Here is a 144,179-nt window from a genome sequence, read left to right as displayed (position 1 = left end):
GCATATGAATTCTAGGTTTCTTGGGCCCCATATACAAGCTCTAAAACCTTCCCTGGAGGTTGGCAAGCACTTGATGCGCACTGTTCCACGACATGTCAAAGATTGAGAAAAGCGACCGCAGCGTAAAAAGCTAGATTGCCCAACTACATTGTTCATTGGGTCAGTGCCTTTAAAATACCTACCTCTGCTATTTTAACTGATTTAGCAGATCACATTCCAAGCTGGTTTTACGGCATTCAAGCAAAGAACGTCATAGGTTAAAGCAATGCTAGCATCAACATCCTGGGATTTTACAAGACAGCGGTGGGTTAAGTAATTTCACTAGTCCGAGTCTTGCTAAGTGATCGTGGGTTAGAATTTTGAAGTATGTTACTTAGAGTACTATTTTCTGTATACTGAACAGTAATGGTCCAAAACAATGTAACTTGCAACAGAATGAATACTGTATTTTTGGTGACTCGTGTAGAATTCCATAATGTTTTTAAGGAACCACATGAGGTTTGCACTCTAATGGGATCTACTCAGCCTAAATACCACACAGTGCTTCAGAAGTGTGCCCTTGGGACCTGGTCCAAAGGCAGTAATATCAGTGGGAAGACTCCCATTGACTTCAAGGGGTTTTGCATTAGGTCTTTAAGCATCAAGCTATTATACTGTCTTCCTGCAGAGAATCAGTTTCAAAATAATGAGCCAGAGCAGGGGAAATCTAGGTCTCTCTTTGACCTGAAGCGTCTAGTCAGTGAATTGTTAAAAATAGGAATTGCTTTCAACAGCTCACTTTCAGTTTCATCAGTGGCTTTACTAACGTGTGGATAGTCTTAGTAAGAAACAGGACTGGTGTCCTCAAGCCCCACAGAATTCTGGTACTGGGGAGACATATAGATGCAGCAGAGTTCCAAGCAAAACAATATTTGTTTAACATAGCATTAAACAGAACCAGGAGTGAAATCTGAGTTCACCCATTCAAATACCACTAAATGCTTTCTGCTGAATAGTTACAGAATTCAGGGCCCTGCTGCGCAGGTCAGTTTCTCATTGCAGGTGAAATAAGCAATGCAGAATGTGGGTATCTTTGTACAAATAAACTAGTTGCACTATATACATCAGTCCTTGGACAGAGATGGTCAGAAATGACACACAGCCAATCCCCTCTTCCAGAAAACTCAGCCCAAACACCTACACCTGGTTCCCAAGAAGCAACTCTGCCTTTATGTTTCTAATTTGTCAATTCTTATGTTTCTTATTTGTCATCCTTGGCGCAGTGAGTCAACACTTATTGTTTGAAACAGCTCCCTCAAGAAGAACTGCATCTTCAAATGAATAATACAGCATACCTTCAATGACCATACACTGTTGCAAGCAAAAAAGACAACACACAAGAAAAACCTTGTAAGGCTGTCACAATGGCATCAGAAAAGGAGCAATAAAACTCAGACAGATTTTGCCGCTCTTACTCACACTGAATAGAACCTTATTCTGTGAGTGTTCTTATTGGAGCAAGGTACTAATCAGCATGAACACAGGTTGCGGTATCTGGCTCTGAATTAACAATCAAAACGGCTCTGAAAGAAAGCAACATGCATCTAACCACAGCTGATGTTCCTTACTGTCAGCAGCGATTCTATTTTGCTTCTGGTGGAAATAATTTTCAGCAATAAAAGGCAGGGGGACACCATATTTGTACGGAACACAGGGAACTTCAGCACTAAAGGGAGTGACTTCACAAGGCTACAGCTACACTACAGAGCTTACAGCTGCACAGCGACACTGTTGCAGTTCCACCGCCGTAGCGGTGCTAGTGCAGACACTCTGAGCCGACGGGAGAGAGCTCTCCTGTTGACTTAATTACTCCAGCCCCCGTGAGCAGCGGTAGCTATGACAGCGGGAGAAGCTCTCCTGCCGACATAGCGCTGTCCACACGTGAGCTTTGGCCGGTGTAACTTAGTCGCTCAGGGGGGGGTGGCTTATTTACACCCCTAAGCAACATAAGTTATACCAACCTAAACTGTAGTGTGTTACAAAGCCCTCCAGAGCATTGTTTTCCTGTGCTTGTACAGAACACTTCAAAGTGCCTCCCAGTGGGAGTTTTGCATGGGGACTGCTATGGAATGGCACCAGTTAGCATGCAATACCATTTATATTTATTTTCATGTTGTACCTTCTCCACCTTCTCCACGTCTTCAATGGCACTGATGGAAGCTGGAGTATAGACAGGGCCCAGGTACTTTTACTATTGTCCTCTCACCTGTCAGTGATAAAAAACACTCCGCAGCCATAACGACACTGCTGCAGCTTCCAGAAGTGGAGAATTACGGGTCCAAATTTCCCCCAGGTGCATACACCCATTAAGAGGCCATCAGAATAAGTCACAAGAAAATAAAAGGAAGTTGCATTGTGTTCTTCAATGTGCAAGGTCTGTTAACATAAGAACACTCCCCTCTCACTACCATGTGAAGCCTAATTATTAGGATTTAGGATTTTTTTTTTCCAGTTGAAAACAATGGATTTCCTCCTCTTCTTTTTTTTTTTAAACTAAAATACTGAAAAAATTTAACACTTTAAAAGCTAAACTGTTTTCCTCAGCTGTGGTCTGAACCTAGCAATGCTTTCTCATGCAAGTCGTGCTACTAAAGTCAATGAAACTATTCGAAAGAGGCGGGTTGCATAATAATTTGTACCATACTCTCTGCATGATCTTGAGCAACCTGTCCCCTGCAGCATAGGAAATATACAGCTAGGGAGCTAATGAGAATGTGCAGCTGCCCCTCATTTGAACCTTCCACATAGCTGGATCATTTCGATTCAAATAAAGGCACCAAAGACTGATTCTGCTACATTAACAGACAATGTTCACAATACAGACCTTTCCACTTGGGCCTGAAATCTGCCATTCTCATGGCGTCTAATTTCATCGTTCAATAAACAGCAAGGGTGAAAATATAAATGGGGGTTTGATTTTCAGGTTGGTGTGCCTGGCATGAGGACAACGTGTAGATCTCTTTGAAAGAGACAGACTGGTTGTCTCTGAATTGGGGATGAGCTAGAGGAGAGTTTCAGGTAATCCCAGGTTTTGATATGGCAAGCAAAGCTCAAGTCAGTCTGTTGCCTGAGGGATGAGGCAAAGAGAGAGAGAATCTGTACTCCCTAGCATCTTCTGAGCCATGTAAGCTGCTTTGTGGCTCCACTCCCCTGACCCCCACTGTGGAAACTCACTGCTTTAGTTTCTCTAGGATACAACAATTGCTTGAGTCTCCCCCTAAAGTTTCCATTGCTTTGCTACTTTCCTCATTCTGTGCAAGCACATCTATAGCTCTGAGGATGCTTTTGAACCATAATGCACATGCTACTAGGTTTGAATTTAAATAATAAACCAAATGCAGCCTCATAGACGGAAGTATAAGGAATAGAATTCACATCACATCAAGCCTCTGGTAATCAGTAATGTAGATTACTGATTCAAGTAAATGCCAGCCCTTTAGGACAACCAACGACACGGTGGGAATGAGAACTACACAAAAAGTACAGGCGTTCAATGGTCTGAACTCTAGGGAGGCAATTACTGGGCAGTGAAGGATGCCAGTCTAAAGCTGCAGCAATTTAATAAATTAAAAGCTGTGCTGAGCCCTTCCATAGACGCATCCTCAGGAGCTGAGAGAATGAAATACAGCTGGATGTGCTAGTTATATTGGACGTACTAGAGGGGGATCTGGCAGTGACAATGCCTAACACTTGCCACTAGAAAGGATTCTTGTGATCTTTTCTTAACACGCCCGCTCTTTGCGGCAGGCCTTTGCTATTCAGCAAAGGGACACACCTCAGGCTACAGAAGTGTCTTTTTTCCTCCTCCCATGCAATTCCATTCAGATATAGCTGAGGGCAGGTCTACACAGTTCAATACGCAAAGGAAGCTATGTGAGCAGATGCCCTTTTTGCCAGTGTAACTGCATCTCCACGAGGACTTTTGCTGGCATAGCTTTATCTTACCGGGGTGTGGGTTCCGCTCCCTGCCTCCTCCCCCTGCCAACACACGACGTTGGCAAAAACCCTAATCATGATTCAGTTATACCATGCCCTGAACCTGGTAAATGGCCTCTGTGTCTTACTACCCCCAAGGCAGAAGCACTTTCAACAACAGAGAGCACGCCAAGCCAAGCTCCCTCAAGCACCAGCAAACCATCCTTCTTACCCCTTTTTTCCTGTTGCCTGGGTGCTAATAGGAAGGAGCACTGGGAGTAGGGTGACCAGATAGCAACTGTGAAAAAACGGGACAGCCCCTGAAGCCCTGGGTTAGAGCATGCTTAGTGCAGACAGGATCATCACAGGAAATTAGCTGCAAAGCTCTAAATCTCCACACAGCATGTGCGAACAGATTCTTTCCTAAGGGTGACAACCTAGCCAGATTTGGGTGGGTTATTACTAGGACGGCAAAGGTACTGTCCCTGATATAAAGGCCACTCTTGGCCAAATGTCAAGTCCCTGCTGCAGAGCATGGAGGTCCTGAAGCTTCTCAAAGAAGAGGTCACCATATTTTTTTTTTAAACATGGGCAAAACGTATTTCTCCCTAATCATGTTCTCATAAGGCTTAACCATTTTATCTGAAATTTTCCACACACAAAAATTCAGCCAGAGGCAGACACCTAGCATGGGAAGTGTCACCCTGAACAGTTAGTTTGGCAAAATTGTAAGGAACTGAGTCTTATAATGTAAAGTGTCAGGCAACCTTAAGCAGAAGTGGAAGTGGAAGTGGTAGCACCAGGGGGAGGGATAGCTCAGTGGTTTGAGCATTGGCCTGCTAAACCCAGGGTTGTAAACTCAATCTTTGAGGGGACCACTTAGGGATCTGAGGCAAAAATCAGCACTTGGTCCTACTAGTGAAGGCAGGGGGCGGGACTCAATGACCTTTCAGGGTTCCTTCCAGTTCTATGAGATAGGTGTGTGTGTGTATATATATATATATATATCACCAATATAGACAGGACCAGGTCAACAGCTCAGATGGTAAATAGTCATTGGGACCAAGGTAACTCAGTCAATCACCTTTATTCTTCTCCAGTTAATTTGCATGGTACAACTCTATTAATTGAAATGAGTGAGTTAGTTGGGGGGGAGGGGGGGACTGCACACATGTCAAAAACAGGGCTGGTTGAAAAATGTCCACCAAAACTATTTGATGGAGATTTGAGTTTTTGATGGACTAAAATATTTTAGTCACAGTGCTTCATGGGAAATGTAGTTTATTTGCCTTATGGCCCCATTTTCTGTGGTCTGTGCTCCTATCTCCCATTAGGCAACTGTTCCCTTGTCCAAGAGGGGAGACCATGGTGCATCATGAGAGACTGTACTCTGACCAGGGAGTCCAGCCTATAGGTGGGAATAGAAGCTTGAGGCATCAGATGTATAATTCCCATGAGGCACCACAGTAGCATTTCTGAATTGAAATATTTTGTGTTTTGGATTTTTGGCACAAATCAAAATTTTCTTTGGAAAATTTAGGCTAATTAGTTTTGTTTACATCAAAAATTTCTTGGAGAGGAGAAGGAACCTATTTTAACCACCTGTAGTCAAGAATTCTCACAGACTTCACTATGCAGAAAAGGCAAAAGTAATCCATAAATGGATCTGTTCTGTATTTGGAAAGAAACAGGATGATTGATCTTTTACTGATAAAGAAACACTTTCCATTCCATCAGTAACGAGGAGATCGTTAAACAGCAGTTATTAAAGTTTTTTTTTTTTAAATCAGCAAGGCTGGATAACTTGCACTCAAGAGTACTAAAAGAAGTAGCCAGAAAGCAATCTGAACCATTAATGTTAATTTTTAACAAATCTTGGAACACTGGGGAAATTCCAGACATTGGGGGATAAACTAAAGTCATGACCATATTTTAAAAGGGCAAACAGGATAACCTGGGTAGCTAAAGGCGATTAGCATGACATCGATCCTGGACAAAAATCACAGAAAGATGGATATGGAATGCAATTGGTAAAGAATTCATAGATGTAGTATAATTAATTCCAATCAATGTTGTTTTCTGGAAAATACATCTTGTCAGACAAATTTGATATGGCATTTTGACGAGATTACAAGTTTAGTAGATGACTTGATATAGTATTTTTAGACCTCTGTATGATATTTGGCTTGGTACCTCATGTTTGCAGTGTTGTTGAAACTGTGCTCGTCCCAGGATATTAGAGAGACAAGTGGGTGAGGTCATATCTTTTACTGAACCAACTTCTCTTGGTGAAAGAGACGAGCTGTCAAGTTCCACAGAGCTATTCTTCTTCAGCTTGTCTCTTTCACCAAGAGAAGCTGGGCCAGTAAAATATTACCTCACCCGCCTTGTCTCTCTCAGTTCCTCATGATATTCTGATAAGGAGTTTGCACTATACAAAATGAATAGAGCCTATATTAAGTGGATTAAAAACTGATTCTCTAAATCACATGGGGAATTGGCATCCAATTGGGGTGTTTCTTGTGGGGTCCCACAGGGATCTGTTCTTGACCAAATGCTATTCAATATCTTTATTAATGGTGGGGAAGAAAATATAACATCAGTGCTGGTATAATTTGCAGCTAACAGCAATTGGTGGAGTAGGGACAGGTCAGCTTTGCCGGTAGATCTGTCCCACTTGATAAGGTGGGACATGCATAGTCATACGACTAGGAGCAAAGAATACTGGTCGCACATACAAGATGGGGAGAGAGTGTCGTGCAACGTACTGGCACTGAAAGGGACTAGGGAGTAACAGAAGGTAACTGACTGAACGCGAGCTTCCAGTGGGATGTTATATCTAAAAGGACAAATACAATCCTCAGATGCATAAGCAGGGAAATTATCAAGTAGACACAGGGAGGTGACATTAGCTTTGTATTAACTGTCTAAAAATGTCATTAACATAGAATTAAGATTGCCCAGGCATGCCTCAAACCTTTCCAGAAAATTGAGTTCAGCTACACTCAAACCTCTCAAAACCAGGAAACGAGAAGTGAAGGTAACACAAGGTTCTGAAAAAAATCACAAAATACAAAGCTACAGTACACACCGCCCCCACCATGCCAATCACACATGTTAACACTTTGCCCATCCAGATGCTACAGAACACTCTGGGAACAGAACACACGAGCAGAGATCTTCCAGGGGGCACATCAACTCATCTAGATATTAGCCTAGTTTTACAACAAGCTACCTAAAAAACACTTGCAAAGTCAGTACAAACTAAAATGTCATAAATGTCTTGTATTGGGGGGTAGCCGTGTTAGTCTGTATCCACAAAAACAACAAGGAGTCCCGTGGCACCTTAAAGACTAACAGATTTATTTGGGCATAAGCTTTCATGGGTAAAAAACCTCACTTTTCGATGCATCTGAAGAAGTGAGGTTTTTTACCCACAAAAGCTTATGCCCAAATAAATCTGTTAGTCTTTAAGGTGCCACTGGACCCCTTGTTGTTTTTATACAATGTCTTGTTTATACTGCTCTATATACTATACATTGACATGTAAGTACAATATTTATATTTCAACTGATTTATAATTATATGGTAAAAATGAGAAAATCAGCAATTTTTCAGTGATAGTGTGCTGGGACACTTTTGTATGTTTATATCTGATTTTATAAGCAAGTAGTTTTGAAGTGAGGCGAAACTTGGGGGTACACAAGACTAATCAGACTCCTGAAAGGGGTACAGTAGTCTGGAAAAGTTGAGAGCCACTGGTCTGACACACCTTCTCTTTGCAAAGGCAAAACTCACAATTAGGTCAGGCATAGTGAACAGCAGCTACCTACTCTTGGCCTACATTCAGACAAACACAGCCCACCCCATACTTGCAAAACGTTACCATCCCTTCCTCCTGGCCCTGACAATTTCATCTGAGACATGGCCTTCACTTACCCCTCACTAAGTCCCAGAGACCAATCATATACCACCAAAGTGCTGACGATCCCGAGACAAGACAACCCCATGCACTGCTACTGACACAACCTACAGAATTCAGGGCTGAAAGGAGGGATGCTTGATTTCTCAAGGTACATGTGCGCCTGTCTTCACATCACAGTGACAACTGCTCCAACCTGCTCCAATCACTCCCCCCTCTGCATTCAGTACAGCCCCACCTAACACAGTGAATGCAACCGGTAAATGCTGCAGTTCAACCATAGGGAATGCAACACAAACAATGGCAGATTCTTAGTCTTTCATGTCTACTTATGATGGCACCACCTTTACTGACCCACACCCAGTGACTAGTGCCAGCTCCATGGGGCAGACATAAGTTTGCATTGAAGGAGGGCATGTACTTTAACTCTTCGCTTCCTGGTTTTCAGTGGTTTGAGTGTCACTGAACCTGATGCTCTGGAAAGGCACAAGGCACCACTGGGCAACCCTGTTAAGATTTTAAGCATTAATTTCCCTATTTTTTCTTATCTTATCTTTACTGTGTTTTATTTTTAAATGCATTTTTTATACATGATTCTACATTTGTAAATTCAGTTTCCATGATAATGAGATTGCACTACAGTATTTGTATTTGGTGAATTGAAAAATACTATTGCTTTTGTTTTTTACAGTGCAAATACTTGTAACCAAAAATAAATATAAAGTGAGCACTGTACACTTTGTATTCTGTGTTGTAATTGAAATCAATATATCTGAAAATGTGGAAAACATCCAAAAATATTTAAATAAATGGTATTCTATTATTGATTAACAGTGCAATTAATCAGAATTAATCTTTTTAATCATAGAAAAATGAGGTCATCTAGTCCAACCCCCTGCTCAAAGCAGGACCAATCCCCAGACAGATTTTTGCCACAGATCTCTAAATGGCCCCCACAAAGATTGAACCCACAACCCTGGGCTTAGCAGGCCAATGCTCAAACCTCCCCCCCCAAATAATATATGAGGATATACCTATCTCATAGAGCTGGAAGAGACCCTGAAGAGTTATTGAGTCCAGCCCCCTGCCTTCACTAGCAGGGCCAAGTACTGATTTTGCTCTAGATCCCTAAGTGGCCCCCTCGAGGATTGAACTCACCACCCTGGATTTAGCAGGCCAATGCTCAAACCACTGAGCTATCCCTCCCTCCTTGCCAACCCTCATCTAAAGTAAAATAAGTCTGCATGTGGATTTCAGAGGCCTTTAAAATATCAAACTAGAAACTTTGGTCCCAAGGCAAAGTGTCCAAAAGGAGCCCCCGCAGAATGCAAACAGAGCAATTAATGTGCACAACACACATGCTCTGAAAGCTGCCAAGAATAGGACTTGAGCTCCCCATATGCGAATATAGCCCAGGTTCAGCGGCCACAGCATGTCCCCTTGAACCGCCGTTACTGTAACAAGAGCCTGGCTACAAACCCTATATGGCATTAGCAGAGCCATAGACTTGCTGCACATGGGCATTTCACCCTCTGGCAAGTCAGTTTGGCTCAAACCAACCTGGCGTTCTAAATTTAACTGTCAATAACTTTTGCTTCCCCACAGGGGCTGGAGCCGCCATCCTAGTTGAGCTCAGTCCTGAGTGGGTGAAACCCGTTTGAGGCGGATCAGAGCCTTAGAGCCCCAGCTAGGCACACCCACAAAAGAAAGCTAAGAAACAGGTGATTTTGTAAAGACATGATTGGGGGTCTGTATTTTGGGAACCCTTTGCTCAAATGATCCTAAATTTGGGCCACCAGCTCTACCCTGCATCCCCATGAGGCACAGCAATTTTCAGGGCAATCCGAGTCAGCATATGAATTTCAGAGCATTTCTAATTGGTCTTCCTTTAACCAGTAAGCGAGGCTCAACCTTGAGTGGCAGCTCTGCTATCACATGGCATTAGTGAGCAGGGCCGGCGCAACCCATTAGGCGACCTAGGCGGTCACCTAGGGCGCTACAATTTGGGGGGCGGCGACCATGGCGGTATTTCGGCGGCTGGACCTTCCGCCGCCTCTGTGGGGGGCGGCATTTCGGGGCAGGACCTTCCGCCGGCTAGGGCGGAAGAAAAGCTGGTGGCACTCCTGTTAGTGAGCCCGTTACTGGAACACCGTGTTCAGCTCTGGTAGTCACACTTCAACAAGGGTGTAAAATGGGAAGGGGTGTTTAGGAAGGGGTGACAAGAATGATTCATGAGCTGGAAAACTTGCCTCACAGTGAGAGACTAAAGAATCTCAGTGTAAGAGACAGTTGAGGTATTTTGATCAGTCTACAAGTTCCCTCAGGGGATAGAGATTTCTGATATTAGAGGGCTCTTGAATCGAACAGAAAAAAGTAGACTGAGATCCAGTGGTTGGAAGCTAAAGCTAAGCTATTCAGACTAGAAATAAGATGCAAATGTTCAATAATGAGGAACAACTATGGATCTAACAATAAATCCACCATTTACTATAGACTGCAACTTTAACTCTTCAGTGATGGAATGCTGATGGAGTCTAAGCTACAGCTAAGAGATGTCCTCCCCTGGTAAACACTCTCTGCACTGACTTTGGAGTAAATCATCACCATCCTTACTGAAGAATAAAGGTGGAAGAAACATACCAGACAATATAGTTTTGAGTCGAGGTCAAAGAAAAACCTTGCACATTTCTAAATGACCTTCTCACTTCAGTAATATAGTTGGTTGCTGTCTAGACAGCTACAGAATCCGTCAATCTCACACTCAAGGTCTGACTCGTCCAGCTGTACTTAATGACTTCCTGAACACCGAAGACCAAATTCAGATTGGAGTTTAAGCCCTTGTAGTTTATGCCTTCCAGCCTCTTGGCATTTAAATTACATCAAATTAGGCTGCCTTACATACATTTAAAACCACTTAACAACATGTGACTTACTACATTTCTGCCAGATGTGAACAAGAGCTCTCAAAAATGCATAGCAAAAAGGCCCACAGTTGCACCGGGTTTTCTCCAGGGGCAGTGCAGACCTGCACCATCCCTGTGGGAGCTCAAGGAGGCAAAATGCCTGAGCTTGCTGGCGAAGAAGGTGAGCACATCAGCTGCTGCCTCCCTTCAGAGGTCACGGCCTACTTCCTTTGCTACCTCATTCCCCTTCAGGACACTGGTGTTGGGTGGAAAGGGCATTGCTATTGTCCCATTCCCTCTGGGTGCTATATGTACCCCCAGGAGTGAAGGAAGGGAGAAGTCCCTGTTTTCCCCTGATACAGGCCCTCCGACAGCAATTCTGGGCCCCAGGGCAGAACAGTCAACGGGCCCCCACACACACACAAGCCGCGCCCACGGTCCACCTAACATTTGGGCAGTGCTGCGCCTGTGCTGGCTAGTACCCAGCGAGCTGCCGACTGCGCTGATGGGCACCCTCTTCCGGCACGGCCACGGCTCCCACGTGCCCGCCCCGTAGGGTTGCCAACTAATTGCGCAAACCCAAGGACCCTTGCCCCACCCCTTTCCTGAGACCACGCCCCTGACCCACCCTTTCTCCAAGGCCCCACCTCCTGTTCACGCCCTCCCCCCTCCCTCTGTCGCTCTCCCCTACCCTCACTCACTTTCACCAGGCTGGGGCAGGAGGTTGGGATGCGGGAGGGGGTGCAGGGTGTAGGCTCTGGGAGGGAGTTTGGGTGTGAGAGGGGGTGAGGGGTCGGACTATGGGAGGGTGTTTGGGTGCGGAGGGGTGCAGGCTCTGGGGGGGAGTTTGGGTGCAGGCTCTAGGCTGGGGCGGGGGGTTGGGGTGCAGGAGGAGGTCAGGGAGTTGGCACTTACCTCAGGTGGCTCCCGAAAGTGACCGGCACACGCCTCTGGCAGCGGCTCCTAGGTGGGGGATTCAGGGGGTCTCCGCACACCGCTGCCCACAGGCACCACCCCCACAGCTCCCATTGTCTGCAGTTTCTGGCCAATGAGAGCTGCGGAGTCAGCGCTGGGAGCGGGGGCAGTGCGCGGAGACTCCCTGTCCCGCCTGGGGCCATAGGGCCGTTCCGGCCGCTTCCGAGAATGGCGTGGAGTGAGGGCAGGCAGGAAATCTGGCTTAGCCCCACTGCACTGACAGCGGTGGCAGCTCCTGGGCCCTTTTAAATCATCTGGGCCCCTGGGAAATTGCCCCCTTTGCCCTGTCAGCAGGCCTGCCCTGATCACAGGGACATCTCTTATGTGGGCTACCCAAAGTGTGGGGTGAGATAAGAGAGCTGCTTGTGGACACGTCCACACTGCAATACAATCTTAAAGGCCAGGCTCAATCTCAGTGATGTGCTTACTGCCAATCCCTGCTCTATGCAGCCAGGAGACATGGCACCTCATTCCCAGGCCTGTAATTAACTAAGGAGAGATTGGGAGGCTGTAAGAAATTGTGGGGAGACTCAAAAAAAAAAAAAAAAAAAAAAAAGTCAGTTGGCTCCAGGGTTCCTCCTCTAGAAAAATCTGAAAATAGCAAGAGAAATTTCCTGCACTTATAAGACTTAAAATATTTTCAGGATAAAAGGGCTCAAATTCTGTACTCAGAAAACTTCACAGTGGGGCAAGCAACCCAATCAGAGCAACACACACTCATGGAAATCAGCGGGGCCCCAAGCGCTTTCATGTCTCGTTAGATGCATAGAGGAGAAAGAGCGCGCCTGGGGCAAGAGCTGACACCTGAACCCGGGGCTGTGAACCAAAGTTGAGCTGTGTATTAAAGCAGATGTTTACAAGTTCACTACATGACCTTGGCAAAGGTACTGCTAGCACGGCTGAAACACAGGCACGCCGAAGAAGCGACGGATACTGGGTATGCGTGAGAACATACTCCAAAAGATTAGCCCAGGGACATGCTGGCCTAGTGCCAGATAAGAGGGTCTACTAGAAGTAATGAATAGGGATGTTGTGCCAGAGATACCTGGACCATGATACAAGGGGAGGTCACAAGCAGTTGTCTTGAAACATGTAAGATGGCATGAGAGTTGTTTATCTCAGTCTATAAATATTAGGATGCCTCGCCTTTACCATTTGTGTGGCCTTGGGAACAGCAGAAATTCCCACTGTTGATGAGATGTTCCTTGGCACTGGAGACTCTTGTGTTAGTGTACCCGTAACCATGGAGCCAGTATCTTGTGGGCAATAAATCTGGCTGAGCGCCTTTGTCACTGAACCATGCCAGTGGTCATTCTTTCCGAGTAGTACTGTCAAGGTCTGCTGAATCTTGGCAGGGTTTGGACAGCACACAGAGAGAGCACACACGCACCTACCTGACAACAGTGCACATAGAAAGGGGCCTGGAGTTTCAAAGATGCATATGCACAGCCTATTTTTGTGCACAAATAAATGGCTCTTGCAAGCCACTAAACCCCAGTACAACAGAGCTAACCATGTAAATTAATTGCCTAGATTTCAAGGCCAGGAGGGACCATTTTGATGGTGTAGGCTGACCTCCTGCATCACAGGACCTAGAATTTCACTCAGTGATTCCTGCACCAAGCCCAATAGCTCATGGCTGAACTGCAGCATCTTTTTTAGAAAAACATCCAATCTCGATTTAAAGACTAAGCGATGGAGAATCTACCACATGCCAGTCTGCTACAATGGTTAATTACGTTCATATGTTTCTCTTCACTGTTTTAAACTTTGAGCGTTTGGATTTTATGCCATTGCTGGACTGAAGTGCGCTGTGGTATCAGACTAGATCAATTTATGCAGCAAGGTTATTAGCAACCAGTAGAGAGACCTTATGAGCACGTATACAACACTTTTCCTCTGTAGATCTCAACGTGCTCTGCAAAGAAAGGTAAGCATTGTCACCTCCACTTTCCAAACAGGGAACTTGAAATAGACACCTCACCCAAGACAACGGAAGCAAGCTACACTGAAAAACACATACCCAAGTGGGTCTTTTAGCACTGAAAGCCAAGCTGCTATCCTGTGCCACAACACACAACCTGCTCATATGAGGCATGGAACATATAGGTAGGGTCCTTCGTTTTCAGTTTTTATTTTATTTAATTTTCCCCAGGAATTTATAGGTGTTTATTATTACAATAATGAAAATCGGAGCAAAAAAACTATTAGTTTTTCTGGGTAAATCTTGGGTTTTATATTGGTGGACGAAAGGACGGGGGGGGAGTATTCCGTGGATTAATAATTTGATGAATGGAATTCAATGTGCTTTGCTGCAGAACTAAAATAGAACTCAAAACACAAGGCCAACTCTGAGTTTAAGAAAACAATACATCTCTAATCCCCAAATCAAACTTTTCATTTGAATCAACAGTTTACTGTTGTAGACTTCAAACTATTAGCCTATAAAGATGTACATTTAATAATTGGGCCATACTATTTGCAGTGCGAACACTCAACTTCATCCTCTTCTCCTGTTTTTGTTTTTTTCAAACTTTCGAATACTTCCTTGTGTTCTGAAACGTATTCTGACACAGATTTCGTTTTCTTCCCATTTTAGTGTGTCAGATCTTTAAACAGTTATCTGCTAACAGCTTGAAACGTGTACGTGGTGGGCATGAGATTCATCAGTACGTTCAGATGCGCGCACTCTTCAGAGCTTGCATGCTGCCTGTTTGATTATTGGGTGTATCTTCTAGACTAACACAGAGCCTGACTTCAACAGGCGGCTTTGCACATACACACAGACTAATGTATCATAACACATATTTCTCATGCAATTAATTGTATTTTCCCAATAAAACAAGTTATTTTTTATATATTTGAATGATACAAAAGTAGGGTGAAAAATCGGAAAAAAACGAATAATACTTTTTGTAAAATCCAGGATTTTTTCGGTAAAAATTGGTTTAAACTGAAAACGAAAGGACTTACATATAGGCCAAGAATCTCTCGATAGGAAGTGCCCTGCAGGAACGATTTCCTGTTCTTTAGCCACTAGCCAATTAGAAGTAAGACACGGGCCTATCTTAATACATTTTATTTAAGGAGGGCACTGGTCTGGGCTCTCAGAATAGCCAAATGAGCCAGACTGCTGCCGACAGCCTGCAGAGCCCAATTCCCCAAGCTCGAGGCGGCATAGTTTTAGAATATTAGAAGCAGTGCGATTTTGTGAATCCTGGAACACAGAACGTGAGGAGAATAATCGTGGGAGTGAATGGCTCCAATTACCTAGGAGCAGTTCCTGAAGCACTGGCTGCGATGACATCGCTCTGCGATAATAATGAAGAGGAGTCTTTTTGTACATCAAGTTATTTGAAATATTTGCTAGCTTGTTCTAGCACTTCCATGACAAGTTAACATCAGCTAGTCTCATTTCTTACAGCTGGGTTCCTGTTAGCTTGGTGCTGTAACACTGGTAACCAAGTGATATTTAAAGCAACTTTCCCCTTGTTATTTTTCAAGGAATCAAAACTTTGATCTCTGCTTTCACTTAACCCACTCAAGATAAGAATCCAGATGCCAGAAAGGCTCAGACAGCAACAAGGGCAGACTCCTTGATGATAGTGGGACTACTTTTCCATAAAAAGCAACCTGGTAAATTGAGAAACTAGGTTGGAAGTTTCAATCTTGCCAAATTGTCGTCTTCTTGTTTGTTTTTTAATTTGCAAAAAGATAAATTGGGGTTTCATTCACTGAAATGACTGATCCCTTTGGCAACTCTGCAAACATTTCTATCTGACAGGTTTCAGAGTAGCAGCCGTGTTAGTCTGTATCCGCAAAAAGAACAGGAGTACTTGGGGCACCTTAGAGACTAACAAATTTATTAGAGCATAAGCTTTCGTGGGCTACAGCCCTGAGTGAGACAAAGTAATGAAAATACCTGCACCTTAATTACACTCACACCACTACCTAATCCCACACTCTCATAATGCTGTATTTCTTAAAGGGCAATGAGCACTATTTTCAGGTTTGCAAGCTAAGAAAAATGAATGCTCATTCATTGCACCCATGTAAGTACCAGCCATCTTGAGCACAAATACTAACGGCGGATTTATTAGCGTTTTGTCATCATGTTTACCTCATTTTAGTTTACACAATTGTGTAAACAGACAATATTGTACACAGTGTGGGAGAATAACAGTGTCTTCGCTCTTAGGTTGGTTGCAAGATGTCAGAGGCAGTTTATTCTCAAGCAATATTGCAAGGGGGAGAGTGCACAATGGCAGGTCTCCCAAAAGATAAACAACGAAGGCAAGCATTGATACCTTTTGTTACACACAGTAATGATCAACAACTGCATTTTGTTTATACCTATTCCTTCCTGATAGCTTACTTTTTTCAGCAGTTCTTGCTATAGTCTGCGTTCCATTCTTATCTAACACAAGGTCAAAACAACCTCTCTTACAGTTCTTTTCCACGCGCCCAGGCCCTGCCTGGACATCTCGGGTTATTAGCTGTTAGAGTTAGCCTGACTCTTGCTCTTCCTAGAAGACTAAGATATCTGTGCTTTTTTTTTCCACTTCCACAACAGAAACAACCTATCTAACTCCATACGAAACAAGCTGAACTTAAAATATGAATCAATACAGGTGACCTTAAATCTTATTAAAATATGTAGAATCTGTTTGGCCCACACAAGGTTGTGGTTAGGTTTATATGGCCCTCCTGTGTAATAAGGCTGGGCACCACTGGGTTAGGTGACCATAACGGTCCTTCTGGCTTTGGAATCCATCGATGTAAGTGGAGAAGTGAGATTTCAGTGGGGCGGCGGATAGCCAGGGAGACACTGCGTAGACAAAAGGAGACCTTCTGGGTGAGGGAAGAGGTGCGGAAAGGGACTGGGAGGTGGAAAGGATGACAAGGGGAGGTCTATCCCGAGAGAATTGAAGGTGAAAACTGAAGGGGGAAAGACCCTAAAGAAAGTAGTAAGTGGGTTATCAAAGGGGGAGAGAGCCCAGGAGAGGGAAGGGACCCAACAGGGAAAGAGGAACTTGGGCTGAGCTCCTGTATGAAGACATCCCAGGGGAGACATCCCAGCTGGAAGATGGAATAAGTGGATTTAGCAGGAAGACAGAGAAATAGGGACAATGAGGGATGGGGAAGAAGAAAATAAAAAGAGGAAAAGGGAAGTGTTGGAAGGGCAGAAAAACGAATGCTGAAAAGGACTGAGAAAAAGATGAGATTGGAGTGAAAGTTAACAACCATCAGTGGAAACACAATAAATCGCTGTGACCCAAAGACCTCTTGGTGTCAACAGGCAGAGGACACAGGGGTACATAGCATTCCAAGGATCCCCTGGGTCTGGTATCTATCTACCACTTCACACAAGAGAGCCATGCACGGCCTGTATTGAAAGCCCATGTCACGCTGGTCATCACAATCACTGCAAAATGTATTTGTGGAAAACAAGTGAAGGGTTATATATAGGGCCCTAGCAAATTCACGGCCATGAAAAACGTGTCATGGACCGTGAAATCTGGTCTTTTGTGTGCTTTTACCCTATACTGTACCAATTTCACAGGGAACACCAGAGTTTCTCAAACTTGGGGGTCCTGACCAAAAAGGAAGTTGCAGCGGGATCACAAGGGTTATTTTAGGGGAGGATTGTGGTATTACCTCCCTTACTTCTGCGCTGCCTTCCGAGTTGGGTGGCCGGAGAGCGGCGGTGATTGGCTGGGCGTCCAACTGTGAAGGCAGCGCCCCGCCAGCTGCAGCACAGAAGTAAGGGTGACAATATTATACTATTCCACTCTTACTTCTGTGCTGCGGCCTTCAGAGCTGGGCGGCTGGAGAAGGGCGACTGCTGACTGAGGGCCCAGTTCTGCAGGCAGTAGTGCAGAAGTAAGGGTGGCAATACCATATCATGCCATCCTTACTTCTCTGCTGCTGGCAGCGGCTCTGCCTTCAGAGCTGGGGTCCCAGGCAGCAGCCGCCAATCCCTGGCCACCCAGCTCTGAAGGCAGAGCCTCCACCTGCAGCAGCGCAAAAGTAAGGATGGCAATACCACAACCCCTTCCCCCCACCTTGCAATCTCTCCACAACTCCTTTTTGGGTCAGGACCCCTACAATGACAACACTGTGACATTTCAGCTTTAAATAGCTGAAATCGTGAAATTTACAATTTTAAAAATCCTATAACCGTGAAATGGACCAAAATGGACCGTGATTTTGGTAGGGCCCTAGTTATGTATACATACTACAAATTATGTTCTCCAGGGCTGTGAGCAAAGGCAAGTCCCCAAGGGGTGATCCACGTTCTCCTGTCAGACATGGGGAGAAGAGACACTTACCTCGCTCTGGCTGGTCATATGCAAATTGAATATTGCCTGGCTCATGGTAGATGCCCATTTACAGTCCGAGCAACATGCTAATCAATAGATTGCAGGAGGTGTAGGAAAAAACAAAACCAGCAGTGGTTATCCTGTTTAGGGGTAGAACAATGAGTTTTTGAAACTGTAGGTTTTTAAGATCCAGCTTGAGAAAGCCCTGGCTGGGATGATTTAGTTGGGGATTGGTCCTGCTTTGAGCAGGGGGTTGGACTAGGTGACCTCCTGAGGTCCCTTCCAACCCTGATATTCTATGATTCTGTGTTGGTGCAGCTGAACCATCGAACTGTGAGGACAGACTATCAGCAGGCATGATCTTAGGAGGTTTCTGACCGTCAGAGGGGTGAAATATTGGAACGGCCTTCCGAGGGAAACGGTGGGGGCGACGGACCTGTCTGGTTTTAAGATTAAGTTAGATAAATTTATGGAGGGAATGGTTTAATGGTAAAACATAGTAGTCAAGGAAAACCAAGCAATGGTAGGTAAATTGTATAATGGCTGACAGGGGTCAGGCTGGAGACTCTTGCCTATATGCTCGGGGTCTTACTGATCGCCATATTTGGGGTCGGGAAGGAATTTTCCTCCAGGGCAGATTGGCTGAGCCTCTGGAGGTTTTTCGCCTTCCTCCGCAGCATGGGGCAGGGATCTCTAGCAGGAGGGTTTCTGCCGATTGAAGTCACTTAAAACAGGATTGGGGACTTCAACAGCAGAGTCCAGGGAAGGGGTAGGGACGGTTTTATGGCCTGCAGCATGCAGGGGGTCAGACCAGATGATCATAATGGTCCCTTCTGACCTTAAAGTCTAAGTCTATGAGGAGAAAGGATCTCAGCCAAGCTCACTGAAAGCTCTGGCAGAAGGACTTGGGGTACACCATCTTGCAGGAGACAAGTAAAGTTAAGTTTAGGCTCTAGAAAGCCTGCTATGATTTTGTTTTATATGTAACCGCTTGTTTCCAATATTCTCACTCTTCAATTAGTTGAGCCTCTGTTCTTTGATAATAAACGCGTTCTTGTTTCCACTCTGTTATAGAAGTGCGGTGTGTTAAACAGAGTGGTGATCCTGTTCCTTTGGGAGGAGTGAACCCAAGAGTTCTGGGAGTGCTCAATGGATCAAGGACCGGGCACTACAGGGAACGTGTGGAGGACTCTGGGGTTGGTGTAGGCCAATCGCTAACCTCTACAGAGAGCGTGAGGCCTGGAAGGCAGAGCCTGTGTGGCCAGAGGCTGGTGGATTCAGGGAGCTGATCCACCGCAGGCACAGACAAGACAATCAGAAAACAAGAAAAGTCAGATTTCCACACAGTGGTTTTTTGCTGCAGACCAGGGCCAGCGCAACCCATTAGGTGACCTAGGCGGTCGCCTAGGGTGCTACAATTTCGGGGGCAGCGACCGCGGTGGTATTTCGGCGGCGGGACCTTCCACCGCCTCTGTGGGGGGGGGCGGCATTTCGGGGCGGGTCCTTCCGCCGCCTAGGGCAGCAGAAAAGCTGGCGGCGTTCCTGCTGCAGACAGATGAGCATTGTGATATCAGGGGTCGCTCAGCCAGTCATAATTTGCTGTCTCCCGTTCATTTGCATACTTTCATCCCATTGGTTGAAGTGAGTCAGCAAATGAAAATGCAGGTGACTTTCACAGAGTCGGTGGGTGCGGGTGGTTCAGGACGAGTAACCGGGGCTGCTTCAGGTCAGGGGCTGAATTGGCCAAGTAGGCGCGAGGCTGGAGATTTGTGTCGTGGCTCCACACTGTACTGGCTCAAACAAAACCGGCCTCCCTCTGCTGCAGGGAGAGAGATTCCCCTGCCTTCAGCACCAGGTGGGCACTGGCGAGCGGAGAGACGACCAAGGCAGGCAGCGGGGTCAGGGTTCCAGGATGGAGGAAAGGAGGGAGGAATGGCTGAGTTGGACAATGCTCATGGTCCCCTGCCTGCAGCACCAAATGGGCCCTGTCAAGGGGAAGTTTTTGTTGAAATGAAACTACTAAAACAATGGCAAGAAGGAGGAGGAGCAGCGTAGAGAAATTACCAATCACAGGTAGGGTTAGTGGCAGTGCCCTGTAAAACGGCTACAAGTTCAGGGACAGCGACTGCGCGCCTGCCTTTCACGCCAGCTGCCCGCTCGGCGTGTGTCAGCAACTGAACATGCGGCCCTCTACTATGGCCTTGGCATCAATACAAGGGTCTGCCCTGAAGAGCTAACAACTGAAACAGGTGGGCCACCATAGAAACCAACGCCTCTGCCGGGGAAGCCGAGCCCAGAGCTGCTTGGTAGATAGTTTTTAAAAATAGCTTCTGCGAATGCTACGTAACAACACATCCAGACTTAGATTTTATCTAGCAGAGACACTGTTGACATGGCCATGGGAGGCAGAACCGGGCGCTCCGTCATGGTGAGCATGGGAAGGGGTAACACGGTTTGGTTTTCTTTTCAGCAGCGATGCTGGCTCTCCAAATCTTTTTTTGTACGTCTGTGTGTTTGATGAGCAGTCAGGGCCCTATGGATCTGGTGCATCTTTATTGGCCTCTGCCAAATTTTGCTCGGTGAGAATGCAAATTATTAAATACAGACTCGCACCAGGAGGTTTCTTATTCTCTTACAAGGCTTTTTTTTTTTTTTTTTAAATTAATGTCTTAATCTTTTTGGAAAGTGTTCTGAGAAAGGTGCCTGGGCTGCTCCATTTCCAGCCTCCCCTAAAGGTCCATTTTCAGGTCCCTAGATCAGCCTGTGTTTTCAGTGCCAGTGGCAGTCATGGGAGAGGGATAGCTCAGTGGTTTGTGCATTGGCCTGCTAAACCTAGGGTTGTGAGTTCAATCCTTGAGGGGGTCATTTAGGGATTTGGGGATTTAGTTGGGGATTGGTCCTGCTTTGAGCAGGGGGTTAGACTAGATACCTCCTGAGATCCCTTCCAACCCTGAAATTCTATGGTTGAAACAGCCCAGGAGAGGGCTGTGGCTGGGGCAAGAAGCCTTGACTGATTGGGGAAAGTAGGATCAGCTGTGGCCATGCCCCAATCAGGCCCAGCTGGTCCCTATAAGAGGCTGTGAACCAGAAGCCCACTCAGTCTCCCTCTGCTTGTAGAGGGAGAAGGGCCTGGCTGCAGGGACCTAAGCAAGACACCTCGATGGTGGGTGGAGCTGGGAGCTCGGGCCTGGGAAAGGCGCAGGCCTGACTATAGGCCGAATAGGTGCAGGGTTGCAACGAGGCAGCAGGTCCTGAACCCCTTTGCCTGTGATGAGTGGCTTATACTGCAGGCTGCCCCAGTGAACGGGGGCTAGATGGTGACTGGCAGTAGCGCAGACTGAGGTGAAGTGGGGTTAGTGGGTGGGGAAACCCAGAACCTGAGAGTGTGGGGGTTACTGCCAGGGGGGTAGCAACCCAGAGAAAGGGGGCACTGGGGTCCGGGAGGGACACAGGGGCCCAGCAGTAGCGGATCACCAGCCAACAGATGGTGCGCCGGAGGGTGGGTGAGCTAATTCCCACGGACGACCAGCAGGAGGCACCACCTGCTTACAGACCCTCACATGTTGCATTTCAGGAATCAAGAGACCATGGGTACTTGTTTTAAAGAAAGATTACAAGATTCAGAATAAGTATCAAGAGACCTGGCCACTTGCTTCTCTCTCTGCCCTGATGGGGATTCCTGGGCTAAGATGAAATAACTGCATCACTGTCTCCCCCTTCCCTTCACAATGTCTGTCCAAATAAACAGGGTTTATGGGGGCTGCAGAACTTGTAGGAACATGGCTCTGCAGGACCTGTGTTTCCACAGCAGCTGGGAGGTAGAATGGGTCACACAGCCACCATCGGGATGGTTGGACCTCTGCTGGATCTGCTGAGATGATCACATTTGGGGAGGTGTAGGGGGTAGCCAGAGGTTTCCAGGTCAATCTAGTTCTCCAGGGGAGATCGCTAACCCCCGAAGCAGCTGAAAGAATCAGGGGGCAATTCAGCTTCCACTCTTGAATGTGAGCATTTTACACACGCAGGAGACAATATGACCCTCTCCCTTCAACAGCATTAGAATGCAATTCAATCTGCTACTGTCAGAATAGCGGCTAAGCCTGCCTGTTTTTCCATAAATGTTAGTGCGGTTTAAGTGCCATCTGTGCCTATGCAATCTGCCATCCGTTTATAAACCATGTGCAGGGAACTGGGGAGTTCTCTAATTGATATGCTTTTCTCCAAAGTCCTCTCAACATGTTGAGCATGTCAAATATTTTTAATGATTGAAACCAGTTCATTTCAATAAAACGCCGGCTAAGTACTTTAAAAAAAAATTTTTTTAAACCCTCACACTGTTAAATCAAAATGATGTCAAGAAAGTTAAAACATGAAGGGAAATGCTGGCAAAACTCTGACAAGAAACTAAAAGAGCAAGTGACCAAAGTCAAATTGCTCTCAAGTAGATGCCATTTGATGCTAAGAGAATATTACAAAGGCTCTGCTTAGATCAGAAAGCGAATTCAATGCTAGCAAAATAAGCACCTCTTTAAATCAGCCTCCACATATTCCTATTTCCACTAAGAGTTGTCTGAAGTCCCCTTAACGTAATCATCCCTTGAGGGAAATTTCCTTTTGCATCTTTGTACAAATTGCTCTTACTGACTAGGTGATCATTTCGCTCTGGGAGATGTGAGAATGCCTCTTCCTATCTGGCTCAATTCAAACGTCTTTTTCCAAAAACATAACCCCTCATTTTCTGCACATCTTGTGTTTCCAGTCTTGTGTCTGAAATTAGGACACACTTGGAAACACTAATTACTTCATGATCTAACAGCCGATTTAATCTAGCTGTATCTCTTATTCAGAGTAACAAACCCCTTCCTTTGGATCCAACCCCCAACTTTCCCCAGATGCTAATGTACACGTGTTGCGTTTATCGCATTTCACAGCAATGGAAACCTTCCTAGCCATAAAACTAGCAATACCTCTGCAACACAGTCTGACAAGTCTGTTAGGGAATTATCCTCCGTATTGCCAGATAGGAGAAGCTGTTTCCGGAAAGGAAGAGAAGGGGTGGATGATAATCAGCATGTGCTAATGACAGAGATGAGGCTGCATCAGCTGGGTTTGACAGCCAGGATTTTGCAGATTGGCAAGAGGCATCTACCCTAGCGAATCCTATCATTAGTAACTGACCAAGGATTGCACTGGCAATGTCCCAGCTCTGGGCAAGGCCACAGGCTAACCAGTAAATACATTCTTGTACGACTAATACCTATACCACAGGTGTTAGCTAAGAACCGACAAGCTCAGAGCTGGAACCCAGCCCAGATCACCTGGATGTTAGTTTTGTTCAAAATAGGTATTAGTCGTACAAGAATGTATTTCCTGGTTAGACCAGGGGTGGGCAAACTTTTTGGCCAGAGGGCTGCATTGGGTTTTGTAAATTGTATGGAGGACCGGTTAGGGGAGAGGGTCGTGGCCCAGCCCCCACCTCCTATCTGCCCCCCGCAGGACTCCTGCCCCATCCAACTCCACCTGTTCCCTGATGGCCCTTCCTGGACCCCTGCCCCATACACACACCCCTGCTCTCTGTCCCCTGATTGCCCCCATACCCCCGCCGCCCCATCCAACCCCTCCTCTCCTTCCTGACTCCAGGACCCCGACCCCCATTCAACCCTCTGTTCCCCCCAACCACTCCAACCTCTATCCACACACCCCGCCCCTTGACCACCACCTCGAACTCCTCTGCCCTCTATCCAACCCCCCCTGCTCCCTTACCACGCTGCCTGGAGCACCGGTGGCTGACGGCACTACAGCTGTGCCACCCGGCTGGAGCTGGGCCATGCCGCCGCCTCTGCAACCGCACAGCACAGCACAGCGACCGGGTCAGGCCGGGCGCTGCAGCTGCGCTGCCCCAGGAGCTCACAGCCCGGCCACCCAGAGCATTGTGCCGGCGGCGGAGCGAGCGAGATGAGGCTGCGGGGGAGGGGAGACAGCGGGGGAGGGGCCGGGGTAGCCTCCCAGGCCAGGAGCTCAGGGGCTGGGCAGGACGGTCCCGTGGGCCGTAGTTTGCCCACCTCTAGTTTAAGCAATGACTGAATGACTTCTACTTAGAGCAGCAACTTCTGCCCGCTGGAGTGAAGGGATTAAAATAGCCAGAGTACCAAGATATACATTTTCACAGATGGCTCAAAAACCGTGCCGTGATCATGCAAAGCCCTGTAATTTGACTGGGTAATAGTGACGGTGAGCAAATCAGAGGACATGGATTTGCATAATCACTGATTATGCAAATTAGGCTCTCAAAACCAGAGTGCAGGGAATTGAATAACTTGTGGGGGGCTGGGGCAGAGAACTGGGGGAGTACTGTGACTGACTAGCACCCTTCATTGGCTGTCACTTCCAGTTCCGTGTGATATTAGACATTAAGAAATAAATACATGGATGTAAGAAACTACATGTTGGGAGGGTGACAGATGCCCTGAGTGCAGGGTTCATTCTCAGCTTGAACGCTTCTGCTTAGCTTCGGGGTTACACCAACTATGGCATATGGTACTTCCCAACGGTATGGTTTTGGCTGGGACTGAGAATGTACTGTCCCGGGGGTATGCCACAGGCAGGGGGCCACTCACTGAGCTGAGAACTCCTCCAGAGGCAGGTGAGAGGGAGGGGAAGAGGCCAAGAGGCTGGAGCCTACAACCAGCCAAGGAAGCCTCCTGCTCTGCCCTGGGACTGCGCGGTTAAGCACGACCAGGAGGCTGAACAGAAGAGGGGACTAGGAGTTATGCATGTTACGAGGTTCTCCCCACAACTCCCAGATTGGGTCCAGAGACTTTTGTTTGCTGACTAAGTCTGGGAGCCTTGAGGAAAGAGCCTTCTGAATTCCATTAAGAATGATCCTTCCCTGAGACCTTCTTAAATGGAACACGCTTGTTTTGGTTTTCCTTTGCTCGGATCCTCTATGGTACAACGCAACAGCAGGACCAGGAGCAGCACAAGGAAGTCTGAGAGGAGTTTGGGGATTGAAGCTGGGTGGAGGGCTTTATATCAGTGATTTAAACCACTCCTCGTGGATTTAAATCCAGTTGCAGCTTTGTAAAACAAACTTGAGCTACTGCAACTTCGGATGAAGATTTATAATGAAGTAAATTAAAAATGCAGTGTTTTAAATGATAGTACTAGTAGAGTGTCACTGGAATCTTTCAAACTCCCGTAGACAATACATAAATCATTTAATTGACAATTAAAGCCCTGATCCGGCAAACACTTGTGCAGCTATGTAACTTTGCTCATTTGAATAATCCCATTTGACTACATGGGGACTACTCACGTGCTGAGAGATAAGCAAAAATAGTGTTTTCAGCACTGGGCTAAAAGTGGATATTTATTAATACTTTTCTTAGTACTGAATCATAAAACCTTTGCCGCTTCAAAACAAAAGCAAACTTGCCTTTTACTAGATCTTTAAAGGTATGAGGTGTTGCTGCGCTCAGCTTATTGAGATGGGTTTTAGGCTCTGAAGTGCCTAAACCACTTTTGAAAATGAGATTAGGCTTCTAAATCAGTTAAGCAGTGCAATGCTGAACACATCAATGCCTAAATGCCTTTAAAAATCTGGGCTTTAATACATGAACAGAATTAGTGTGCACACAGGCAAAACATTTCAGTGATAGGGACCTAAAGTGGGACTCCTAAACCCATATGCAGGCCAGTGAAGGGTGAGCTTTTCCAAAGCACGTCAGTGATTCAGAGTATGTCAAATGGGGGGTGTAATTCCCACCTCAAGCAGATGTACCGCGCAAGCTTTGATTGAGCGAGCGTGCTAAGAATAGAATTATAGCCGTGGCAGCGTGAGCAGTGGGAAGTGATATATACCTAGCCTAAACTTCAGGCACATACTCAGAGGAGCTACCCCCTTGCTACACAGCAGCTAACCTTCTATTTTTAGCTGCTAGCTCAATCAGAGCTGGGGCTTTAAGGAAAAACAACAAATACTGTGACATTTGCTCTACAAATCCCAAGAGTTGGCACGACGCCATTGCAAGATACAGTGGAGTAGTTACCAAATCCAATTCTGCACCCACTGCATTCAGTGCAAGTTTTGCCGCTCACTTCAGTGGGAGCTGGATTAGGCCCGTACTGCGGTTTAGTGAAAATGGAATCATTAAAAATATTTATCCATTGGGGGAAATTAATCCCTGGTGTAACTAGACTGAAATCAATTCTGCTAAGAATGAATTAGACCCATTATAGGTGTTGTAAATGTTCTATGATTACTTTAACCTAACAAGTTTGTTTGGACTTTTTAATGGACTTATATTTGGTCCCCTTTGGGTGTAAAGAATCTATGGTGTGAAGCTGAGAGAAATGGAGAATTGTCATTGGAGGATCGCGACCGACAGGCCATGAGAGCTACGAAGGACTAAACTCTGATCCCTTTACTCACACAGAGCTGCCCTACTGATTACACGTGGTGCAAAGTACTTCCCAACATTAGTAAGGAGATCTCAGTTTTGCCCCAAAAGAAGCAAAGCATCTATGGGAACTGGAGCAACTGGACAAGCATTAGTGTTGTGCCTATTGGGGGTAATTCACATTGGAAAACATAATCCAAACTATACATATGAAATGATGGGGGTCTCAATTAGCTATTACCACTCGAGAGAGAGATCTTGGAGAGTTCTCTGAAAACATCCACTCCATGTGCAGCAGCATTTAAAAAAGCGAACAGAATGTTGGGAGTCATTAAGACAGGCATAGATGATAAGACAGAAAATATCATATTGCCTCTATATAAATCCATGGTACGCCCACATCTTGAATACTGCGTGCAGATGCGGTTGCCCCATCTCAAAAAAGATATTTTGAAATTGGAAAAGGTTCAGAAAAGGGCAACAAAAATAATTAGGGGTATGGAACGGCTACCATATGAGGAGAGATTAATAAGATTGGGACTTTTCAGCTTGGAAAAGAGATGACTAAGGGGGATATGATAGAGGTCTGTAAAATCATGACTGCCGTGGAAAAAGTAAATGAGGAAGTGTTATTTACTCCTCCTCGTAATACAAGAACTGGGGTGGGGGGGGGTCACCAAATGAAATTAATAGGCAGCAGATTTAAAACAAACAAAAGGAAGTATTTCTTCACACAACATACCGTCAATCTGTGGAACTCTTTGCCAGAGGATGTTGTGAAGGCCAAGACTATAACAGGGTTCAAAAAAGAACTAGATAAGTTCATGGAGGATAGCTCAATCAATGGCTATTAGCCAGGATGGGCAGGGATGGTGTCCCTAGCCTCTGTTTGCCAGAAGCTGGGAATGGGCAACAGGGGATGGATCACTTGATGATTACCTGTTCTGTTCATTCCCTCTGAAGCACCTGGCATTGGCCACTGTTGGCAGACAGGATACTGGGCTGGATGGGCCTTTGGTCTGATCCAGTGTGGCCATTTTTATGTCCTGATGACTAAGAGCTAGTCCTTTCCTCAAACTAGCGTGAGGTGCACTAGATGTGCGTCATGAGGAAGGGGGATCCCATACTTTGCTTCATTACTGTATAGCCTCAAATATAAATAGTGTGTGTGACAGAATGCTGAGAGCCGGTCGCTGACCCAGCACTCTGATCATTTAAGCATTAATTAGCTGCACCGGGAAAGGCTTGATGGGGGAGGAGAGTACTAAACTGCCTAAGCAGACTGGGGATTGATGAGCCAAGGAGCTAATTATCCCACCAGCGGGGGAGGCTCGTTAAAAGCATAGGAAGGAAGTGCAAAATGGAGGGAGAGTCTAGCAGAGCCCATGGGAAAGTAGGTCTCTGGCTGCTGAAAGTGCTTCCTCTTCCTGGAGACAAGGCTGAAGGACACTAAACTAGAAGCACTGCATGAGATTGTGATGGGGGACTTGATGGTGGTAACGTTAAGGAAACTCACAGAGGTGCTGTCAAGCAAGAGGTATCCAAGACTGAGGGAGAGGAGCCTGCCCTGTCACAGGAGCGCAGAATAAAGTATAAAGTACAAAGGGTGTTGATTATACCCAGGATCTAGCCCTACCCTAGAATAAGGGATGTACAGAATTTTCATCTGGAACTCTAACTACAAACGAACAGGAGTACTTGTGGCACCTTAGAGACTAACAAAAAGGTGGGAGTTGTCTTATCAACTCAAGAGGCCAATTAAGTAAGAGGAAAAAATACTTTTGAAGTGATAATCAAGATAGCCCAGTACAGACAGTTTGATAAGAAGTGTGAGAATTCAATAGGAATGAATAAGGACTGGGAATGGCTGAGCCATTACAAACATTGAATCTATCTCCACTTGTAAGTATTCTCACACTTCTTATCAAACTGTCTGTACTGGGCTACCTTGATTATCACTTCAAAAGTTTTTTTCCTCTTACTTAATTGGCCTCTCAGAGTTGGTAAGACAACTCCCACCTGTTCATGCTCCCTGTATGTGTGTGTGTGTATATATATATATCCTCAATATATGTTCCACTCTATATGCATCCGAAGAAGTGGGCTGTAGCCCACGAAAGCTTATGCTCTAATAAATTTGTTAGTCTCTAAGGTGCCACAAGTACTCCTGTTCTTTTTGCGGATACAGACTAACACGGCTGCTACTCTGAAACCTTCAGAAGCATGTACCTCAAAAGACTCACCATATGGCTCAGAAGTTTAGTTTATCATCCCCGTAGAAACTTCAGCCTTCCTCCTGCTCTTATCACTGCTTTTGCTGCTGTTATCTCTGCTCATTCTTGATAAAATACTAAATACTTGTTTTATGAGAGGGGTCATGGGAGATGTATTTGTATCACAATGTTGGCCACAAGCGTAAAAAAATCATTAAAAGCCATGATAGATCATAGTGACTTGTCTTTCAGTCTGTTTAAATGATGCTCACCCTTGACAATAATCGTGTAACACTATTTGCATCGTGTTGAAATTTAAAAAACCCACATCATCTGTATCCACCACAGCAGCTACGTTACACTTGACAGCAACGGAATTAGACTTTAAAGCTTCTCATTTTGTTTACGGTACACAACATACTTGATCATATTAATGATGCAGGAGAATTTCCAGCCCTCCCTCTGGGCAAATCTCTAAGTGTTTGATTTTAAAGCATTATTAATGACTTACGGTGATAACTATTCACACTAGGCCAGATTCTCATCTCAGTTACACCAGTGTCAATCCAGAGTAATCCCGTCAAAGTCAATGGAGTCACTGAATTTACCAGGCAGCAGATTTCATCAAGTACTTGTATCATTACATAGTGTTACTAGTGCTCATGATTCTAAATGTTTAATACTAGGGATGGGCAAACCTTGGGGCATTCATAGTGGGAGTGTAAGAAAATAGAAACTAAATCTATTTTATTCTATTTGCAATTGACTATTGCAGTTTAACCACTTTTCTCTTTAGGATCTGCTTCCAATGCAACCTTATTCTATTTTTTCCTAATTTCCTACACAGCAAAAATACAGCTGGATGACAGAAGCGACTCAGAGCCCCGATCCTCATGTGTGCCTGAACCTCATCACTTTTGCATTCCTTCCATCCTCAGAGAAACTGAGGGCTAGTTCAACTTCCAGCATAATTCAGAGCAGCCTCAAGGCTATTCTAATTTACGGCTGCCTACGGTGGCCATTATGCTGATGAGCTGCACTCTGGCCAACATCCCTTCAGACCTGGCTCCCATAGCAGTAATGTGTATACCTCTCTGCCAGGCAAGGCTGAATTGTGGGATGCAATGTGTGACAACCAAAATGAGGGATATGAAATTATTTATGCAAGAAAGTTAAAAAGCTGTAGGATTTTGCCCCTTAGTGGACATGACTTCCAATAAGCTCCGTTTCTTTTAGAGGTAAATAATTTATCAAATGGGAGGGGAGCATTCTTTTAGACTATAGGGAACTTTGAAAGTCAAGCATGATGTCTTTTGAAAGGAGGAGTATTTGAGATGTATAAGCAGGGGGGATAGAAGGGGATGATATAGAGCTGATTACGCGTCTCCCAGTGATTTCCCCCATGTTGGGGGGGTTCTCAGCTGCACTGGTAGGGCATGGGCATAGCCACACTTCCATCATCAGAGCAGCATAAAGGAGTCTTATCACACACCATGGTCTGGCCCCTCTGTGTTTTTAGACATACAGCGGATTGGAAAGCGTTGAGCAAGAGGGGACAGCCAAATTCCAAAGGAAAATTCCTAATCCTACTTTTCCCAGTCAGACAAAAGCGGTGGAGAAAGCGGTGAAACTCCTTGCAGACCAACAAACCAAAAGCTGAACGATGAGTGACTGTATTGTCTAAGTACAGTCACAGTTGTACTTAAAAGCAGCCGGTGCCTCTGAGCAGCTCTGCACAACCCCATTGGGAAGCGAAGGGCAGGGCTTGAGCAGTCCTGTCTGAAAAGACGGCCGTGCTTTCAGCTTGCCCTGGCCGGAGAATGTTTTTGGTGTTGAATCTACACGTCCCCTTTACTTCATCCCATTGCAAATAGCTCTGGGCCTTGAACCACTCACCAGCCTTAGTTTTACATTCTTTAAATTCTTGCAGATTTTACTCCTATTCCCCCTTACTCCTCATTTAGTCCCACACTGCAAGTCTCTCTTAGCTCAGCCTCCCCTCCCCTCCCTTACCATTGCTGTGGCTCTTCGCTCCCTTTCACTTGTTGAGGTTTCTCTTGCCTGGAGGTACCCAAGTGCTTTATCTTTTCCTCCCATTTCCTTTCATGTACATGGAGAGGGATAGCTCAGTGGTTTGAGCGTTGGCCTGCTAAACCCAGGGTTGTGAGTTCAATCCTTGAGGGGGCCATTTGGAGATTTAGTTGGGGATTGATCCTGCTTTGAGCAGGGGGTTGGACTAGATGATCTCCTGAGGTCCCTTCCAACCCTAATAATCTATGATCTATGAGATGACAGTAAGGCTGTTGTCACATTTCCGTGTTGCGTGCTATGTGACATAGGCACGACAACCAAAATGATCCCGACAGCTACGGTGGAATCACACCTGGAATACTGCATTCAATTCCAGATGCCTCCAGGCTAGACAAATGACCGAGAAGGCAGCAGAAATGGCCAGGGGAAGGCAGATAGCCTTGCTGTGCAAAATGTGAATAGCTGGGCTAAGTGATGAACAAAGGGGGATCTGATCTGATAAACATCACAGAGGGAGAAAAAATGGAGTTGTTCAAGGGGCCTGACTGGGAGTCTTGGGATTAAATTTTAAAGGGAGGTGGGGGGAAGATTCAACAATAAAATCTTCCTGCTGAGCAAGCTGCTAAATTGTTTAGTGGACTTGTGAGGAAAGTTGGCAGAAACCCCAGGGCTTGAAACATTTAAAATGATATCGGAAGTTTGCCAGGGCTTCTGTCCTACAAGGAACAATCCTGCCTGGGCAGGGAAATAAACAAAAAGCTGATTTTGCTTGCAACTCCATTGGCTATTCATAGGATGGGAGCCGAGTTACCAGCCATCCAAACAGTGATAGACTTTCCTATAAAAAGGTTACAGGAGTTCGTGCATGTGGTGCAAACTCAGAGAAAAATGCCAGTAAAAGCAAGCCAGCTCTTTGCACAATGACTTTCCCCCAGCTAGAATTGATAGGAATTTGCCCTTTCAGGCCAGGAGGTGGCAGAATAAGCTAAGAAATGTATTCCATTTTTAAAAAAATTATTATACCCGTTTGTATTCATGTGCTTTGTTATCCAAGGAATTGTCAAACTCCAATGTTTCTCTGACTGCACCTGTCTTCCATTTGTGTCGCTAGCTGTAGATTTGTGGTCGTGGGGGATCAGGGTTTCCATGCAGTAGAAATTGGAAGGGGCTATCTTTGTTTCTCCAGTAGATTTTGTCTTTCAGCATGTGTGCTGCTTGACAGTCCTTGAATCCCTGTACTTGCTCCCCCTTTTCCACTGTATCAGTTTCCATCTGCTTTGCCTTGGGAGGCACGGGTGACTGCCTCTCTAGCTGTCTTTCCTGCGGTCCCCTCTGTTCTGCCACCAATGCTAGCTTTGTGTACTTCTAACAAGTGTCCTTGCGCCTTCTTTCTCTGTACGCATGTAACATTCTCCACAAACTGATCTGCAAGGCTGCTACTCTTTGAGGCCTACAAGGCCAATTAATAATTGAGAGGCCAGGCAGCTGGATAGCAGTGGCACATCTAATGAAGTATATTGTACATATAAAAAAATGAGCACAGAAGAGGATTCTATTAACCCTCTGCCTTTTTATGTGAAATTTCCTGTACTGTAAGCTTTTTGGGGCAGGGGACTGAACCATCCTGTATGGCGATTGCTCCCAGCACATTGCAACAGTGTGGCCTACTGCCTTCCTAGCAGAGGGAAGTTAGTGTTGCTCAGCAGAGGAAGATGGTCCTTCGCCCCAGGGGATTACACGCGGAAGATGACAGAGAACAATTCAGAGCGATGCAGCACCAGGAGGTGCTGGAGTCATGGCAGGGGGGTGGTGCCAGGACTGGGCATTGTGTTTTTTAAAATGAGTAAAATCTCTCCTAAGGTGGTGGATTAACACGGGCATGCTTCATAGAAGAGGACTCTTGCAGGGGTATTGAAAAAGAAGGTGGACTGATTCTCTCCAACCGCATAACTTTTTAATATTTAAAGGCCTTATTTGAAGGGTGTCATGGAGTCTCCATCACCGGCACCTTTTAAATCAAGACTGGATGGTTTTCTAAAAGATCTGCTCTCGTTCAGACAGGAATTATTGTGGGGAAGTCCTACGGCCTCTGTTATAGAGGAGGTCAGACAAACTGATCACAATGGTCCCTTCTGGCCTTGGAATCTACTAAACGATCGTAGAACGGGAAGGACTGTAAAATGCTGGTAATAAAGAGAAACACAGAGAGGGCTGTGTATGGGATGGGCACACATTCATGGTGCTTTCTCAGGGTTAGTGTGTTCCTGTTTGAATGGCCAACTGATTTGGCGTCAGAATTTAGCCCCCTTTTTCTTTCTGCTTGGATAGAGTAGAATTACTAGGGACATTCACAGCTTTCACTGTGTCTGAATTTGGCCCATTATATTGAAATTCCACTGAAGGTGATGGCCCTCCCTCCCAAGGCGTAGGCATATGGCGTGGAACTGATGTGCAGACAAGGTCTATGTCGCATACTAGAAAGATGAACAACAGAGGGCTGGGGGAATTAGGGAGGTAGGATGCCTCCCGGTGCTTCCCCCAGAGCAGTTCAGCTCTGCATCACATCCAGCCACGGCCTGGGCACTAAAGGCACAATAGAATCCAGCCGTTGCTAGGTAACAGTATTTTGCTCTGGAAGGGCCATGTTTAATCAACTAGTGTTGGTTCAGACGATGTAGTGTTGCTGATCCAGTATGTGCTAGAATTTGTAGGGGAGCTCTCTATCGCCAACACTATGTCTCTGTAGCTGAGACCACTACAGCTAGCGTGCTCACAAAACTAGCTCTGTCAATGAAGCAGGCATCTCATTAGCTTCTTGACTCCAAACAGAACAAGTAGGAAATCATGAAGCTGCTTACGATGCTACTAACCACAAGTTGATGCTTGTTCTTGCATCCATTTTGCCGATAATGACTTGTGTTTTGAAACCAAGAACGGTAAAGCTATTGTCATGGAAATTCTCCAAGAGTTAAATGGAAATCAAGATGATGGAAACGAAAGCACCAATGACGGTAGAAACTCAGGGTCAAATACTCCATTAGCAATTGCCAGCAAGGCTGTCAACATCACTTAGCATTTTAGAAGTTCATAATGAAATTGACAAGATCCAACTAATGCCGATTAGAAACGTGTTGAGAATCGGTCAGGAACTGACCTAAGAAAAGGCAGATGAAAGTATTGAACTCAAACAGCATTAATCTAACAGAAATGGAGCACTTTGCAAAACATCAAATTTTACATTAATGAGCATCAAATACAGTGAGTGTGGCTGTCTTATTTCTTTAAATCACATTTCTATGCAGAAATAACAGTGCACTGCAGCATGCTTATTGAATACTGTCTTTTATTCAACACTCCAAGAACACCATATTCCAAAACTAAAGTGGATTATTTATATAATCAGCTTTAAATATTGAATATTTGCTTCAGCTTGTTCGGTAAAGTAAATATCAACAGGCATGTTTCGTAGTCGATACCTTAAACATATTAGAGGTCACATAAAGAAAATTACTATTCTGAGTCCATCAAATCTGCTGTCACAAGGTTTTTGTCTCAAACTCTAAAATCTACCTATGGATAAATATACTTGGGATTGCTTGAGAATAAGGGCATTCTCAGGATATAGAACGGTCAACCATCCAACCTGTGAAAAACACTTCAGTTGCTCTCTCTCGGCAGAACACGTGTGTTTTCATTGCACCAGATTCTGCTGCCCACGTGCTAAGTAACACGTTACTTCACAAATAGTGCCCTTGACTTAAGTTGGACGGCTTGCGGCGTGAGAGTGGCAGAATCATTCCCCGACGAACTGTGGGCCCAAACATATATCTATAGACTAAGGCCAGAAGAGACCATTATGATATTCTACTCCGACTTACCTCTGCATAACACAGGCCAAAGAACCTCACCCAGTAACTTTGGGCATCAAGCGCAGAACCTGTTTGAGCTGTAGCATCTCTCTTAAGATGACCTTCAGTGTTGATTTAAAAACTACAAAAAGCTGGAGAATCCACCAAATCCCTAGATAAGTTGTGCAATGCTGCACAGCATGTAGTCTATGCGGGGAGGAATGACGTGAGTCAAAGACAGGAATCTGGCAGGAGAACTGAAGAGTGTGAACATAGCTGAGTTTGGCAGATTATTCTTTATGAATAATGAAAGGATTGACTGGAGACAAGTCTATTGTGGAGAGAACAACTTGTGGAACCCTGTAAACGCCTTCTGTGATGGGAGGCTAGTTGAGAGTCAATGGTCCTCATTTAAACAGATGGGTGCCAACCAGTTGGGTTCAAAACTCTGAGGGCTTGTTAAATGGATGTGAGGGGCGGAGGGTTTTATGTTAAAGAATCTGAAATGCTTACAGTTAGAATGACGGAAAGACGATGTTCTGCAAAAGATCAACTAAGACTAAAAGTTAGTATTATCTACTTAAGTGACTACCGAAAAAGGCAAGGAATGTGGGAAAAGACATGCTAAAGGATGCAGAATGGAAAGTTGGTGGGAGGCTTATCACAATGAGACTGACTGCGTCAATGGGAACAAGCTACACAAGACAGATGAAGGAAGGAAGAGGTTCAAAGGTGCTGTTACAGTTTCAAAGGTGTTTAACAGACTGACCCAGAGAGTTATGATTTGATAATGAAGGGAGTTAAGGAAATATATCAGGTAAGGAAACATTTACAAAATTACAAGTCATGGCATTAATCTTTTACAAACCACCACTCTCCAACTCCAGTGCTAGAGAAATCGTGGGGCGGGGAGGGAAGGGAGGAAATAATTGAGGATCAAAAAATGGAGATCATGTACTTGTAACTGGAGGTTCTTTGAGATGTGCTGTCCCTGTGTGTATTCCACACATGGGTATGCATGCACATCATGTGACTGAGTCCAGAATTTCTTGCAAGCAGCATCCATTGACCTGCACATGCATCGTAGCTCTCTTTGCACTCCCAACCCAGGGCATAAAGGATGGGGTGGGCCAATGCCTCTCCAGTTTCCCATTCTGACTGCAGGGTAACAAATCTGCAAGAGAGAGGACGGCAAGCAGGTATTGGGATCTAGATAGGGACCATATATCTCTAAGAACCTCCCGTGATAGGTAAGTAACTTTCATTTCTTCTTCCAGTGATGGTCCTTAGGTGTATTCAACATACGGGAGATTAACAAGCAATGGTCAAATAGGTCCTGGGTGTGAGGACACAGAGAGGTGTTAGCTGACTGTAGTACTGCCATCTCCACAGCCACAGCTGCAGTTGACGACTGACCCAGGGCTTAGTGTCTCAGGGAGGTATGCAAAGAGCTCCAAGCATCTGCCCTACATATCTCTAGTACAGGTACATCTCTCAGAGATGCAGCTGAAGGAGCTTGACCCCAGTGGAATGAGCCTTTACCCTTTCTGAGATGGTGAAGGGATACCAACTAGTTGGTAACAAAAAGTAATACAACCCAAGATCCATTTCAAAAGTCTGAGCTGATATAGGTTGACCTCTTGATCATTCTGCTATGGAATGAAACAGTTTAGGTGTCCTTCTACTTGTTCTTTGCAGGTAAAAGGCCAAAGCCCTTTAGATGTCAAGAGAATGCAGCCTTCTCTCCTCTTCTGAGGCATGTGGTTTAGGAAAAAATGCAGGTAAGTGGATGACCTTATATGAAACTTGGAAACTACCTTGGGTAGTAACCTGGGGTGGGAGTGTAGCAAGACCTTTTCTTAATAGAAGGTGGTATATGGTGGACCCACCGTAAGTGCTTCCAGTTCTCTGACTCTTCTAGCTGATGTTATTTTATAGCTATCAGAAAGGCCACTGTCACTGACCGACAGGTCACAGAGCACATGGCCAGTGGCTCAAGAGAATCTTAGTGAGACATGATAGAACAGAATAGACGTTCCACTGAAATGTGAACTTCACCATTGACGGAAAGGTTCTGAGAAACCCCCTCAGAAATCTAATTGTGACAGATGTGTGAAGCTCACACAATTATCCATTGGAGGACCCCCTCCTCATGCTCCCATAGCAGCCTCCCCTGGAATCCAGATGTCGCCCTTCCCCCAGAGCAGCCCATTTTCCTTCTCTCTGCTGCACCAATCATCCAGCTGCCCCCTGCTCCCCGCCCCAAAGCAGCTCCTGACTGCCCTCCCTCATACTATCCCTTGATTCCTCCAGGGCTGCTCCTACCCCTCATCCCCTGCCTGGACCCTCCAGGGCTCCTCTTCCCTCTCCCCCCAAACCCATGTAGTCCTCACTGTGGTGTGTCCCTATCCCCAGAAGCTCCCCCCTTCCCAGGTGCCTCGCACCTCAAGCGGTTGGGGGAGGGGAGAAGGGAAGCTGCTGATTTCAGGCCTCGCCTGGCTCCACAGACCCTTACAGCCTGGAGGTGAGTGGGCAGGAGGCCAAGCAAGGTGGGGAGCAGACTGCAGCCAGGTGCTAGGGGAAGCAGCCTCAGACCATTCTGACCCCCCCCCCTTCACAGCCAACCAAGAACTGAGGGGAGTTACTCCCGTCCCTTCCAGCTGAGAGATGACCCCCGCCCAGGGATACCAGGTACTCTGCTCCCTGCCTCACATGCTATACGGCAGGAAGCTCTCTGGCCCCACCACATTCTGCCCCCATTGGAGCATCTTTAAACTGGATCGTTGAAAGCCCATCTTCACTTATCCACTCAGGTAACTCAATCACTGGGTCACGTTTTATGGAAATATGCTTATGAGTGTAAATATGATGTGACTGGAATATGCTTCACGCAAAAGGTCTCTTGTAAGGTATCATTACAAAGCTTATGATCTACTGAGTGTGTTCATTCTATTTGTTTGCATGTATTATTTCTATGTCTGGAGTTAGGAGAATAAGATATAAACTTGTATTACTGATGTAGACATATTAAGTGGAAGCCATTAAAGGTGCTTCAGAATCAATGAACTGTGAATGGCTCCGTTTACCTGCAAGCCTTCCTGTGTATGTGTCGGCCAGCTCCTGGGTAATGAAGAATGAGGTCTAACAGGACATGTGATCATGTCACCTGAACTGGAATCCATCTTAAACCTGGTAGTTTTCCATTTAGAAAGAGGGGTGGGGACTAGAGACACACAAGGGTCCCGCCTTGTGCCAAAGCTACAAAAGGGGATGGAGCAGGACAAAGAGGGTTCCAGTCATGAGAAAGGCCCTGCTTTCCACTTAAGATGCCTGCTGGAACGAACAAGGACTGTACCAGGGGAAAGGATTGGGCCCAGACTAGGAAGGAGTCTAGTCTGTGAAAGAAGCTTATTGGAACATCTGAGGGTGAAATTTACCTGTAATCAGTTTCTTAATGTATTAGGCTTAGACTTGCATGTTTTGTTTTATTTTGCTTGATGACTTACTTTTTTCTGTGTTATTACTTAAAACCACTTAAATCCTACATTTTATACTTAATAAACTCACTTTTGTTTATTAATCCAGAGTAAGTGATTAATACCTGAGGGAGCAAACAGCTGTGCATAGCTCTCTATCAGTGTTATAGAGGGCAGACAATTTATGAGTTTACCCTGCATAAGTATAGAATAAAATGGATTTATTTGGGGTTTGGATCCCATTGTGAACTGGCTGTCTGGATGCTGGAGATAAGGTGACCTCCTGAGCAGTTTTTGGTTAAAGTCTGCAGCTTTAGGGGCATGGACCAGACCTGGGTCTGTGTTGCAGCAGGCTAGTGTGTCTGGCTCAACAAGGCAGGGTTCTGGAGTCCCAAGCTGGCAGGGAAAATGGACTCAGAGGTAATTGCAGCACATCAGGTGACAGTCCCAAGGGGGGTCTCTGTGACCAAACCCATCACACAGTCTACATAAGAGTGTAACTGCAAGTCTGAGGCTTGCTTAATTGTAACCCACGTTGCCTGCCTAATGTAATACAGAAACATTTAAAGAGGCTTTGAAAATAAGTTTTGTGAGGAAAAGTTAAGTTCTTTCCTCTTCTTTTAAAGAAAGAAATAGGCAGAAACTGTTTGTTTTGTTTTAATTGATCATTGATTGAATCATGTCACATTTCAAACAAAGTGTTTTGTTCAAAAACATTGTGCCCAACATTAATAGCCCATTCATTTTTTGTTTACAAGGTTTAATCTTAGATTATTTCCTTTATATACATACACATGTATAGATTTTCATTTCACTAGTAGCAAAATGACTTGATACATTGCATTTCCTGATAAAGATGCCGAAAACAAGGTACAAACTTCCTTTGTCCTTCCACTCAGAAAACAAAAAACCTCAAATAAAAAGTACAGTAGCAACTACATAAAATTACACAAAGTATCTCCAAGTGATTTAAATCTTCCTAATTTAGATGCTAGAAGACTAAATTGCAAATATACAGTACATTCAATTAAAGAGAGGTTTCTGGATGCCTCTCAATCCTGTTTTGCAACACTTCATCAAAAACCTTCAATCAGAAAATGCATCCTTCATAGAACAGTTGCAGTCATATTTTTGGAGTGTCTGTTTTAAAATGTGAGGCAGTATAGCCACCAGTCTGGCAATAAACTTATCTTAAACAGTTGGTAAGTGAATTATGCAAGATTCAAAGAGATTAGGACCATAGTCCATTTGTTATTCTCTTACCTTAATACACAGATTTCAATACTCTATGACCATTGCTAAATATTCTGAATGCACATCTCTGGTAGTTAAAAGATTTCTGCACTAGGAGTAGACTAAAGTAGTGGGAAAGCGACACATTCTTATTAGTGATTTTGAAGGCTGATTACCTTCAACTCCAACAGGAAAACATCAGCTGACCCACAAAGAAAAGTGCAAGACCAAAACGTTAAGGTTTTATTTTAACCTCATTGACAATATCAAAGTATTAGTTTTCCAAGAATTTCTTTATCACAAAGTGTAGAACTTATACAAGTGAATCACTTTTAAAACCAATCAATTAAACTCCTAAGACCCTGCAACTGTTTTTCACAGGCAGCAAATGAAACTATTGGGCCTACATTGCCAGTGGCTGATCCGGAGACGCTGAACATTTGAGAGTCCCAATGACTGAGAATTGCAAGTCCTCAGCACCTCCCAGGTCAGGCCCGTATTTGTGCAAAATCTTAATGCCCAGAACACAACTTTGAGAGAACAAACTCTGCTTGGAGAGGAACTCATTCTGCTCATGGTACAAAGCCAGCTCTAAGAGGAGGTAAAAAAACCCCACAATTCAATCTAGTGAGTGTGAGCACTAACGGAGCAGCTCTGAGAAGTGCAAAGGGAAAGACTACTTGCCGGTTTTGCTGATGGATGAAGAAGGGCTGAAAGTGTCCCTGTATTGCTATTTATGCTCACATCCCTCCTGGCCAGTGTGGCTTAAGAGGACAATTTCAGGTCCTGCCTACCTTCTTTGCTGGAGGAAAGAAGTGACAAAGTGGAAGGGTTTCAGGGTAGCAGCCGTGTTAGTCTGTATCCGCAAAAAGAACAGGAGTACTTGTGGCACCTTAGAGACCAACAAATTTATTAGAGCATAAGCTTTCGTGGACTACAGCCCACTTCTTCGGATGCATATGTGGAAGGGTTATTTAATCAGACTGTTCTTTGGGTAGCCTACTTAACTCCATAGCTAACACCCACTAGGGAGAAAAGACTTCTCCGTTAATGATTCTATATGGCTAGCAATGGATGAAAATACCAAAGTGCTCAATTCTAAATCACTATTCTATTCCTATTGGATATGTCCGAGTTCTCAAGCCAAAGTAGGGAAGGCCAGGCTTGGCTTGCCTGGTGTTCTTACAGTTAAAGAAAAAGTAAGCGGATTTCAGCATCACCACCACACACACCTTCGGGAAGATATTGCCCTCCTTTTAGGTCATCTTTAAAGTACACTGAACCATTCTTAACCACGCCTTCACTGTCAACTCTCCTTTGGGTCAGATCTATAGTCACAGCTCAATTGCCCTACCCTACAGAGCTGACAAATTCCTATTGTCTACAGTTTATTACCCCAGAAACAATTATTAGAACTGTCTCTCCCTTTCACATTGTATATTTCCTTCCCTCACTGCCCCACTCCCCAAAAACAGTCCCTGCAGCTAGGCCTTGGTCCTGGATTTAACTGATTGCAGGCAGGCAGTGCTGCTCTGAAAACAGTTGGAGACCAGAGCCTATACAAGTCTTAGCCTCTGATTCTGCATGTGATGATGATGGTGCAAGGCATGAATAATCCCACCACAGTCAATGGAGTAGCGGTGACTTTTTTACACTGGTGTTTTAAGTGAGTTTAGAATCGGGCTGTTGACCTCTGCTCCTCCACAATGATTTACACTACATCCTCTTAAGTTTGCTCCTGCACTACAGCAGTGTTGACTTTGTCGAGGACTAACTCCTTTGTGGCTGCAGCCATGAACTGATAACACGCAAAGATGGTTGCTTTTCATTCACAGTAGGCCTGAAAGGACTCCAGATCCAGACCACAAAGCATTACAGTTCAGTATACCAAGTGTGGTCTTTAGAGGCTGCACTGCTTGTAGACTGAAATACAGTGGATAACCAGACGGAATACCACCTTTGCAAACACAGCAGGTGCAAAGTTTAAGACATAATACAGGACTACATCAACAGGCCGGCAATCTGTATGAACTTCAATTCATCTGTGATGGATATCAAATGAACTTCTCAGGGGACAATTGTTTGTTTCTAACTCTTAAGTGCACATTGTTACCTTCAGTTTTACTTCAGACTCTAAAATGCTCTAAATATTTTTTTATGTAGTGTAGTTGTAGCCGTGTGGGTCCCAGGGTATTAGAGAGACAGGGTGGGTGAAGTAATATCCTTTATTGGACTAACCTGAAGAAGAGCTCTGCGTGGTTCAAAAGCCTGTCTCTCACTAACAGAAGTTGGTCCAAAAAAAAGGTATTACCTCACCCATCTTGTCTCGCTAAATATTTTTGATGACGAAGCACCACATGCTGAGTTCCTAACAGAGCATATAAAATCAAGTTGTGATGGGTACTTGTTCTAATTTTAAAGACTTAACATGCTTGGGAATGAGATGCTGAGGAGGAAGGGGAGAGAACAACACAACCAGTAAGGGGCAGTCCACTGAGAAGAGCTACTGTTTACATTTAAATGAGCAGTTAACAAGTGAGAAGGTAAACACGCAGCATTTCAGTATGGCTGAAGGCATGCATCTGCCAGCAGGATTAGCTGGTACATCCAGTGCATTGCATTTTGTAATGAATTGTAAGGGCTGCAGTTAAACTGAATCTCATTGCAGGTTTGCATTACCAGTAGGGTGACCAGATAGCAAGTGTGAAACATCGGGACAGAGAGTGGGGAGTAATAGGAGCCTATATAAGAAAAAGCCCCAAATATCGGGACTGTCCCTATAAAATCAGGACCTCTGGTCACCCTAGTTACCAGTGAGGTTTCAAGTACGAAGAAAGGGGTTTGCAGGGCATTGGGCTACAGACCAGGGAGGTTGGGATTACTGAGTGGTGTCACATGTCTACTTCTCCTCCAGCTGCAGAGGGAGCAAAGAGAGGCCCTGCTGCCACTTCAGTCTCATTAGGAGCAGAAGTTGATGGACCTGCTCTTGCTAGATCTTATTTATTGCTCATTTATTTTTCATTTTCCATCCTCTCACCATTAAACTCCTTGCAAGCTTTCTGGGGAAGGGCTGTTTTTCTCTTGCTTCTCGAGGGCCTAGCACGCACTTGTTGCTATGTAAATAAAAGTACTGTGGATCAGGCCTCAGCCAGGGGCAAGAGGGAGCAGGGTGACATGGTTCTCTGCAACTGATCAGCACTACTCCTGCTCCCTAGCGCTAACTGCTTGTAAACATCACTAACGGGCTCAAAGGCCTCCCTCTTCGCATCGGTGGGCCCCCAAAACTTCCTCTGGAGAGAATGGAAACTGGAACACCTAGAATTTCTGAAAAGCAAGACCCTAGGGAGGTTCTACTGTACGTCGAATCTTTAACCAGGGTTAAACAATAAAATTAAGAATAGCTTTTCCGAAGTGTTGGTCAGTTTTTCCTAATTTAATCACCATTACTCCTTAATACAACTGTTAAATACCCGACTCACTTATTCTGCTAATGCCATTCTAGGTAAAAGAGAAACAACACTGAACTCAGCAGTTCCTCTAGACGTGTACTCACTAGCCACTTACACACTCCAGCCACACTGTGTCTGGCTGTAGGAAGAGACTAACTAAAATGGCTGCATTATTTTCAATTAGAACGTGTATTTAGATGTGTATCTTTTGGACTGTGGGTGTGTCATGCGGAATTGTTTCATCAAAGATTAAATTAATCACAACATTCAACCAATAGAAAGAATGTGTCCCAGTGGTCGGGGAGGGTTCCCCCACTGGCTTTTCTTTCAGTAGAACTATTGCGTGCATGCTGGTCATCTGGCCAGTTACAGATCAAGGTTTCCTGACCTGTAACTGGCACACTGGGGGTCATTAGGGCTAAAAGTCAGTCTTGCCCCGACACTTCACCACCTGCTGCTCATTACGGCAGTTAGGCCTGAAAAGGCTCTGCTCACCTCACCCAGTATCACAGCTCGGGAAAGGAATGATGTCACAATTAGAAGCGACACAGAACCGTCACCAGGTGGCTGCCCTTCCCAATACACTACCAATCATTAGTGAATACTTAGCTTTGTCTAGCCTTTAATCATTACGTTGATGGCACTTTCTCTGAGAAGCTACTCTGCTGTTTACAGGCTCAGTTCATAACACTAACTTGCTAGAACTTCATCTGAACTTCTAAACAGAAACCAGCAGGGAACGGGCACGTGTTCCATACACTGGTCTCAAATATTTAAGTCACCCTCCACCATCTGATTGTGAGATGGGGCAGCTCAGCTTTTCCTTTCTTTGAGGTGCATCATTTAAGTTCCCTGCAGTTTCCTGAGTTGAGGTATTTCTGCTGAAACACTAAAAAACAGAGGCTGGTGTTTTCAAGTCGGGGTGCCTAAGGCTAGGCAGCTAAGTGAAAGATCAAGTGCTAATCACTCTGTTCACTTCCACAGGAACTGCAGGGCTCAGTCCTTTGAAGATTAGGCCACTTATTTTAGATGCCTAACTCTAGGTACCCAGGATTAAATACTGATGCCCAGAAGTCATGGCTGTGCTGCGTTGACATTAAAAGGTCCTGTGACAGGTTTTGTAAATTAAGCACCGTGTGCAGTGGTGGCACTTCCTGTCCCCAGCCATGGTAGAGATCTGCTGTTCCTTGTACTGGAGACTGTGGCATTTCAACAGTGATGATGATTGTGATTTCTGAAAACCCACAAACGGAAACATGAACAGTTCTTTACTGAAACCCACTGTCTACTATATACATTCTTGTATCCCATAATAAACAGTTCAGTCAAAGGCAATCAAGTGTCTCTAGCAAGATTTACTAATTACACATCCATACAGCATCTTCCATCCCCAAAGACTTCATACATCTCTATCACTTCACCCGTCAATTAAATGGAGACAACTTGGATGAAAGGCAGGCAACTCATTCCTTGCAGTACCCCACATTGGTTAAGGGGGTAACCCTAGGCTGTTTGTTATTCATATCGCCTCTCCATACTTCATTACTTCACAAAGACTTCACAGTAACTGGCAGAATTGGTCTTTTCTTAAAAATCCACTACCACACTCCCCAGTTTTCCTAGACTTCAAAGGACACCACACTGGAAACCTAGCCACATTTCAAACTGACTTGAGTTTCTGGTCCTGTACTTGTCCTTCCCTCACCTCACCAATTTTTATTATTTTAAATTGCTCCCTGTGGCTGCCCCCAAAACCCGCACACTGATGATACAAGAGAAAGCGTGAAAGTGACTGCACATGAAGTGCTGTGAAATGCACAAAGTAAACAGAAAAAAATAGTTCTCTAACCTTTTCCGTTACAGTAATCTTAGTTGCTATACTTGGTGTTTTTTTCTTTGCTACATGATTTTAAAACGGACAACCTCCCTTTAAAAAGGTCCCTGAATGTCCTGGCCCAACAAAGTTTAAAAATGCACTACTGCCTAATGGTCCAAACCACTCTTCCCCACCCCCCGCGTATACAACTTACATTGCTTTACATTACCTTGCCCCAGATAGGTTTGTAAAAGTCCTTATAATCTTAATACTTCAGCCCTCCCAAGAGGACCTTAAATTTCATGAAAATAGGCCTTGTATACAAGTTGTATGAAGGGCCCCAAACATGTAAAGTGAGTTTCTCATGTCCATTCCACTCTAGGTAACCACATGCACAGTTGTCAGAGACTTTTGCCTTAGTGGTGTTTGTAGGGCCAGCTGTGGCGCCCTCTGGAGTGCCGTGCTCATATGTCGTTATATCAGGTGCCAGCGACCCTATGCCCTCTCAGTTCCTTCTTGCCGGCAACTCTGACAGAGGAGCAGGTGGGTAGGTAATGGAATGGACATGAGCAACACACAGAAGCATAGAATATCACAGTTGGAAGGGACCTAAGGAGGTCATCTAGTCCAACCCCCTGCTCAAGGCAGGACCAATCCCCAGACAGATTTTTGCCCCAGATCCCTAAATGGCCCCCTCAAGGATTGAACTCACAATCCTGGGTTTAGCAGGCCAATGCGCAAACCACTGAGCTATCCCTCCCCCCTTCCCTGTCCAAGAACAGATGTGAAAAGGTGGGTAACCATTTTTAATTCTTCGAGTGCTTGCTCATGTCGATTCCATTCTAAGTGACTCTCAAGCAGTATCCCCGGAGGTGGTCTCAGAATTAACGGATGTGCAGCTTGTAATACTGCTCTACCGAAGCCAGCATTGTCTCGGGCTTGCTGGGTAAGTGCATAGTGAGAGGTGAATGTGTGAATGGATGACCAGGTGGTGGCCCTGCAGATGTTTAGAATTGGCACATGGGCCAGGAAGGCCGCTGCCAAGGCTTGCACTCTAGTTCAGTGGGTGGTTACAATCGCCGGTGGAGGCACTTTTGCCTGATGATAGCAAAATCGGATACCGGCAGTGATCCCTGATTAAACTCTCCAGGTGGACACTGGATGACCTTTCATTCTATTGGCCACGGTGATGACTTGCGGAATGGCTTGGTCCTCTCGATGTAGAAGGCTTGCAGGGAGTGCAACCTACGTTCCTCCTCAGACTTATGAGGCTTCAGGAAGAAGACTGACAAAAATATGTCCTGGCTCATGTGAAATTGCGAAACCACCTTGGGCAGGAAAGCTGGATGCGGCTGCAGCTGGACCTTGTCCAGGAAAACGTTGTATAGGACAGGCCCGAGGTAACTGCCCAAATCTCAGAGACCCTTCAGGCAGAAGTGATCGCCACCAGGAATGACAGCTTGCAGGAGAGCAGACGAAGGGAACAGGATGCCAAGGGCTCGAAGGGAGCTCTCTTGAGCTTGGCAAGCACCAGATTCAGGTCCCACAGAGAGACTGGGTCCCAGACCTGGGGGTAAAGTCACTCCAGACCTTTCAAGAACCAGACTGTCATGTTATGAGCGAAGACCGACCTGCCCTGGAACGGAGGATGAAAAGGTCCACTTAGCCGCCATATCAGCCTAATTGATGGAGCTTGAGATGCACAAGGTAGTCCAGGATCGACTGCAGCAAGGCCTGCTCAGGCCTAACCCCTAGGGCCGTGGCACGTGAAGAGTTTCCATTTGGCCAGGAAGGTTGTTCTAGTGGAAGGCTTTTTACTCCCCAGTAGGATCTGCTGGATGTGGGCCGACCACTCCTGCTCTTCCACAGTTAACCATGCGGCAACCAAGCGGTCAGGTGCAGTGCTGCCAGATTCAGGTGCAAAGCCTGCCGTGATTCTGGGAGAGAAGATCCAGCCGGAGGGGCAGCTGCAGCAGGGATGTCGCCAACAGGTCCATCAGTGTGCCGAGGCCAAGCCAGGGCCATCAGGTTAACCTTGGCCGTGTCCATTTATCGTCACGAGGACTCTGTGAAGCAACGACACTGGTGGGAAAGTGTACATCGGAGCCCCGACCACGGAAGTAAGAAGGCGTCCGACAAGGAGCCCGTTGATCCCCCGAAATGAGCAGAACAGGCATTTCCTTTTCTGTCAAGTTGTGAACAAGTCCACCTGGAGAGATCCCCACTTTCACAAGATCCCGCTGATCACCTCGAGGTGGAGTGACCATTCGTGGAGAGACGAGAAGGCTCTGCTGAGGCAAGCTGCTAACATGTTCCTGGTTCCAGGGAGGTGTGCTGCCACGAGATGAACAGCATGCTGCACACAGAAGTCCCAGAGCTGGAGAGCTTCCTGGCAGAGGGCTGGTGACCTGGCTCCGTCTTGCTTTTGTTGATATAAAACATCATGGCGATGTCATCCATCAGGATTTGAACCACTTTGCCTTGTAAGTGGGACTGAAAACCCCGACAGGCCAGGCAAACCGCTCTGAGCTCCCTGACATTTATGTGGAGGGAGTGGTCAAACCCCGACCAGCGGCCTTGTGTACTGAGCTCACCCAGATGGGTCCCCCAGCCCAGGTCCAAGACGTCAGAAACCAGAGTTAGCGATGGGACCGCCAAGGGAACTCCCTGCAATGCCAATGTGAGGTCCAACCACCATGCCAGTAATGACTGGGCGTGGTCCAGCACCTTGACTACCAGATCGAGGTCATGCCTGTTGGGAATATAGACCGATGCCAACCAAGCCTGCAGCGGCCAGAGGTGGAACTGGGCATAACGGACCGTGTAAGTACAGGCAGCCATGTGGCCTAGCCACCATAGGCAAGTGCGGGCAGTGGTGAGCAGGTGGCCCCTTATACAGGAAATCACAGCCGAAATGGCTTGGAAAAGGGCCTCCCAAAGGAAGGCTCTGGCCCGTGTGGAGTTGAGCACTGCCTCAATAAACTGTATTCGTTGCACTGGTATGAGGGTCGATTTCTTTTCGTTCACTAACAGGCCCAGGTCGTGACTGGTGGAATGCACCAGATCAAGAGACTGTTCTGCATTTGATCCCGCAACCTGCCCTTGATGAGCCAATCGTTGAGATAAGGATAGACCAGGGCCCCCCCGATGCCTCAAGTAAGCGACTATTGGGGCCAGGCATTTTGTAAATACTCGCGGTGCCGAGGAGAGGCCAAGAGGAAGCGCAGTGAATTGGAGCCAATGAGAGGATGGAAACCGTGAGGGCAATGAGAGGATGGAAACCGGGAGGGCTGGCGATCTGTGGTGGTGACCGGTGACCTGGGCTAATGCGGAAACCAGGGACTCAGCGACAAGGAGTTCTGCCTCAGCTCCAGAAACTGGCAGCATTCACTCGCCTTCTGGGAGGCTTTCATGGCTGGCTTGCCCTCGTAGAGAGCCTTTGCTGGGTCCATTGTCATACACGATGTCCTTTGCTTTCTCAGCGCAGGGAGCGGGGAAGGCGTTAACTCCGCCATAAGTCTGGGTCTCCTACCGCTCCCTGGAATCAGTGGCAGATCCCTTGGGGGTTAGGAGGTCCCCTCAGGGACATGTCCCCCTGGGGCTCTGGCATGGGCCAGTGGCCAAAACAGGTCCTTGACCCAATGCCCCTTGGTCCATCTTGCTCAGTGCTGGTTCCTACTTTTTAGATTTCTTCTTGGGGATCGGTGCCAGGTAGAGCCCGGTGCCAGGGGTGCACTACACACTGAGCCCAACGTGCTGGGAGTTGCATCCGGCTGGGACAGCTCTGAGGCTGGAGAGCAGCCTCCATGAGGAGGGCCTTCAAACGATGTCGCATTCTTTCTGTGTCTTGGGACAAAAGTTCTTATAGACAACACTTTTCTTTTACCTGGGATTCCCCCAGGCACTTCAGACAGCTGCCATGCAGGTCACTAACAGGCAGGGCTTAAAACCCGGTGACTGGGGCATGCCCTGCCTGGGGTAAAGTCCCCACCGGGACCCTTACCGACTAACTGCAGTACTTAACAGCTACTTACTAACTAATCTACAACAAACAAAACTATTTACAGCTGTAACTCAAAGGGAAAGAACCACTGACCACCTGCGAGGCACTTGGACCAACCAGCACAGGCGGCAAGAAGGAACTGAGAGGGCGTAGGGCCGGTGGCGCCTGATGTACCGACGCACAAGTGTGCCACTCCAGAAGGCACCACAGCCAACCCAACGGATACAGCTAAGGCAAAAAAGTCTCTGACAACTGTGCATGTGGATGCGCACACACCCAGAATGGAATCGACGTGAGCAAGCACTCGAAGAAGAACCAATGAGATTAAGGCTAATTCAGAGCTGTGCCGGCCTAAGGCCATACTTTGCATTTCAGATCAGAGTTCAATAATCCTCCTCCACGCTTTCAAAATTCACAGTGACCGAATAGATGTGCACACATTACATACAGAGGTAACAGTTCAACTGTGTTGTAGCGGAGTTTGGTGGGAGCCCGTAAAGTGTACCCGGCATACAAACAAACCAACCAACCTCTTCTCCAACCCATTCACTGTGATGTCGATTTGGCAGTGGAAAGCCTCATTTCATGCAAATTGTGGGATAATCGGAATAGAAAAATCAGAAGATGCTCATTGTAAGACAGCTGCCTTGATGTCACGGCAGCGCCTTTCGCAGTTAAGAATCCAAATTGGATGCAAAGGCAAATTGATTAAAAATACATCTTTTAAGCGACTTGGGTAGCAAAGTTCCAGTGCAAGAGATGGTCACCAAAACTTAAATATCACTCTAACAAACATTTGCAAACTAGCCCCAGGAACTGGGATTTACAGTTTGGAGTTATACAATACTGTACAATAGTCATTGGTCGTTAGTATTCAATTATCCATATACTTGTACATGTTAATTTGTTTGTTTCTTTTTTAAAGAGACGAGAAACAACAGTGGAGGGAGCTGTGTTCTCACGCTGGGTTCTCAACTAGGCTTGCACCAGCCAATGCACTCACAGTGTACATCAAGTATATGATGTCCTAACTATACACACTGGTTGGTTCTTTGCATACATAGCTATGTGCATGCAGGCTTCTAAAAATCAAGTTCTCAGACATGCAACGTAAGTATCCCACTGTCAGCATAAGCACAGGAAATGCTTTCAAGAGGATAGCTAACAATATAACATTGACTCAGTTAAAACAGACAAATCAAAGCAGAGTAAACGGTTTTGTGCTCACATTTCAAGTTTCGGAATAAATGACTGTCAACATTTTTTCTAGTATGGTATTTATAACGCCAATGGAAGGCACATTCCACTGGAAAAAAAAAATACGAGTAAAAGCTGAAATTCACAGAGTAGGAAAATAAACGCTAGTCATAGTTGTGCCTTTCAAAAGTTCATAATAAATAACAAAAAGTTAGAATGTGCAGTCCTTATATTAAAGCTAAGATTTATTTCCAGGTTCATGATATGCATTAAAAAAAAAAAAAAAAAAAAAATCAAGAACAACCCTGGCTGACTTTCCCATAACTGGAAGCTTTTTGGCTAAGCAACTGTCAATTCATTGTAAAGAACACCGGTATTGTCAGAAAATATTTTAATTATTTACAGAATGATTATCTGAATGATTACACAAAATACAGATGAAAATGTACACCTCTTATAGATTCAACAAAAAGATATGCTGAGCAAATTCACTGCTGATAATATAACTAAAGCACTTAGAATAAGGCGACGGCACCAAACATCAAAATCAAATCATATAACTATTGAAAATATAAAGTACAAATTGAGGTTGTGTGTTTCTTTTAAAGAAAAATAAAAAAAATCAGTGGATTTGGAATGGCTTACGCTTTTGATACCATTACACCAAAAATCAGTGGACATCATTAAAGTTATTTCTATTTCACCATATTTAAACCGGAATGGAAAGATCTGTTCTCGGGCTAAGATTCTGAAGCACTGAGCAGCTATTTTCTGAGTGCATCTGTGTATGTTTTGGATTCTGCATCTTACAAAATGCATCACCCACTTCTGAGTGTATGATTTCAAACTGTGTTGAAATCATGCAAAAATCTTCCCTAAATCCTAGAGATAAGAAATTCAGACCAACAATACTCCACTCCATTTTGCTGCACATACATTTTGAAAATCCCGTACAGATGAAGTTTTAGAAAAGGGATTTTGATCCCTGGTTTTCAAACTCTGACCACGCATCACTCAACTCCATGAAGATCATTTTGGCATACTGTTCATAAGGCTGTCCTGTGGCCTGTAAACAAACAAAGCAGGTATTAGATGCTTACTGCAGAAGTCTAAAGAATGTGAAGAACTGCAGCAGGGCTTGAGAAAAAACTGCATTTTACGAACAGTGAAATTCACACCGTCTCTTGTTTAGCCTCTTTCTGTTTACTTTTATCTGTTATATAGTGCTGTAAGTTTGTGTGGCTTTTTCATCCAGAACCTGTAATTCCCTTTTCCCCAAGTCCCCATATATACCAAAGTCAGAGTTTAAATGGCACTGAGGGATTATAATTTGCCTGCATCGCTTCAAATGTTTAGTCTAATTTGCTCAATGTAACTGAAGTCATACTAAAGTTTCCATCTTGTATTAAAGGAGTTATAGCGAATGATCTTCATTTTCAGCAAGTGGCTCTTTAAAAATGAAATCAAAACCAATTTAGGTAGAAACTACTGCCCGGCAGCTCTTACATTAGTACCCCACAATGCAACTGAAGAGCAAATTTCCAAGAACGCTGTTAAATTCTTTTATGCTGGAGTCCGACTTTCCCAGTTGAACATGCCCTGCTGACTATGAACACTCCTAGACTTTTTACCTTCAAAGAAATACACCAAGTCATGGAGGAAGTTCTGCTGTCGCAGCATGGACCACAATCTAAATTGGTCTGGGGAACCAGTGCGTGCACAGCAATACTGCAGATACACCACCTGCTCCATTTCAACTCATCCTGGCTCAGATGGGCATAAACACGAGGCCCCGTGTATTCTGCAACCCCAGACGTTGCTGCAGGATTATGCTCCAGAATCGGAGTTTTCTTTTTTTTTTTTTTTTTTTTTTTTTTTTTTAATATTCCTTAATTCTTGCTCTCGTTGTTAGAAAAGCATGAAAATGTGAACCAAGTGCAAGAGATGCAATGTTATCTTCCTACATCTGTACACAGCCACGAACAGGAGCCCTGAAAGGGGTGAACTGCCCTAATACTTTTACAGGAGTCAAGTAACAGAGGGGTAGCCATGTTAGTCTGAATCTGTAAAAAGCAACAGAGGGTCCTGTGGCACCCTTAAGACTAAACAGAAGTATTGGAGCATAAGCTTTCGTGGGTGAATGCCCACTTTGTCGGACGCAAGTAATGGAAATTTCCAGAGGCAGGGATAAATCAGTATGGAGATAACAAGGTTAGTTCAATCAGGGAGGGTGAGGTGCTCTGCTAGCAGTTGAGGTGTGAACACCAAGGGAGGAGAAACTGCTTCTGTAGTTGGACAGCCATTCACAGTCTTTGTTTAATCCTGATCTGATGGTGTCAAATTTGCAAATGAACTGGAGCTCAGCAGTTTCTCTTTGGAGTCTGGTCTTAAAGTTTTTTTGCTGTAAGATGGCTAACTTTACATCTGCTATTGTGTGGCCAGGGAGGTTGAAGTGTTCTCCTACAGGTTTTTGTATATTGCCATTCCTGATATCCGACTTGTGTCCATTTATCCTCTTGCGTAGAGACTGTCCAGTTTGGCCAATGTCCATAGCAGAGGGGCATTGCTGGCACATGATGGCATATATAACACTGGTGGACGTGCAGGTGAATGAGCTGGTGATGTTGTAGCTGATCTGGTTAGGTCCAGTGATGGTGTTGCTGGTGTAGAGCCTCTATTGCTTTTTACAGGAGTGTTATTGCAGACACTACAGATAATGTAGATATAATCACCATTTATATAGGGACTACTGTGCTTATTGGATTCTTCTTTTTTTGTATCTTTTTTTGTTTGTTTGTTTTTTTAAATTGGAAGCTGTCACAATTCCCACCAGGACCTTTCAGCAGATTTTATATCCAGTTTGCTGTGGCTTACATGGGACCACTGAAATCTCTGGGAGGCCTGGGAGTTGGAGGACCCTCCCCAAGACCCATTCAGGAAGTAGAGATTAAGCACAGATTACACTGATCTGCATTTTGGTTGGCAGATGTCCAGAACCTAACAGAACTCTGCTCCAGTAACTGGGCTTTTCTCAGACTGATCCGAGTGGGACCGAGACGGGCAGGAGTTCGGGTGAGGACAGGACTCAGCCCCGGCTGCTCTGACACCTCATCACTGTGTTATGGATGAGGGGTGAGACTTGAATTCCTGTACTGCATGGTCTCATTGGTGTGCTAACTTCAGAAGACAACACAACAAACGGAAGGAAGGCAAAGCATGTGGCTGGCCAAGTACCCATGTAGCTGGGTCTAGTGAATGATAATATGAGTGGTGGTAAAAGTGCTTCTCAACCTTTGCATCTGAAGGGAATCCATTCCACTTCATTCCTCCTTCACCAAACAGGTGCTGATGGGTAAGGCAGCACTAAGCACTACTGTCCAGCCCAGCTGCTGGAGACCCTCTTCTCTCTCCTTTCCCTGGAGATCCTTATCTCCACAGTTTGATGCTGCCACCTTAGAAGTGCCAGAGTTCAACACAATAACCGTACAGCAGAAAAGTGGACTGAAAAAATGCCCAGAAACTAGCCTATTGTCCCTGGCAATATCAAACCCTTCCTCACCGAGCCTTGCTGTGCTTGCCTGGGTGTCTGTTCAAAAGCAGGAAGCTTAGCAGATTTTCCTTTTAGGATTGCAGAATTAATTTGGTAATACCAGTTTGATAAATAGCCTTTAACATACCCAAGAAAACTACTCACCTTATCTGGATGAACCACAAGTACTGCCTTCCTATAGTACTTCTTTACTTGTTCAGGGGTAACTAGGTCTGCCATGCCAACTGGCTTCCACTTGTTCTCCCCTTCCCAGAGCACAGTGTGAAGAGTGGATATTAATGCTCTTATATTTCTCTCTTTTCCTTCAATCCAATCTAGAATCTGAAACAAAATTAGAAAAATTCAAATGGACTGCAGCTGCCTTAAATGGTGCTTCCAATTCGCCTGAAGATACTTTCCTCTCCCATCATTGAAAACAAGACAATTGGACCTTGGGCTTCAAAAGTTTTAAGAGCACTTTGCAAATATGATCTTAATCGTGCATCCAAATTCCACAGAGTGGACACCATGCTTAGCCTTGGAACCCAACAGTGACATATCAAGTCTGCTAGCCGAGGACCAGCATGTTTATACGTAGTTATTTATTTGTCCCTTTCTTAGATAGGAATCATTCCAAGAGAACTGAATTATTAACAAGTTAAGTGTAAAAACTGTATAATAGATGACAAGAAGTGATCTGAACAAAGTAACCATGGCAGAATATTCATTTTAGTTGCACTAATTAATCCCATGGTAACACAGGTTGTCCATTCCAGTGCTAGAAATCTTGTTTTACTTGTAAATTTCAGGTAAGGGTCTTAAGCTGTTTTGAGACTTGTACACTCATATGGCTTGCTTGAGTAAATTGAAGTTTTCTGTACTAGATTGCCCCTTGAACTACAATTGGATAACAATGCCCTTTTCTTAGTTGATTTTATAGAATGATCTTTGCATCAATCAATGTAGAATCCTTATGGCAGTAAGGGGAGTCTCTCTAAACTGTAATATCACAGTATGGAATATCTCCCCTACTAACACCGGTGATGGCAGGTAAAAGGCTCTATTTTTTATTTATAGTATTTTACATAAAAAAAAGCATTCAACCCAACCTATGGACACGAGTTGGAATATTCCATCAATAAGCTGATTTCCCCACTTCCTCCCGGAGATTATTTCTATTAATATTGTTCAGAACTACATACTTTATACTCACAATGTTTTACAAAACTAAATAGTAAATGTTACCATTTAATCTTATCTGCAAGTAATGTATCAGGATGAAATACAAAATCGGATCAGAATACACTTTTAAGTGGATTTGATAGAGGGGCAGAGAGCCACTGGGAGGAGAATGAATGACCTGCCCTAAGAAAGTGATTCTCAAGTAGTTTTTGTTCTCCACAAGCTGTAATTTTGTATTATCAGACACAGCCATCACAGCACCATAGTCCTGAACCCTTTCGCTGAAAGGGCACGAGTGAAACTGCACTTGATTGGAGAAAAGGTAATAAAACAAGGCTCTAACTGCCAAAGAGTGGACCTGACAGCAATGAAAACCTTTTGACCCAAGCTCTCCCAGTTTGGCACAGACCAGAAATGCACCCTCCCAGCTTCTCCACAGTCAAAAAGTGAGTTGTGCTTGTCTAGCCAAGTCTGTACCAAGACGTGCTCTTTAATGAAATGGGAAACCCAGGCCCTTGTACTCCCTATGGGAGAAAATCCTGCATTAGATGTAAAACTTCAGTTCACACACATCAGGATTTTACTTGTTTGTATCTTGGTTTGTTTTCAGCTGAGTTCGTAATTATGTTCTTTAGAACTGTCCAGCTCTCTCACAATAGTTGTAAGTAACAGAATTAGGTTTATATTTGAATCAAAACAATGGTTTTTATTATTAAACATCAAACCTTTAATTTTAAGGGGTCCATGTCTTTAGACATTTCTTGCTTTCTCATCTCGGCAATTGTCTTGGTTCCTTTTTTGTCAGATTTAGCTGAAAATCCTTGATTAGATAATAGATCCTCAAAATCATTTTCTGAAACTTTTGGCTTTTGTCCTGTTAAAAGAAAAAGAAAAGAAAAAATAACGGAGAAAAATGCTTACTGGTACATGATCATGACAGAGGTAACAAGTGTACCACACTATGGGTATGTCTACGCTGCACATTCACTGACAGCAGCATGTAGGGCAGACGTGGGCAAACTACGGCCCACGGGCCACATCCGGCCTGCGGGACCATCCTGCCTGGCCCCTAGAGCTCCCGGCCGGGGAACCTAGTCCCCGGCCCCTCACCCGCAGCCCCGCCGCTCCCGCTGGGCAGCGTGGGAAGCACAGCTGGCTCTGTCCGGGCGTCGCAGCTGCGAGCTCCTGCTGCTGGTAAGGGGCGGGGAATAGGGGGTTGGGTAAGGGAGCAGGGGATCCTGGGGGGCCGTCAGGGAGGAGGGGGTGGCAGGATGGGATGGATGTTCTGGTGGGGCAGTCAGGGGATGGGGAACAGGGAGGGTTGGGAGTGGGAGTCCCGGGGGGCCTGTCAGGGGGCTGGGATGTGGATAGGGGTCGAGAGGGCAATCAGGGGACAGGGAGCAGGGGGGTTGAATAAGGGGGTGGGATCCTGGAGGGCAGTTAGGAGTGGGGGGTCCCGGGAGAGGGTGGTCAGGGGATGAGGAGCAGAGGGAGGTTGGATAGGGGGCGGGGGTCCCAGGAGGGGGCGGTCAGGGGACAAGGAGCAGGGGGGGCTGGATGGGTCAGAGGTTCTGAGGGGGGCAGTCAAGGGGCGGGGGCCAGGCTGTTTGGGGAGGCACAGCCTTCCCTACCCGGCCCTCCATATAGTTGTGCAACCCCGATGTGGCCCTCGGGCCAAAAAGTTTGCCCACCCCTGATGTAGGGTGTGTGTAGCCACATGCCACAGCAAAGAGCAGGATGTGTCCACACTGAGATGTGTAACTACACAGCAGTGAAAGGCTCNGATAATGGTATAGAGAGTACACTTATAAAGTTTGTGGATGATACCAAGCTGAGAGGGGTTGCAAGTGCTTAGGAGGATAGGACTAAAATTCAAAATGATCTGAAGTAAATACTCCACTTAGGAAGGAACAATCAGTTGCACACATACAAAATGGGAAATGACTGCCTAGGAAGGAGTACCACGGAAAGGGATCTGAGGGTCATAGTGGACCAGAAGCTAAGTATGAGTTAATAGTGTAACACCGTTGCAAAAAAAATGCGAGCATAGTTCTGGGATGTATTAGCAGAAGAGTTGTAAGCAAGACACAAAAAGTAATTCTTCCACTCTAAAAAGCAACAGAGGGTCCTGTGGCACCTTTGAGACTAACAGAAGTACTGGGAGCATAAGCTTTCGTGGGTAAGAACCTCACTTCTTGCATCTGAAGAAGTGAGGTTCTTACCCACGAAAGCTTATGCTCCCAGTACTTCTGTTAGTCTCAAAGGTGCCACAGGACCCTCTGTTGCTTTTTAGAGTGGAAGAATTACTTTTTGTGTCTTGCTTACAACTCTTCTGCTAATACATCCCAGAACTATGCTCGCATTTTTTTTGCAACGGTGTTACACTATTAACTCATACTTAGCTTCTGGTCCACTATGACCCTCAGATCCCTTTCCGTGGTACTCCTTCCTAGGCAGTCATTTCCCATTTTGTATGTGTGCAACTGATTGTTCCTTCCTAAGTGGAGTATTTACTTCAGATCATTTTGAATTTTAGTCCTATCCTCCTAAGCACTTGCAACCCCTCTCAGCTTGGTATCATCCACAAACTTTATAAGTGTACTCTCTATACCATTATCTAAATCTGTGATGAGGATATTGAACAGAACCGGACCCAGAACTGATCCCTGTGGGATCCCACTCATTATGCAGTTCCAGCATAACTGTGAACCACTGATAACTACTCTCTGAGAACAGTTTTCTAACCAGTTACTAAGCCACCTTGTAGTAGCTCCATCTAGGTTATATTTCCTAGTTTATGAGAAGGTCATGCAAGACAGTATCAAAAGCCTTACTAAAGTGAAGATATACCACATTTACTGCTTGCCCCCATCCACAAGGCTTGTTCCCTGGTCAAAGAAAGCTATCAGGTTGGTTGGACACGATTTGTTCTTGACAAATCCATGATGACTGTTACTTATCACCTTATTATCGTCTAGATGTTTGCAAACTGATGGCTTAATTATTTGCTCCATTATCTTTCTAGGTACTGAAGTTAAGCTGACTGGTGTGTAATTCCCCAGGTTGTCCTCATTGCCGTTTTTATAGATTGGCACTATATTTGCCCTTTTCCAGTCCTCTGGAATTTCTCCCGTCTTCCATGACTTTTTGAAGAGAATTGCTAATGGCTCAGATATCTCCTCAGTCAGCTCCTTGAGTATTCTTGCACGTATTTCATCAAGCCCTGGCGACTTGAAGACATCTTATTTGTTTAAGTAATTTTTAACTTGTTCTTTCCCTATTTTAGCCTCTGATCCTACCTCATTTTCACTAGCATTCACTATGTTAGATGTCCAATCACCACCAACCTTCTTGGTGAAAACCGAAACAAAAATATCATTTAGACCTTCTGCCATTTCCACATTTTCTATTATTGTTTTCTCCCCCTCATTGAGAAATGGGCCTACAATGTCCTTGGTCATCTTCTTGCTTCTAATGTATTTGTAGAATATTTTCTTGTTTTATGTCTCTAGCTAGTTTGATCTCGTTTTGTGCCTTGGTCTTTCTAATTTTGTCCCTACATACTTGTGTTATTTGTTTATATTCATCCTTGGTAATTTGACTTAGGTTCCACTTTTTGTAGGACTTTATTTTTTTTCTTTTTTCTTTTTTGAGTTTCAGATGATTGAAGACCTCCTGGTTAAGCCAGGGAGGTCTCTTGCTATACTTCCTATCTTTCCTACGCGGTGAGGTAGTTTGCTATTTTACCCTTAATGATGTCTCTTTGAAAAACTGCCAGCTCTCTTAAAAACTGTTTTTCCCCTAACGCCATGTCTACACTAGCGAGCTTACCGATGCAGGTGTGCTGCTGTCGGATAGCTTGTGTAGCTGCTCTATACCCACAGGACAGAGCTCTCCTGTAGACATAATTAAACCACTTCCAATGAGCAGCAAGCAGTAATGTCGGTGGGAGAGCCTCTGTCCACACCAGCACTTCTGTTGGTGTAACTTTATGTCACTCAGAGGGGTGTTTCACATATCTCAAGGGACCATTCAAGGTTAAGTGGGTTATAGCTTCCCCCCCCCCCCTCCTTTCCCGCTCTATGACTGAAGAGGTGTTAACAGGCCACTTAACACATTTCAAGAGACCATTCAAGGTTAACTACTTATGCTAAACAATCTACCCCCTTGTACTTAGCTGTGGCACTCTGGGCTTTTTGATGCTTAGGGCTTGGCTACACTTGCAAGTTAGAACGCATTAAAGGAGCCCAGGGCACACTCGCTCACTACCCGTCCACACTGGCAAGGCCCGTAGTGCACTGTGACTCCACAAGCTAGAGTGCTGCTGGTACTCCACCTCAGCGAGAGGAATAACGTTTGCTGCACCCCCGCTGGAGCTCCCCTGCGTCACTGTGAACGAGGTGTTGCATTACTGTGCTCTGATCAGCCTCCGGAAATGTCCCATAATCCCCTTAAGTCAAGCGGCCACTCTTGTCATTGTTTTGGATATGCCCTTTCAAAGCTCCGTTTCTGACAGCTGGCTGTTTAGCTGCTCCAAGACAAAGCAACCATTAGTGTGGAATGCTGCGTGTGAGAGAGAGGCGGGGGGGAGAGGGGCTCTGCTGCTGTCTGAACTTAAAAGACAGCATGCGGACATGCTCTCAGTTCCCCCCAAACCCACTCTCTCCCCCCACATACACACAACACACTCCCTGTCACGTCACACCCCCACTTGAAAAGCACGTTGCAGCCACTTGCATGCTGCTCTTTGTGGCCGTTGCAAGAGCTGCTAATGTGGCCACACCAGTGTGCTGTCAGTGTGGACAGACTGCAGTGCTTTCCCTACTGCGCTGTCCAAGGGCTGGTTTAACTCAAAGCGCTCTACATCTGCAAGTGTAGCCATGCCCTTAATGAAGACACTACCTATGCCAATGGGAGGAGTTCTTCCATCAGTGTAGGTAATTCACCTCCGAGAGGTGGTAGCTAGGTTGATGGGAGAATTCTCCCATTGATCTAGAGCTGTCTATACCAGGGGTTAGGATGATTTAACTGCATTGCTCAGGGGCGTGGATTTTTCACACCCCTGAGTGACAGAGTTATAACTGACCTAGTTTCCTACTGTAACCAGGCCTCTGTGTACATTTCCCAGATCTGAAGAGCTCTGTGTAAACTAAAAAGCTTGTCTCTCTCAACAACAGAAGTTGGTCCAATAAAAGATATTACCTCACCCACCTGTGTCACTAATATCCTGGGACCAACACAGCTACAACAACAATGCATATTGTCATGCTAATATCGATCAGGAACTGCTGGTAGGCAATGAGAGATATCTGAGAAGTGGACCTTTATCTGAACACAACTGCTTAAATGCCACTCATGTTATTGCTATTAGACCTCATTAAATAACAAAACAAAATATGAAGCCTGTAACATGACTAAAATAAGTTCTTCAGAACCTTTCAAAGCTTCTGTTTTCATAAAGCGCCAGAACCATGCTTGTAGAGACCACAAGGACTTCATACGCAACACGCCATTATAACTATAGTTCCAGGAAACAGAACTTACCAAAGCCTGGAGCTCGGATACCTCTCTCTTCTCGACCTCCAATAACACTGAAGTTCACGGTATAGTTGGGTTTACTCTGTGTGCTGGATTTAGCTTGCTGTGGTTGAGTGTGGGACTGCCACGAAGTACCTGTATTTTGTGGTTTCTTTGTCTGCCACTGATTCCCTCCTTTCTGGGATGGAGCTGACTTCTGACCAAACCCACCAGCTGGGAATCCACCACTGGAAGGACCTGGACAATAACAGTGCCTGATTTAGTTGCAATACATTTTAAAACTTTTTGACTACATAATACCGTCTCGCCCAAGTTCTGGTCTGATGCCTACCCAAGTGATTTAATAAGAGACACCCTTCAATTTAAAGGAAATCTAATGTAGAGAACACGGGTGTCTGAAAGTGAAACTTAATGAGAACAGTTTCAGCAGAGTTCGAGACAATATCGCAGTTCTAGTCTGGAACCCACTACTGTGTGTCAGTTATTCCATCTCAAACCTCAACCACTTAACTGTCATTTTGTGACAACTGCTAACCCTGGTCTGATCAGTCACCACACAGTGCACTTCGGTGGATATATTCAACACAGAAAAATACATTAGGTTTTCACTGCCAACTATTCACATTTAAGTATTTACTAATTATTATGAGAAGGATGCTGGGAAACTCCTCTCAAACTCAAGAAAAAGTGGTGTGCTCTGAAGGCACTCCCAATAAAATCCATGCCCTCAAGCTTCCTTTTGTGTATTACTGTTTTTAAATAAAGAAGTCTTCACCAGATCGGGGAAACGGCTCTAAAGACTTTAAAAAAAAAACACGTTAGTAACGGGCTGTATACAAATACAGAGAAAATAACTGAACGAGGTCTGAGCAGAGAAATTGCTTTAAGAACAACACTGAAGTACGATATATACACAAACCCAACACACTAAAATTATCTTGAATGATAAGCTAGCATTATCTCCCTAATTAAATCACAGACTAGATTTCTCTAGTACCTCCCATCTCTGCCTGGAGAGTGGAAAATATATTAGTCCTCTGTAGCTTTGCCAGCTACAACGGAAGGCCTGATCCTCCACTGGTTACACCGGCGTAAGCCCAGTGTAATGGAATCCAGTTCTAAAGCTTTAGTTTCAGCACTCAGCATGACAAGCAGGGAATGATACTCCTAGCCAAGCTCCACCCAGACTGCCTTTATTTGACTTCTCTTTCCTTCAGACACCATTTCTAGAAAGCGAGTTTCCTTGGCAACTGGCACGTGGCCAACAGAACACTTCCTGGCACAGGCCCATTCAACTGAAAAGTAGCTTGGTAGTTGAATTTAAATGCAGTATTATCATCCAAATTCAGACTGGAAAGAGGAAGGTCATGTTCTTTGGAGGAAAATTCCTTTAAACCTGCTACACCTCCATAAAGCAGATCTAAACCACTTCACACTGGAATAGGTGTAAGCCAAGTACAGATGGCCTTAGACATCCAAACACAGGCAGGAATGCCCTTTACTTCACCATTTACCCCGTACCCCACCTCTACAAAAAGTTACAGTTGAACTGTTTTGAGAAAAAAAATCAGAACAGAAGGCCCTGCACGTATGAGTCTATTTGCAGCTTTCTATAGGACACTGTTTAAATTTGGCTAATTTTACAGACAGTACATTCAAGCATTGACAATATTCATAGTAAAGGCAATAGGAAAACACTTTGTTGTGAGAAACCTTATATGGTACACGAACACGCAGCAAGCTTCTAGTGACAACCATGCAAATTGCTTATATGGAATAATTTGACACCCTCTACTCTGGTTGTCACAAATCATTATGAGCTTTAATTTCTCCGACACAATCTCCCCACTACGCCCCACTGTGGTGGTTACAAGTGGCTGGCCGGCTCTTGCAGTCTGATCCTGAAAGCTGTGCACAGAGGGGTGCAGAGGTATTTTCTGCATTTGCAGCTTGCTTCTGCATCTCTTCAGATGATGGCCAATGAGAGGAAGGGGACAGAGGTGAAGGAGGGAGCTGATTTTGGTGGCCATACTGAATGGGAATTAGTAATGCTTGGTTTAGTTTTTATAGTAAGGGCGAAGTGATGATGTTTCTTTGGGATGATCCTGTAGTGCAACAGGGCCATAGAAGTTCCCTAAGCAGCTAGGCTGCGAATTTCCCCAGCATAGACCTAAAGCCTCAGGTGATAATGGGCTGGGCTCTCTCTATGGTGCCACGTCTTCAGGCTGCAGCGTGAGAGGTGTGGCCAAAACGCTTCTACATCCTGTTGTAACTCCCCCACTGGACTCTGCGGCACACTGGCCTAGATTATGGTTTGACATACACCAGTGTAAAACTGGGGTACCGCCACTGTAGCCGATGGAATTACATTGGTGTACAAGGTATGAGGGAGGACTGAATCAGGCTGACTAGGACATACTAAAGTGACAAAGCTATTAAGATAAAGGTGTGCATGACATTAACCATATCATAGTTGTTTGGCACAGGGTAACCTAATGGGGATGGTATAAAATGAAGAACAAAGTGTTAGTTACATCAAAACTATTGAGATTATCTAGCAAAAATAATTTGCCAGATTTGCCATTGGCATGAAGTAAAGCAAAACAGAAGGGCGTTGGCACTCCTGCAGCATCTAGCGTCTCCCCAAGAGCTTCCACGGTTGGCATATAAACAACATTTTCTCACCTCCCCAGCACACAAGGGCCTTCCATGTTTCTGCGCCTTTGTGCGTCTGGCTGCCTCGGACAATGGCAACGAACCGCCAGGCATAACAGACTGGCACAATAGCTCATTTTCCCACTGAAGCAGCATCCCAGCAGAAGCACCTTGAAGTTATCAGGTAAAAGGTGGTGGATCATCAGCTGACGCAGAGACTTCATTAGTAACTGCATGTGCTGTATTGCCACATGCAGCGCAAGGACCAGGCTCTGATATCATGACCTCTGTGCCTGGCCTCCCCCATCTCCCCAGTCTTGCACTTGCAGTGGAGCGGAGTGAACTGAAATCTGCTCTCAATTGCTAGAGACGGATTCCATCCAGCTGCACTATCACAGTGTCGTTCTAACACAGCAGCAGAAGGAAGACACGGGGTGGGGTGGGGTGGGAGGTAACAATTGGAGTGGGGGCCATGGAGAAAGATCAGAGTGAGCCAGCACTTCATGGCTCCATTAATTACTGCTTAAATTAACAAAAATCATGTTTTAAGCTTAACACATTTTTCTTGGACAAAAGCTCTCTCAACGTGAACTGCACTGAGACTGCAGACGGGATTCAAATAGGAAGGTGTAGAAGCTTCCTTACTGATTCCAGCAAGAGTAAGAACTGGACACAGCCACAAAGACACTCAAAAAATTCAGCAAGAAAGCAGAGTCCATGCGGGAGACTGACAATCCAGAAGAGGAGGAAACCGGATGCCTCATGCAGATTTTAATGCAAGGTAGAAAAGACCTGGCTTCTCTGATTAGGTTGGCACATATTTTCCTAGGGAGTAGGGACCAGGGAGTATACAGACAGATAATGTAGGGGAATGAAAGACCACACACCATATATACTTTGCTAATTGTATCAGAGGTTTCTTGCTTACCCTTGACTTCCAACCCTCTGCTCCCAGTGCCTGACCACCTCATCTCACCTCCTCTCACTCACTCTTCCAACTCCAGCTCCTTTTCCTTAGCATAAAAACTTGCACTAGGACCCTCACTTCTCAAAAGGCCAGTCCTTAACCCCTATTGCCTCGCCAACTACTGGCGTCTTTCTTTTCCACTGCACCTCCTGAACAAGCTGTTTATAGTCACTGCCTTGATTTCCTCTCCTCCAATCCATGTAGATACCCGGCTGTGCAGCCTGTGCACTTCCCCACTCCATTGGATCAGCTCTTTCTAGCTCTCCAGTTACCTCTTCTTGGCCAAGTCAAAGAACTGTCTTCACCCTCCCTGAGCTTTCTGCTGCTTCTGAGAGTGTCAATCACTTTCTCCTTCCTGGATTTTTACCGCCGTGGCCTCTCCATTTTCTGGCTGCATCCGAGGGCTCTTTCAGCATCTCCTGTAGCAACTTCTTCTCTTCCTTGCCTTCACTGTTGTGAGTCCCTCAGGGCTCTATCCTCAGTCCCCTCTTCTCCCTGAGTGACTTCATTGGCTCGCAGCTTCAGCTACCACTTCTACGCTACCACTCAAACATGCTCCCTCCACTCCTGTCAGCTTCCCTCTGTACCTTACACAATATCTAAAGGTCTTTCCAAAGCATCGTCCTGGATGCACTTCCGCCACCACCAAAACCCAGCGGAGCTACTTCCAAAACATTTGCCACTTCCTGTTATCAGTAACCTTTATCTACACTCAGGCTCACAAGCACAAGGCCATTTTAGACTTCTCCCCCTTCCTCCCCTGTACATCCAAGATAGCACTAAATATCATTACATCTTGCCCTTTATTCCATTTCATAAACAGTACAAAAAAAAAAAAAAGTCGGACAATTCCTTTCTGTCCTGTCATCACTGCCTGCCTTGGCTTTAATAACCACCTCCTCTCTGGCCTCCCTCAGCACCGACATCTTTCTTCTCAAGTCTGCTTAAAACTCAACAAAAAAACGTTAAACTTGTCCTTTCCTCCAAAGCCCTGTGCAATGTTGCCTCGAGCAAGTCTCAGATTTTCTCACCCATGTCTCCTTCTGACTCTGCCAAGTACGCCAGTCGCACCACCCAATTTGTTTTCTTCTATTCCAGAACCCTTGCTTTCCTCCTGGCTGCCCCATATGCATGGAACGATCTCTTGGTCTGTGTGCTAGTCCCCACCCCTTCCCAAAGACCTGCTGCTTTCATAAACCCCACAAACTAACTCCTTCTCAAATGCTTTCTACATCCCATATTTAATGGGCAGTAGACACCTGAATGGGTTTTTAAAATCATTTTGAGATACCACCTCCCCCAAATCGCTCAGTGTATCTTCTCTCTTACGCCTGTCTTTTGGATAAAAAGCTTCTGGGGTAGGGACTAGCTATATATTTGAGTCTTATACAGTTGCAAAGATATGGTCAGTACATAAACATTAACTCATAACCAAGTAGTTGGTTACTCTTTTTCTTGATTGAATTTGCTGCAATATGGCATGTGGCTATTGACAAAAGGAAGCGCTAATCCAGGTTTCTGAGGTTTCCTCTTTAACTCAATACTTGCTGCAAAATTATACACAAATAGTGAAGAGAAAATAGCTAATTTTAACAGTACATACCAAGTCTGTAAAGTTGGGTGTAAATTTACAGATGACATACACTGGGTGCAACTCAGGAAGTCAGACACTGAGATGGCATGTGGATAAATACTGAAAAATTCTCACTACTAAATAATGATTCATAAATTGATCATAGAATCATAGGAAAAATTTCTGAACAGAGAATATCAGGGTTGGAAGGGACCTCAGGAGGTCATCTAGTCCAACCCCCTGCTCAAACCAGGACCAATCCCCAACTAAATCATCCCAGCCAGGGCTTTGTCAAGACGGACCTTAAAAACCTCAACCCTGTAATGAAACTCAGTGTAACACTGATCATGTGTGAGTACTGAGAGACAGTTTAACAAGGAAGTTCTTTAAGTTCCTGTCCAGAGTTCAACCATAAACCAGTGGAGAGAGATTACAACTGGCCATGTATTCTGTTTCCTTTTTTAAAAGTTACCAATATAAAATAAAGAGCAGTTTAACATTTCTACTAACGGCGAAAGCAGTTTCAGAAGTTCTGCATTTCACAGTTGTCCTGGTCCACAAAAAATTAGGGTCATAAGTAAATAGGAATTGCCACACCAGCTCAGACCAATAATCCCATCGCTGACAGGACAACATGCATCACAGGAAGGTGCAAAAAACCTCCCGGTGGGCAATTCTGGAATAACGTGCTCATTCAGAAACGTTTTTCAAACCACTTCAGTTAGAAGTTGAAGCATTAAAGGGTTTATATTGCTTCCAAGCTATGTTTTCAAAACAATTTCTGTGTAGTAACTGGAAGTTATTAGTTGCTTTATTCTTTTAAGAAAACATACAAGATTACCTGGAAGACCAGATTTAAGGTTAGCAAGGTCAGCAAAGGGGTCGAAGTTCTGAGATTTTGGTTGGCTGAAAGACAAACCTGAAGGCACACTTGTCTGGCTTCCTGTAGTAAGAGCTTGGCCTGTGTCATAAAAACAAATATGAAGTTATGTCCAGGGCACACAGATGGCAGGGGATGAAAATATCCACTTAAAAAAAAAGGATGTTGACAGAAACTGTCTCCCTGATTCATAGCAAATTGCTATCAATATTTTCTAGGTAGATTCTTGTCGAAGGCCTCTCCTCCAAAATTCTTCTCAGGGCCACCCAGAGGATTCAGGGGGCCTAGGGCAAAGCAATTTGGGGGGCCCCTTTCATAAAAAAAGGTTGCAATACCATAGTAACATGTATTTGGAAATGTAAAAAATAGCCATTCAAAAATTAGTTTTAATAATTTGAAAAATACACAAAATACATTATTTAAAAATATTAAATGCTTTAATGGTATGTATACATTTGCAATTACATAATGGGCTGTTGCTGGGTGATGGTTGGTGCCAATGGGCTGTCACTGCCTGGGGGTGGTGCTGCTGTTGCCCAGGGCTGGGTGGGGAGCTGGGCTCTGGGTCTGGGGGTGCCTGGCTCACAGGGGCTGGGGCTCAGGGCTATGGGGGGAGTCTGGCTCAGAGGGGCTGGGCTCAGAGCCGGGGGTCAGGGCTGTGGGGGGAGGGGGGCGGGGGGGGGGGAGGGGGAGAGGTGTCCAGTTCAGAGGGGCTTACCATGCTGCTTACTCCTGCCTCCCCCCTCCTTCGGAGCCTCAGTGCGCCACATCCAGGAGCACCGCTGGACAGCACTGCAGTGGCGTGGCTCCATGGGACCTGGAGCCCCGCTCCCTTACAACGCGGCTCTGAGCGGGAGGAGCTCAGGCCACACCGCTGCAGTGCGGTCCAGGGCTGCTCCTGGACGCGGCGCGCTGAGGTGCTGGGGGAAGGCAAAAGGGCAGCCTCCAACATTCTCATGGGGGTCCCTGCAGGGCCCGGGGCAAATTACCCCATTTGCCCCCTCCTCTGGGCGGCCCTGATGCTTGTTGTATGTTACACTGTTAGCTTTTACCATGTCTATAACTGTCAGTACGTTAAAGCCGAGTGCTTTAATGAGACTGTATTTAATGAACCACGAGAGTTGCGTAAGGTTGTTCTGTTGTTTTGGGTGGCTGAGATGACTGATATTCGGAGTGCACACATTTTCTTTAGCAATAGAAATACACAGTATATTTTTGTTGCATAATACCTTCAAGTGCAGGCTTCTTCGGCTGTTGTGATGCTAGGTTGGCTGTAGCTGGGGAATCTGCCCAAGAATCCCATCCACTTAAAAGATCTGGGTGGCTTGCGGAGGAAGTCATTTTAGGTAGGTCCGGAGCCAAATTTCCTAGAAAAAAATTGCGAAAATTGTCAGTAACAAACCCACAGTGGTAACTGCACTTTTGGGCAAGAGAACTCAAGACTGCTATCTAGATTCCCAGCTGGGTCACTATTTGGCCTGTTTACATTTCCTATATTAGTACCAATTATTAAAATTATATAGTGTTGCTGCGTTCTGCCACTGGGGTACTTGAGATGTAGCTTTGATTTCTATTTTCAAACTTTGCTGAGCAGGCCAAAATAAAAGTACCTTCATTCACAGCCGCTGCTGTTAAATTAACACTTTAGCTCTTCCAGACTAAGGGATCATGCACGGGTCACTGCTTCAGGGTCCTCATCTGTTTTTTTTTTTTTTTTTTTAAACAATAGAGCAGGTGGCTCCAAACCCGCAGCACTTTAGGAATGGTGCTCCATACCACTCAACAGCCCAGGAACTACCAAGCTGGACTGAGGGAAACTTGCTCTCCTAAAATGGATTTACATGGGCTACGGGTAGTGCCAGTGGAGCTCCATGTGGGGCAAAGGTTTGTTCATGGGCTCAATACCATAATGACCACATAGACAGCTGAAGAGCAGGGCACAGCAAGGTATCTTCTGCTCCATCTTGGGAAAATAATTTTAGGGACACGTGAATCTTTTGCTCCAGGAAGAAAAGGTGGAGAGTGAACCTTCAGGCCCTTCCCTCCGTACATGCAGCAAAAGAAGAGAGTCTGTCCTGATTCAAAATGCAGAATGAAATGAGAACAAAGTTAGACTGAAAAGGGTTTGAGGGGACCGTCCCATTGACTGCCATTACTCGTGTCCCAGCTAGAGTATTAACTTAGAACTGCTTCCTTCTTCTCCACTTCAGCGATTTGTGCATTTCACTGATGGAATAAGCAACTCATATACATGATGCAAAATATCTGGTGTCCTTTCAGAGTCAGAAGTGCTAGATACGTTGGCATTTATTAGTAAATAACATTTAGTGCCTCATGTTAGCTTTGAGCGTTCCCTCCAACAGTTTGCTGAGAAACTAACATACAGGAATACACCTCTACCCCGATATAACTCTGTCCTTGGGAGTCAAAAAAAATCTTACTGCGTTATAGGTGAAACCGCGTTATATTGAACTTGCTTTGATCCATCGGAGTGCGCAGCCCGCCCCCCACCCCACCCCGGAGCACTGCTTTACTGCATTATATCCGAATTCATGTTATATCGGGGTAGAGGTGTAATACACAATTTTGCAACGCATTTGTGCTCTCTCTTTTCTTGACTGCTAGGGCAATGGGTGACCAGAAATACAAACTGCAATTGAAAAGTTCTTTGGTGAAGCTGGCATATAGTTTAGCATCAACCCAGGACAGCTACCAGAACAAGGCACTGTAACCCAATCACCACGACTCAGGAAAACATTGAGAGAATTGGAAAAAATCAGTCTTCCAACTCCAAAGAGCCTCACTTTTTGGAGGCTGAGAAAAGACAGCACCATCACCCAGTGTGTGTGGAATACTCTGAAAATCTGGTTTAACAGAATATAATCTGAAGCTCCGTATTTGCTAAGTCTCCTTTTTCTAGTCCCTTATGTTCAAATTGTTTAATTTAAAAAATTAAGTCCGTGGCACTTATGGTTGCAAAGAAATCCTTTAAAATAGGAATTATGTGTAACTGACTTGTTCATCTAAATAGAATGTTTACTCTGGATCCTAATGAGGACACCTTAAAATGTCAGCACTGAAGTATCATACCATCCATTCAATCTCAGCTACCTCACCACTGATCATTTTAGCAGATTCCTCAAGCCAAAGTACTTCTCTGTTGCTGCATGTAACAGAAGACATCGGGATAGAGGACAGCTAGTTTCTGATAAAGATTACAAGAGGCAAGTGAGCTAGGGTATAATATAGCTCCTAAGTGAATAGCCATCCTCTCTCTGAAGAGATTGAAACTACTTGTTCAAACTAGTCCCTCCAACAGGTTATTCCAAGTTGCAAATAACAGCAGGAGACACTCAAGCCTACACTTGTTTAACTTCTAATTATGATCAACTATTATAGCTCTTCCCTACAATCTAATGAGGTCTGGTGATTATTTACTGCTCATGAAACTTACTCATTCCTTTATTATTGAATTATACGCACCCATCATTGCTCCGACACTGAGTTCACTCCATCTCATTACAGTGGATTATTTTAATGAACACGGACAATACTACTAATTCACTTTTTAATGAGTTTAAAATTGCTTCTCGATTCAAATGACCCTAGCTGTGCTTGTGTTTTGCTCTACATGTCCGTGGTAGCGCTCTGGACATGGTCTCTCTCAATCTCTCGCTAAAGAAGTTGCTCTCCTTTGCACTTGCATTTCAGGTCACCGTTCACCAGTCTGTGCGTCTTTTCACTCAGTGGGTTTTGCCTCTTACTGTACAACACTCCCTTAAGTTAACAGCACTACAATTATCTTCACATTCTCTAAATTTCTTATTAAAATAAATGCATAAACCTGACCACAAGGGGGCGGGGGGGCAGAGAGCCACTTCAGACACCGTACTGAGGAGTTTTCATTCTGGAGGTCAATCTGAGAGATCCCTAACAGCAACCTACCTCCCCCATTTCTGCTGGGTTTTATGGAGCCTGCGAGACACCAGTTTGCTGCCAAAGGAAATCTGATTACAAATGCTGAACAACAATCTCATTAGGGAATCACTGAAGAGGAGAAAAATGGGCTTTTCTGACTCTGAAAGGACACAAATATTTGGTGCCCTTTCAGAGTCAGAAGTGCTAGATACATTGGCATTTATTAGTAAATAATATTTAGCACCTCATGTTAGCTTTGAGCGTTCCCTCCAACCGTTTGCTGAGAAACTAAACCAGGAATACTACACAATTTTGCAATGCATTTGTGCTCTCTGTTTTCTTGACTGCTAGGGCAATGGGTGACCAGAGATACAGACTGACAGGAGGGATCAGAATGGTTCTATCTGCATGTGACACACAAGCTTGCAATTGTAGAGATCCATTTCCTGGTTCGGGGGAAAGGGAGTACCTGAAACCTGAGGATATTTCTGTTTCAGTGAATGAGGATTTTCTTCACCATGGCGACACGCACCATCCTTGCTGCCAGCCAGCCTTTAAGAAGCTCTCCAGTGACATGAGGTTTAACAGACCACTATTCAGTCCTTGCGAGGAGGGGGCATAGCACAGCCTTTTTCATCAAGAGTATAATTGACCTGGGCTGGACTGTAACCATTACAAAAGTATCTGCTATCCATAACAGCCACAAAAGAAGAATACAAAAATCCAATAGCAATTCACTCATCCATAGAGTAAAAGATGGCTCAGTACAAGTAATATTGGCTCAGCTTATCTATGGAACACCACACCTCAATGCTAAGCAACGTCAGCTGATTTTCTAAAGCCATTAGTTATGGCAAAGAAGAAATTTCCTACCAAATGTTTCAGACATTGGGCCATCATTAAACATGTGCAACAGAGCCAATGCTACTGGGGGAATTGCCACAAAAAGTTCAATTAATGCTCCCCCCACTAGCCGGGGCACAGCTTTGATGGGGCGGGAACATTGGAGACTCTTTCTGGGGCAGGAAAAGATCTGAATTGGAACAGCTGAGGCAGTATGCCACATGCCCATTCCTCTTCTCCCCCTCTCCTCCCTGCCTTCACTGGGTGGGGATGGTTATTTCTCTCTTCCCACCCCATGGTGCAAGGCTTAGGGGACAAAAGCAGGGGACCACATGCTGCATCTGGCCCTGTTGTGTCCACTGCTGTTGCTAATGGACAGTTGGGGTGGTGCTGTGACCAGGTGATTGGCTTCTGTCTGTTCCTTGCTTGGGCAGGGGGGAGGGGAATTTATACACTTTGTGGACTCCTTTCAGCCACATCCTTCCCACCCTTAATCTAGTTGCTGGATCTCGGGGGTGCCAGGAGCTTGGTTTATCGCCAGTTTGGGGTTCTGAAAGGGATTTTGCCCATATGACAAAATTGGCACATTGCTGTGTGGGCTTTTTCACCTTCCACCTGGCATCCAGAAGGGCTGGTTGGGGAATTTAGGTTACAACTGCTGCAAGGCAGGTTCCTGTGAGGTTGGTGGGTAGAGGGTCCAATTGATGTCATCATAGCCTGAGGCCTGCATCAATACACACAATTCCCTCTTCACTCCAGTCTCAGCTCTGCAGAAAACTGTATCCATCACTCGTGCTTTTCCTGCATGCTCTGATCTCCACTGACTGCCCCGCCCCCATCCACACCCCTGCCCCCTGAGCACCACCCCAAACTTCCCTGCCCTCTATCCAACACCCTTCCCCGCCCCCTGCTCCCTGCCCCCTTACCGCGCTGCCTGGTGGCACTACAACTGCTCCACCCAGAGCTCCAGGACAGGCAGCCACGCCGCCTGGCTGGAGCCAGCCCCGCTACCGTGCAACACATAGCACCGGGTCAAGCCGTGGCTCTGCAGCCCCGCCGCCCACAGCATTGCGCCGGCGGCGCAGTGAGCTGAGGCTGCAGGGGTGAGGGAACAACAGGGGAGGGGGCCAGGGGCTAGCCTCCCGGGCCAGGAGCTCAGGGGCCAGGCAAGAGGGTCCCGCGGACTGGATGTGGCCCACGGGCCATAGTTTGCCCACCTCTGTCCTAAATGAACATAGTTAACTGCATGAAAAGACAACCTCCTAATGGGAAAGACTGCCTTTGACTGCCTTCACTGGCATCCTAGTGCTTCCTCTCTCATTTCCCCCGCAGACTGACACCACTGGTGAGCTCAGTTTTTATGTGGGTGAACTGTACTATTTTTCTGTAAACACTGGTTTGTATGATCTTTGGGGCAGGGAATGGTCTAACTAGGTAACTAGTTTTGTAAAGTTTCAGAGTAGCAGTCGTGTTAGTTTGTATCCACAAAAAGAACAGGAGTACTTGGGGCACCTTAGAGACTAACAAATTTGTTTGAGCATAAGCTTTCGCGGGCTACAGCCCACTTCATCGGATGCATGCAGTGCAAAATACAGTAGGAAGATACACACACACACACACAGAACATGAAACAATGCATGTTACCATACACACTATAAGGAGAGTGATCAGTTAAGGTGAGTTTTATCAGCAGGAGAGAGAGAGAGAGAGAAAAAAAAAACAACAACTTTGTAGTGGTAATGAAAATGGCCCATTTCCAGCAATTTGCAAGGAGGTATCTTGTTAGTTTATACTGCAGATTCAGTGATTTTTAATACTTTTGCCCGTTTGCTTTGCTCCATCCTGCCTACATGACAAAGTGGAACAGTGTGGCCCAGTTCCCCTACCTGAAGTGCATAAGGGCCTTTAGGCATTGTCTAAACTACACAAATAGACATATTTTATCATGGTTGCGGCCTAAACGGTTTCTTTTTGCCTGTGCAGACAGAACATCTTGCAGCCATGTTAAAATAGCCTCGTGATGGGGTATACAAACCCACACTGGGACAGAAGGAGTAAAAGGGCAATACTGGGCCCAGCTAGCCCCGCCCCTCCAACCCTACAGAGCCTACTCCAACCGGAAGCAGAGTTGAAAAGGGAGAAACCCAGCACAGAAGTGGGGAGAAGTGCAGAGCTACCCCTGCGGGCTCCTGGAAAAGGGATTACAGACGCCTCCCGGAAGCACCAGGATGCTATGCTGAGCCCAATGAGGCTAACGGTTTGGTTTCCTTTTTATTTTCTTTTTCCTTATCTGGGACCAGAAGCGGAGGGAGCAGTGGTAGCAAGCGACCCAAGGAGGGTAAAACAGAGGGTTCACTCCCGCCACACTCCAGGGGTCAATGTTGCTGACACTTTGAGAGCCTTGGGTCAGAGCGTGGTGGAGTGGGTGGACCCGCTCTCTCCTACTACTACCCTTCCCCCCGCAAGATGAGTGGACGCTAACCACTAGGCCACCTGGCCCAGCAAGGATGCTACTACAATCCTGTCATGTCTAGGCAGATGTATCCATCAGGATTCAAGTGTCAGTAAGCCTGCAAGCACTTCTTAAAGACAGCTTCATATCTGCTATTGTTATAACACCTAACATCACTGTAAATGAAAAGTCCCATGTTCAACTTGTTTCCTCTGACCCTACACAAAGTGCTGCCAACTGCACAAGTTTGCTATTCCCTTGAATAACCAGGTAGTTGGTTTCTCAACTGTCCCAAAAACCCATATAAAATATTAGCAGGGAGCAGAATGCCTTATTCGAGGAATTCCTTCATTTTTATTCTGGGTATTATTTAAAGGGCATCCTATTAGAATCTGGAGGGGTTTTTTGTTTCGTTTCTTTAAACTAGTCAACTCAGAATTCAGGTTGACAGTCCCTTCAAAACAATTCCCTAAAATGGTGTAACACGTCTTTTTCAAAACCAGGATTCATAATTGTATTTTAACATGGTCAGCTCTGTAGTGTAGACAGAACTTGTGTGGCTCCAGATAAGCCGGTTTCCAGCAAACTAAACTGAAAAAAGTTGGTTTACTTTTTTGTTACAAAACAGGCTGGGACAGTAGGTAGTGCAGTACATGTACTGTAATTGTTCAGACACATTACACGATAGGTGAACTAGTCTAGACTTTGGTATGGGCTTGCTCCCTGTGACTGTGGCTGATGAATTCAGGCAACCATCACAACTCCACCAAGCCCTTCATTCATCAAACCAACGCATGACAGAGAACTACCCAGGAAGCTGTGAGAGACAGCCTCTGAGAGTCAGATACAGGGTAGGATTCTAAATCCATGCAAAGGCCTTTTCCCCTTGGTCTGCTCTAATTTCCTACCAAAAAATTCCTCTTCCGAGCGACACTTGTTATCTAAGTAGATACTGAAACTTTCTATGCCATTATTTTCAATTGCACAAGTGATGATTTATCATCAGACAGCCTTCATATTGATCAGTAATACAGCACCTCAGCTGAGAATATGCAAATGGGCCTTACCATTGTGTAAAGAAACAAGTATTGGGATACACCTTTAAGAGAAGAAAAAACTCTTCACTGTTTGGTATTAGTCAACAATCCCTGCACTTCTATATTACCCCTAGTTTCAGATGTGATTCATGAGAATAGGTAACGTGTATATTCAGTTTTCCTGCATCATTAAACAATTGCATCTTGCCCTAAAGCAAGGAAGATTCCCCTACACACATACCTGGCATCTGCTTCAATTTTGCAAAGGGAAAATCATTTTCAAGTAATATCTTGCTTTGAAATGATTCCAGTGTGGGTGGTTTTATAAACTTGTGAGAGCATAACATGATAATTACACTGATTTACAATATAGACAAGGTATGTCCAGCCATATCCCTTTGATTGGCTTCTCATTTTAAGGACAAACTAGTGTGGGATCCAATATTGCCTTGCCCAGTTTTGGATACCACTTATATGTGACTAATAGTCAGATTGCAATATGGCACACTGCAAAGTAATCTAGTACTACTCCATCAAGTACAAGAGGTTGTCCCAAAAAACCCTTTCCATAAAGCAAGCTTCTGAGAAGGAGAAAATGCCCCTGATGTCAACTAGAGGAAAAAACAGAGGTGAGGAAAAGGTATTACTATCCCCTTACTATCACCCACACTTTGTAAGCTCACTCTTAACTGTATATAGCTCACACAACCATTTTTCTGGTTCCACATATTTATCCTACCTAGCCTTGTACTTGACTGCATGGCAAAGCTGAAAAAGTTGCATGGCTGACCTTGTGCCAAACCACAACACTTCCTCTGACATTAAAGGAAACGAAATCCCCACAGTGGCAGTGAGCAGTAGTCATAGGACCCACAGAGGATATTGTCCAATATGCCTTATGATATCTGGCCTCTGTCTTGGTGTGCAGAAACTACCTCTCTTCCACAGGGAACTTCAACGTTTTAGCAAAATTGTGTGCACCTCGCCTGAGGGAAGGGCTAATGCTATTTGTCATGTTAACCATCTAGCAGGATCTCTTCCTGAGACAGCAAGAACTACCCAACTTAAGAAAATGGAGAACTGTGCCCCTGAAATGCCATGGCACCTATAACCTGACTCTAAATGGGTCCTTTCCCACTGAGCTCCTGTTTTGACATTGTTAAATTATATGGGTGGGTATTTCACTTTTACAAGCTTTTGAATACAGTCTAGTATTCACATTACAGTAATCTCATAATCACCACCAGGGCCCTGCTCTGTTTAGTGCTGTACGAAAGTAAAGTGAGACCTGCACCCTGCCTCAAACTGCTTACAACCTGGGGACAAGAGGCAATAAGTGAATAACAAAAGGGGACAGCGAGTGAAAACAAACGAACAGTTATATCACGTGGTTAAAGACTAACCATTTACACAACTTGATGGGTCCAAATTAGACTTCAAGAAATATTTTAAGGAGCCACAACAAGTGGTAGCCATCTGTGCTCCCTTAACATCCGCTCCCATCCCCAGGAGAGAGTGACCTAAGCCCACGACCTATAGTCTTCTTCATTCATTTGCTTCGCCTTCTAGATAGGCCACTCCCCAATCTCCCATTTACCTGACATCATTAGCCCTTTATTTAAAAAAGATGCAGACTGTTCCCACAACTCTAAGAGGACGAGCCCCTTTAGGGAATTAGCATCTCTGAAATTTCCAGTAAGTGGAGTTTTAGAAGAGTATCCTTATGCCAGGGTCTCTCATTATTCCTTGGGCGATTCATCATGGACATGGGGCATAGCATTGGTTTGTTCTAGGTAGGAAGTACAGCTTGAGTTCACTTTGCTTGTGCCCATTATGATTAAAAGTATGTGCACAGATATTTCTCGCATTTAGAAAACTCTGAGATCTGTGGCTAAGGGTGGCTAAGCTTCATTATCCTCGTTTTACAGCTACGGAAACCCAAAGAGAGGGGTTGTGAAATTTTTACAGAAGATCAACACCACACCCAGAATAGAACTAAGTTTTTCTGAATGGCAGGCCAGTGCCCTATCCAGGGACTACCTTCACAGAAAGATGTTCATATACCGATATGGACGGTGCTGTATTTTTTATTTGCTCCGTAATTCAGACACGTTTCTAACACAGATTTCAGATTTTACAATTAAATTAAAATCTGAAGGTGCAACTATTATGGCAAATTTACTGCATGACAGTTATACTTCTGAATGACATCTCATTGAATATTAAAAAAATTAAATTGAAAATCCACAAAGATTAATTTTAGCTTTATTCCAGAAACTGAGAATTTCAAGGGTGACACAGAATTCTTGTACCTACAGTTTTTAATTAACAGGGATATATATTTTTAAATGTTTACAGTCCAAATCAAGTAACTTAACTTGTTTCTGTTTAGTAAAGCAACCATGTAGTCTACAACTTCATTGGATAGTATCTGAGTTAACTGACAAATCTAAATGGATGATTTAATCTTTAAATGCTGTTGAGTTACTTTACATCATTTTAATTATTATAACTAACTTGGATATAGTGTTAAAAGGAAGCACATGGAGAAAAGGATTTTGCCTATGGTAGCCGGAAGAAACCATTGAAACAAATTAGATTAGCTCCAAGTATTATATAATGTAGCCTATAAATATATTTTAACAAAATTACTTCAGTACAAGTAGTTCCAACTAGCCTCAGTTCTGAAATGTTTAAGGAAACAACATTCTTTTATCAGATCCTATTCCAGAATCACTTGTATTCCTCTACTCTCCCTTTCCAAGACCTTAAGAACCTAATTCAAACCTAAGCATGTAAATCACATTTACATTTAGTAATCTAGGTAATTTAATGAGATTGAAAACACAACACTCGGTGTAACCTCAGTTCTACACTGTCATCTTCCAGAACAAAATTAAACACAGGATTAGCAAAAGATTAGCAATCTTAGCAAAATAATTGTACCAAGACTTACTACAGTAACACTATACAGGAAATACTACCAGCTGGACATGTTCATCTGTGCACAGGGAACATGGAGCTTATTAAAATAGCAGCCACAACAAGAGGATCTGTTAGACGCTAATCAACCTTGACTAAACTGAGAGAGTAAAGAACTAAACCCAGGGAAAGCCACAGAAACCCTTACCAAAAAATCATGCCAAAAGCACACTTACCTAAACGTAAGAAGTCTGAGCTGGAAGAAGGAGGTGGTGCGCTGTGTGTGGAAGGAAATATACTAGATGTAGATGTTGCATTTGGATTAAGAAAGGCTCCAAAGAGATCAGAACCAGACAAAGTCGGCTTCTCAGATCCTGATGACATTGTGAATGGGTCAAATGGATCAGCTAAAGAAAGAGGCAGAAAACAAAATTATCTTGAGGGCAGGTGTTACTGCAAATAAAAATCACAGGAAAAACTTACTTACACCCTCTTGGGCAGGGGCAATAGGGTGAGGTCATGGGTGTCAACTGACGAAGGCTTTTGAAATTTCTCTTCTTTCCGGCAGGAGACAACGATCGGTCCCTGCCCCCAGACATTAGTACTTACATGCTATTAGACAAGCAGAGCATTTCAGCCAATCACAGTCAGGGAAAACAATTATCCCTTCCAACGTAAATCCTTACTGACACTGTATAAAAACTCAGCCACAACGCTAGTTTTCTCTACACAAGCCATTCCCTCAATCTTGAGTCATTCATTTCAGATCAGCCCACATTTATCCAAAAAGTCACATTAGTAGGGAGATCTAAAAAGAAGTCAGCAACAAGATAGGAATCCCAGAGCCCCAGATAAATTGTAACCAAAGTGGGTTGTTAAACTAGCAAAAACAAAACAGAACAGCCACAGTACAAGGAAGGCATGACTAAAGGTGATTCATGTTCATCGTGCTGACACACGAGCTGGAGAAGGCAGCAGCACAGTGTCCAGGAGGGAGCTACTTCAGTGACCACTGGCAGGGAGAGAACTAACTGGAACAGTATTTATACCCAGCAGGGGACGGCATGTGATGGCCAGCAAGAGGCTTGGCTCAAGCTCTGCCCTGTACCAGTTGCCCTCAAGGGTGAATGAACTTCAAGAACTAAGGGACTTCTACCAGTCTGACTCCAAAAAACTAGAATCCAGGAGTGATAATCCGGCCCTGATGTGCCTTTAGATAACATGATTATATTGCATATGATGCTGTAAAGCATGTTATCCTGAACACGGAATCTCATGCACATACAGCCTGCCTTTTGCTTCAGCATGCAGGTACAGAATCTCAGACACTGATCTGACTTAAGAAGGTAATATGCAAGTTGAAAAAAAAAAAACAGTAGAAGCACCAGATATACTCATTCCTGTAATTCAACAAAACTACTATACAACTGTTACTTTCTTTATATAATGTAACAATAGGTTGAGGTGCATTTCTCAGTGCTTTCCCACGGCTAAGTTATCAAACAAGGAGCGCATAGTCAAAGGATAAACTACACTGACTATCAGAGGGGTAGCCGTGTTAGTCTGAATCTGTAAAAAGCAACAGAGGGTCCTGTGGCACCTTTAAGACTAACAGAAGTATTGGGAGCATAAGCTTTTGTGGGTAAGAACCTCACTTCTTCAGATGCAAGTAATGGAAATTTCCCGAGGCAGGTATAAATCAGTATGGAGATAACGACGATAGTTAAATCAGGGAGGGTGAGGTGCTCTGCTAGCAGTTTAGGTGTGAACATCAAGGGAGGAGAAACTGCTTCTGTAGTTGGACAGCCATTCACAGTCTTTGTTTAATCCTGATCTGATGGTGTCAAATTTGCAAATGAACTGGAGCTCAGCAGTTTCTCTTTGGAGTCTGGTCCTGAAGTTTTTTTGCTGTAAGATGGCTAACTTTACATCTGCTATTGTGTGGCCAGGGAGGCTGAAGTGTTCTCCTACAGGTTTTTGTATATTGCCATTCCTGATATCTGACTTGTGTCCATTTATCCTCTTGCGTAGTGACTGTCCAGTTTGGCCAATGTACATAGCAGTGGGGCATTGCTGGCACATGATGGCATATATAACATTGGTGGACATGCAGGTGAATGAGCCAGTGATGTTGTAGCTGATCTGGTTAGGTCCTGTGATGGTGTTGCTGGTGTAGATATGTGGGCAGAGTTGGCATCGAGGTTTGTTGCATGGGTTGGTTCCTGAGTTAGAGTTGTTATACACTGACTATATCTTTTATGGACTCCTGCCAATGAGAGAAAATGCTAAACCTAAATAATTTTATTTATTCAAACAACTCAGCAATAATGAAGCAGGAAATAAATATTTCAGGGATCATATAAGTTATCTAGAATGCAGCAATGTAGCATGTAATTCTAGCCTTCTGTCCAAATCTGATGATTTTTGTGCATTTACGTCAGATCCCTTAACCAATTCCCAAAGAAAATGATGTCATTGTAACAGGGATATTTTAGAATGACATTTACAGTGATGAAACTGGCAAAAAAATTGGGTTGAAGGAACATTTAATACTACATTAAGCTTGAAGGAATTCTGCACTCTAGAATTAAGACTAGTTCTAAATCAGGAATAAAACTGATGGATCCTAGTTCTTTTAGCCCTCTTAATAAAGGAAAGCGGGACTTCTATTACATAAATCAAAATAATTTGTGTTCTGAAGATCAGGCAGTTGGCAAGGTTTTGCTTAATTGTATATTCTCCTTGCACTTTAGTCTTATGTAGGTGCGGATGCTGAATTATGTGAGGATCAAGACCTACCACTGGCCCAGACCTGTCCACACATTGTCAAAGAATCAGACCAGTAACATCCAGTAGTTCCTTAATGATGTGTTAGTAACACTTCTTGGAGCTCCTGTCTTGTGACAGGGATAAATGACTGTATAAAAGTGCAAGACTCAGTAATGATCGAGTTGTCGTCTTTCACTCAAAGCTGCTATCAACCTCTGGAAAACGGGAGGAAGAAATGGGTAATCATCCTTTCATGTCTTGGCAATGTAAGTTCTATGTACTTGGGTCCAGAGAGGAACATAAAACAAATCAACACTTTTGCAAGCAGAACAGCACAAGGTTTTGCTTTTGTATCGATTTTTTTTTTTAAAACAAAGTGAGATGAATTTGTGTAAAACTCAGATGAAACTGTACTTCAAAGTCATGAAAACAGGAAAAAATGCAACACTGCAATGTCATATTTTGAGTAAAGGTGGCTTTTTCAATGAAGGTTGTAAACTTGAACCATGTGAAAAACTGCTAAGTGTTATGAAGCAATTATTCTGTCATAACAGACCTTTCACTATGTACTTTGTCTAAGTATTATGTGCCCCTTTCGCAGATTCTGATGACAGACTGCAACAGATCTTTTAGATATAGATCAAAACATGGTACTAACATAGTGTACAAACAGAAAAATAGTAAAGCAGCTAATAATTATTGCCTCATTCAGTTATTCACACTATATCACAATTCCGAAGTAGAGAGAACTGAATTACATACCAGCAGAAGACAATGCTGTGGGTGGAGATGTACTCTGGTTACTAGCTGAAGGCTGAGGTTGACTGCTGAAAAAGAAGTCTGCCCCTTCTCCTAGAAGGTCCCCAGTAGACTCTTCTGAAACCTGCGATGTGCTACCCACAAACAAATTGTTCAGTAAGTCTGCGTTGCTAGAGGAGCTCTTCATATCTGAGGCAGTTTGATTCTGCTCTGATGGAACATCAGAGTCTAGTCCCAATAAATCTACGTGGTCTTCCAGCTGAGGTTCTTGTGGTTGGGCAGATGGAGTTTCAAAATTAGCTTCAAAAAATATATCTGCATCTTCTTCTGGAGGACTGGGTTTTTCTTTTTCTTCAACTATTTCTGTTCTTCCTTCACTAGGAAATGCAGCAAATTCTTCATCTGATGGGTCACTTTCATCCCTGTCATCAATCAGTGCGGGATGATTATCTTTGGACAAGCGGTCCTCTGCTCCAGACTCTGGATCTTTTCCTTCTATTGAATGAATAAAAACAGATTTACCTTTTTATAACACCTAAGTTAAGAGAATTCTCCTGCTCAACAAGGAGAAACCAGGTTCAAGTGCCAGGGTCTGAACTTAAAGTTCCTTGCACAAGAAGGCTCAGGGGATAGGGACAAAGAAGTGAAGTGCCACTAGCTTGCCCTGCTCAGAAAAGGAGGGGCGGGGGGAGAAGAGAAGCTTGTTTTCCTGCAGCCACTAGAGGCCACGATTGTTGCTACTGAGCACTAGCTACAAATGCTGCCCCCACCCCGCCCCCCATCCCCGGCCCCTCGTGTCCTTCCATCCTCAGAGGCAAATACCCCCCTTCCCATAGGGGAAGCCAAGGGAGCAGAATGGCTCTGACTGCCAAGAGCACATGGACCGGAAATGTGACTAAGTAGTATATTCCTCCACCACTCAACATGTGCAACTATTAACGCTGCACAATTAAAGCAAACCCTTTGTGCTGGCCAAGGCGATATGATCTGAGTTGAGGACAGGAGTGAGACACTGGGGAAGAGCCTTCAGACTGACACTCCCCTGTGGGACACTGAGTAAATTATGGTTTAAAGGGCTTTGTATTGTACTGCCGCTCTAAAATCAGTAGTAACACTATCACCAATGGCTCCCCAGCAATTTTGCTGTCAAGTGCTGGGGAAAGCCAGGAACAGCGTGGAGACACAGGGCTCTCGGAAAACACCAGAGCAGGCAGGCCATGTTTTCAGTCTAGACCTACTCAGTTCAGCCCAAGCCAGAATTTCTTGGCCACTCCACCTGCTTGCTTTGCAGCCAGCATCCACAAAGGAAGGGGGAGGATACAGCCCTGCCTCAGTTTGATTTGTGAGCAGCAGTGCATGCCTATTACCTTTACTTTATGCGGATTTGGAGATCCCAAATGAAGCTGGACAGCAACATTCGCAGACCTGAAAAGCTCACTCTTTTTTAAATGGTTTTTACTTGCACTCTGATGAGGCAACACACAAAACTGAAACAATCATGATCTGTCCCTTTGCTTCCACTATGTATGTGAAGTTTTGGAACAGCCTTCCAAGGGAAACAGTGGGGGCAAAAGACCTCTCTGGCTTTAAGATTAAGCTTGATAAGTTTATGAAGGGGATGGTTTGATGGGATAAAGTGATTTTAGTCAATAGGTCAATAACGTGCCATCGCTGGTAATTAGCAACAATGGTCAATGATGGGATATTAAAAGTTACTACAGAGAACTTTTTCCAGAGGGTCTGGCTAGAGAATCTTGCCCGCATGCTCGGGGTTCAGCTGATCGCCATATTTGGGGTCGGGAAGGAATTTTCCTCCAGGGTAGATTGGCAGAGGCCCTGGAGGTTTTTCGCCTTCTTCCGCAGCATGGGGCAGGGGTCGTTGGCTGGAGGATTCTCAGCGATTTGAAGTCTTTAAATCATGATTTAGGGACTTCAACAGCTGAGTCAAGGGAGAGAATTCTTCCAGGAGTGGGTGGGTCAGCTTTTGAGGCCCGCGTCATGCGGGAGATCAGACTAGATGATCATAATGGTCCCTTCTGACCTTAGAGTCTATGAGTCTATAATGTGCCAACGCTGGAGCAATCCTTGCAGGGGTGTGGGGGGGTCAGACACTTGAAGTATTGCACAAGAGATTAGTCCTTTTGGTAAATAATTAGTAACTTCACCTACCTTCCCAGTCCAGAGTATGGAAGAAGTTATTTGCATCAGTGCTGCTGCTCTGTGGAGAGTCCGGCTCCGTGGGTGCGCTTTCGGGAGACTGTTCGGATTTGGACTCTTCTGCTTCGTACTGTGCTGTTGAACCTGGCTGTCTAGGCAGCTCAGGTTTACCTGTCAGATGGAATTTCAAGCCAAAACCCTTAGACATACAGTTCTGACATTGGAAAAATTCAGATTGTGTCAATCCTAGCATGCAGCACGTGGTATCTTACTCAAAAACATATCAAGGTGGCAGTCAGGAAATAACTCTTGGTTGGATCTCATGAGCAAGCTGCTAGTCTCTGTGTAGGAAAAAGCCCATACAGCTGTGAATTTAGGATGGAGTTTTAGCCCTGGTTTCAGCCACACATGTAACAGCTGTGAAATTAAATTAAGGTATCCGACTTAATATTCTAGTAGAGTTTTATGTCCTATATTTAAACTGATGTGACTCTACTCAAGTCAGTTGCCATCAATTTCTGGTTCTTTACTGCATACCAGTAACACTCTGAAGATATTACAAAATAGACCAAGGTGGACAGGAGGGCTGTGAACAAATCACAGCCATTTCAAAACAGGACACAAAGATGGCTCCGTTTCCCTTCTCCCACAAAAAACCCAAAAAGAACAGGTTCAATGAAACTCATAGAAAGTACTTAAAGTGTAAGGCAACAACAGTGTACCACTGATCTAGGATACAAAGCTGTCAACCTCAACTTGGAAGCAGGTGAGTGACAGCACCCTGCTCATGCAGGAATTGGTCATTTTCCTTACTTCAATGTCAGGTGCTGAGCTGGAGGGATATTGTCAGAAGCTAGGGAAGATTGCCTTATCAATGGCTCTGTAGTCTCACACAAGAACAAGAGCTCCATGCCAAATCAAAGAGTGGACACCTAACCGGCGAGAGTTTTAGCATGGAAATTACTTCATTTTGGAAAGAATGGGGTGCATACATGGAAGTAAGTTGAATTATCAAACACAGAACAAAGTATTTAACTTGGTGAACACCCCACATCTGCTCTGTACATAGCAGTCTCTAAGGGTGCGTCTGCACAAGGTGGAGGTGTAGTTTTCAGCTCAGTCTGATTGAGCAACCATGCTAAAACCAGAAGTATAGCTGTAGCAGCGGGACAGGCTAGCCACCCCAGTACCATCCTGCCGAGGACCCTAAGCACGTACCAGAGCAGCTAGCCCGCCCCACCCTAACTACGTTCTTATTTTTAGTGCGCTAGCTCAAAACTAGTGTGCATACGCCTACCCAAAACGACAATTATGCTTCCAGCTCAAGCGTTGACATACCCTAATGCCAGCAGTGTAGTGCCTGACTTACTGGAGTGCTGCAATACCATCTTTGTTTAAAAACCAAAAGATTCACAAAAAATACAGTATGGGATATGCTAAACATTAAAAGGGTCCTGCCAACTCAGCTTTGGTCCCAAGTTTAAGTTTTGTGAAAACAAATTTATGAAGATCTAAGAAAAAACAACAACATTTTTTATCTTAAATTTCAATTAAAAAAATATATTTTCACCTCCAGTTTTTCAAACCCAAACATTTCAGGGCTAAGAATCTAAATTAAATCAACTTGCAGGATTTTCTTTTTCTCAAGAGGAGGCAAATTCAGAAAGTAAAAGGAACATAGTAACGAAGTGATTTTTAAAAAAATTCTCCCACTTGCAATACCAACACCTTAGATTAATGTAAAACAAAAAAATGTTGTTCGCAAAATGATTTAGTTGAGTGTCCTAGCTAGAATACAATATAAAAGGGAGATTTATGTTCAGGAAAGAACAACAAGGCTTAATGCAAAATGCAAGACTGGCAGAAATATACTTTTCTAAAAACATTTGAAAAGGGGAAAAGAGACTATGTTGGATCAAGAGATAAGTGAGGAAAAAAGCAAATGCACTGAGTTAAAAAAGATAAAAGAAGCAGAAAGACAAGAAGTGAGGTCTTACTTATTCTCTAAATACAGCCATGTTAGAGAACATTAAAGAAAGGATGAAGGAGTGGAACATGAAAACTAATGAGACCAAGAAAAAAGCAAACATTAAGTACAGCAATCCTGGCAAGAATTACTAAAAATATATCCAGAATGAGTAAGTTGGCTAAACAGACAAGATGCAATGTTAACAAAGTAAGATCCCTTCAAGAACAACAGACACTCACTAATGCAGGGAAAATCTTAAGAGAAACAAGCCATAACTCTACTGGACTATGCACAAGAAACATCTCAATAACAATATATTTTGAATTATGAGTATGAAAGGCCACTTATGGAAAATGCTAGAATACTTTCAACTGCATTGATGAAAGCGTAAGCTCAGCTAATCAACGAAAGTGGAGAGAATTCTCCCCAGGTTTTGGAGGCGAAGGGCTCAACTGCCAAGTATTTTTGTTTGATGTGTCACTCCAAATAGGGCCTCCAGAGCTCTGGGAAAAGGTGAAAACAGTGCCAATATAGATAAAAAGACTGGGCTAATTACAATCTAGTATTAAGGAAAACTCCTATTCCTTAACAGGCAAGGGTACTGCACAGCTATTCACAAGAATTAAGTTTTCCCTTTTAAAGGTCTGTTTAAAAATGTATGTCTAAAAACTAAACAAAAGGAGTCCTGAACTGGAATGCTTTAAAAGGATAGGAAACACGCTAAAGTTTCTAATGCCTCCAAAGTTAAGCTTTACCAAATTTCGATAAAATCTCTTGTTGTTCCTCCCGACTGGAGAAAAGGATCTTGGGATTCAGTCCCTTTATGTTCAAGTTATCCCATGGCGCTCGTTCACTACAGGGTCTGTCTCTGGGCTCCACCTCCACTTCCAGATTCACTTGAAATAAGTCAGGATATTTCTCTTGAATGTCACAAGCATCCAGATCATACCTGTAATATGGCGATGTAATAAAATCACAAATCAAAAATCTTTCAAGGCAAATATTCAATCAGCCCATCAGGTTCACTGTCTCGGACTGCAGCAAGTTAAATGACTAGTACTTCTATGGAATTGGTGCGCAAAGCATAAAACCAATTGGATTTGGTTACTTTTTCCCTGTTTAATCTCATAGGGATGATTTATTATGAAGAAATTTCAAGAAAACCCCTCATCAAGAGACACTGAGTCAAAGGAAGTGTAGTCAATCAAAAGCCAGGACTCATTTTGTTAAAAATGAAAGCTATCATTTCCCCACACTAATAAAACATACCCCTCTCCCCCCAGATCTGTTGATCTGGCAAGTAAAAAAATTTGAAAAAAAGTTTCTGCAAGTTGTGTTCAGCAAAATATTCACATACTTAGCAAATTTCACTGTGGTGGCATTCCGGGGCACAAAACCTGTGTGGAACTGAATCTGGAACATCTTCATTGAAGCCATCTATGGGGAGGAGAAAACATAGGATAATTACATAATTCTGTGTAACAGAAGATAAGGACTCTGTATCTTACTTCCCTTTTGGTGGAAAGCGTTTTTGATATTCATGAAGGCATTCTCTTTCAGTTCAGCTTCTCTAAACATACAATAGCTCCATATAGCATTTTTCTTGGGATGGCTGAATTTGGACTTGTTTGTTTATTTCAGTTTTTCAAGTAAGTTGGTAGTATCATTGAAGAAACACCGTCAGAAATAAAGACACAAGGAATCGGATTCTAATCTCACACCTGTACAAATTGGGAAAAGCTTCATCAAAAGCTAGTACAGCATGCTCAAACTCAAGACAAGCAGTGGTAGATTAGCCTGCTGGGGAGCAGGGAAAGCCCCCACGCCCCAACCCCGCTCCCCGGCAGGAGTGCCAGGCAAGCGGGGCAGGGCAAGCCCCCACACCCCAACCCCAATCCCCATCAGGAGTGCTGGGGGGATTGGGGAAGCCCCTGCGCCCCAACCCCGCTCCCCAGCAGTAGCGCCGGGAGGGACTGCAGGCAGAAGGGATGGGGAGAAGCCCTTACTTGCTCTTGCCCAGGGCCCCACAAACCCCTAATCTGCCTCTGAAGACAAGACATAATTCTGTAGGGTAGAACTCAGGATCTTTCCATAGCCTTTTCAGAATAACTAACACTTACAGAATCCATTTACAGCGTTGAGGGAGAACAGCTTAAAGAGAATTAGATGTATTAATCAAGTGAAAGTTTGTCAGCATCTTAGTACTTATGTTTACACAGTATGTCATGTGTATGCAAGGACTTCTATTCGTTTCCTGTGCAATATCCTGGCTGTCAATCTCACACTGGCCAGCATAATAGGGGTTTTTTAAAACTGATTCAAGATATCCATCTAACTTATCCAACTCTTCCTTCTGCTGACAGACAAGACGATTTTCCCTTCTGCAAACACCAACGTAAGTAGTCTGCCTTTATTTACACATATACATCAGTCCTGGAAGAAAGGTAGCCAAAAAGTACACGGGGCAATCCATCCTTTCAGGAATCTCAGCCCAAAACTAATGCCAGGTTCTCCGAGACCAAAAGAGAGAGCAAACTGCCCTGCTGCTGCCTAAAATGCTCCCTCTCCAAACACCACTGCTTCTTGCTCAGAGCCGTTTACTATGAAGGTAAAACACAGCATGTCTTCCCAAGACTCAAGAGTTGCTCATACTCTAATTAAAAGAGCATGGAAGATGTAGAAAAGCACTATCTGGAGATACCTGCTGTAATATTTGCAACACTATCAAACTCAATCTAAACTTGACTCCGAACTTCAAAAAGGAGGTTTTTTTAAAAAAAAAAAAAAAAGGATATTTTCAATAAGCGTATTGTGAACAGTACAGATCGAATAATCCTCTTTCTTGTTGATGTGTTTGCACTTGATTACGAAGAGCAGCATTTACCAAATTAATGTACATAAACTTAAGGCAAAGCAACAGGTTTCATTTTTAGTTTTAACTGCTATTGTAACATCTTCATTTCAGTCAAAATCCATACACGACAACCCAGTTCTACAGAATAACCAAGTGCAATTTGGAAGATCAGAATTGGCAAAGTCACATTAAGGTCAAAACAGGCCAACTCCATTATCGGGGCTGTCACTGCACATACCAGTGTCGTGGCTTGGAGTTCGACTAGGACAAAGAGCTAAAATAGCGAGATCATGGTAATTGAAAATTTCAATGTCCAAGAGGCTTAACGGGTAAGTGCTCAGTACTTTGGAAAGTCAAGCAACTTATCTAGGGGCCTAACTTTACACACATATTTTTTTTAAAAGTCTTGGCTTTGTTCAAGAGAGGACAAAATGTCTTACATACCCTGCTTCCAGTAAGACACTGCTATCCTGGTCTGTGGCTTTTGAAAAACGTGAAATCAGCTCTACTTATTTTGTAGCCAGTAACAGACATTTCTAGTTTCAAATAGTAACCTTCCGGGCTAGTTCTCCACTTCCAATGCACTGGCAGCAATTTTCATAGTCAACAAATATCAGTGTTCAATTACCAGGAAGTGGGAAAAGCTTCTAAAAAAGGCACCAAGAACTGCTTATGACTGGATAGTGGCCTCCCCCAACATTTAACCAAACATCATTAAAGCGGCTTCTTCGTTGAATTAGGAGAAAGATTCTTCTCATCTGGCAAGAGTCCAATTAAAATTCCACATGGAAAGCAAGTTTTCCAAATAGATGGTATGTCAGCCACAGGCTATGTGTAAGATACCACAATTGCTGGAGCAATGGTCTGATCCAGTATGTTAAATCCTACCGATTCATACAGAGATCTCAGACTTTAAGGCCAGAAGGGACCATTATGATCACCTAGTCAGACCTCTTGCACATTGCAGGCCACAGAACCTTACCCACCCACTCATGTAATAGTCCCGTAACCTATACTGAGCTACTAAATCCTCAGATCTTGATTTAAAGACTTCAAGTTACAGTGACTCCACCATTTAATCTAGTTCAAACTAGCAAGCGACCATGTCCCAACGCTGTAGAGGAAGGTAAAAAACCTCCAGGCTCTCTGCCAATCTGACCTAGGGAAAAATTCCTTCCGGACCTCAAATATGGCAATCAGTTAGACCCTGAGCATTTGGGTGAGACCCACCAGCTGCACACCTGGGAAAGAATTTCCTATAGTAACTCAGAGCCCTTCCCATCTAGTGTCTCATCTTTGATAGCTGGAGATATTTACTAATGGAGTCGCAGATGGGCCATATACCACTGTAGGCAACCTCATCATACCATCCCCTCCATAAACTTATCAAACTTAGTCTTGAAACAAGTTAGGTTTTTTTGCTTCCACTACCCTCCTTGAAAGGCTTTTGCAGAACTTCACTCCTCTGATGTTTAGAAACCTTTGTCTAATTTCAAGCCTAAAACTTATTGATGGCCAGTTTATATCCATTTCTATCTTCTCCAATTTAGCTAATAATTTCCCATATGGAACTGTATAAAAAAAAATCTTACTGGAATCCAGGTAGATAAGATTAATGCATTTGCTTTGTTTAGAAAATCAGTTATCTTTTCAAAGAAAGATCAGATTGATCTGGTAGGATCTCTCTTTTGTAAAACTATGTTGTATTTTATCCCAATTACCATTTACCTCTATTTCCTTAACTACTTTTTCTTTAAAAATTTGTTCTAAGACCTTGCATATAATTGAGGTCAAACTAACGGGCCTGTAGTTTCTTTGGTCACTTTCTTTTCATTTCTTAAACGTATTTGCAATTTGCCAGAGTACGACTCCCGAGTTTAAGGATTCATTAAAAATCGTTGCTATTGGGATCACAATTTCATGTGGCAGTTCCTTTAATATTCTTGGATGGAGATTAAATAGGTCCCCTGACTTGGTCATTAAATTCTTTGAGCTAGACTTCCAACTCACATGTGGTAATTTCTACTTCCATATCATCATTCCCATTAGTCACCCTGCCAATGTCCACATGCTCCTCATTCTTATTAAAAACTGAGGCAAATTATCTTTTTTTATCTCCACTCCATCCTCCGTGCTTTGCAGTCTCACTTCTTTCTTTATTTTCAGGGCTAAAGAATCTTTTACTGTTGGTTTTAACTTCCTATGCAAGGTCCAACTCTGCTTGGCTTTTGGCAGTTCTCACTTTTTCCCTATATTTTCTGGAAACATAGCAAACCTAGGAAATCTGAAGGAGGAATTACAGATTGAGCGAAGAATGTGTAGTAGAGAAATACAATGGTGAAAAAAAATCTGAAAAACTAACTTCTACCAGCACTGAAAATATTTGCATAGACGACTAAATGCTTTTATCCATTATATTTGCATGCTAAAATAATTGTTTTCAGAACCTCCGTGTGACAATAATTCCTTGAATTCTGTAGGTAAGTAATCCTGAAATGTATAAATATTTCACATTTGTATCTCCAGACTTCACTGTGGCTACACCAAAGCAGAGAAAGCTAGAACTTTTAGTAATTTGGGTTGAGATAGACTTCACATGCAAGCTTTGCTTTTATAGCCTGAAAAATATTAGCATTTTTAGTTGAAAGAAAAATCATGAAGCAACAATATTCTGTTGCCTCCTGCAGCGTGAAGAATAGTAAGGAGACTATGCACTGAGCCAGACCACAGATGGAAGCAGGACACTGGAATAGATGGACCTCCTAATCTGTGCGGGATGGAAATTCCTGGAATCCCACTTTGCTATTGGCCCAAATACCTATTCCAGTCGTGGTCTCTGTGTTCTGGATATTAAAAAAGAGATATATATATATATATATATATATATATATGTGTGTGAGAGAGAGAGAGAGAGAGAAAAAAAAAAAAAAAAAAAAAACACACACACACATCCCCCTCTACCCTGATAGAACACGACCTGATATAACACGAATTCGGATATAAAGCTGCACTCCGGGGGCGGGAATGCGCACTCCAACGGATCAAAGCAAGTTCGATATAACGCCGTTTCACCTATAACACGGTAAGATTTTTGGGCTCCCAAGGACAGCGTTATATCGGGGTAGAGGTGTATTATATATATAAGCACTATCACGTAAGTTAGCAAAGAGGTGTGTTATTAAAGTGCCCCACCTGATCATGGCAAAGTATATTATATGCCAGCTCTCTTGTGATGGAGAAAGAAAAGGAAGTCAACCGCTGAATGTTAAATGTGCTAGGACGCATGCTATCTAGTTTATGCAGCCGTCAGATGGCTGGACACTGCATGAATACAGTGAGGCCAGGCACCAAAACAGATGTTGGGGGTGGGGGGAAAACATCCCTATTTTTAGAGATGTTGAGCATCCATAAAACATGCTGACTTCAATGGGAGCTACTCCGTGCTCTGCACTTAGGTCCCTAAGTGGCTTAATTTTTCATAAATGTGCGCCTTGGATAGTAATTTTAGGTGCACACACTGTGAAAATCATAGTCCAAGTGGCCTCATTTCATCTTAAGAAAAGGAGTGTCAATTCTAGCTAGAGTTAATCACTTACTACGTGCTCTGAATCCTGAAGAATCAAACAGTGACATTTTATATCTAAAATTCAATCTCCCCAGAACTGGGAAGGATGGTGGTCTCTGTTTCAGTGAGAGTTCAGATAGTCCATACAAGTTCAATCTGATCCTGTATCACAGAATAAGTCAGAAAACATAATTCTGTTTTTAGCAGCATTCGAAACAAACATTTTACACAACTGTAATCAGACAGGCAAGAAGATAGCTGTTTAAGATTCTGTTTTAGTGATTTACTCTTGGCAATTGATGTGATTAGAGAGCCTGTATCAGACTGCAGTTTGACTTTTAGACAGAAAAAAGTAATCAACCTTCCTTTTGGTGGGAAATAAAAACAACAGATGAAGTCTCCTGGCTAACACACAAAGTTCTGATTTTTTGCCACTAAATAAGGAACTTTGACAGAACCGCATGGAGAAGTAAGGGGCAGGAGCTCCAGGCATCAGACACTGGGGATAACTACCAGTTGTTGAAATGCTTTCTTACCAGAAAATGCTGCAAAAGGAGCAACTAACTGTACACTTCTTGTCAGAATGCTGACCAGAGGCTGCACGTCATGACAGGATTGAAAGGGAAGGTTGAACTCCTAGCCACCTGAACACCTCAAACTCTTTTCTCAAAAGACAGATGAGCGCACAGAAGGGGAACAATCAAACAATTAACAAACAACACAGAAAGAGACCATGGGGATTGTTCTGCATTGCAAAGAATAAACCCTGTAAAGGTTCCATTAAATATGTCATTACCTTGGCTTGGAGTCTGCCTCCTAATGTCGACCTGGCATGATAGATCACAATGAGAACATCACCTTGGACTGTTATACCCAGTGGGATTACGGCTTTACCATCCTCAGTTTTGAAGTCCCTGAAGAAAAAGCACATCTCACATTAACTTTCAAGAAAAACAACTGCTTTGAAATTAATGTGTTTTTACCTGTTCTGTCTGCTTACTCCAGGTCCCTCTAGGCAATGTAGAAATTCCACAACTTTTGTTTACTATGGAACTAGGGCTTAGATATTCAGGAAGTAACATCTTTTTTAGGAATTGGCCCTCTCCCCGCAGGAGACGGAGGCCCACCTAGACCAGCCTCCTATCTTGCACAGTGGCAAGGAATCAGATTGCTGTTACCACACTATTGAGCTGACCATAAAACTAGTTACCACACTACTGTATGCATCATAGCAGTGAGACACTGTTTTCCTAATGCCCATTCCTACTGCTCTCCTTAGCTTATTGCTCAGATAGATTATCCCCCAAATTTGCTTCACACTCAATGCCCTCCTCTCAAGGAGAAGCAACCACCTTTTCCAGCTTCTATAACAGTATGTAGCTCTGCCCCGTGAAAGGATCAATTTCATAGTTGCAGAGAGCTGCGGGTGAGGTCTGAGCAGGCATGTGAAAGTTGTCAGGGGTACAATGACAGACCATCACGCTAGTAGCACAGATGCATCTGCACATGCTGGGTTCCTGAAAGACCATCGCTGAGCTGTAGTCTTCCACTACTTTTCCATTTCATTTCTCTGGGAAGCTCTCCTAATCCAGTGTGTTTAGAAGGTGCAACCCCATTTTTAACTCCTGGAAGCAGGCCTGACCTTCAAATGTCAGTGGAATCTTTCTCCGCTCCTCCCTACCACCAGAGTTTGGGATTTGAAATAGACGATTATAATAATATGCTGCTGGTACCAATTCTCTTCCTGCCTAGGTTCCAGACTCTCCCAAAAGCACAACCACTAGGCACAACCTTAACACTGGTTATATCTATCCCCTGCACAATACCACAGGTTTAAATGCGCGTCTGAATACTAACTGTCCGCTGCTCTGAGACTGTGGATGGAGTTAGGCCTTCCAGACAGAACTTGGGTAGAGTATCACCAAGTCTGCCCTTAATGACCCCCAAGCAAAGGCAGGACAGACCTGTCCTTTCAGTGCAGAGTTTGTATGAGAGGGGTATTCACTGCACTGGCACTGTCCCTTCAGGGAGCAACGTTTCAGTATTAAAACAGCTCCAGAAAGAGTTCAGACTTACGTTTAGGAACCTGCACTTACTTCATTTTGTCATATTCCTGTGAGGTAGTGGTCACTCTTTCATCCCCAACATAAACTTCACAAAAAGGCCTACAGCCATTTCGCAGTTTGCTGAACAGAGGAACTGGTGTCATGATAATTGATTTGATAACGATTGGCTTGCTGTGAGGAATAATGGGTTCTTCTGCCATCATGTCACACATGTATTCTATATACCTGTCAAAACAAGAGGTATTCGTTCAGAAAAACAATACAGCCTGGAAATGCATGATCTGAAACTTGTCATTGTAAATATTCGATTCCACAATGTTCCATGACACCATTACTCATAAGCGCAAGGGAGTATATTTAACAGCACATTAGGAAACTTAAGTCTGATTTTATATATTTCAAAGTCAACCTTGCACGGAAAGAATGAAACAGAGAAAAGGGGAAAACAATCTAGATGTGTATGTCTAACACATTTCACCCATGGCCAAAGGAGAGTTACTACAGCGGTTTCCATGCACAAATTCCCATACTGTTCTAACTTAGGCACCTATATGGCCCTCCATCAACACAGTAGTTGAGTGCCTCAATCTTTAAAGCATTTCTCTTCCCGACACCCCTGTGAGGTGGGGAAGTGCTAATATCCCCATTGTACAGATGGGGAACTGAAGCACAGAGGGAGACAATGAGCTGTTGACGGTCACACAGGAAGTCTATGGTGGAGCAAGGAATTTCGCCCAGCTCTGTCAAATCCCAGACAAGCATTCTAGCCTCCAGACCATACTTGGATTCATCCTTGTCAGAATGCACCGACTATTTCAGTAGTAGGGCTTTTAAAAAATTAGCCAATTTTAACCAAGCCGTATCTAATTAAAATATTTCTAAACTGTAGTGTACAACTTTGCTCCTCTGCAGTTTGCTAATCCACACACCCGCTTTTCAGACTCTTTATTCTCTTTATTCTGAAAGGCAAAGATTTATTGGCAGATGCTCTAGTGAAGTTACTTAGATTTCAGTATTTTTACAAAACCTAAATACAGTCCACCTGAAACACTCAAGTTATGCTAGTTGCCAAAATAGATGTTATAACGCATAAAAAGATATGCATTTACTCTTTTTAAAGGAGTATATATCCTCTTATTCACTAAATATGCAATGAACTGACTTCAAGTAAGTACTTCTTATACTTTTGAATTCTGTAAGTCTGAAGAGTGTTCAGACAGCTGGAACTTACGTCCACACTGAACAAGCTTTACTTTTTGTCTCGTCCACCTTTGAGGATATAGGTTATACTTTGCTTTGTAGAGAAGTATTTAGGACAGTTTTCACTTAAAGCATTTTACAACCTCAGCTTTCATTCTTAATGTAGTTCCAACACACATCATGTTGATTTGTTCAGTAACTAGGGTCACATGAATAACAGGTTTAAAAATCTTGCAGAATTCAAAATTTACCCAGCGCCTAGGTGACTCATTTGGTTTTGCAAATGTTCTATCATCCTACCAGGCTAATTCCTAAATCAACTACCTCGTCCTACAAATCGGTGTGCTAATTATTTTTTTTTAAGTACATGCTCACAGGTAGATTTGCTTCAACAATGCTTTGAAAAGAGATTGATACTGTACCTTTTATGAGAAGGCCAAATGCCAGGTGGACAGCGTTTCATACTGAACATATAGACCGCAGCCTCCGCAGTAGTGAAGAGACGGCAAAAACATAAAAAAGAGCAAACTACAACAGCAGATGCTGCTCTTCCATCCTACAAAAAATTGTGACCTAAAGTTATTAAACCTAGTTAAAAATGTTAAGAAAATTACTGAAGAACATGCCTGTCTACATAAGTAGCCAAGTTCATATCCTTTATTTCAAGTTATGAATTAGGCATAATTTAAGTTGATAATGGCTGGTTTTTGAACCACAGTTTAAGTAATAAAGCCTTAATGTTGTGGGAATGTAGCAAATTTCTTTAATAATTAAAATTAAATGTTTTTAAAGATGAAACACAAAAGCTAAGCAGGAAACAAACTGAATTAAGTGCTCATTTGAATGCTATTACTGAGTAGTTACTAACTTTAGCTTTATATTATCTCAGAGTTCTGAGTGTTCATTTTCTTAGCATCAGTACCCTAAAGTTTTAACCACATAGTCTGGCTGCTGAGTGGGAGATCCATTTTAGGCACTTCTGCTGACAAGCTAAGGGGCTTCTGTTATGGCGCCAGTAAGTCTTGAGGTGTACAGGAATAACCGGCGAAGCCATGCAGTCAACATCGGCTCCAATTCCTGCCTGGCAATACATCTTTGGTAATTATTCATGTATTTAGAGGAACACAGAGGGAAGTTTGAGATATTAAAGAAAAATTCTTGAGCAAAATTTTCATTTTGACAGGGCAGGACATTCAGGAAATGCAACACGATTAAGACCACATAAGAGAAAGAAATAGCTAACTGGTAAACAAGTCTCTGATGACCAAGCTTTGCACTTTATCCAGAAGCTTGATAATTTACAGAATGGAAACAGGAGAAATGTCAATACAAGAGGGACATGGAAAAGAAAAGCATGGACTTCAGTAATTTCTCCCACCACATTTCTGATGGGAGGGTGGTGACAGGATATAGTAACAAAGCTAGTGCTTGGATCAGAGCAATCATTAAGAGAGTAATCCAATGCAAAAAAATTCTGAGACTGCTGAATTCTGAAGATTCCGCCCCCCTCACCAACAGCCTCAAAGCAAGTTAACAGATTATGGCTACATTATTTCACAGTGGGAGTACAACCTTCTTAAAATACTATGTACACCAGCAAAATACGAATTTCAGCAGTGTAGGTCAAATATAGCCATTTGGTGAACTATTTAAACCGGAAGGCTTATTTAAATGAAATCACTGTAGTTTTATCATCGAGTTTTACACGTGATTATTCATTAACGATGACCTTTTGTCTGCATAAATCCCAAGTTATTAGGCTTTACTGCAGGTGAAACAGGTAAGGGAGGGGGTATAATGCTGAAGGGCAACCTCCTGGCAGCGACTTCATCCTATGGGCTAGAATGGCAGCTTCTGCACCAATTGTGAAGGAATGGTAGGGCCACTGGGTGTGTTATTAGAGATCCCACAGCCCCTCTAAGTCCAGAAGACCCTCTGTTAAATGCAGTTTCTGTGGGGCAAAAAGCTTTACTTGAGGTCTCCCCATAAAGATTACTTACTTCTAAAGTAGCTGGGCTTATATTATGAAATACAGTGTTACTGGTTCATTCAGCGAAGGCCTCGCTGAATGGGTAAAGAAAAATTATAAATCCTCTATGTTAATCCTTAATTTTGTTTTTTCCTGCTCCTTGCATGCGGTTTCACCTCTATGGGGAAATATCAACAGAACTATGATCATCATTTAGACACAAGCTAGTTCTCTGGAGTTTGTTTAGCTCCTGGATCACATCTTCTGAATGAAAGACACTTTAGGCTTATGCAGTTATTTAGAAAATTCACTTTATCTTCTAATTAAAACCACCAGTTCAGAGACTTCTTTTGTTTTTCTGGTTTCTAAACAGAGGAACTTCTAGTAAGAAGAATCTGAGATCTGCATATGGCCGGTATTGCTCATTTCTATTAAAGAAGAAGAATTTATGCCAGTACTATGTGGAGTGTCTGGCCTGTAGCCATACCTCACTCAAGCTTTCCATCATGTCACATCTCAAACAGGGGTGAACCATGTACGTGCATTGACGAGAGAGCTCCACAGACTATTGCAGGAGTTAACTCATGAGATATCGCTCCTGAGTCTGTACTGAAACAGTGCCTCTAGCATGGTATTTAGAGACACTACACTGGTGGAGGTACCATCTTAGAGGTCAACTGGATTCCTAAACACACATGGAATTTTTAATGATCCCAGCTTTTCTTGTAAGAGCTGTGCATTAACTAATGTTGTGCTGGGAAGTAAAAAGGGAATGTATTTAACTTTCCTTCTTCTTGACCTATCGACCACCAAATTGGTGAAAGTTACACCATTTTATGACACAGGCTCCTTTTCTTAAAATAAATAAATAAATAAATTTAGATCGCTACAGAATTGGCTTACGACGGTAAAAATCAATGTTACTCGTACACAAGAATTGATTGATACTGCAATCCTTGCTGTCACCTAAAGCTGGACTAGATGAAAAATTTCAGATGTACCTACTACTTACAAGGCAGTGTACAATGCAAACTTTTTTGTGATCTTGCTTTAGCCATAAATGCATGTTCTTGCAAATGCTGTAAAGGTTTTGAAGATTTGGTGCACGTCTTGCTGGCCAACCACATTCAGAAACCTGGGTTGGGGAATGGGGTAAGAGGTAAGAAAATAAAAGTGACTACTACAACACTTATATAAGCTATAACAACAACAAATTGGCAGTTCTGTAGGTAAATATTAAATCCAAGAACAAATTAAACAGGAGCAGTCTCAAATAAGCTCTCAATTTGGATAAGCTCTTCACAATATTCAGCCCAAAAGGTCCTTAATCTTGAGTGTTGTCTCTGAGTGCTACAGAAATACAAATAAATAGCTACAGTGTGTAGAACAGTCACTATTAGATAATGATGCAAAACAGCTCCCTTCTGGCTCATTCATAAACTCAGAACATTCTTAACCATTCTCCTTTTGGGCTGAATTTTCTCGTGCTTGGTCTCTGCACAATAAAAAAAATTTAATTGAGAAAAATCCTTTCAGCAATTTCCGAGTTACAACAGATTATAAACAACCTGCCACTGGTAAAAAATAGTCTAATTTTTAAAACAGGATTATAAAATGGGGCAAAATATGAAACGATGCTTTGTGATAACAAATAGATACAAATAGATGCTTTAAATTGTTCCTCTGAACCCAATAAAGAAAGTTTTAGTTTAGACCACTGAGCGTGCTCAGGGATAGATTGATATGGCTTTCACAGAATGGATTGAACTTTGCTTCATCACAGCACATTTTCTTGCCCAGACTGGCAGGTGCAAGGGCTGCTGGTGGGACAAGCTGCACAAGGCTGTTTAAGTATCAGAGGGTAAATCTATGTTACAATAAAAATACCTACTGCACCAAATCTCAGAGGCTGGGTCAGCTGGCTCAGGTGGGGGGGTGAGGGTGGCTGTAAAATTGTAGTGTACACGTTTGAGCTCGAGCTGAAGTCTGGGCTCTGAGACCACCCACATCATGGGGTCTCGGACCCCGGGCTCCAGTCTGAGCCTGAAGATCTACACTGCAGCCTGAGCCCCGTGAACCTGAGTCAACTGACCCAGCCCAACTGCAGCTTTATTGCGGGGCTTTTACTGAAGCATAGACAGACCAACTAACACTACGTAATCCTCCAAAAGAGAGGTCTTAATGTCAGGGTCAGAAAAAATTGGCAGAACGGAGAGTTCTGCTGACTTAGGCAGGTTCTGGGCACCCAGAAACTATTATATTAGAATGGACAAAGCTATTACATTAGAATGGGAGTCAGAATAAGCCAGGAGAGGATTCAAAACTAGCATTAACTTCAACTGTAACTAACGCAAAAGACAAGAAAGTTCGGAGAAAGTTTTGTATTGGTGGAGGAGCATAGGAGCGAGAATTTAAGCATGAGTTCGAGAAATAGCTGCCTGCCAGGCCTAGAGTATCCACAGATGAGGAAACATCCATTTTGCAATGGCTAGTAAGCAGAGTATTGAAGTTATAAGCATGTTGTGTTCCTCTGTGATCGTAACAACACAATGAGTCTCAAAGGGGAGCCTTTATGGACACTGAAGGAGTCTTGAATGCTGTTAGCTTCTGACATGGCTGCTTTCACTCAGCATGATACTCTACATTTAGAAACTGTCTTCTTTTTGTGTCCACAACAATGAATTAATGAGTCCAATTTGTAGCAAGATTATATTGTGGGGATACATTTTTTGCCCTGCTAATATCCAGAGAATTAAGAAGCATGTCCTTCAGGTGTATGAGGTTCAAACAAAGATGAAAAGGGAAAGCTTCTTGATTCAAGTGAAACAAAGAGCTTATTTTCCAGGATAAATTTCTGCTGTGTGAAGGAAACCTTGTTTTTGTAGCTCCTCAAATATCTCTGGCCATTGATGGGAGCCTTATCAAGATCAGTTTGGGAAACAGCTTTTGACAAGTGCAGATCCACATTTACCTTCTGACTACAATGGAACAAGTAAGGACCATGTCACTGACCAGCTAAATGAACAGTAAGGGCTGACAAACTTCAGGAGGTCACTGATGGCTTTGGATTTGCCAATTTCAACAGTGCCGTCACCCGTGCCAAGATGGCTTGGGCTGTAACTGCATGGGCAACAGACACTTCAAATATACATGCTAAGGAACTGTATATATCTTATGGGGAGACTCGAGTTTTCTGTCCAGGGAATGAGATCTCCGTAAACTGCAAATGTGATTTGAATTGGAAACTCTGGATAAAGTCAGATTTTTTTTTTTTTTTTTTTTTAAGGAAAAGTGGTGCATTTGGAGGACCTTTCTAAATTTTTTTTTGTTTTTTGTTTTTTTAAGTGTTGGAGGCATGTTGCTGATTAAGCTCTTATTTTCAGGATTTTTCTGTTCCAGATGCATTATGGGTCACAATAATCTTGGCATTAACACTGTGCACCCCAGAAACAATTCGGCCAAGACCCTAAGGATCCCTCAATCTTTCAGACTTAGTCACTTTCCAGGCAGCTTTAGGCAAACAGCTCATCCTCCCCATCTTAATTCCAATCCTCAGGCTCCCATTTGGAGACAGAGGGAATTCTCTTTTAGGTCTGAGGTGCTACCTCATATCCTTCTATGGCGAGGAGAGGACTTGTTGGAGGAAGGAGTAAATGGCAAGGACAGGCCAAAGGAAAGCAGGCCAGTGAAATGCATAGTGCCGGGCAGACAGAGACTTCGGGGGAGAAGAGGGCAGTTATATGGATGAAGAAGGGATGTTAATGGAGAGAGTCCACCTTACAGGTTAAGGTCCAAGAAGGGACCTGGAATAGATGAGACTTCCAGACTATCCAATACTAACACCTCTCTGGAGTGAAAGATCTCCCTGAGGGGCTTGGACTCCTAGCTGTATAAAGGTCAAACCAAAGCCTGAAATGTATAGTACAGGGAGATCTGGGGACAGCACTGGGGCATGGTTCTGCTAGAGGGCTGAGGTATGTCAACCTGAGACTTTGCCGTTGAGCCAGTCATAGACTGGTTGAGAGACAGGAGTCAAAAAAGGAGCAAAGAAGTGTTCACTGATACTTTACGGCCTACCTAGCTAGTATCTTCTATCTGGTTATGGAGTAAGTCATGTCCTCACCCCACGCCCCTTCTAGGTTCTGCAGAACTAGACAGGAAGGTTTCACAGAGACGGGCAGGCTGGGCTATGCTGCACCCACCATTTCAGGAAGCAGCAAGGAGCAGGCATGGCTAGATCGCTCACTTGAGTAAGGGCGTCATTCGGGGGCTGGGTCCAGATGGAAGTCAAGAATAAGGAAGAGAGAGATGAAAAAAGGAGAAATCCCAGTAGTGAAGCCATCATAAGTAGTTCCCACGGTAGGGTGGGAAGCCTCTGCAAACAGTTGGAACACAGATTTGTTCCTGAACCTCATTTACTATATCTAGTGGGAGGTTCTGGGTGCCTAGATGTTTCTTCAGCAAAGCTACCCCATTCCAGTAAGTGGACAAATCCTTCCTATTAGCAAGTCTGAACTGGTGGTAAAAGCATGGCACAGGTAGTGTTGCCATGAGACCTTTAACTTTTGTAATTGCTCATTTGTGATTTTAACTATGCATCCTAAACATTGGATTGTAGAAGATTTTAGCATGTAATACAACAAGAAGTGGTAGGTCTACTCAATTTATTGTGTTGAAAGACCTACTAAAGGAAAAAATCAATAGGCAAGAAAAACACATACACACCCTATTATGAAATCTTGAAGACCTGTATGTTCTTGGAGATAGATTGTAAACAGCATAGTGTCCAGGGTGTTTAGAGTCTAAAAATAACCGCACATCTTCTATGTTATTTTTGATGGCAGATTCTACACCTTCTGCTGGAAAGGACATCACTGAAAACAGAACATCACCAATGTTTGAGGTATCAACTTTCACAAAACCACAGTTCAAAACAATGATTAAGAAAGATGAAGCTATCATACCAGCAATTCTGGAAGTGATATACGATATATCCAAATCTCCCTTTGCATAACTGAAATTAAAAAAACACACCTCTAAGTTAATATATTAAAAAAATGAATCCATTCAAATGCAAATAGAAATGTCTGAAGCAGTAGTTTCTTCTATTAATGAGCTAGTATGGAGATCATTTTTCCATTTGGGAATACCATCAGTAAGAGCTCTGCTTAAAGCGGGAGAGCTGTGCACTACAGGATAAGGCAAATACTGCAAGACCAAATACATTTAACCGAGAAAGGCAGCTGTTGTGGATACTGATTAGATTCTCAAATGGAGATTTTTTTTAAAAACAGACAGTTCTTGCACTTACACACGAGGAGGCTAACGAATCTTAACCGGTGCAGTTATAACATATGGTAGCATGACTAAAGCAACTCACCTGCCTATCAACTTCCAGCTATTCAAACCTTTTTATCAGTATCTTCCTACATTAGGTATTTCTATGGACCTCATTACTACAGTATCCCAGCATCTCAATCTTTAATGAATTTATCCTCAACACTCTATGAGGTAAGGAAGGGCTATTATCCCCATTTTACAGATAAGGACCTGGAGCACAGAGATTAAGCGACTTGCATAACAGCACACAGGAAGTATGGGGCAGAGGAGAGAATTATGCCTAGATCTCCCAAGTCTCTGACTAGCACCCATCCTTCTTTCCTACACAGGCTCTTATTGCCTAAGCAGTAATTAACTGTTTCCCATTTTATGAATTATAGTCTCCAAAATAGAATTCAAATATCTAGTAGGTAAATTGAATATTTAAGATTCACTTTAGTTCCATGAAAAGTAGCCAGTATGAATTTACAGAAGATAGATCATTGCTAAAAATGAAAGGAAGGTGTTATGTATATAAAGCATTTGAATCGAAGAGTAGCTTTTGAAAGAGCTTCAAGACACTAGCAGGTAAGGTATCGTATTGTATTGTACATGGGTGGGCCACATAGGTAGTAAGCTGTTCAGCGATAAGTAAGCAAGCAGACAAGAAAACACTGAGAGGTACAGAAAACTAGATCAAACTACAGTTAATATTTGAACAATTAGTTACAAAGGGGTTTAAATCAGTCTAGGACATGGAAGATAGATTACTGCCGTTACAAGTCATTTATATACAGTATGGTTACTCTAAGAGGGAAAAAAAGGAGACATCACCACAGTGAAGCCTTCTTGCAGGACAAAGAATAGAATAAATACTAGCATTAATCTTCAGAGATTCGGTCTGCTCCACCACTGAGCTCCTGGGGACTTTGAAAATAGGGGGCAGTAACTTTTTGTAGCACTTCCCAAACCAAGATCTCAAAGTGTTTTATGAAACTTGACAGCTCCCTTATGAGTAAATTCCTATTATCCCTATTGTACAGATTGAGGAACAGAAAGATCAAGCACAGATGACTCACTCCAGGTAGAGATCTGACCCAGCCAGGAATAGAAACCTGATGCCCGACTTCCATACTGGTGTTTCACCCACAAGAACACCCTTCCTCTCAAAATAGCTCAGACAGACAAGGCATACAGACAGAGAAAAATGGAAATCTAATTTTCTATAGGTAAATAAGGTAATGAAGGCACATTTCTAAGGCTAGTTAAGACAGACTCCTCTAGACAACACTTGATTGATCATTTACTGACTGTCTGCTCTAGATGATCAAGCAGTGTTCATTTGACCTTCAACCTGGATCAATTCACCCAGGTGCTGAAAGGGGAAGTGTTCTAGCCAAACCAATATTTATGCCTTTTTCTGGTGGAAGTAGCCCACTAGTCAGTCCTCATGCACAGTGGGAAACCTAACACGAAATGAACAGGGTGGATAAAAATCAATGATTTAAAAAAATAAATAAAAATAAATCGGATTTTTGTATTTAAATCGGATTTTTTTGATAAAATGCTTTGAGGAAAAAAGCAATCTAAAGATAGTTTTAATTAAGAAACATTATAGCTCAAAGATATCTCATCATGGAATAGGGATTATAAATTCTAATTCTATAGTATGAGACAATATATTCATGTAAGGTTTAAGCAAAGTTTTGTAAATGAGTTCCAATAGTTCATGGATTAGGGTCCCAATTTTATGGGGCTCCAGGGGCTTCTGTATAGATTATTTAGGTTAATCTTTCTATCTACCCAATGGGACTCAGTGCTCAGTCTAGAAGATACCATCAGAGATGCTTAGTTTCGCAGTTCTCAAACTGTGGATTTGTCTCTCCAGAGATAACATGCTTGTTAACAGCCTAAATGTTTTTAAATAAATAAATAATATACAGAGGTGAGAAATAACAGACCTCAACCCTATTGTCCCTCTGCAAATTTGTGTACACAGAGTCAAGTATGTGAGCTCTGATTATTAGTAATGGGCAAAGCAAGGAGGCTGTCTGTCCAAGTGCCCTACTTGGGGGAATTCTGCTGTACATTGCAGGAAACCATTCTACAGTGACTTAAAGATACATTTAATTTAAAATGCTCTTTTCCAATTCTAACTCCTACGACATAGTTACCATAGTGATTTTTACATGAGTTCATAGTGATGAAATTTTAAATGGAACACTACATACTGGCATATTTGGTCTCATATCAGCACCAGCAGGAAGCGTTTTGGAGTTTCAACAGGACACTTCTGACTTTCCCTTTTAGAAATTATCAACACTGATGTTCTTCCTACTTACTTGGCCACAGACTGGATCACTTTAGAAGAAGTATCCTTGATGTTTGTGAAAAACCGTTCTGTTCCACCTTTGAGAATATCAAAGAACCCTCCGTAAGACTGGTCAAGTTCTGCAACTGTCAGGCCTAGAATTAAAAAGCAAATCTAAAGTTACAATTTAAAATAAAACAAGGAATGTAATGGAACTGTGCTCAAATTTCTCTTCACAAGGCAAAATCAAACTGAACTGCCAACAACTTAAGCTGTACAAAAACAGGATCAGCCTTCCCGTCATGCTCAGTCCCAGAACGAAGCTTCCAACTTCTGAAGAACAAACTACACAACAGTATTTTTCCATGTTCCCAACTACGGTGGTAAACTAGAATAGTCTACAGGTATTATTACATTTATAAAACATGTAACAAACCATTTTACATCTCTTTATGAAGGAAAGACAGACCACCAAGTGTCTGGCTGTATGCATTTCTGTCATATCACTGTTTAAATCAGGGGTCTCAAAGTTCCGGCCCACTGGCCATCTGCGGCCCAAGAACCTCCCCACTGCGGCCCGCGGAGGAGGCACCTGCAGCCACGCTGCCAGCAATGTCTGCTGCAGGTGCCGCCCTCGCAGCTCCCATTGGCTGGGGGAAGAGGGACAGCGATACCATCACTAGTTGCCGGGCAGAGTCAACCATGGAGGCAGCATCATTAGTTGCCGGGCAGAGTCAGCCATGGAGGCAGTGTTCCTTTTTCCCCCCACAATTAATATAAACAAGTCAAAATACTGAACACAGCTATCTGACGCACACCTTGCTGCATCCTGTAGGTTTCAACTGCTCAGTCACTGAGGCCAAACATCAACAAACTGACAGAACTGAAGCACTGCCAGGTGTCTGGCAAACACTAAAAACTCTCTGGCAGGCGAAGAAGTTGTATGACAGTTTTATTATTTCTGAGAAATTCGAAATAAAAAAAATACAATATAAACATTTTCTTTTCTGACCACTATCTTCAGTGACATTATTGGCCCGCGGGGAGGGTTTGAGGACTGGCCCTGGCCCTAAGGTAAATTGAGTTTGAGATCCCTGGTTTAAATTGTGGCATGCTGCCTTTCTATTTAGTGCCATCATCCTGATATGCAGCATGCCACTGAAAGCTACTTGACTGTACGTAGTACATTTTACAGCCATTTCTGGTTTTATCTCAGAAAGTTACATTTGTTACCGATTTCAGAGTAGCAGCCCTGTTAGTCTGTATCCACAAAAAGAACAGGAGTACTTGTGGCACCTTAGAGACTAACAAATTTATCAGAGCATAAGCTTTCGTGGGCTAGAGCCCACTTCTTTGTTACCGGGATCACTAACAATTCCTTTTATCATCATCTGCTGGACTACATCCTGTTAACATTATTGTGTAATACATAAAAAAGAGTCCTCTTTGACCCTGCATGAAGCAGATGGTCAGACAAGCATTTGAAAACACAATCCTGTTATGAAAGAAGATTCATCCCACAGAGAATAAAGTGTGGACAGTATTACTAAAGTATTTTATTGGTTGTATAAATTTACCTCATTTTAAAGTTCTCCCTTCAGGTAAATTAATATTTTAATATATACTTTTCTCTCATGAGCTGCACAGAAGGCATGAATAAAATAACTTAAATCAAAGAGGAGAAAAAATTGCATGCAGTAAAATGATTAACATTTCCAGTCTTTCATTTTAGGTGAAATATATCCAGTTCCTTGAAGCATTTATGCTCATGAAGTTAACAGTTTAATATTTAGCCGTGAAATCACACAGGACAGAAACTGTTATTTCAGTTAACAAGATTATACCTATTGGACACAAAAAAGGATGTTTTGACTAAGACCAATTAATAGGTTACTTTGAAGAACTGAAGTTCAACCAAAGTAGGCTATTATCTGTTTTTAGCATAATATATTTATAAAATGGAGGTTTCTATTTGAGTTTGTTTTTTGGAAAAATGACATTTCTGATCCTTAACCAAATCTATTTTTATGTTCTTATAGCATATTCCAAATTTTATATGAATCTTCTAAGTGCTGCCTTTTCCTTAGCGGTTACAATTTGTATAAACTGATATTCATTGTACAGATAAGTCATTTTCATCTAAGTGTTTTATTCCACAGGTTAACAATGTAATTTGGTATCAGCTGTTGCACTTTAGCAAACAGTCCTTTCTCTTTTCTTGTGAGAAGAATGTAGGGAGTAAATTTTTACATTTGCCATATATAAACATGAAGTCTATTCTGAAGAAGGTGGAATCAATCTACAAATGTGAAGTCCTTCACAAGAACTATATAAGCTTGCTTAACAATAATCATTTACTTAACCTAAGTGGTTTTCATAAAGCAAGATACTTAATAGCTGTATCACTCAGGAGAAATGAACATTTCTGCTAAGGAAGTTCATTTAAAATTTCAAGCCCACCCAGAAGTTTTCACATACCATAAACACAACTAGTTTGTATTCAGATGGTGTGTGCAGAGATGCCTATCACTGTACATACCTGCATTATACATATTGTTGAGCTGTCCTGCAGGCTTGGAGCCCTGTGGCACCAAACTTGTAGACATTCTAGGCACAGCATTGTTTCCATAGCCTCCATTTTGTTCCAGGAGCTGCAAAGAATCATACCCATCAGGAGAAATTTTTTTTTAAGTTTGTATATAAACACTGCATTGGCAAAGGACAGTTACAAAACTTAAGTTGCCCGGTCCTCACTGTTTAACCCTGAATGGCTGTTTAAACTACTGAAAGGACAAAAAAGAAGTTTCACTAGTTTTATTTCAGTGCTTTAGGCACCATGAGAAACAGGGCCAATATTCTTTAGTTCGGCTTTCAGCCCAGGTTTTTCTGGCTGCTCGGATACATTGTTACTGCTCAAAGTCAGTAGTAAAACTCAAGGTTGAATGGAAGGAGTATCAGGATCTTGGCAGGAAAATCTCCCAGCTGAACTGCTGAAATACGGATACTATGAACTCAACAGGTTAGCAATAAGGTGGCTGCCTTGCAAACCTATCCCTAATTTTTCTAAATCAGAGCTAAACTTACCCACAAAGACTCAACTTTCTTCTACAACACAGATGAAAAAGGCAAGGCTAAGAAAGATGGCCCAGCTTTAGAAGAGTGATATGGCACCTTTACTCCAGAGCAGTGATACTCAGACCTCAGTGATTCAGGAGCCAAATTACGATCAACATTCCCCAGAAGAGCCACAGGAGTGTGAATTCATTGTTTCACTTATTTTTATATACATCTCACAGCAAAATGACTGACCAAGTATTCGACAATTGGTTAATAACATAGAAAAGACATCTTGATTGGTTAATAACTTAGACTGGTTAATAATTAAATCATTCAGTGTTTTAATATCACGTGTTGCAAAGAGGTACGGGAGATACACTAAGGAGCCACTTGCGGCTCCCGAGTCTCAGTCCGAGTATCACTGCTCCAGAGCAAAGGACAGGCAACAAACGGGACAGCCATACTTGAGCAAAATCCTACTCCCATTTCTAGACAAGGGTGCAGAAACTTCCAGAGCTTCCTTCTCTCCCGCTTCCCCTACAGCGGGAAACACTCCTCATGAAAAAAGTGTGACCCCCAAGTAGGAGACAAAAAAAGCAGCAAGTTTTATCTAGCAAGACAAGCTTCTGTAGCCCACATTACATGTTTCATTTAGGTCGCTGCACCTCAAGGAGGAACACGGACAGTAGCGTACCCTAGACAGCCACTATACTAGTGAGTTTCAGAGCTGGCATGAGGGATTATTTGAACTCCAGGAAGTAGGGCACTTAGATTGCAATGTTTGGGGACACATGCCTAGTGTCCAAATTACGCTTGGATGAGCCATTCACCTAGGCAGAAATAGAGGGGTACCACATGAATGCAGATATGGCCAAAGACACCAAGGGAGATTGCTTAAAAACGGAAGATGGGAAAAGGACACAACATTGAAAACAACAAGCATTTCCCAGAGAAGAAGGGGAATCATCAGATGAAGCACAAACAGGTAGACTGGGCTGCACACAGTCTCCTTGGCAGAAAGGGGGAAGCATAAAATACACTGTTAACAAGGCCAGAAATCTGTACCCATATGCAGCTGCTACATTATTTTGGATCCAACCCATAAACTTACCAAGTGTAAACTTGCCAACAGGAATGTAACTGTAGCTGGTAAAAAGATGTTTCTTGGGAAAGCTAACCCCAAAGCTTGGGAGACAGAAAAGGGCTTGCCAACCAAGAGTTAAGGACCAACAGCAGCCGCTACTGCAGAATCCCATTCATACAGAACAAACAGTGGCAGGTCTACACTATAGCTTAAGTCGATCTAACTCATGTCACACAGGGATGTGAAGGACACCCCCCCCCCCCCGAGCGATGCAAGTTACAGCGAAACTAAGCACTGTCCACACTGGTGCTATGTCAGCAGGAGACGCTCTCCCATCAACATAGCTTCCACCTTTTGCAGAGGTGGAGTCATTTATGCCGACAGGAGAGCTCACCCATTGGCACAGAGTATCTTCACCACATGCACTGCAGTTGTACCAATGTAGCACTTCTATTGTAGACCTGCTCTTGGTTAAACCAGTGCAGTAAAACTAATGCAGCTGTGTGAATTCTTACTTCAGTTCTGCAAAGTTTAAGGTTTTGTTTCTTTTACAGACAGCAGCAGAAATCACAACAGTTCAAAAGGCTCGTCTGCTTGCAGAGTTGCACCAGTTCAATTGAAGGTAAGATTTAGTTAATCTATTTACTTAAATCTGTGCAAAAGGACACTCAAGTCAATTAGGAACAGGTTTAAGAAACTGAAATAAGCTACCCTTAAACCAAAGTAAAAGTCCACACCGGCATTTGCATTAACTAGGGTTACCATCCGTCCGGGTTTCCCCGGACATGTCGGCTTTTTTAGCTTTAAATGGCCGTCCGGAGGGGGGATTTCTAATAAGGTAGAAATGTCTGGGATTTCCCCCTTCCCCTCATGCAGAGTGCGGTGTGGCTGATTGGACGGCTGTGCCTGACTGAAAGCCGCTTGCAGCCACTGGGGCCTCTAGCAGCCAGAGTCCCTCCCCCTCAGAGCAGCACCTTATTTGTTTGGCTGCATGTGGAGCTCGCAGCTCTCCCTCGGCCTGGGGGAGGGGGGGGGCAGGCAAGGGACAGAGGGTTAGATTGGTCGGGGGTTCTGGGGGAGCTGTCAGGAGAAGGGGTTGTAGAGAGCAGTTGGGGGACAGGGAGCAGGGAGACTTAGATGGGGGATGGGGTCCTGGGGGCAGTTAGGGTGGGGGGGGACAGGTAGGGGGATTCTGAGGGGGCGGGGCTGGGGCAGGGCTAGGGCGGCACACCGTGTCCTCTTTTTTGATTGTTGAAATATGGTAACCCTACATTAACTGTACCAGTTTAATTAAGCTGTTGTGAATTTGTGTAGGCCTAAATTCCCTAAATTCATTGTCCCATATTAAACTCTCCCCCCCTCCCCCCCACACACACACCCTCACAACCACCAATTCTCAGGTCAATTTCAGTCACATCTGACATGTGACACTGAAGATCTACCTCCAGAAGGAATGCTGTTGAGAGGAAGATGCTTCCAAGAGTCTGACAATAAGCAGGAAGAACCATCGTTGGTTTCCTTTTAACATATTCGGACGAGAAAGAGCTTTGAGGCTGGGATTTTCAAGCCATTGTAAGTGAGTTATGCATCCAAACCCCATTGAATCTCTATTGAAATTAAGCACCTAAATCCCTTAAACTCATTTGAAAATCTCACTGCAACCATTTTGACAGCCGTTTCAAAGTTCCTATTGATTGAAGGTGGGGAAAAGAAGGATTATACTCTTTGTAGCCCTCCCGTACCTCTGTGATAGGAGATTTAGGATTCACGTTCCTGGCAGCCGCAATCTCCTGCAGCTGATTCACAAGTTCAGTGATTGACAACCTCTCCTCTGGGTTCACCTTCAAAGTGGAACCTAAAAAAAGGCAATTTAGACATTACAACATAGAATCATAGAATCTCAGGGTTGGGAGGGACCTCAGGAGGTCATCTAGTCCAACCCCCTGCTCAAAGCAGGACCAATGCCTGACCTTAAAAACCTCTAAGGAAGGAGTGTCCATCACCTCCCTAGGTAACCCATTCCAGTGCTTCTCCACCCTGCTAGTGAAAATTTTTTTCTAATATCCAACCTAAACCTCCCGCACTGCAACTTGAGACCATTACTCCTTGTTCTGTCATCTGGTACCACTGAAAACAGTCTAGATCCATCCTCTTTGGAACCCCCTTTCAGGTAGCTGAAAGCAGCTATCAAATCCCCCCTCATTCTTCTCTTCTGCAGACTAAATAATCCCAGTTCCCTCAACTGCTCCTCATAAATCATGTGTTCCAGCCCCCTAATCATTTTTGTTGCCCTCTGCTGAACTTTTTCCAATTTTTCCACAGTCCTTTTTTGATGGCATAAATCTGTTCTTTACTCAGCGGATTCAAGCGCAGCATGATTATCAATAGTAAAGCGTGCAGAAAAACCAGGAAAACAGCCAACTTGTACCCAAGTATCATTTGCCTTTAACAGGCATCTCTGTATTAAGAATAAGGATTTTGGTGATGAATCAAGACGACACTTTTAAAGAAAATACTACAAGAGAATCAAACTTGAAGAAATGTTTACAGGCAACTTAGAACCCACCCGATTTCATCAGAAATTTAACAACCAACTGTAGCAGTTCAACTGTGTCTTCTGAACTTTAGTAAAACAAAGTTTCTTAAACAAATTCAAGGAATCCGAACCAAAATGCAAAATATTTCCAGCCAATTTATCAAAATCCTAAGATTAAGTATTGAAAAAAAATCAGTGAAAAACCCAAAGGTTTACACTAAAAAAATCTAGTTCTTAACTGCATGTAGAAAAGTTTGAAAGTTCTTCATATTGATGTCACATAGCTAAAAATAAACTAATCATTGTCATACGGTTTACGATGCTACTTCAATGGAATTGGAAAATTCTGATTGATTAATCCCATTGTACCTAACATATTTTTAATGATGAAAGAAGTAAGGTCCACAAAAGCATCAGAATAAATGAACAAGATTTTAAACTTACGAATGAGATCATGGAACACAGAATATCGAGTGTCATTCTGAGGAATAGAGTATTTCCCATTGACTATGCGAAGCTTAGCCCCATCTTCAAATGGATGTTGTCTAAAGCACAATAAATACAGGATACAGCCCAAGGCCTACACAGAAATAAAAGCGAACATTACAGAAAAGTCAGTAATTCAGGCACCGAAAACCATTTAAAGTTGAATTCTAGATATGAAACGGATTAGAAACTGGAACAACTCTAATCAAGCTCAAATCTAAAATAACTCTGCTATATGAAATGCAAATTGCTTAGTCATGGAACCCAACACTATTAACAGGGATTCAGCTGCATACCCCCCTTCTTTCTAAAATAACTAGACCCTTGAAGTTTCATTCTTTAGGATTAAAGATTAACAAGCTAGTCTACACAGACTAACCGTTTCTAGCAGCATGAAGACTGTGGTACAGTTTTGCCATTATGATTAAAGGTCTGCTAGTTTCCTCAGTCTCAGATTTTTTTTATATTTTAAAATTCTCTCCAGGTTGAGGGATTTATATTATAGTATAATATATAGGTAGCAACACCTTTATTATATATGTAGCAAAGTGTAGCACAATGGTTTTTAAAGTAGGTGCTCCAAAGAGAGAGTTCTATTTTTATGGGCCAAATCCTACATTCATAGTTTCTGTGTAAGTCACTCCTACTTAAAGGATTTGGTCCTCTCTTTGCTCTCCTAATTCAAATTCATTCGGTTACTAAGTACATATTGGGTAGGTTGTCAAAGCGCAAATCACTATTCTCCTGACTATTTTTGCTGCCATTCTTTGGACAGTTTCAGCTACCTCCTTTTCAAGCACTGAGCAAATTGTGGCATTCAAAGCCAACATGTGTCACCGATTTGTAGAACACCGATGTAATGGTATTCATTATTCTCTTTCAAATGCAGCCTAACCTTGTTAGTTATTCTGATGGGTGCTCTGCATTGAGCATTCACCTGTCCATAACGACACCTCAATGTACTTTGTAAGGTCTTAGTCATTCAGAACCCATAAATGTATATGGCTTATTTAAAGTTATTCCTTCCAAAGTGCTTTAATTTACAGATATTTACTTTGATAGCTATCTGTCACTTTGATGGCCACCTACTTAGCACCCCTACTTGTGTTACACCAGTTAAGTTCTGGGTGCCTTCACAATTTTCACTAGTCTCTGAATTGTGTGCATAGTAAATTTTGCCCAATATATTAACTAAACAGTTTCACTAACAGTCTCCTAAAATCTTAAGATATAAATCATCTTTCCACAATGAAAACATAGCTTTTCATTCTTACACTTGCTTGCTCTCTTAACCAGCTTTTAAAACCCAAGATGCAACACTTCACCACCCTGTGGTTTCCAAGTTCCCTTAATAGCCTCTTCCTTTATAAAAGTTTGTTGTCCATCTACATTATATCCAATCAGTTTTAACTGAGAATTCTCACAAGTTAAAAATGGTACAATTCACCATCACAAAGAACATGCTTAATATGAGGTTACATTACTCGGTTCTTTGTAGCTCTGTTACTTTGTCCGGTACTGAAGAAATGCGCCCAGGGTAATTCACAGAATCACCCTCAGTTCCACATGAGCACATGGATACAATGTGATGCTACAACTTGGGCCAAGTGACTTCACTTCTCTATGCCTCTGGTTACGCTCTCACGTTCTGTCTGTCTTGACTATTCAGACTGTATGTAGAGACTCGCACTGTGCTTGTACCCAGCCCAATGGGTTCTCTGTTGGACATTGAGTCCCTATTGTAATGAAGGTAATACTAGACTTCTGAGGGTGACTATGAAGTTGCACTTTTGTGTTTGCAGCTCAGTTAACTTGTTTTTGGTTCTGAATTCTTGGATGAAGGCTATCCAGCCTTGGCTTACTACAGTTTAATTTTCTAACCGGGTTATTTTTGTACAAACACCTTTATAGAATCAGGAAATGTTCTCATAACGACAACTAAAGGTAAGAAGGAGTTAACGTTTAACAGAGCAAATGCACTCAGTAACAGATGTGCAGAGAAAGAAATCTGATTAGCTCAACTGCAAAGAGCTGAGATACTGGAAAAAGCCAAAAATCAAAACAAGGTTCTGCTTTTTGAAGTTCTAGTGCTAGAGACCCACCAGACACCAACCAAATGGGTTTCAATAAAGAAACAGAGGAATTACCCTAAAATAAGTGATAAAGCCACATTAAAGAACTAAGTGAAACTGCATCAGCGAAAATTAATAAGTTGGATAAAATAACGAGCAAAGAAAACAGCCTTCACAAAAATAATCTAACTCTTACGTAGAGCTTGTCATCAGTAGACTTCAAAGCACTTTACAAAAGAGTTCAGTATCATCTCCATTTTGAAGATAGGGGAAACTGAGGCACAGAAAGGAGAAGTGACTTTCCAAGGTCACCCAACAGACCAGTGGCGGAGCTGGAAACACTGTCTATGTCTCCTGAGTCCTGATCCACTGTTCTATACGCTAGCGGCTACAGACAATGTAGATAGAATGTAGAACTGGAAAATGTAAGCCACAAAAAACCTTGCCATCACAACATTAGTGGGCATCTTGACAATCAAATAAGAACTAAGAATGTGTGCACTCTCATGGTGGTGGAAGAATGCTCCCTGAAGCCCATTGAATTTGTGGAAACCTTCATTAATGCTGATACTAAACACCAAAGATTTCACCTACAAAAAAGCCATGCGACTTTCAAAGAGAAAGCACTAGTGATAATGGAAGAACTCTGATAAACTATCTGAAAGGACAGCATTTTTTTTTGGAGGCCAAGTCCCAAGAGGACCTGCTATTTGAGGGGACAAAAATATTTTTCCTTAAGCTCAGCCTGAAGATAGAAGCAAAAAAAGGAACTTCAATTCAAAAGATGCCCATTGGTAGAAGACGCCATTCTTTCTATGGTATTACTTATGATAAAACCTTTATTTTAGGTACAAAAATCTTTAAAAACAGTATCTTCCAGCTTCTTCCATCCACAGGTCAACTAAGTCATGGTGACTCGTGAGGCGCAGAGAACGTGACCTGACCATGAGCAGAAGCCAGCTCAGATGGAATCTGATCAATTGCAGCATACGGAATTCCGAAGCGTCGTGGTTCCCCCGTGTGGGATGCTGAAGATTGTGCACAACAGCGTCACCCATTTGGTAAGTAGCACATCATGCCGGACACACAGCACCAAGATTCCAAGAGCCACACTGGCTCCTGCAAGTTTCTAGGTGGATTTCAATGTGCTTGTTTTAAACAGGCAGCCCGGATCTGGTTAGCTGGGAGACCCCGTCTCCCATTCCATACAGACACAGCTGAGATCAGACAAAACGAATTGAGCTACAGAACTCTCAGAACAGCTGGAGGAGCTGCTGGCACGACACGGGCAGCGATGGGATTCTCTTGACTCTGCATTTCATTTCCTTCTTTCATCCAGATTTGTTAACCGTCCAAATATGCTCCAAAGCTCATTTCCCCCCCACCACCCCGCCACAGGAATTTAGGGAAATTGGGGTCACTAGGTAAAGGTGCTGGACATGAATAGGCTTTGCATGATGATACGGTGAGGTAAGGTGCTTGGTTTGAGGAAGGCTTTTACTTGGAAAGTATAAGAACTGTACTGAGGGTTTTTTTAATTGTGTGCTTTAAATTTTAGAAGGTGTCTAGACTTCGGAAAAGGAGCCAGAGAAAAATGAATAAAATAATCAAAAGCCAGGAGAACGCTGACCACATTTGAGAACCTGGTAACTGGTCAAAGGAATATCTAATGTATTTCTGATCTGCAAAAGCATTTCAGGAAGCTTTGTGGCTAACAGGAGTTACATTTTTGATCCACACTGAAGTTCACACATTTTTTTATGGCCTGAGCAGCAGCACTACAAATTCATCTAGACAGTATGGTGAAAAGCGCCTAGAATAGAGCAGTGGAGGATACTGAACTCCCTGGGGGAAAGTAAAGTACAACCATTCACCCGAATCACAAACTAAAACCACGTATGCCCCTTGCAGTTGTGCTGTACTGCATATGCAACTCTGATTTCCCTGACCACAGACCATCAGACAAGAGACAGGGCAGCGTAGCAGAATGGCAGGCTCTACAAGAGCTCCACTGGCTGGGACACGGACCTTTTAAAGAACAGAGCGGTATGTGACAACAGCTGACATACTGTGAAATAGGAGGAGTCAGCCACGCCAGTAAATACCTGGGTTATCCTAACCGAAGATTTCAATTGCCCAAGTCCTCTGAATAAATGGAGGGCTACCTTTCCTGTTTTCAGTAAGTGGATGCAATTGTGGTCCATCTTGTATGGATTTAATCTGATATATGAGTAAGGTGTTTAAGAACTATATTACCCTGGGTTTACTCTCACACCTTTCACTCCAAAAATTCAATATGAAGATTGACAACTACAGAGGCAGAACACAAGAAGCTCAAGTTAATTTTTAAAATGTATTGTTTAAAAGGTTTAGACAGTAGTTGAAATTCCAATAGCCCGGAACAGCCATCACAAATTTTGATGTTCAAGTGTTTATTCGGCATTTGATATTAAAATACATGTTTAAAAAGTCATACAGACTTGTTTACCAACACTGGTACAGTTTTTAGAAGTTAAGCATGAGCATTCATAAAAATATCCAATACTCTGAAAAATACTAATGTGTAACATCACCAAAAACAATGCAAAAGGACTCATCACTGACACTTAACTGAAGATGCACTGGGAGTTTAAATACTTCTCTTCAAATGCAACTGCAATCCTGTCAATGCAGGTTACTCATTTCCCACTGCCTTTTGCCATCCCACTTAGTTGCAAGAGAAACATACGTGATTTCCACACAAACAAGAGTTAAGAAGTACTAATGTTTAAGTTGTTCCTGCATTTCATACTCTGAACTACCTTGAGACTAGGATTTGTGAATGAGCAAAATCAGAGTTGTGTGTCTTAGCAACCTCTGTCTAATCACGTAGTAGTGATCATGGACTCCAAGAGAGCCCTGTCCTGACCTCCAGAGAAGAAGCAAAGTTGTTGCAACACAGACACTTCACTCAAGGCATTGAAGGAGCTGGGACAAAGTTCCTGAGGTCTATGCCTCAGGTCAGCCCAAATTAAGATTTAAAATTCATACCAATTAAGCTTATTTTGCCTGAAATGTTTGATACAGACAGCTGAGGTTTTGTTTTAATATCAAACAATGCAATTCCAATAGCAGTGAATGTGCAATTGTTTAAACATCACAAATATGATGAAATATAGGTACTATTTAACTATGATATCTAACAGGCATCATTACATACAAAGAGAAACAGAAGTTCCTACCCATATATCCTGTTTTTCACCGATTGGAAAGTTTGAGTACAAGTCTATCATTTCTGGAGTCCTATACATTGGTGTTGTGTTTCTTGTAATCTGCAGAAACAAAAGTAAAAGTTCATGAAGCAAAGACCTGAACAATGCTTTAATCTTCAGCCTCAGGGAACAGCGTTCCAAAAATGTTCTGCTAAAAAGCAAGTAAAAAGGGCATTCTGACTTCAAAACCTAGTTTGGGGCACATTAGTCAAGGTGCAAGTCCTTGCTTCAAAATAAAGTTACGAGGGAAGTACCTCTATGTAAAGGCTACAGGAATGACATTTTAACTGTAATTAAAAAGTACCTGCTGCAGTAGTCCCTTTAAGCCACACAGCAAGCAAAACCAGATTACCTGCTCTCAACAGGGGAGAGTGACACTAAGAAACAAGGAACTGTTATATCAGGGGTAGGCAATCTATGACACACGTGTCGAAGGCAGCACGTGAGCTGATTTTCAGTGGCACTCGGATTGCCCGGGTCCGGGGGGCTCTGCATTTTAATTTAATTTTAAATGAAGCGTCTTAAACATTTTAAAAACCTTATTTACTTTACATACAATAGTTTAGTTATATATTATAGACTTATAGAAAGAGACCTTCTAAGAAGGTTAAAATGCACGCAAAACCTTAAATTAGAGTGAGTAAATGAAGACTCGGCACACCACTTCTGAAAGGTTGCCGACCGCTGAGTTATATCATGCCCTTAGGATGCATCTGGAGGAAGGACCCTACTTTGTGCCTTTTTTCCTCCGCCCCATGTGAGAAGTTGGCCAACTGCATGGCACCATCTTCTCTTCCCTTCCCAGAGAGCCAGCAGACACTTCTCCATGAGTTCAGGTTCCAAAAAGGAGAAGGGGACCAGAAGCAAGCAGGTATCATTCTTCTAGTACTCAGGACCTCCCAAAAAAAGAAGTTGATGCTGTCAATGAGCGTGCAGACTCTCACAAGTTAATGGATTTAGTTTACGTCTCATTACTGACCTTCTCCATAGATTTAGAAGGGTTTGAGAAATCACTTAAAGTAAATCCATCTTTACCGCTATATTAGGATTTGTCAGCATTACTAGTACTTAGCCAGATCTATGGACAAATTGCATTTTGAAAGAAAGGGGGAACATGCCAACATTGATATAGCTGTCCTAAGAGTACAGCAATACTGTCTAGTCCAAGATCTGTCAAACCTACTGCTTCATCACATGCCACCCAATTCAGTTTTAGAAGCCATGTTTGATTAGATTTGATCAGAGTCACTGGGGTACAACTGACTTTTTACTTTTCTGCAGATGGTGAAAATTCACGTACTAACAGAAAATAGCAGTTGATTCCTTACTCCTCTCCCTTTTTATTAAATAGGTCATGAAAAGTTACACTATCAATTGTGTCAAGTTTCAATTAGTGTTTATATTTTATTCCTCCACAGCAGAGAGTAGCAGGCACTCCATGGGCATCGACTAGGATGGGTTCTCAGGAAGGTAGTTTAAAAACACAAACTGTTTTGTTGTAATGGCAGATAACATTTGAACAAGGTAGCAGCAGCTGACTCGAAAAATAAGGCCTTGTAATCCACTTCACAACTGAAAGGGCTTCAATTGTCTTAGAACAGTCATAAATGAGGGAAAGTTGGGGGGGGGGGGATGTTAATGCTAACAGAGCAGCACTAATAGAATGAATTTAATATCTTATAATTAACTGCTGTCAAGTTTCTCACCTCCTCTTCAACTATTGCTCTCTTTTGCGCAGACCAGCTGTAATCAGGATAATGTGCTATAGTTGTAGCACTGCCAAAATCACACAGCTTAATTGTCCCTTGGTTACTAATCAGCATGTTCTCCACCTGCAGGTAGGTTAACAAATTGAAAAAGTTACAAACATTTATGAAGGCTGTGTAGCTCATGCACACTTTTAAATCATGCCCAGGAAGTGTACAAGTATTTATTAAATAAAATGAATCAATACTTAGTATTTTACTACACGTGGTATCCCACGTTAGAATGGACACTTAAGACTCTATTAGAGTAAGTGACAGGCTTAAGGTCCAAGCCATAGGCAAAACAGGTAGTAAGCCCAGGAAGTCCAGCTCTCCCCCTTAGTCTTGCCACTAGACAGCTTGCCCTGAATGACATGATCTATTTTGTGGAATAGTACATCTTTATTTCTAACAAATTCAATTCAAAGGATCTAGTATTTTATTTAATCAATGTCCCTCCATATGTTGATTCTGCACGACATTTTCCAGTGCTTTAAGCTAGAAAAGACATGCAAGGAGTCTTTTACAAATTGCCCTTCAAGATTAATGAGTAGTTTAAAACCGTATCAGGAGCACCAGTTAATAGCTTGGGGGGGGGGGGGGGGGGAAGAGATTCTCTCCAGGAGAATTCTGTGCTGATTGTGAGGCCCGAAAAGGAAAATATAAATTAAATGTTTATTCAAAAAATTAAAACTGTTTTCTATAGATCTCATCTTCTCTGTTAGCCTTAGATTGTGATAGCCTCAGAGCATGGAATATCTTTATCATTGTATCTTGAGGCTGCATTCCCTTGACCCACCCTGATAACTGACTCTTCCATTTAGTGGTTCCTATTCTGTTAGTACACTCTTTAGTGCTCCCCTGTATGCGCCAGGTCTGGCATAGTGGGCAGAGCAACAACCAAATACAATCAGCACACACGAATATCATCGGCACCCCCTGGGAAGACAGAGTAAAATGTGCATGCTTACTTGGGCCCAGCTTTTAGAAACAGTGGTCACTCCCTTCCTAAGAATGTCAGTAGAGTGTTCATATTTTAAGGGGGTCTCTACCTGTGTCTTCCAAAACCAGCTTACAGGGACTTTTAAAAATCCAAATTTAATTCTGAAGAAAATGCCTCCCCTATGCTACAAAATGACTTGTTTTGTTCCACATGGCAACTACTCAGGAGGAGAAATTAATTCAGAGAGTTTCGAGTATGAGAGCCATGCGACTATTCAAAATACACCTCTACCCCAATATAACACTGTCCTCGGGAGCCAAAAAAACATACTGTGTTATAGGTGAAACCGCGTTATATCAAACTTGCTTTGATCCGCTGGAGCGCGCAGCCCCCCCCCCCCCCGGAGCACTGCTTTACTGTGTTATATCCGAATTCGTGTTATATCCGAATTCGTGTTATATCGGGGAAGAGGTGTACCCCATAATGAATGTGGAATTTAAACACATGGCACCAGTTCTTACAATGCCGCGTGCATGTAAATCACATTAACATTAGCCATTGTGAAAAGGATTGGGGGAAAGCAAATGAAGGCATGCGTGCCACACCAACAAACAAAGGAATGAAGTAATAGAAAGTCTGCAGTGGAGGTCACTGCATGAATCTCAACCCATCTGAAGCTGCATTATATCAGAGAATTTCAGAAATCCTAATATCTTTAAGCAAAAGAATTTCAAATATTACAAAATCTTTGATGATACTGAGCTCAATCATTCGTTTTCCCACACAGCCAATACTAGAGTCATTCACTTTAAGGCCAAATAAAGAGAAGATATCTATATTTGTAAACAGGTATTAAAGCAAAAACATTTTAGTTTAAAAATGCACAGAGACTGTTTGACGTAAGTTTTCTCCTCAGTCTACCCAAACTCAGTTTTCTGCGAACAGCAGAGCAAACACACCTCCCTGGATCATTTTAGTGAGGCCATTGTCTGTTGCAGCACAAAGATCAAGATCTTGCTCTGAATTTTCCTGTAAAAGCCCTCTCCCTGTGCAGCTACTGTAGTATGAAACCCGCTTTCTGCCCCTCGCCCTCTCCCCATCACTTTGAGTCTCTGCCAGGTACAGGTTTTCTTAATAGGCACTGGAATAGTAACAGAAGAAATCAACAACATAATTTTGATTTAACTCTGTAAAACGGTCTATTATAGAATCATCCTACACAGAATCAGGACCCCCACTGTTCAAGTAGAGCAGAGTAAAACATCAGTCCCTGCCCTTGAACTAGTGTCTCAGGAAAAATTTCAAGTTTTAAAAAATGCTAACCCTTGGCAACTGCTTAGTTCCTCCCAACAGGATGGCACTGGCCACAATTTTACCTCAGAGCTCAAGGCCTTCCATACCATTTGTAAAGGACTGACAAAGGATGAAAGGTCTTAAAATAACCAATCAGGAAATAAGTGCCCCCCTTGATTAATTTTAGTTCAAAAGTCAATGTGCTCCAAAACCAAGCACTACAACAAAAAGTAGATTTTAGTGCTTTTTGAAACTCCAGCCATCCCAATCCCCTACACTCACTGCAGCTAGTCGCTAGGTTCAAAAGAGAACAGCATTTCAGTAGCACACTGACATTACGCTCCGCTTCCTTTCACAGCTTTATGTTTCTGCTATTAAAAAAATTGTTACCACCAAAATATGTGTGGCTTCCAGTCACGAGCTTACTTACCAGCAAATAGGAACTATTGTTCAGACTAAAGTAAGAGTGGGAAACAGATTACATGGTTTCAGTTTGAGCTCTGAAATTTAACTAACAGGATATTCAACAAGTATTTCTAACACCAAAAATATAGATAAAGGATGTGGTCTAAACACTAGGCCATGTAGTGGTGTCCTTCATTCCCAGCCAGCAATCCCAACAAGATGGATATGTACTCATGCCATCGTTTGAAATGCTGCATACTCAAGTGTCTCAATTTCATTAGTTCTACAGCATCAACTTTGTAGTCTGCCCTGGAAGTCTGCTTTCACACTTCATTCAAATGTTGCAGTCACTTAAATTCTATACTGTACCTTTAAATCTCTATGAATAATAGGTGGTTTCTGTTTATGCATATGTTGCACTGCTCTGCAGGTCTGATAAAATATCTTCAAAACTGTATCACACGAGAGGGGCCCTTTGGATTCAACTTTCTTTAAGAATTCCACCAATTGCCCTACAGGAGATAGAATCAATTCATATTAGTATACAGATGCTTCAAGTTTTGGAAACGTGCCATTAAGTATATTAGATAAGTCTAAACGTGACACACACCTGTCCTGACCAAGCAGCATTTAATCCCCTGAATTTGACAAGAGATTTGATCAAGACTATTTTTGACTATAAAGAAAATCCAGGAAGATTTTTGACAAAGAACTAAGCACTAAGAAGATGATGTTGTCATACCAAAAAAGGACATTGAAACATTCTTACTTCAGGTTTCAGAGTAGCAGCCGTGTTAGTCTGTATCCGCAAAAAGAACAGGAGTACTTGTGGCACCTTAGAGACTAACAAATTTATTAGAGCATAAGCTTTCGTGGACTACAGCCCACTGATCCATAGTTTTAAAGCATTTGTAGCTTGCATCCCATTAGGATGAAAATACTGCCCCTTCATTTCATCAGACTATGCCAGCAATACCCACTGGACATTTTATTGCCCAATATTAGCTACCAGTGAACAGAGTAGGATTTACAACAAGGAATCAATGATTAAACTGGTCATGAATCATTTTAAAGGGGCCTTTCACTATACCAGCTGACACTCTTCATCACAGATGCAGTATGCTCTTTTCCCTCCTCTCTACTCCTGCCAGGGCGTGAGTCAGAAACCACCCTTCCAGCTGAGTAAAACTGGACAACACCCTTAGCCAGGAAGTACTGCTCCTAAACAAGCAATTAATAGGAGTCTGAATGCTTCAAGTAATTAGTCTAACCCATGGTAGTTAAAGGTGTGGTGGGATTTACAGACAATTAGAGATTGCAAACATTGACTTGCTTAACCTTGAAAGGAGAAGAGTTAGAGGGAATTTATGAGAAGTATGGTAGATTATGAAGGGGACGGTAAAAACTAATCACCTTGCTCCTTTTCAGAATGGCCCATAAATATGAAAAACAGGTCAGTTAATAGCAGGTAAATTGCTGTCTTGCTAGAGAAGTTTTAACTGTTCTCCACGTAGTAAAACTGCACTTTTCCAGTTCAAGATCTATGTATTCATTTGGAAGAATTCACTGCATTCCTAAAACAAGCCACACCACGCACGAACGAAAATAGGTTTTACCTTTACAAAGCTCGGTGAGCAGAAGAAACTCGCCCTGCCCAGTATCCGATTCTTCTTTTCCTATTGATGCAGCAGAGCAGAACTGGACAATATTGGGATGACCTGAAAGCTTTTTCTGGGGATTTGTTCAAGGAAAAACTAAGCATGTCAGAGATTTTCTTCATACTATCAAGCACAATCAGCTCACATACACGTCTAATTGGATGTGTTTAACATACACAACAGAAGAACCTAACCGGTATCTCATTGAACAGAATGAGAACTACAGGCAAAGTCACCAAGAGTAAAAAACTCAATACCTGTTAATAAGGCTCTGGAAGACGCAGATTCTGATCTGGATACAGCTTGGTCTCTCTTGACAATGAGTGCAATGCAGCAATAGAGGTATTTGTAAAAGACTTCTCCAGCGACTAGACTGAATCATGGATATCTGCTGACATTCTGGCTGTGTGACCAAGGCAGGCCACTGTGCCCTCCACACAGGTCTATACATTAGCCTGGGGTGCCCTTTCTGGTATGGTTTTCCTTCAACTAAGTAGAAAAAGGTCTCTCAAAAATCAGAGCCAAGAAGCTTCATTATAAGCAAGATTATAAAAAAGGAAAATCAAAAACTTTATATTATAAAAGGCTTTTTAAAATTTCACTTTCAATTAAAAAGAGAATCAAGGCTCGTCATTCTGGTGGAGGGAGGAAGAGAGAGAGGTGAACCTAAGTGACCTTAGTCACTGGTTGAGGAGCTTACAATGTATCTGGTTATGTGTTTATATCGAAACTAGAACAGTGGGACCCTGGTCTAAAATTGGGGTCCACCGGTGTATTGAGCCATGAATGCATGAAACCAAGCTGCTTAAAAATGGGTATTGGCCAAGGGTTGTGAGTAGTGTTGTTACTCTCGGGCTTACAAAGCGTGCCCCTCTTGTGAACTCAAATGTAAAAAGTATGCAAAAGTTGATAAAATGTTACAATAACCATGAAAAATTGGTCAAAGTTGCTTACAAAGTTGCATGTTGTAACAAGTGCATGAGAACCAGACAAAGAAACTGGATTAGTCGAAACCAGAAAGGCCATGCTGATCTAATCCAAGGACTGTTGAAATTATGCTGTTTTTTAAAAAAGTGGAACCAGAAGATAACAGATCAAAATTGGTGTGCCGGATATTAGGCCTAATTAGTGGACAAAATAATGAGGGGGATGGACTATGCTGCCCACTTTTTCCCCTTTTGGGGTTTCTTAAAAAGAGACATGTGCGAGATAGGGCAATGATCAGTTCAATTCAGCTCTCCCTCTCATCTCCAGTCCCACCTTGCATCCTCCGACCTGCCAGCACCGCAACTCCTCTAAGGGACTTTATTCCTGAAGGGAAGGCCGGCTGGCGTCGCTCTTGTTTAAGGAACTTGGTTGTCACCTGTGAGTGCTGAAAGTCATCGCATCATCATGACAACCAGTCCTCAGCTCGCCAGGGGGGAGAGCTAATTACCAGCACCACAAAAGCATGCAAGATCCTGTATTATATTCCCTTCCCTTGTGTTATCTTCTGCCCCACGGTTTCTTTCTTCCTAGCCTCTCTCACTCCCGACTTTTCACCGAACCCTGAAATTAACAGTTCTGCAGTTATCCAAGCCTGCCTTGTCTAAGGAGAAAGGATCCAACCAGATGACAGCCCTGACCAGATCATAACTAACCAGGGTCAAAGCAGCAGGCGTCTTGATCGACTAGCCAGCCAAAGCATCCACTCGTAACTAACCAGCGATGCAGTGTTCCAAAAATATCAACAAAAGCCATATTTTACCCATCTTTTCTATCCCATCTCTTCTCCACCTTTAGTCTGCCTGTTTGTTAAGAACAGGATAAGTAGATGCCCTTCACATCAGGACAGAGTAAAATTAACCTTTGCCTTTTCATCAAAGAAAGGCTGTTCTGAAAATAAGAGGCTGATAGTTTGACACCAAAAAGAGAGAGACTTTGATAAGGTCTAACTAAGTCTGTTCTGCATAGTCACTCAACCACAGTTTCAAAACAAACACTACTTCTAATTTCTTGTTCTTTCTTGTGTTTAACCAATAAACTTTCAAATGAATTAAATTAATGCTTTGAGGTGTTTCCCAAATAATCAAGTAAAACCAAGGGCTCTATTTAAAAACAACCGCAAACCTATCTATCACTGTTTAATATTGGACAGGGAGTGAGTTTATAAAACCTGTAACTCTTCAGGCCTTTGAGACCAATATCCATACAACAGTAGGGAAAAAGAAGAAGAGTTGTTAACTCAACAAGAGGAGTAGAAAGTTTAAACAAATCTTTATCCAACTGGGAAATGACAAATTCTGAATTTCCCCTCCGAAATTATGACAGACCAAACCATTATCTCACATTCCATGCATAACATTACAGCTGTTTACTTTAGTATTTTGGAAACTTCCTTTGACTTCACAAATTATGGCTTAGCAATTAGTGACCTCTAGCCTATGATTGGTCACTGAAGGAAGGAGTAAATAGCAGGTGCAATCATTTATTTAAAAGGAAGTTTGATACCCACAACTCTTTATGATGTACAGTTACCTTGGCATCAGTTTTCCAGAGTTCAATTTTATGGATGACACTAAAATGTTAGTTAAACATTTGAATAGACGACAAAAAAAGGAGCTGAATAACTCAAGGGACTGATGTGACTGAAAACCTTTTATCCTGTAACTCGTTGGTCTGTACCAAGCCCAGGTTTCAAAGATTTTCTTCACTGGAGAAATACTTTAGAAATACTTTCAGTGTCCATATGGATCGTGAAGACCAGAAGCTAAGTCTTCAATATTTAGAATAAAGAAATGAACATCCTGAATTTTGACCTAAAAAGGATACCATAAAACAAACTTCTTGAATGATAGCTCTGTTCTTCTCCTCTTCATTAGACAATAACCTCTGTATTAGAAAAAAGAATATTGAAAAAGGGGATACCATTTCGAAGTATTATAAACTTATAAAAACACAGACATGGAAAAAATCAGAGCTAACAAAACCGTCAACTCTCAAGATAAGGGAGCAAGAGTCAAAGCTGGCTTGATCCCGCTTGGACATGTCACCGCAACAATAACCAGGTTTCTAGTCACCTGTCCTTCTGTTCATCTACATCAGTGGTTTTCAACCTTTCCAGACTCCTTTCAGGAGACTGATGCTCAAGCCCCACCATGTAACTTAGCTTCACGGCTTCCCCCAGCCAATTACACTGCTTGCCACCTTCTAACGCCGACCCTGCACTTGTGACCCCCTCTAAATCCATCCCGTGGCCCCTCTGGGGCTCACGACCCCATAGGTTGAGAACTACTGATCTAGATGAGTTGATGTACCCCCTGAAAGACCTCTGCGTACCCCTGGTTGAGAACCACTGATATATATCCACTCTCTCTGGGAGCGCAGCCTCTAGAATCATGCTTGCACTACTGCACATAGCAGTTAGTTCTGGAAGTTAGTTCTACAGCAGTCTTCTGGACTTCTGGGATGTTTTGCTACAGCAAAGAAACTTGTGCAGCAGATTCAAGGGAATTTTTAATGGAATTAAATATGACCATCACTACCATTCTTCCTGGTTTTATTGATGTGGATATTAAATATAGTGTCCCCCACACTTCCAATTTGCTACTGATTTATGCATTAATAAATGTAATTCCATTCTGGTGGCAGAGGGAGGAGAGAGACTGGAGATTTGGGTAGCTGGAACTTTTGGCACCTACAGAGTGGTTGTCTGACAACAGTGCCTCTCTCTCTTGTCTTAGGTGAAAAAGAGAGATGGACTGGGAGAGATAACTTGAGTGTTCTTGCCACTCACTTGATGGTCCAGTTCCCCCTTCTGAAATGCATTTTCCTGAGGATTACCCCTAGAGAAAGTTCATTCCTGCTGAGAGGTTGGAGCCATGTAGTCTCATGGTGAAAGAGGTTTCATGCTGTTGTCTGCTAAGCAGTAGTGTAGACCAGCCCTTAAGTCAATCTAACTTACGTCACTCAGGGGTGTGAAAAAGAAACCCCCCTGAGCGATGCAAGTTACCACGACCTAAGCACTGTCCAGACTGGCACTATGTCGGAGGGAGATGCTCACCTGCTGAGATCACCTCCGCAAGAGGCGGAAGCTGAGTAATTATGCCGACGGAAGAGCGCTCTCCCGTCGGCATAGAGCGTCTTCACCAGACGTGCTGCAGCTGCGCTGATGTGGCGCTTCTAGGGTAGACCTGCCCTCAGATGAAGATCTGTTTATTCCTGCCCCCCTTCCTTGCCAAAGAATGGCCACCTGGTAGGTGATGGCCCATCATCTTTGAGGACACCTGGCTAGACGTCTTTGTTTGTCTTTGTTTGCTTGTTTGTCTTTGAGAAATTGGTTTACCCACTCCCCAGACATGTCTGGTAAACACACTTCAGTCATGATTTCAGCTTATATTCATGTACAGTACTAGTATCCCACAGACTCTATCGGACCACCAATATACGTATGCCCATATCAATGGACCAGCTCAGTGAATGGTGGGACTTTCTGTTCTTCCCTAGGCCAGACAAAGATACATCCTCTGAGATACATCTTTATACACCAATACAAACAAGTTAGTTACTCCCCCTCTGACATGCCTAGTTATCACCCATCACCTTATACATGTTGGTTTTGACAAAGTTAAGTATTTTCTGTGCCCGTTTACACAGTAGAGGAAAGTGCGTATGTGAATCATCTGGACTGGTACAGTAAGCAATGGAGAAAATCATTCAGCTCTGACTTTTGTTTAGTATGTACACATGTACTACAGTGACCATCATGCTAATACACTGAGTCAAGAGACATTTCAATCTTTAAAGCGATTTAAACACGTTACCTTTAAAGCGTAATCTTTGCCACTTCCAAGATCTTGAGCTTCATATACAAAAGCAAACCCACCTATGAGATTAAGAAAAGTAAATTATACATTTCATTAATGTCTCTACCAGGTAAATTGATTAGTTAGCTTTATTTTAACAACTATAAATAGAAAAATTTCAGTTAACATTAGAAGTGTCTCTAAATACAGTGAGTGTATTCGATTATTTTTAAATTCCTAATGAGCAACATTAAGAATACCATAAATGTATTGGAAAGTTGGAACGGACTTCTGCTAAGATTCAGAGAGATGGATTAGGGCTGATTCATTAGCCCTCTACAATTGCCCCTTGTGTTAGCAGGTCCCTCCCTTATGGCAAAAATATGGGTGGGCCTGCAGCCATACTACAGAGGTCTAAGAAAAAGCATCCTTGACATGCCATCCATTCTGGTCAGGTTTTTTTTGGTGGTTCAATTATGGCCTGGACACAAAAAGAACGTCTCCCAAAATTCAAAGAGCTAAGGTGTTGCAGTCTGTGGGACAGAGCTCCCCAAAGAAAGTACCCAAAAAGTGAAGTGGTTAATGACGTCCACTGAAGTGAACCTTAAAATGATTTCACCACCTACAAATGTGCGTATCTTCTTATGAAAACGTTTTTACTCTTTACTACTGTAATTAATGGCCTAACACAATAGCTCTCTCTCAGGATGCTAGCCAATCCCTAATCCTCACTCCTTTTTTGGAGGGCTCCATGCCTGGACACCCATTTAAGTTGCCTTATATATGCTCGGAAGTAGTTCACACATCTCATGCTTTTTATCTGTTTTTCTCATTTTCTTTAGTCTCTTATTTGCAGGTTCTACTTTGTTTTTCTTTCTTCACCCTTTTTTCTTCATTGCTCTGCTCCCCTACTTTGTGAAGCACACACGTTCACAGCTGCTCCCACTGTTCACTTCCCCAATTCTCAGTAATAGCAGGTCCCCCACTGCTTTGCTCTCCGATCTCTGCTGGCCTCTTTGGGTATTATGCTAACCTTGCGCGGTCTCCAAGCCCTACCACAAACAGGGCAGGGAAATGGCAGCTTTTGGAGCTCACAGCCTCCCTTTATTCCATCGTTGCTTCAGGAAGCACTGCTTACACCACCATGCTCCACCTGGGAAGTCTGATTTCACTAGGGGAGGGCATGCCACACAAACACTCAACCATCAATCCACTGCACTTTAAGTTTTAACTGGCTTTGTTCAAATTTTTCTGTCTTCACCTAGCAAATCATTCATGGGTCAAGTTTACCTCCGACAGGGAGAAAAGACAATATCTGGGTCTTGATACCTTCCACTAGGCCTCCTTCCACTTGCAGAAGGGCTTGCAGAAGTAACAGTAGCCCCTTTAGGAGACAGAAGTGAAGGGAATGCATTTGGACTCTACATCCAAAGAGATACTGAGACCAAAAAGAAGCCCAAACCGGGGAGGTTCTCCGTTGGCTTTGTTATACACACCACAGCTTGAGAAAAAGGACACACTGGCTGATTTTTCCATCAAGATATTCTGTCAGTTTACATATTTGCTACCTTTCACACATCTCACTTGATTAAAGGCTTGTCTACAAGTGCAGTGCTGTAGTGGCACCGATACAGCAGCACCGGGCAGCACGTCTGGCGCAGACACCCTTCCCCAGCAGGAGCTAGCTCCCCGTTGGCATAATAAAACCACCTCTGAGCGCAGCAGACAATGTCGGCGGGAGAGCTTCTCCTGCCAACACAGCGCTGTGCACACCGGCACTTGTGTTGGCATAACTCAAGGGGTGGTTTAGTCACACTCTTTAGCGACAGAAGTTATGTCAACATAAGCTCTAGTGTAGACACAGCCCCAATTTAGGTCTTAAAGCCCAGCTTTCAACACTGCAAAGGCTAAATTGAATCAGTGTTCAAGGTTATTCTGACTAATTCACCTCGTGACTGGGTGCTTATTTTGCACTGCTTCCATCTGGCTTCAAAGGGAATCTCAGTGATATTTCAAGTACATGGGAGAGATAAATTGCTTATTTGGGTTTTCTTAGCTACATTTTGTTATCATTTATATAGAAAACTCCAAATATCATAAAGTGGAGTCATTTTCTAAACATAGATGGACTTTCTAGCATCAGTTTACTGTTAAAAGCATTATGGGTTTTTGAAGAGGCAAAACATTTATGTGCTTTCATGAACTAAGTGAGGTGGTTTCTTACCAAGCTGCCATTTGTTATTGGCGATAAACAGTTTTCACTCAACTTCTTTTCACAATGTCTACTTGGTAACTAGTTAGGAAACTGGTTCAGAGCTCTGAACACAAAACAAAGCCACCGACTTAATGGGAAGTGACACAGGAGTAAGTCATGGGCCAGTCTATTTTCCTTCTTTATTAGCTACTTATTTAATACAATGTTCAGCTGTGTCTGTATACACCAATAGCAAACTATTTGTATGGTTCTAATCCATTTTGGAAGTGATTTCAATTTCTTTCATCTGTGGATATGCATGACAGCCAAAACTACAAATTTATTTGGCTGCAGTTTTTCTTCTACTGTTGAAGCATTTGCCCTGTAAGCTTATAGTAAACCGAGGAAGAGGGGATAACAAAATGAGACGGTGGTGGGAAACTAATCATACCTCTAACGGGATCTTATCCTAGTCCCACTAAACAAGGATATTCTCAGAGTTTTATATCAGAGAAGGAAGAGAACTCAGATGTCATAAGCCTGTAATGTTTCATAACTCAGCAACAAGAAAAGAAGGATAGAGCAGGTCTAAGGAAGAGAGCAGTGCAGGAGAGACAAGAAGGAGTTGACCTGCTATTCCCTTTGACGAAGGGACCAGGATGCCAATATCTCCAGCCCAGCCACCGTACACATGCTGGAACAACTGCTCTGTGCTTGAGGAACACTGCCCAGGTAAGGCAAGAGGATGAATGCATACATTTGCTTCATGGGCAATCCAAACAGCTACACTAGCAGGCTTTTCAGAGAGCTGGTACTCGGAACCCTTTTGTAGGATTATGTGCAATCACTACATTCCCATCCAGTAACAGCTAACCAGCACGAGACTCCCACAGAGCATCCACTCATCTTGTTTTTCCAATAGTGCCAACAACAGAAACAGCGTGAAATTACAAGAACTCCTTGACTCTCCCTTTGCTGTTGGTATCCTTAGGGAACTACTATTTACAGGGGAAGCAAAGGCAAAATCCTGGGGGCTCGAGGTTGAAGGAAAGGAACGAGACGAGCAGAGGGGCTAGGGAAAAGTCAGAGCGAGAGAGCGAAACACTGGAGGGGACAGACAGACTAGTAGGGCACAGAAGAGAGCTCAGCTGAGAATATAAAAGAAGGGTGACAGACATACATGTTACCAGTAAAGCAGTTTATTCATACCCCATGATGTGCACTTGGACTGGGTCTTTCACGGGATATAGATTCCAAGTTAGGAAGTAAATCACAAGCCTGCAGCGCAGCACATCAGGAATACTCCACTTCCTCTAAATGCCAAAGGGGAAAGGGGGGCAAGCAGAACCCAAAGGAAATGACAAGTTTGTTCTCTGCAGGTTCTCCTGTTTACCCATTTATGCCTCACTTTCTAACTCCAGGTTCTCTACCCTCTGAACAGAGTCCACAGCATTTGTAGTGTGCCCCACGAGTAGGGCTCAGAGGCACTATAGTGATAAAAAACAAACCACCACCACCACCAGTAACTTAAATCCTTAAAAAGCCCCCACAATTCTGGAAAGAGCCCTGTTCCCACCATCAAGTGCAGAGGAGATGACGTATCAACTGGGGCCAGTTAGTCTCTTCCTGCATGGGTAATGGAACAAAACATGAGAAATTACAGCATGCCCAGTGCTTCTGCTAATCAGTGGGTGAGACACAGTTGGTGCCATCTGGCAAAGGGTTCACTGTTCTGTAACAGCTACTCTTAACAGGCCGGACAAGTAGAGCCCTGTAAATCTGCGGCTATCCGCTTTATATCTGCGGATAGGATGCGGATACAAATTTTGTAACCGCGCAGGGTTCTACTGACATGCTCACTACACCTAGCACCATTTCATAATATTGTTGAGTCTGAACTTTTGATGAGCTTAAACTTAACCCAGACTTGATGTCTCTGTCTGAACTTTTAATCAAAGCTCTGACCTGCGAACTACTCATGACACCTCCCTCCCCTTAAGTAGTCATCTCCCCTTTTCTCTTTCTGAATTTACATTTTAACCTGTTTTATCCTGTAGAATCTTGATTGATTATACATGACCATTATGATCTGTTAATCACTTTGTTTACTTCTGTGTATAAATATTGATGCTCACCCCTAATAAACTTGCCACACTTACTCTGAAGCTTTTCAAGCTAAGGATAGTGTGAGCCCGTTGATCAACGAATTGGTGTCTGGTCTCTGACAGATTGTGAGCCCCATACCAACTCCGCACGAACTCGGGTGCTGGAGAGGTGAGTGAGGACTTGCTTTTTACCTAACAGTATTTATCCATAAAGAACATCAGGGGAGGTCCCTAATGTAAGCTCATGTCATATTCATGCTCACAATCACTGCGTGATGTGCGTACGGATGAAATTTAAGGAGGCGTGTATATGTACTGAAAAGATGTTTGAAGTGTGTCCAAGGCAGAGCTGACCAGCAAGCCTTGGCCAGACAAAGGATGTTGATTCATCTGTCTCTGTTGACCGTGTAGATTAAACAGTGTAAGCCAACGCAATGGGAGCCCCATTTACATACAACAACAACAGGAAAGGAGCACACAGGAAAAAACAAGCCATGAAGGTTAGCTTGGCTATGTGCAAAGGCAATGAACTTGGGGGGGGGGGGGGGGGGGGGGGGGGGGATTTTTTACAGAAGGGGTATTTTTTGTGTTGTATGTAACCGTTTCTGTTTCCATTATCCTTACTCAACGCCTCTTAAATCTTATGTGGTAGAGTACCTCAATCACCTTGTTGGCCTCAGCATTTCTCTCTCGGGGGGAGGGGGGCTGGAGTAATCAGTCTGACGCCGGAGGGTTTTATTTTTCCTTATTTACATGGTGGGCCTCAGACAAGGCCCAAGTTCTCTTAAGCAAAAGAAAAAAACCCCAAACTCACAGTGCAAACAAATATTTTTTCCTGCCCTCTCTCCACGGTGTTACCCTACTACGCTGGCTTCTAGGTGCCAGTCCTTTCCCATGCAGCTGTTAACTGAGTTTCCTTCCCTATAGGGAGGGCAGACAACCTTCCACTCAGGGGAAGCCTTTCCTTCCTGCTGCTGCCCCGGTGCCCCACAGCTGGAAAGGCCATGGTCCCCTGACTCCCCCTATTCCGGCGCCCCTGACATGAAGTACTATTTTTGGTAACAGTTATATTTTAAAATTGCTCCAAAATTATTATTAACCTTTGAAACCTGCCATGTTTGGAGAGGTGGGACACCATCTACACTAGCTGAGTGAGCCCATATATGAACAATTAGAACTACGTTATTGGACCTGTTTGCCCTTGAAACACACTTAGAGACAGCATGAAGAGATGCTCTTCAGAATGAAGACTTATGTTCTTCAGTCAGCACATGAACCGACTCCCAGCCAGGGCCAGCTCTGGCTTTTTGGCCGCCCCAAGCAAAAAGAAAAAAAAAACCTGCGGCGCGGCCGGAGCACAGGTGCAGGGGGACCAGCGGGTGTGTGGGGGGGAGGGAGGGGGGAAGAACGGGCAGGAGAGAGAGAGAGAGAGAGAGAGAGAGAAGGGGGTGGCCAGGGCTACAGCGGGGGCGCTGCCACGCAGCTCCTCCTGCTGCGCCGCCTCCTGCCGCGAGGGCTCCGCTCCGGTCGGCGGGGAGGGAAGGAAGAGGACTGCCCTGCAGGGCGCTCTAGTTCTCCGCGCCGCCGCCCCCTACAGGGCGGCCGGAGCGGAACAAGAACAACAACAAAAAAAAAGCAGCCATGCCACCCTAGGATTGGGCAGAACGCCACCTCCAACAATCTGCCGCCCCAAGCACCAGCTTGCACAGCTGGTGCCTGGAGCCAGCCCTGCTCCCAGCACATTAAAAAATATATATATATCAATCTACTGCAAACTTAGTGTTTTCTGAAAGGCACTACAAGTACAGGTAGCAGGCCAGCCATAAGGCTGTTCTTAAAGAACAGCCAAGCTGTATGCATTTGAAGGCACACTACAGATAGGATGTGATCTGGAACTGGAAAGATCCAGGATATTGTAAGGTGCTGAACTGAAGATGCGATGACTAATCGACAATACAGACTGCACAAACCACCACTGAGGAAGCTAGCCCTGCCAAGACTGAAGTAGCAAGGAGTTGGAGGAATAAGCTTGACCATTTCAGCTGATCATGATTACCAGAAAATGTGTGATGGCAGAGATAAGACTCCACAAACTGAGCCATTATATAGGACAGAAAACAGACTTCAATTACTCAGTGCGTATCAGTGACTGTTTTTTTTTGGTTTTTTTTTTTTTTTAAACATTGGTCATATCCCAATTGCACAGAAGGAAGTTTACCTTTCAATTTGCCAATAATCCTATAATACTTGCTCAAAATTAATTGAGATGGCAAATTAACAACTATTGCATTCTTTAAAAAAGCACTGTTGTTAAAGGAAAAATCAGGCTTTTTCTACCAGAAAAGCGTAATATCAGCTAGCACTCCCGATATCACTGCAAGGTCATTAATATTGCCAACCTCTTAGAAGCAGGTGTCTGAAACTACAGCTGAGAAAGCAACAAGGTGCTTCAAGGAACTGGAAGGGGTTAGAACCAAACCTATTTTATGAGCCCATCTGCGCTGAACTGCTGTGACTTTGCTGCTATTAATGCAGAAGTCTAACACTGCAGGTCTACTCTTCACAGCTGTGTCTGCTTTGTGTTACGTTTTCAAACAAAATAAAGCCAGATCATGCTAAACTCCATCCCCAGTCACATAAGGCATTAACAGTGAATAAAGTAGCTAGAGGTCAGCGATGACCAGAGTACACAACCAATCAGCTTGACGCTACCAGCAAACAGACTCAGACTCATAGAATTTTGTAGTTTCACTGTAATGACCAGGGGACCACCACTTGTCACGGTTGCAGGACACCTCACCTGTGACCCCTCTCTGGTCTGAATATATCCTCTCAGGTGTCAGGCCCTGTACCTTCACTTATCTCAGGGGAGAAACCCGGCATTCTCCCGTTCTTGGGTCAGGCCCAACTGAGTTCAGTGCTTCCCTTTGGGAGTTATCAGTCATTAATACAGGGGACCAGGCAGTTTTTTTCAAACCAAACCAAGTTTAATATAAGGGAAAAAGCATTTTAACACACTAAATGGTCTATCAACCAGTCATGATTATCTTACCATAGTCCTAGGTAGGCCTATTTTACCCCAAACCCCAACCTCCAGAATATGGGGGTCAGTCTGCTCCCCAACAATGTCTGCCTCAGTCTCCCCTCTCTGTCAGGGACTTCCTTTTTAAAACTAACCAAAGGCTTTAATTCTCTCCTGTATCTGCTGAACCTGGTTACACGAGGTCCAATGGCTCAGCTCCCTACCCAAATGTACACTCTGCATGCCTCTTACCCCTTTAAGAGATTACCATGAGATGCGACTAGCAGGATCCAACACCCCCTGGACCCCCCATCCAACACCATAATGACAAACCTGCTGGTGAATTAGTGTAATATAGGCATATAGTAAACACAATACCTGGTCAAGATACAATATTTGTAAGTTACAGGTCAGCCCCATGTCCATTACACCACTGGAAAGAAACTAATTTTGCAAATTGTTCAGTATTTGCTAAAAAGCATAAAGCAAGAGTAAAGCATCAGAGGAGAACAATTTAGACTACGTATACAAGCAGTCATTTTGAATAAGTTGGAACTTGCTTGAAAATCATGAGTTATAAATATGAATAGAACTTGAACCTTAGAAGTTAAGTTCCATTTACTTTGATCAAGGCATGCATATTTAAATTTTTTTTGGAAATTAAGGTGTAGAAGTATGGCAAGAATTACTTTCAAACACAAAGTCTTTGTTTGAATGACAAGCTTTAAATTCAGTACATTTTTGGAGGTTTTCCCTGAAAAGCAATGGTTTAGAACAAGGGCGGAGAGGTTTTTGCAAAAACCAAAATTTCAAGTTATCTAAGCGTTGCAGAACACTGGGCACTGTATTTTACCATCTCTGACTTTTCCATACGAAATGCTAAATTAAAATGGTACTTATACATGTTCTGTTCTTTATCATAAAATGGTAATCTACTGCAGTGAGATTCCAGGTTACTATTATAGCTTGATGGAGAAGCGTAGATACCAGTGGGAGTTTTGAGTGCATTTTGAAGTGCTGTAGGTGACTGGAGCTGTGTATTAGCAAGGTTCTTAAGCAGTGGGTCTTACATTTTTGTACTGTGGACCACTTGAGAGCTGTTCCTATGGAACAACTCCCCTCTCTACATTCCACTACCCCACTTTAATTGAAGCAAATACTGTGAAGGCCCCTTCTCTGAAGCAACCCACTAGACCTAAATTATGCATTAAGGGTTCACAATTTATGCAGCACTATTACAATATTAGTGTCAGGGGAAAGATAATTATTAAAATGGTGTTGAGAGTACATGAGTAAATTAGGGGCTAACGTCTTTACAAGAATATTGTAATTATAAAAAACCTCAAGCATTAGAAACAGAAAACTCAGAGTTGGGAATTCAACTTCACAGAAACCCAAACCTCAAACACTGTAGAAAAGTCAAGTTGCCACAGCATGGCTGGTGACATCTTCAATTTGGAAGCATCACTACCACTAGTCTGGTACAACGATGGCACCACGGCCATCATTTTGTCTTATCTTCAAATGTATTTTCATACAGAGTTTAAAAATCTGCTGCAGCTGTGGACTAAGCTTACGTTGAGAAACTATGTACTTGTCCAGACATGTACAGTACCAATTGTAAGTATATTTCACACCACAGTAAGCTTTTCTCTTTTCAATTCAGAAGCATGATTTAGTTATCTGGGACTAGAAGGTTTCTTTATACTAGTTCTCTATTCAACAATATTCTATAACTGGTACTACATGAAGTCCCACTAAAGAATGGAGAAAGATGCCATTTATCTCATCAGCAATTTTGAACAGTGGATCTCTCTATAAACAGTGTATGGCTGTAGCAGCCACTAAAGTTGTAAACATAATTAAAAGGGAGGAAGCATTTGGGGGAGGGGGTGTGTCAAGGCTGCTTCCCCACTCTGAACTTTAGGGTACGAATGTGGGGGCCTGCATGAAAACTTCTAAGCTTAACTACCAGCTTAGATCTGGTCGCTGCCACCACTCCCAAAGCTAATTCCCTTCCCTGGGTAGCCTTGAGAGACTCTTCACCAATGCCCTGGTGAATACAGATCCAAACCCCTTGGATCTTAAAACAAGGAGAAATTAACCATCCCCCCTCCTTCCTCCCACCAACTCCTGGTGGATCAAGATCCATCCCCCTTGGATCTAAAAACAAGGAAAAAATCAATCATGTTCTTAAAAAGAAGGCTTTTAATTAAAGAAAAAGGTAAAAATCATCTCTGTAAAATCAGGATGGAAAAATAATTTTACAGGGTAATCAAACTTAAAGAGCCCAGAGGACCCCCATCTAGCCTTAGGTTCAAAGTACAGCAAACAGAGATAAACACTCTAGCAAAAGGTACATTTACAAGTTGAGAAAACAAAGATAAACTAACACGCCTTGCCCGGCTGTTTACTTACAAGTTTTGAAATATGAGAGACTTGTTCAGAAAGATTTGGAGAACCTGGATTGAGGTCTGGTCCCTCTCAATCCCAAGAGCGAACAACCCCCAAAACAAAGAGCACAAACAAAAGCCTTCCTCCCCCTCCCCAAGATTTGAAAGTATCTTGTCCCCTTATTGGTCCTTTGGGTCAGGTGTCAGCCAGGTTACCTGAGCTTCTTAACCCTTTACAGGGAAAAGGATTTTGGAGTCTCTGGCCAGGAGAGATTTTATAGTACTGTACACAGGAGAGCTGTTACCCTTCCCTTTCTAGTTATGACAGGGTGTCATGGACTAAATGAAACTTACAGATGGAAAGACTGTCTCTCAATGTATTTTACTTCTTGTCTGGAAATTTACTGGTAAAAAACTATGCAATTTAGCTCCTGGAAGCAAAGAGGCAACAACAGATCAGTAGCTGGAGAACCACTAGGTTATGGGTTGAGTTTAGTTGGAAGGAGGAAATAGCAGCTCTGATACGACAGGCTTACGTTTTGTGGACAGCTTTCTCCCCACTGAATAAATGATGAGCGAGAATGAATTAAGATGGGGAGGTTAATATCTGTGAGAGTACGTCCATGAGAGCGAGGGGTCCATGGACAGGCTTTCATTTTATACCCACTGTCCCAGACTCAGCAGGTGGAAGACTGAAGCTAGTCTCCGTGTGTGGGCACGCATGCAAAGAAGAGTTTAGTAAGAAAAGACTTGGTGGCTTATATTTTGGGGATTCAGCCCACAGGGTCTGAAAGAGACAATGAGTTCGAGTTTGCCCATTTCTCTAGCCTTGCTAGGCGAGGGGCTGCGGCCATATTGGTAATCTTCTTTATGGATCCCACCTGCACACGAAGGAAGAGGTCTATCTGGGAGGAGCACTAACTAAAGCACAAATGGTTCAGTGTCTACCCTAGCCGTGCTTTCTCACTTTTTGAACAACTGCGATACTGTCACATATCCACACTGTTCTGAACCACTGCCACCCACCACCACCCTGCAGTGTAGTGTAGGACAATGCTCTAGACTCATTTCAGTGCTGTCCACAGTGTACAAGTAATACTGATGCCCCTTCTGCATCTCATACAGCTGCGTGTCCTCTGCTTCCCCACTTCCCAGCCACTCTGTCCCTTTCCTAACGAGCTCCTAAAATGGTGGTCAGAAAAGCTGAAGAGACAGAAAATGATAGAAAAACTGCTCCCCACTCCCCTTTCATGTGGTCACAGATGAGCTTATGTGATGCATGGCAAAAAGGTGCATTATAAAGCCAACTCATACCCAATGTCAAAATATCTCCCAAAGCAGCTATAGCCCAGGGAGAGAAACAAAGACAGGGTCTTGCAAGTCCTGTGTCCCAGACCAGACATACCCGCCCAGGGCACCAGGCTCAGCAGCCTTGTATCTCATCTCCATATGGGGAACAAACACAGCAGCTATAAGAAGCCTTTGAAGTTCCATGACATCCTTAACTTCTGGAACTGGACTTTCCTCATTTGCTAAACTAGTTATGAGTCTCTCTCTATCCCATTCTTCTACCACTGCATCCCAAGTTCAAGCTCCCTGCCAGTTTTGCTTCTAACCTTCATCTTCTCCCATTTAAAACCCTCCTCCCCTCTTAACCTAACGCTGCGTCCAACACCAACTATTCCCCTATAAAATACAACAAAACTGAAAGTAACTAACTGTAATTTATTGTGTGTATAAACACACACAAGTGCTAGCTGTCTCACAGATGAAGTGCTGAAGACAGTTCTGAAAACTAAAATTACTCTTCGCTTCTGATGGGGAATTCTACTTTTCATTCTATGACACTGAAGGAACTTCGCAAACTTAAAGATACTTCTGTCTGAAAAACGTGTGCTTTAGTTACATCACCTAAGATCACTGTAACCAAAGAATGTATGTTCCAGCTTGTTTGTTCTGTGCATTTGAGAGCACTCTGTGTTTAGTTTAAAGCAACAAAGAGTCCTGTGGCACCTTAAAGACTAACAGATGTATTGGAGCATAAGCTTTCGTGGGTGAATACCCACTTCGTCAGACGCATGTGTTTAGTTTGTTTTCCATGGTATTTCTCTCACACAATGGGAGAGGAGAATTTTTTAAAACACGTACATATGGCTGAAGAACTACCAAGTTTTCAGGGGATTCAAAGATAGTTGCATCTAAAAATATTTGAATTTATTTCACTAAAATTGTCTGAATTTCATGTTTACAGCATATTTTAGCAATTAGTTGACATCTAAAACCATTGTTTTTATAGAACAAAGCCATCTGACACGTCAGATTAAAAGCTGTGTTCATGAAACTGCCCTTACATACGGTGCTAATATTTTACATGATTTAAAAACAAACTTTAAGAAAACCCAAAGCTTTTGCTTTTTTGTTAATCTTGAACAAGAAAGCCTATTAGTCAGGATCACTTTCTCTTTCTGTGTTTGGAATGCAAACATTGCAAGAGAACATTAAAAACCAACTAGATGGAATGGGCTTACTCACGCCTTTTTAAGATGGAAAAACATTTTAAGAACCTGTGTAAAAAAAATTACACACACACGCACTCTAAAATGTTGGGCTGACAGTGTGCTTTAAATGTCCTGCGTTTTCACTACCTAACTCCTCTCCAGATTTCATAATTCTTCCAACTAAAGAACTACAGCAGCCAGCCAGGATACCCCAAATAAAGGACCTTCCCCATGCAAGCTGAACAATTAAGTTTTAAACACTGTTGTCTGCAATTACGTCTTAAAACTAAGGCACTGCAAATATTCTTTAAGTTGTTTGGAATTTCTTTTCGTGTATGCATTATAAAATGGAGGTAGTAGAATACCTCCTCCCCAAAGTGAAAATTGCACTGAGATTTGCAAATAAAGCAATTCAACATTCTGTATGACTATGACAAGTTCTCCCCAACTTAATCTGTGCCCTGGTCTAGGTTAGCAACAGTGAGACAAACATAAAGAAGGCTTCTGTGAACACTGGTGTTTTTCAAGTCCTTGCATGAGGTTAGACAAAGTGAGATTAAGAATCACCACTAGCCTCCAGAACTTAATTTACACTAGCACTCCCACTACTGCTACCACTGGTGGAGATGCACCAGTAAGAATCTCTTTATGAAATTCCCTAGTGTGAACACCACCTTGATACAAAACAAAGTTATGAGCGTTAACAAGTCAGTCTGCTGGTTTACAAATCAAACACCACATTGTAGGCTATTTTAAGTTTATTAATGTGTTTTCCTGTAACAGTTTATCTATGAACTGAATGTCATCATCACACAAGAGATGCTCAATGATGCAAGAACTTGAAGTCCATTTCTAAACTTCCTATTTGTGAACAAAATATCTTAAACACATAAGTTTAACCCAGTGACGACATTGTTCCAGAGCTGCAGAGAGCCCGAAATGGTCATTCATATGGATCAACTGCTCCACCTCAGAGTTGAGAATGCAACCCTAAAAATGACCATTTAGTGTCAACATCATCAGCCGCCTCACTGAGGATCATTTTAGCAGACATCCAACTAACGCAAGAAATAGGTTGGATGACTAATCTGCACTTAAAGCTGGAATTCAATCTTTTTTATGCATGACTAATATAGTGTATCCCCTTCAAATTCACACACCTTCCAAATACAGAACGCATTTTCTGAGAATTTTAGTGAAATGTTATGCATTGTAAGGCCCGGTCTACACTACAAACATACAATGGTATAACTACATCGCTCAGGGGGGTGAAAAATCCACACCCCTGAGCAACACAGTTATAGTGACCTAACCCCCGGTATAGACAATGCTATGTTGACAGGAGGGCTTTTCCCGTCGACATAACTACCGTCTCTTGTGGAGGTGGAATAGCTATGCCGACGGAAGATGCTCTCCCTTCAGCGTACTAGCATTTTCACTAGAGTGCCACAGTAGTGTAGCTGAAGCATTTCAAGATTAGACAAGCGCTAAGCAACTGAACCCTTCTGAACTCCTTGCTGGCCAATTAACTTTTTGTAGATCCACTGATTCACTTGTAGATTACTCGGCAAACTATTTCAGACAACTGATGTGCCAGTTTGATTTGAAAATACCTACTCAATACTTTCTATTTGTGATGCAGTATTTGTTGTGTTTTTTTCATATGAAGCATCTTACAACAGGATGTATAAAAACTGATTTTTAAAAATATTTTTAAACACCAGATTTTTTTTTATTGAAAATGATTTTTTAATTTAAATACAAGTTTATTTTATTTAAAAATAAATCAAATTAAATTTTAGAGTGACAGCCTATATTAAAACAACAAGGAGTCTGGTGGCACCTTAAAGACTAACAGATTTATTTGGGCATAAGTTTTCGTGAGTAAAAACCTCACTTCTTCGGATGCATCTTCGGAGCCTATATTAAGGTCTCATGACAATTTATTAAAATTATTTAAATTAGACAAAAAATATTATTAAGCCGTACATGTTTGCTGCCAAGTTTTAAAAGAAAGTCAAAAACTGAACTGGTAGAAGTCACTGGCTAAGCACTTGGAGCCCGAGTTTGAGGACATGCCAAACAACAGCAGAAGCTTCTTCAACAGGTGCCGAGAAAATATTTTCTTCATTTCATTTCATTCCATTTCATTCAACTACTTAAATTCAATGACTACTTCATCCAAAGTTAAGAAACCAACTGGGAAAAAAATCAGGAAGGCTTGTTTTACTCTTCCAATCTATGAGTAAAACTAGGTGTGAGAAAACAAGATCTACTAGCTCTAAAGTCTTGAAGGCTGCAGTGACCAAAGGAAACAGTTAAATTCATTTACTGCAAGTAATTTCTTCGTTTAAAAAAAAAAAAAGTCAGTTTTAAAGGCAATACATGTTTTGATAAGGAAGAAAGTTTATGTATCCAACACATTTAAGGCAGTTTTATTTAAAATGCCATTTGTGTATTTTAAATTGAATTTCAAATTTCAATCCAGCTAGATCTTGATACAAATTGCAAGTAAAAAAATTAATCACTTAATAAATAGAAAATGGTGAATGGTACATTTCTTAACAATAAAACATGTAAAATTTAATACTCTAAATAAATGAGAGTTAAACTATGCAACTGCTTAAATAAATGTTTCCAGATATAGTGTATCCTGGTAAGCAAAAAAGAAGCAAACACCTTTAGTGTAAAGGCTCCATTTATTTGCAAACATGTTTTAATGGTTGCTAACTAATAAGAATCATCCTTTCTTTAGGAAAATAACTAAAGTAAAAACAGAACACAATTAAAATGGATTTAAATCAGTCTACCCTGTTTTATGAATAATTTTACACCATACAACTGATCCTACTTCAAGAGCTTTCACTGAAGAATGGGATGTACACCCCAACGGAGGACAGATCTACACTTAAAAAGCTGCAGCGGTGCACTGTACCACTGCAGCGCTTTAGTGAAGATGCTACTGCGCCAACAGGAGAGCTTCTCCTGTTGACATAGTTAATCCATCTCCATGAGAGGAGGTAGCTATGGGCAGGTCTACACTAGAAGCGCTACACTGGTGCGGCTGCACGAATACAGCTGCACCGCTGTAATGCATTTGGTGAAGATGCTCTATGCCAACCAGAGAGCACTCTCCTGTCTGCATAATTACCCCACTTCTGTTGGTAGGTCAGTATAACTGCGTTGCTCAAGGGTGTGGACTTTTCATACCCCTGAGGGCCGTAGTTACACCAATGTAAGTTTGTAGTACAAACCTGGCTTAAGAAAGGATTTTAATACCTGGAGGCATGATTCACTGTTTGCTGGCCAAACTACAAACGAGGACCCACTCCTAGAACTCATGTCAAGTCCCTCCTATAGATTTCCTATGGTCTGCACCCTCACTAGACAGAGGCACAATACTCAAACCCTCCAATACTATATTACTAATATAGTAACAGGTCTATTAAGTTATCTCAGCACCTGCTCATGCCATACACCAGACACACCAAGATAATCAGACCTAGGGACCTACAGTTAGGCTTTTAAATCGGTAATCATGCAACTGCCAGATTTTCAAGAATGATGAACATCTAATACCTCCCACTGACCTCAATGGGACTTCAAATAATTACAATCTGAAAGTCAATGCTGGAACGTCCATACCAAATTTCAACTTTCTTGACCTCCCTTTTTTGCTGAAAAGCATGACATTTGTTAACATGCATTTCTTTTTACTTGAGAAGCACGCTGTAAGTACAGGAATGTTATGCCTCACAACATAGCCTTCCCAGCCCACAACACGAGGCGCTGGATAAACAAATTTTTGAAACCAAGCTGGCAATTAAACAATCCTGTTTATAAAATGTTTTCTAGACTAGTACTAATCCTTTCAGATGTTCATGAAGGCAGGGCCTCAAATTCCACTACCATAAAAATGCCTTTATTCTGTTACCCTCCCACTCCTGCAGTATTGTATTGCCACTGGGGGGGGGGGGGGGGGGGAGTCCCACAGATTTCCTGTTTCCCCTCAGCCTGGTGAGCTCTGTCCAGATATATTTATTTCCCTGCTGGGGTCTCTGCTCCACTCCTTTTAATACTCCACCTAACAGTACTACAGAGACCAGGGCTCTAGCATATTTCTCTCTGCTACCCACACACGGAATGGAGCTAGAAAAGCAAAGCAAGTAACAGGCTTTCACAGGAGTAAGACTCCAGACCAGATATGTCAGGCACCCAAAGATCATGTGGTCGGTACAGAACAAGCTGTCCACATGCCCTTTACTATGAATATAGTCACCACGAAGCTCTCTCTCAATAAGGCTGTCCCCAAAACAAGCCACATTAAAGTAAAAAAAATCTAGACTATAAACTATTAGGCAAAAGACCACAGCACCCTAGTTATCACCAGGTCCACAATTAATGAGGAGCATTTGTTTTATATATTGTGGATCTGGAGGGAATCTAGACCTTCCAGGTTACATTACTCCTTTTAACA

At 43.2% G+C, this 144,179-nt stretch overlaps 1 protein-coding gene across 2 annotated transcripts; it reads right to left on the bottom strand.

The window, feature by feature from the left end:
* Positions 1–50,138: 50,138 nt before the first annotated feature.
* Positions 50,139–127,590, bottom strand: GAK (cyclin G associated kinase). Of its 2 annotated transcripts, none has more exons than XM_034773817.1 (27): positions 127,509–127,590; positions 125,518–125,577; positions 122,665–122,779; positions 121,418–121,560; positions 118,369–118,494; positions 116,633–116,722; positions 111,298–111,433; positions 110,060–110,172; positions 106,716–106,827; positions 104,208–104,331; positions 101,511–101,560; positions 101,272–101,420; positions 97,559–97,681; positions 95,000–95,133; positions 93,408–93,602; positions 92,108–92,225; positions 86,250–86,329; positions 85,648–85,841; positions 82,936–83,094; positions 80,770–81,261; positions 77,475–77,645; positions 67,296–67,433; positions 66,106–66,147; positions 59,998–60,228; positions 55,179–55,327; positions 53,437–53,613; positions 50,139–50,808 (listed from the first exon to the last, which is right to left on the bottom strand). In XM_034773817.1, the coding sequence occupies exons 2-27, from the start codon at positions 125,518–125,520 to the stop codon at positions 50,707–50,709; spliced, it is 3,666 nt and encodes a 1,221-aa protein (XP_034629708.1). In that variant the 5' UTR covers positions 125,521–125,577; positions 127,509–127,590; the 3' UTR covers positions 50,139–50,706. The 2 variants fall into 2 exon arrangements, with proteins under 2 accessions (XP_034629708.1, XP_034629707.1); XM_034773816.1 differs by having other exon boundaries at positions 50,145–50,808; positions 66,028–66,147.
* Positions 127,591–144,179: the final 16,589 nt, after the last annotated feature.

This window comes from Trachemys scripta, chromosome 6 (genome assembly GCF_013100865.1).
Source record: "Trachemys scripta elegans isolate TJP31775 chromosome 6, CAS_Tse_1.0, whole genome shotgun sequence".
NCBI classification, from domain to species: Eukaryota; Metazoa; Chordata; order Testudines; family Emydidae; genus Trachemys; species Trachemys scripta.
The sequence above is the reverse complement of the archived record's forward strand: the minus strand, read 5'-3'. Positions and strand labels throughout refer to the sequence as shown.

Bases quoted from the DNA above. Each gene is read 5' to 3' on its own strand.
- GAK (XM_034773816.1), bottom strand. The intron at 116,723-118,368 runs GTGAGAAACTTG...TTGTTTCTGCAG, and splicing joins GAGCAATAGTTGAAGAGGAG to ATTACAAGAAACACAACACC. The intron at 60,229-66,027 runs GTAATCTTGTAT...GTTATTGTCCAG, and splicing joins CCTTAAATCTGGTCTTCCAG to GTCCTTCCAGTGGTGGATTC.